At 36.7% G+C, this 144,179-nt stretch overlaps 5 protein-coding genes, 1 long non-coding RNA gene and 1 other non-coding gene across 13 annotated transcripts; 2 read left to right on the top strand and 5 right to left on the bottom strand.

Annotated features, from left to right (window-relative positions):
- Nucleotides 1-13,505: 13,505 nt before the first annotated feature.
- LOC145642890 (uncharacterized) lies at nucleotides 13,506-14,087 on the bottom strand. Its single transcript, XM_081694051.1, has one exon. The coding sequence runs from the start codon at nucleotides 14,085-14,087 to the stop codon at nucleotides 13,506-13,508; it is 582 nt and encodes a 193-aa protein (XP_081550177.1).
- Nucleotides 14,088-34,641: 20,554 nt separating this feature from the next.
- Nucleotides 34,642-34,748, bottom strand: LOC145557172 (small nucleolar RNA R71). Its single transcript, XR_014092223.1, has one exon. It is a non-coding gene; the product is annotated as a small nucleolar RNA R71 (small nucleolar RNA).
- Nucleotides 34,749-55,747: 20,999 nt separating this feature from the next.
- On the bottom strand, nucleotides 55,748-59,031 carry LOC145641804 (homeobox-leucine zipper protein HAT7-like). Its single transcript, XM_081692773.1, has 3 exons — nucleotides 58,834-59,031; nucleotides 57,905-58,389; nucleotides 55,748-56,436 (listed from the first exon to the last, which is right to left on the bottom strand). Exons 1-3 carry the CDS (start codon nucleotides 58,988-58,990, stop codon nucleotides 56,017-56,019), a joined length of 1,062 nt encoding a protein of 353 aa, XP_081548899.1. The 5' UTR covers nucleotides 58,991-59,031; the 3' UTR covers nucleotides 55,748-56,016.
- Nucleotides 59,032-65,422: 6,391 nt separating this feature from the next.
- Nucleotides 65,423-65,899, top strand: LOC145642889 (uncharacterized). The gene has a single exon (XM_081694050.1). The coding sequence runs from the start codon at nucleotides 65,423-65,425 to the stop codon at nucleotides 65,897-65,899; it is 477 nt and encodes a 158-aa protein (XP_081550176.1).
- Nucleotides 65,900-93,313: 27,414 nt separating this feature from the next.
- On the bottom strand, nucleotides 93,314-104,771 carry LOC145641803 (uncharacterized). Of its 5 annotated transcripts, none has more exons than XM_081692768.1 (10): nucleotides 104,552-104,771; nucleotides 98,943-99,003; nucleotides 98,619-98,707; nucleotides 96,554-96,826; nucleotides 95,803-96,454; nucleotides 95,461-95,705; nucleotides 94,946-95,343; nucleotides 94,728-94,844; nucleotides 94,307-94,645; nucleotides 93,314-94,208 (listed from the first exon to the last, which is right to left on the bottom strand). In XM_081692768.1, the coding sequence occupies exons 5-7, from the start codon at nucleotides 96,386-96,388 to the stop codon at nucleotides 95,080-95,082; spliced, it is 1,095 nt and encodes a 364-aa protein (XP_081548894.1). In that variant the 5' UTR covers nucleotides 96,389-96,454; nucleotides 96,554-96,826; nucleotides 98,619-98,707; nucleotides 98,943-99,003; nucleotides 104,552-104,771; the 3' UTR covers nucleotides 93,314-94,208; nucleotides 94,307-94,645; nucleotides 94,728-94,844; nucleotides 94,946-95,079. The 5 variants fall into 5 exon arrangements, with proteins under 5 accessions (XP_081548894.1, XP_081548895.1, XP_081548893.1 ...); XM_081692769.1 differs by having other exon boundaries at nucleotides 94,728-94,867; nucleotides 98,660-98,707; XM_081692767.1 differs by having other exon boundaries at nucleotides 98,660-98,707.
- Nucleotides 98,538-102,679, bottom strand: LOC145642888 (uncharacterized). Its single transcript, XM_081694049.1, has 9 exons — nucleotides 102,161-102,679; nucleotides 101,169-102,040; nucleotides 100,900-101,004; nucleotides 100,448-100,639; nucleotides 100,112-100,345; nucleotides 99,236-100,027; nucleotides 98,943-99,003; nucleotides 98,660-98,707; nucleotides 98,538-98,618 (listed from the first exon to the last, which is right to left on the bottom strand). Exons 1-9 carry the CDS (start codon nucleotides 102,677-102,679, stop codon nucleotides 98,538-98,540), a joined length of 2,904 nt encoding a protein of 967 aa, XP_081550175.1.
- Nucleotides 104,772-111,870: 7,099 nt separating the features above from the next.
- On the top strand, nucleotides 111,871-114,651 carry LOC145556001 (uncharacterized). Of its 3 annotated transcripts, XR_014091668.1 has the most exons (6): nucleotides 111,875-112,115; nucleotides 112,422-113,120; nucleotides 113,717-113,794; nucleotides 113,936-114,004; nucleotides 114,107-114,254; nucleotides 114,369-114,651. It is a non-coding gene; the product is annotated as an uncharacterized LOC145556001 (long non-coding RNA). The 3 variants fall into 3 exon arrangements; XR_014091667.1 differs by having other exon boundaries at nucleotides 111,871-112,115; nucleotides 112,427-113,794; XR_014091666.1 differs by having other exon boundaries at nucleotides 111,871-112,115; nucleotides 112,422-113,794.
- Nucleotides 114,652-144,179: the final 29,528 nt, after the last annotated feature.

Below are 144,179 nucleotides of genomic sequence, written 5' to 3'. Positions count from 1 at the left end.
ACAGATTAAGACCTCCACTAATGCTAGTTAGTTGCAATTGAACCCTTCAATTAACCTTCTACGGAGAAGAACGAGCAACGAACCAACCACGAACCACCACACGCGCCACCAAGGGTGGCCGGCCGTGAGTCCGAAGGGGAGGAGAGGGAGCCGTGAATTAGAGAGGGAATTAGGGTTTTAGGATTGGTTGCCTTCATGTCAAAATACACTGTGTGTGAATTATGAATGCTTGCAAGCAACCCTAGGCATGGATCTTATTTATAGATCTCATCTCTAAATAAGAGCCCATGTCAAAAGCCCAAAACTTAATTCCAATCTAACTATGCTAGCCCAATCCATTTCATGATTAGTTAAATGCTCATGAGGCCCATTAATGGGACTCTAACTTGCTTAACCCAATACCCTTGTGTGTGACCTCATAGGATCCATTCTAGTGGGCTTTGGACTATTTGACTAGTCCAAAGATCATCTCTCATAGTCTAGCAACAGATGATAACTCCCCAAGAGAATGAACTTATTATCTCCATAATAGTTATGCTTGATGTATCTAGTAATTGCACTTATCGAAGACACAACTCCTTCACTTCTACCAAAGCTAAGAGGATCAGATCTGATCCACCAGGAGGGATGACAAGGGAAGAGGTGATTGAGGCGTACCTGCAGATCTACTACCCTCAGTTCTACCCTCCTCCTAACTGATTGCGCAGCGTATACTCTATAAACCCTAGTTTATTTTTCTTGTCCTCTGTTTTATGTTTGCTCTGTTATACTGGTGATTGTGTTCATGTGTTGTTGGATCATGTTTTGTGTGTGGTGGTAAATCTCAAAATTGTTGTTGTATTGTGTTGGGTATTTGCTGTGTCTGATGTGATGGTGGCTTGTATTGGTTGTGCTCTGTCTAATGTTCTGATGGCTTCTGTTGGTTGTGCTTTGTCTGTTATGCTGGTGGCTTGTGTTGGTTGTGCTCTGGTTGATGTGGTGGTGACTTGTGTTGGTTGTGCTATTTATTATGTGCTGCTAGGGTTGTGCTATGTCTTGTGTTGGTTGTACTCTTTTTGATGTAGCAGTATTTGAACTAGGGTTGCTATAGGTTGTAATTATGTTTGTTGGACCATGTCACTTGTTTAATGCTGACCACATCCCTTCTGAGTCCCCTGGTTAATCATGTTAGCATGTACTAGTTGGCCTTCCTAAGCATTTGAGTCCCTTACATGCATTGAGTCCCCTAAACTATAAATGCATACCATGTTTAATTTCCAAATGATGATGGGACTCACCTGATAGCTACTTGGGTGGTGTGGATGCTCCTGAAACCTCTCTATGAGGTTTTGTTAGGTACCAACACTCACTAAAGCTTTGACTGAATACACCCATTCTGATGAAAATATTAGTTACAAAATATTTCAAAGAGTTGGTTAATTACATGTTTGACTAAACAAAAGATTAATACTATAATAAATACATGACTGCCTAATAAATGTGTTGCTTCTATTTACCAAGGACACATAACCTAGACATAAACTCACTCAAAAAGTTGTTAGAATATTAAACGGGGTTATGTGTGGCAGTCATGTGTTGAGTCCCTCTTCCATTTGCATTTTTCTCCTCATGTGCTTCAGTCTGCATCCACTTCCATGTGTCCTTGATCATCACCTATTACTGTGACTAAGTCTAAATATTGAACAACTTGACCAATCAGTTTCCTGTCAACTTCTAGTAACTGTGGTAGTAGACCTTCACTGTCCAAACTTCTCTTCTTCATGTGAGGGGGAGAGAAGTTATTCCCACCTTGATTCTCTAGTATCTTAATCAAGCATGATTACAGTGTGATCCATGTGTACTTGTTCAAAACTGGGTCAAACTCTTCAAAAGCTTTAGCAACTTCCTGTATGAGCTCATCTAGATTCCTTAGGAATGATTGGTATTGTAGTGATTGAATGACACTAAACAAACCTAAATCTAAAACATTTGTTTCTGGTGACTGAGCTAGTTGGAAAATGAATTGAATGATGAATCCATGTGCATGACAAGTTGCCTGAAATTCTTCATCCTTTGGAACTTGATGAGGTCTTGCATTATCCCATTGAATGATGATGTCCTTTGGTAGCTGTTCTGTCCACTTCTCATAGATAGTTGGAATAACATGTGTTAGTAGCATGTCCCTAGTGCATTATTTTGTGACACTTTGAAGTGCCTTTGTCTCCAGAGTCACTGCATCTCTGTTTTTTCTTTTCTTTTTGGCCATTTCATACTTGACAAAAGGAAATAGACCATATTTTCCATCATGTAGAATGTTGTTTTTCTCATCAAATAAGGGCTCCCAAATCATTCCCATGAACATTGCTTTTATCTTGAATCTCCTTGATTGTTGTGCCTTGTGAAAGTGCAGCTGGTACTCAAGAAGGGGGGGGGGGGTTGAATTGAGTACAGGGCAGTGTTAAGAATTATTGGATTTTCTTCTCTATTTATGTAGGGGGACCAGGTGATGAACTGGTCCTGCAGCGGAAACAGAAAATTCAATAAATAATCAACACAAAGATTTAACGAGGTTCAGCTCAACTCTGAGCCTACGTCCTCCACTACCCTAATTACTTTTATTAATCAACTCTGAAAAACAAAAGCAATTACAAATGATCACACTCGTGATCCCCACACCTAACTCTAGGTGTCACTTCGCACTTGAACTCACAAGCACTTGCACTCACAATCGTAAATGCTACCCAATCACTAACCTCTTAGTGATTCAATACAAACCCTTTGTTTCCCTCTAAATGCTTCCACTCAAAGCTTACAAGAGATAATTACAAAACAATTCTTACTGTGTGCATAAATAGTTTGTAAGAGATGAACTAACTATTTCCCTTAGAGTGTATTTCGAGCTTTCAAAGATAGAGAAGTTTTTCAGAAAAGCTCACTCGAAATTCTGATCGAGTTTATGCTTTTATAAGGTTGGGAGATGAATTCTTTCGTGATCTTTTCAGATCATAACTTAGGTAAATAGAATATCTTTTATTTTGTAAATAAGAGATATTCTAAGATATTATTCTACTTTCCATAAATGGGTAGAATAATATATTCTAAGTTATATGCGAAATAATTCATCTCCAACTCTGCATAAACTGAATCAATTAGTTTAGTAAATATTCTCTAAGGATAGGAAATATATATTCCAGAAAATATTTACTGAACTAATGTCCAGGTTCATGAAACAAGCTACGAAGCAGCTGTTTCCTAACCTGTTAGTGTCCTAGAGATCAGGTCAACTTTTCCTGATCTCTACAACACTAAATATTCTAAGTAAGGGATACAGATAGCTCACGTACAAACATCCATGCACACTTAACATTATAAAGACTACAAAGATCAACTATCCTAATCTGAGAGACTTCATAATCTTCAAGTCTTGACGGCCTTCCTTGATAGAACATTCTGATACATATTTCTTGAATGCTTTGATTCAAAAGGACTTCATATTGCCTCAAGTACTTGGGATAGCTGTTCCTGTTCAAAATGTCAGTTGATATGATATAAAACCAACAAGAACCAGCTAGTCAGCTGTTTGTCATCACTCAAAACCTTAAGTGACTCAACAAATTCCCCCTTTTTGATGATGACAAACACTTTGAAGTTTCCTGCACCTGCACGTTAGTGAGAAACAACAAAGTAAAGAAAGTTCTAATCTACACTTAAGAAGACAAGACTTTCTACTAGACTTTCTACACAAGGGATATCTTGTGTAAAAGACTTATGACACTGATGACTGACCAGGATAGCCATCTTTATTTAAAAGAAACAACGTGTTTTTGGATTTTTGGAAAAAGACACTGAAACAGTTAGTTAATCTAACTGTTCCCTCTATTTTAACTTGTTTTTGTGATTAACTGACTCAAGGAAATAAAAGACTCAATCTAATTGTCTAACAAGGCCTTTTCAGAAACTTCAACCTGCTTTTCCCCCTTTTGGCATCATTAAAAAGCATTCAAAAAATAGAATTGCACACCAAAATATCGCAAGGAAGCCAAAAATCAGTAGTTTCAACCACTGATCAATCTCAATGCTGCAGGTTAGCACAAACAGGTTATTCAGTCACATAAAACAGAAAAAGCTTAAAACTGTTCAGGATTACACACCAGAAGGTTAGAAACATAATAGAAACCACACTGCATGAAAAACAGTCTAGCAGTGTGGGGGAACAGCAAATATTATGGCAGTTAATGGAAGGGGAGGGGGAGACTGAAGTGATCATTTATCATCATCTTCATCCTCTTCTTCATCCTCTGGGTTGATCTCCTCCTCGAAGTCAGAACCTTCCTCAGCTGTCTTTTCTTCTTCCTTCTTCTCCTTTTCCTCTGTCTCTTCTTCTTCTTCCTCATCAGATTCATTTTCCTCTTCTTCAGAACCCTCTCCTTTTTCAGCATCAGGACCCCTCTCACTGGAGGATTCCTCATCATCCGTCTCAATGATCCTACAGTGTGTAGAGTCAAACTTCATCCCAGACTCTGGGGGCAACAGGTGATCAATCACCCTGCAAATAGTGAGGAATTTCCTGTTGTTCATAAGCTTATCAAGCTTCCTTTCTTCTTCAGCCTGCACTAGACTGGTAGCCAACTTTATGATCCTCTCATCCTGCCTTTCCAACTTGGCAAGAAGCATTGCCACATCCTCAGGAGTGATTTCCTCCTGGTTCCCTGCATCCCTTGGGCTACTTTCTTGACCTACAAAAGTCAGCCTCTTTCCAGAGTAGTCAATCTTCTTTTGAGTGAGTATTTTCTTGGAGAACAACTGAAGACTCACCACCTCACCAGAAAAAGAAAACTTGGGATTCTGCTCCTTGATGATTTTGCAGATAAAGGAGCCATAAGGCAGGGAGTTGTGGGATGAAGCATGGCAGTACAACATGTGCTCCATCATTAGAGCTGGCAGATTAACCTTAACCTTTTTCAGGATCAGATAGATCAGGACCATGTCCATGATCCTAACAGTACCTCTGCCTTGACCCTTGGGCAGAAAGACCTTCAAACACATGGAGTGCAGAACCAACATAATTGCCTCCCTAAAGTCACTAGGGGAACCAGCTTCTTCCTTCTTTCCAAACAAAAACTGAGTAACCTCCTCAGGTGTTACTCCTCCCATTAGGGGCCACCCATCACTGATATATCTACCAAAACCATCTCTAGGTATACCCAGCAACTCAGATAAAACAGACTCAGAAACATGGACAATACTACCAGAAACAGTTGATGCCACAGACATATCAATGTTTTGCTTCAGATTAACAAAGAACTGACGAACAGGACCAACAAAAGCATCATTTAAATCATTAAACAGAGACATCCATCCTTGGAACTCAAAGAAGTTCCTTAACTTGACTCAAAGCAGGAATATCAAAATATTCATTCTCAACACCACAACCAGATAACACAGTCCTAGAACTTAAAGAAGTTGCACCAGTACTGGGGTTAACAGGTTGTTTACCTTTAGCAGCCTTGGAGATACGGGAAACAGATGATGTTGCTGTCCTTTTCTCTCCTCTCTTAGGCTCAGATGGTGTAGTCTCCTTCTCTTCTGAGCCCTTAATGACCTTTGAAGCAGCCCTAGTCTGCCTTTTCCTTACAGAACCAGTAGTGGTACCAGCAACCACCTTGGTCACCACTACATCTAGATCCTCCTCCATCTTCTTGTCCTCCTTCTCCTCATCCAATCCTTCATCAGCCAGTTCCTCTAACTGTTTTTCAAGTTTCTTGGCTATCTTTTTAACAGGTTCCCCCTCAGAAGGTGATTTGGGGTTTGAAGAAACGGTTTCAGTTATTTGAGTGAGGGTTTCGATGGATTTCTCTTTTGGGGCCTTTTTGGATTTGGATTTTTGTGGAGAAGGGGTTAAAGTTTTAGTCTTTGATGGTGAAGCAGGTTTTTCCTTCAAGACATTCTCGTTTGAAGGAGTTTGTCTCAAGGGAACGGCCTTGATGGGTTCAGTTTCAGAGGGGTTGATTTCTGGTGTCGCTTGTGAAGGAGTCTGCTCAGAGACGTTCATAAGAACATCCTTGATTGTTTCTTGAGATTTTGACGAGGGGGAACTAGCCAAACTTGCTTTGGAACCTCCTTTCCTTCCTCCTTTCCTTCCAGTTCCAGCCTTTCTCACCATTGTTGCTTGTCTAAGCTTCGAAGAATTGATCTTGTAGAGAGAGAAGTTGAGAATTTTTGATGAATGATGAATAATCACGGAGCAAGGAAAGGGAAGCAAATATATAGCAAGAGGAATTATAGAGACAATCAGAAATAAAATCAGAGGATCAGAAGATATTTGGAAGTTATTTTAATTTGGAAATAACTTCCATAAATGAACAACTGCCCATAATTGCAACTGTCAGAACAAATTGCCGTTGGAGGAAAATAACTGCCATATTTAAAAGATTTTAAAATCAAATAAGAATATAAAAAATATTTTCTCACGGTTTAATTTGAAATTAATTTCAAAATTAATCCGTTTGTATTTGCTGCTGTTTCCTCTGCTGGTAGGGTTACTGAAACAATTGCTTATCTGTTCAATATGGCCTTCAATCCTGAAAGTGATTAGCTGCAATATTGCTCACATAGAGATAAGCAATTAACATTGAGATAATAGACAGATTGCAAAGGTATGATGCACGCACACATTTAAAGAATACTTAATTAGCCAATCATTGGGGAAAACAGCTGAGAGAGGTCTCTTAGTTTGACCTAGTCAGACCTAACATGACTCTAAACTTGTAGAAAGACTCTTTACCCAATGGCTTAGTGAAGATATCTGCAATTTGTTCTTCACTGTTGCAAAAACTCAGCTCTACAAGACCTTTCTCAACATTATCTCTTAGGAAATGATGTCTTATCTCAATATGCTTTGTCCTGGAATGCTGCACAGGATTCTTAGAAATGTTAATAGCACTTGTATTATCACATAAAATAGGTACATTTTCATAGAAAATACCAAAATCTTTCAACTGGTTTCTTATCCACAACAGCTGGGAGCAGCAAGCTGCAGCAGCTATGTATTCAGATTCTGCTGTGGATAAAGCAACAGAATTTTGTTTCTTTGATCCCCATGAAATCAAGCAGGGACCTAAGAAATGTGCCATACCAGATGTGCTCTTTCTGTCTACTAGGAATCCAGCATAATCTGCATCTGTGTATCCTAATAGTTCAATTGAACCACCTTTGGGGTACCACAAGTACAGATCATCTGTTCCTACTAAGTATCTAAGTATTCTCTTGACAGCCTTTAGGTGAGATTCTTTGGGATTGCTTTGAAAACGTGCACACAATCCCACAGAAAACACTATATCTGGCCTACTAGCTGTCAAGTAGAGAAGAGAACCAATCATACCTCTAAACAGTGTAGCTTCCACACTCTCTCCTTTATCATCACTGTCTAGCTTTGCATTTGTAGGTATTGGAGTTGCATATGATTTACTGTCTTGCAATCCATACTTCTTGATTAGTTCCTTTAGATACTTCTGTTGATGTATCATGATCCCATCAACTGTTTGCTTAATCTGCAATCCTAGGAAGAATCCTAGTTCTCCCATCATGCTCATCTCAAATTCACTTTGCATCAGATCTGCAAACTCACTACACAAAATTTGATTAGTAGCACCAAATATTATATCATCTACATATATCTGTACTACAATCAAATCAAAATTCCTGGTTTTGATAAAGAGGGTCTTATCAACCGTTCCCCTTCTATAGTCATGTTCCATCAGAAAGTTGGACAACCTTTCATACCAAGCTCTAGGAGCTTGTTTAAGACCATAGAGTGCCTTGTCCAGCTTATATACATGATTTGGGAATTGACTATCAGCAAAGCCAGGGGGCTGCTCAACATATACTTCTTCTTTCAAATAACCATTAAGAAATGCTGTCTTAACATCCATTTGAAAGAGCTTAATGTTCTTATGAGCAGCAAAGGCAATCAAGATCCTTATTGCCTCAAGTCTAGCTACTGGTGCAAAGGTTTCATCATAATCAATGCCTTCTTGCTGATTATAACCTTGCACGACCAGTCTAGCTTTGTTTCTGACTATAGTACCCAGATCATCCGATTTGTTTCTGAAGACCCACCTGGTACCTATGACTGACCTGTTCTCAGGTCTTGGCTCAAGATGCCACACTTTATTTCTTTCAAATTGATTTAATTCATCTTGCATAGCCAAAACCCAATCAGGATCTTTTAAAGCCATCTTGTAGTCAGTTGGTTCTATATTGGATAAAAATGAGAAAAATGCACAAAAGTTTTCATAAACTACTCTCCTAGTCTGAATGCCTTTACTGATATCACTCAGAATTTGTTCAGTAGGATGAGAAGATTTATATTTAAAAATGCTAGATCTAGGTGCATTCTCATTTAATCCATCAGAACCATCATGCATCCCTGGTTCATTTGTGCCATCAAATTGGTTTTGCACAGATGGACCAGTATGCTGAGATGTTCCCCCTACCTCTCTTACCTGGGTGGAAAACTTGTCCTGAAAGTTTTCTGTTCCCCCTGAGGTGTTGCTTTCTCCATTTACTTGGGGACCTTCATCTCTATCCTCATGAGTATCTACTTGTTGAGGATCTCCTTCATTGTGACCAAGTCCTTCACCAGCAGCATCTGGTGAACCAGTATGTGAACCTAGTTTTTCTAAGGAAACATCAGTTGATTCTCCTGTAAAATACAAAAGTCCTATCTCATCTAAGTCATCAACCTGCACATTCTCACAACACATATTAAATTCATCAAAGACTACATGAACACTTTCTTCAACACACAAAGTTTTCTTATTGAATACTTTATATGCCTTACTGTGAGAAGAATAACCAAGGAAAACAGCTTCATCACTTCTTGGATCAAATTTATCCAAGCTGTTCTTACCATTATTATGCACATAACACTTACAACCAAAGGTTCTGAAGTATGCTATGTTTGGTTTCCTTCCTCTAAGAAGTTCGTATGGAGTCTTCTTCATTTGAGGCCTTAACATCAACCTATTTAACATGTGACAAGCTGTATTTACAGCTTCTGCCCAAAAAGACTTGGGGAGACAACTCTCAATGAGCATTGTTCTTGCCATTTCTTCCAAAGTCCTGTTCTTCCTCTCAACTACTCCATTTTGTTGAGGAGTTCTTGGGGCAGAGAAATTGTGAGAAACTCCATGTTCCCTGCAGAACTCTATGAAGCTAGAGTTATCAAACTCTGATCCATGATCAGATCTTATGGCAGCCAGTTGATGATTGATCTTGTTCTGAACCTGCTTTACTAATACAATAAACTCATCAAAAGTTTCATCTTTAGAAGACAGAAATAAAGTCCATGTGTATCTGGAATAATCATCAACAATGACACACACATATCTAGAACCATTTCTACTTTGGACTCTCATGGGTCCACATAAATCAATATGAATAAGTTCTAGAGGTCTGCTGGTACTGATAGTTTTCTTTGGCTTAAAAAAGGATTTGACTTGTTTCCCTTTAGCACATTCTTCACAAACTCTATCTGCTTCAAACTTGATGTTAGGCAGGCCTATCACCAATTCTTGAGACCTGAGTTTGTTAAGAAGTCTAAAGCTGACATGTCCCATCCTTTTATGCCAAAGCCACTGGTCCCTATCAGAAACAGCACTCAAACAGATGGACTTGTTCTCAGGGATTTGGTTTAAATAAGTAATGTAAACGTTTTCGTGTCTGAATCCCTGGCAGACAAGTTCATTTGTTTGCAAATTCACTATGTGACAAAGGTTGTCTTTGAACTCAACTTTATTACCTTTATCACATAATTGTGAAATACTCAAGAGATTATGTTGTAAACCATCAACATAATATACATCACTAATAGCATGGGAAAGTGACTTACCAACCTTACCAATTCCAAGAATGGTACCTTTGCTGTTATCACCAAAAGTCACCTTTCCCCCTTCATGAGCTGTAAGTGAGAGAAACTGTTTCCTATCCCCTGACATGTGTCTTGAGCAGCCACTGTCCAAATACCAGTAGGTATTGTCTCTCACTTCAGCCTGCACAGGAAAAATTCAAACGTTAGCTTTAGGAACCCAAATCTTTTTGGGTCCCTTTCCAACAACAGATTCAAGCAAGTCTTTTCTAACCCAAATCTGTTTAACATTTTTCTCATTTTTATCCAATCTACTTTTCTTGTCTTTACACTCATATTTCTTATGGCCATTCTTGCCACAATGATAGCACACATGCATGTCTTTTGCTAAGACATACTTACCTTTCTTATACTCCTGTAACCATGTAGTATCTCTGGGAGACCAGTTCCTCCTGTTCCCCTTCCCAGTATAACCAAGTCCCCTTCTACCACTGTTTCCAGCAGTTAAGGTTAACTGGTTCAATGAGTTCTGGGATTGGAGGACTTTATCCATTCTCTTCTTAAATTCTATGAACTCTCTGTCCTTTAAGTTCATTTTCTCATGCAGGGATAAATTCTGGTCAACAACTATCTCAAAGTCAAGCTTAGCTCTTTCAAGCTCAGCTTGCAATTTTGAAATACTTGAATCATGCAAAACTACAGAATCACATGAATTAGTCTTTCTAAGCTGGGCTAACTCAACCTGCAAGCTACAAATTTTAGCTTCACATTCATCATGCATATTACTAGAAACAGTTTCAGAACCAGTACTTTTGCTGTCCTTAACTAGGACATATGCTTTATATAGTTTCTCTACATCATCAACTAACAAGTTGAATCCTTCTAACAGTTTAGACCTATTTAGAGCACTTGCCCTAGATTTTATACTATCAAAGTCGTACAAGTCATCATCACTATAATCAAGCACGTTAATGACACAACTTGTAAACTGTTTCTCACATTCATCATCACTGTCATCACACAAACCCATATCAGATTTTATTCTCTGAATTTCAAGTTTGCTTTGATCTAAAGCAATCTCTAGTTCAGCCACTTCCTGCTTCAAGTTAGCACAGACACTTTCCAACAAATCACAACTTGAATTAGCAATATCATATTCTTTAGACTTTTCTTTAAACTTTCTCTTAAAATCATGATAAGCAATTCCAAGTTCTAAACATTGATCTAAAGCACTACTAGCACATTCCATCAAGTTTTCTCTATCATAAAAGAGCATATCCTTTTTGATCTGATCAATGTTTACCTGATGTTGATCCAAGGGGTGCTTCTTTGCCATGAGGCAGTGGACATCTGAGCTGGTTTCTCTGCTGTTCCTGGTACCTTCTTCTGAACTTTGATTCAGTATTGCTGTCATACATACATCTGACTGACTTGAATCATCTCCCTCTTCATCACTGTCTGTATCTCCCCAGACAGCAGCAACCATGGCCTTTTTGTAGGCCATCTTGTCTGCTTCCTTGGACTGGTTGTCCTTCCATTGAGGACAATTCTTCACAAGGTGTCCCTTCTCACCACACTTAAAGCATCCTGTTGCAGAGAAGTTGTTAGATTTTTTATTTGATGCATTATTAAACTTACCCTTGATGAATTTTCCCTTCTGGTTTCTGAAACTTCTTTCAAACCTTCTAGCCATCATTCCTATCTCATCATCCTCATCTTCGACTGTTCCCTTTAGAGCAATTCCTTTTGCTGGTACCTTCTCTGACTTAGATCCAACCAGCATTTCATGGGTCATGAGGAAACCTATCAACTGTTCAACTGAAAGAATTGAAAGATCCTTTGCTTCATAAATGGCTGTAACCTTGGGAGTCCATTCACCTGTCAAACTTCTCAAAATCTTTCTAACAAGATCTTCATCAGTAAAGCTTTTACCAAGAGATTTTAAATCATTTACAATAGTCATGAATCTACCAAAACAAGTATTAATATCTTCATCCTTAAACATATTAAAAGATTCATATTTTGACATAAGTAAATCAATTTTAGACCTCTTTACCTCACTGGTACCCTCAAAGGCAAGTTCAAGGGTATCCCAGATCTCCTTGGCAGTGGTGCATGCTGAGATCCTGTTTGTCTCATTCTCAGCAATGGCCTGTTGCAGTATCGACATAGCCTTAGCATTTTTCTCCAGCTTTTTGTAATCAGTGGAGATGTATTCATCTTCAGTCTTTGGGACTAGCTTCCCTTCTGGATCAGACTTCTCAATGGTCAAGGGACCATTCTTAACAACCAACCAGCATTCATAATCAATGCCAATGATGATGTTCTTGATTCTGTTCTTCCACCATGCATAGTTCTTCCCATTGAACTTTGGTGTCTTGTTGTCATATCCCATAGCATTCATTTCCTGAGTACTCATGATCTACTTCTCTAGGTGTTACCCTTACAAGAAGCCGAGGCTCTGATACCAATTGAAAGTGCAGCTGGTACTCAAGAAGGGGGGGTTGAATTGAGTACAGGGCAGTGTTAAGAATTATTGGATTTTCTTCTCTATTTATGTAGGGGGACCAGGTGATGAACTGGTCCTGCAGCGGAAACAGAAAATTCAATAAATAATCAACACAAAGATTTAACGAGGTTCAGCTCAACTCTGAGCCTACGTCCTCCACTACCCTAATTACTTTTATTAATCAACTCTGAAAAACAAAAGCAATTACAAATGATCACACTCGTGATCCCCACACCTAACTCTAGGTGTCACTTCGCACTTGAACTCACAAGCACTTGCACTCACACTCGTAAATGCTACCCAATCACTAACCTCTTAGTGATTCAATACAAACCCTTTGTTTCCCTCTAAATGCTTCCACTCAAAGCTTACAAGAGATAATTACAAAACAATTCTTACTGTGTGCATAAATAGTTTGTAAGAGATGAACTAACTATTTCCCTTAGAGTGTATTTCGAGCTTTCAAAGATAGAGAAGTTTTTCAGAAAAGCTCACTCGAAATTCTGATCGAGTTTATGCTTTTATAAGGTTGGGAGATGAATTCTTTCGTGATCTTTTCAGATCATAACTTAGGTAAATAGAATATCTTTTATTTTGTAAATAAGAGATATTCTAAGATATTATTCTACTTTCCATAAATGGGTAGAATAATATATTCTAAGTTATATGCGAAATAATTCATCTCCAACTCTGCATAAACTGAATCAATTAGTTTAGTAAATATTCTCTAAGGATAGGAAATATATATTCCAGAAAATATTTACTGAACTAATGTCCAGGTTCATGAAACAAGCTACGAAGCAGCTGTTTCCTAACCTGTTAGTGTCCTAGAGATCAGGTCAACTTTTCCTGATCTCTACAACACTAAATATTCTAAGTAAGGGATACAGATAGCTCACGTACAAACATCCATGCACACTTAACATTATAAAGACTACAAAGATCAACTATCCTAATCTGAGAGACTTCATAATCTTCAAGTCTTGACGGCCTTCCTTGATAGAACATTCTGATACATATTTCTTGAATGCTTTGATTCAAAAGGACTTCATATTGCCTCAAGTACTTGGGATAGCTGTTCCTGTTCAAAATGTCAGTTGATATGATATAAAACCAACAAGAACCAGCTAGTCAGCTGTTTGTCATCACTCAAAACCTTAAGTGACTCAACACCTTGTATGAATCTTCCTCAGTAGGCAGCAAATAAAATGTTATTGTCTTTGGATTTTTGAAGAACCATTTCTCATCCAAATGTATCCATTGCTGCATGTCTCTGAATTTTGGGTCCCCTAGTGCTGAAATGGGATCTATGTGACTTAGAACCCATTTCAGTCTTGACACTTTGTGCTTCTCTGTGAGAGCTGGATGATTTGTGCTGGTGTGTGTTCTGAGCCTGCCTTGTTGCGTGAGTCTGTGTAGTGCTGTTTTGGGTATTTTAACTGCTGCAGCATAACCTCTCTCTGTCCCTCTCTTGTACAATGGTACTGAAGTTAGAAATTCATCTGTGTACACTTTTGTTTTGGGCCCTGTCCTGCCCAATTTTTTGGTATTAACATCAACTATAGTACCTTCGGCTAGAGATTGTTTGATTACCTTGAACCACCTTGTTGTTGTGGATTTGTGCACTGAATGTTTTCTAGCCAAATTGACTAAGAAGCCTCTTGGCAGTGAGTCCCCCTCCATGTGAAACATAATCTCATCAACAAGTGCTCTTTTCTCTTCTACATTCATTTCTCTGCTTGCTCTGACATGCTGTTGTGCTTCTTGATTGTTTGCATCATCATCTGCATCATATCCATCATCATTGGCTTCTTGTTCTTGCTCTTAATCATCATCTGAATCGTACCACCATGGATATTCTTCATGAATGTGTTCATCTTTTATGAATTCATCGTCCAATGCTTGATGATGCTGAATGTACTCATCCATAAGTTCATCTATGAACTCTGCCATGAGTCCGTCAATTTTTGTTTTTTCAGGGTAGCTTTTTGGTGATGAAGTGGCGGCTGGTTTTTTTTGTCGGTCTTCAACGAAGCCTATTCCTGTAGTTAAAGAAGCTGCATCTACTAACACAACTTTAGGAATTAGGAAAATGCTAATCTTGATTTAGATTGATATAATTTGATAGGGATGCCTGTATTTTGAATTAACAAAACTTAATTTATGATGTAACCTAACTAAACTATCCTCCCCCAGCCCCTCCCCAATTCCCCTAAAACTGCTCTTTTGAAATGGGGTTTTGGAAAGGATGTCCTCCTTTTATATAGGGCATTTTGTTTAAATGTGAATGAAAAATTCGAATTTTCGGGGAACTTGGAAAAAATTTGAATTTTGGGTGAAAAAGTGGGAGGGAAACTAAGTGGGAAACAAATTTCTCACCTGTTTGTATGCTTGCTGCCAGAAACTTTGGGTGGGAAATTCCCACTAAAAATCAAAAAGTACAAGTGGTCCTAAAAAGTCAAATAAAGGGACCACATGTATTTCCTCCATATTACTCCCCTAATTACTTACCCTTAATTTTTCTAATAAGCCCCTTAAAATTTTTTCCTCGGCCTCCGCAATCACCCCCAAAGTTACAACTAAAATGGACCGAAGGTAGTATTTGAATTAACAATTTGAGGCGTCGCCAGATATGTACACTAGTTATTAAGTGTTATTATTTTAGAAACCATTTTTATAATAATGTACCCACTCTTTTTTTTTCAATCGTATATTTGCTTAGACACATGTTACTTAAACCTGTACGAGAATATACTATACCTTTAAATATTATATGTTGATCATCATTAACATTATATGTTTCTTGAGCTCCAATTGCTGACATTTTTTTTTGGGAAGTTGACATTTGTTCTTATTTCAAGAAATGATAGTATCTATCTATCTATCTATCTATATTATACTAAAAGACAAGCGCCTCAATGTGAGACTGACAAATGTCTCTTTATGATTCGTTGTCTTTTTTTAATTTTTTTATTATACATTTATGTTTCCATATAAAAAAAAAATTCTAAATATCTTATTCTAAATTTGTAACACCCCGTTCTTAAATTTAGGTGTTACAAAATTACTAGCTAAACTATTACAGTAAAGTCTAGAAATATTAAGTCTCAAATAAAAATAAAATGTTAAGATTATATTTTCGGAAATTGCCTTTGTCAATAGCATACTCACAAAGTTACATATACGGCTGGCCGTACGGTGCGGCCAACCATATATATATATTTTAATTCTTCTTCTCTCTCCTCTTTTCTTCTTCCATCACCATTTATGTTCTACGAAATTTTCCTTTTTCCCCCAATTTTAATTATCTCTCCTCTTTTTTCTTCAAACTTCATTAATGGTGTCGTCATCTTAGCCCAAATTTCTTCAAACTTCATTAATGGTTTACTATTGGAAATTTATGTTCTACGAATTTTATGTTGAATTCAAGCTTATTTCCTGAAGATTTTAATTATATAATTTGTAAGTTGTTAAATTTTAATACTTAATTTTTTGTTTAATTGAAGAATGAAGAACAAATTGTTTTTCTGTATAGTGGTGGTTTCGTGGGTGGGTAGTGGTGGTATCGTGGATGGGTAGTGGTGGTTTTGTGGTTCTGGGTTCTAGATCTGGTTTTGTTGGTGGTTTAGGTTGGTAGTGGTTTGTTGTTGTTGGTAGTTTTTTGTAGGTGGTGGGTAAGGGGTTACTAGATCCGGTTAGGGGTTACTAGGTGGGCCGATCAAGGTTTACTAGGTCGGCGGTCGGGGGTTACTTGGGGTTACTATAGTTCGGGGTTACTAGGTTAGTTAGGGGTTACTAGGTCACTTAGGGGTTACTAGGTCGGCGGTCAGGGATTACTTGGGGTTACTAGGTCGGTTAAGGTTACTTGGGGTTACTAGGTCGGGGGTTACTTGGTCAGTTAGGGGTTACTAGGTCAGTCAGGGGTTACTTGGTCAAGGGTTACTAAGTCAGTCAAGGGTTACTTTTATCTTGGGGTTACTTTGTCTGGGGGTTACTTTGTCATTTGCTGATTTGTCACCCTGCCGCATGGTGCGGCTGGCCTAGAGTAATATTTCTTTGCTCATAATGTAATCAATTATTATAATAGATGATCGTGACAATGCATGGTCATATCATTTATTATAGTAAAGTCTAGTAATATTTTTGCGACATAATGAGCAAAGGAAAGAATTATACAAGTATTTCGGATTACATGATACTTATTGATACGAGCATAATGGTCAGAGCATCTATTATATAGTAAAGTCTAAAAATAATATTTCTCAAAAAACAAAAAATAAGTCTATAAATATAATGGTGTAAGGAGGGTGATCCCATCGTTGGGGGTCCTTCCTTACATGCCCATGGCCTCTTAAAAGCCTAGGACTTTACACTTGTTAAGGTGTATTAGGATTTGAATTCCTGACTGTTTGGGAGACCTTGAATTAGAAATGATACTCTCATCACGTATTTTTGTAAGAAACAAGTAGGAGTCGCCAATGAGTTTTAGGAAAACTCATAAACCTCGTTCATGCCTTTCTCCCAAGTAGGGTTCAAGGGATAATTAGCACGAATCATAAGTTTACCCATGCCCAAATTGGTCTACATAAACCAAAAATGAGTTCGGGAGCGAGGGTACTAAAATAACGTTCCTTTTAGGGAGAATCGCTATTCTAGCCCTAGTACGGCCTCTACTAGCTCTTCGTTTTTCACAATTTCATTACCAAACAATATATGCAACGTGATACCTAAAGACTAAGTTAGTTGATTTTATTTACAAGCATTAATCACGTAGGAATTACATTGCGAAAAGTCGTTATTCTTTGTTTAATAATATTCGTGAAAGAGCAATAAATAAACAAGATCCGCCTTGTCTTAAGTGATAAACAACAATTAATTTTTCAAATTCTAGTCTTGATTAACGAAAGAGTACTATGTGAATTAATTAATTAAAAGTTTGTTTAAAGTGATCAAAAAACACTAATTAATTAATTAAAGTTATTTAAATAATAAAACAAAAGTGATTTATCTAAGTGCTCAGGAAACTAACAGTTCTTCTTCTATGCAAAATCTCCGTTTAATGTGTTTATGGACTTTCTTTCTTCTTTGTACCTTCAAGAGCTTCAATGGATGGATTAAGGTTAAAGAGTAGTTGGGAAGAAAGAGGGAAAAGTAGTATGATAGTAAGCGAAGTAGAGAGATTAGGGTTTGAGAACACTAGGGTTTTAATTCTGATTTTTTCGGTCCCCGTAATGCTGAACGAAGACCCCTATTTATAGGCGTAGGGATCTAGGTTTAGGGTTTTAGAGCCGTGCCGTAAGGTGGTGCGCACAACTCTTAGAGTCGCGCTGGGGTGCCGCGCGCATCTCAATGAGTTAGAATTAGGTCAAAATATGTTATTAATCAAGAGTTATGGCCGTCGGAGTGCAAGGGTGTCGGTTTTAGGGCCCGGTTTAGTGTTTTGATCATAACTTCTTCGTTTTGGCTCGGAATTGGGCTTATAATATATCGTTGGAAAGCTATTTGAAAGGGATATCAATATGTAAAGGCATTGCATGGGAATTTGATGGTTGGTTTACCTTTTTGGCTCGGTCTTTCAACAATGTAGGTTCCATTGGATCCAATGACGCATTTGGGTCCGTTATTAATCAAGTTTAAAAAGGTATGAACACGTTTTAGGCCTAATTAGTAATCGGACAAGGCTCTAAGATAACTTGGTCTCAAATATGGGTTTCAACTTACTTCATAATTCTTTTTATAGTCCATAAACACTTTAACTTTGATCTAGCATGAAGAACGGATTTTTTGTAACATCATCGCACTTCCTTTCGGGACAAGAGACCAAAATTAGGTGTCTACAGTTAACGCCACTTTGATCAAGTCTAGAATAGACGTTGATCAAAGTAGTCAAGGAAATAAATCCGAGATTCATTCTATGAAGTTCCCTTAGAATAGAGAATCTTTAAGTAATGTTTAAGGATGTCGAAACAATCCTTGGTTCGCTACGTGTTTGAAACAAGTAGCTATTAAGGCTAGAAAAATTTCTTCCTAGTCTTAATGTGCTAAAGAATCTAGATTGATCCTTTGCAATTTGTAGAACGCTTTCACAAGTAAAGGTGTTCTGGGTGATGTCAAGTCATGAGAAGAGATCGGTTTTAAAAGGATAAAAGGGGAAGATTTCCTCTCAATCATGTCATTGTTGGTCTAAAGCCCCTCGATATGTCATTGAAACTTTAGCCTGACTTTAACAAAGTAAAAAGATGAAAAAGGGTTTTCGGTATTAGAGCCAAAATGGTCCAGTATTCGAGCCGGAAGTCCACAAGATAGAAATACATGTCTCAGGACTGGAGGCATATATCCAAATTCAGTGAGAGGGAAGAAAGGCAGCAACTCTCTCATCAGTTTTGTCCACAAGATGAGTACACGTGTCTCAGGACTGGGGCACGTGACTACATAGGCGCGACATCGTATCGTCGCTTCTTTATACAGGGGATGGATTCGACACCCTAACTGTCCGGTAAACTAGTAAGCACACTAACTACCGTATTTGCTCCCATTCAAGAAGTGCCTGTTCCTGAAGGTTGGGCACGCCTTTCAACTCGTGAGCTAACGCCTACAGTAATTCTCTACCTTTTAGTCCCGAGAGGTAGATCTCGGAAAGCTTGGGCTGAGTGAAATTTTACGCAACACCTACGCCGTACAATTTTGCCCTGTACGATACGCCATTTCCATTTTTACGCTGCATGAAAACGCCTTCCTTTTTGCGTCGGACGTGAAAAAATAAGAAAACCCTGACATTTGTAACGTCAGTACAATAAAATGACAAACCTGTCTACGGGTGCTTTTACGTAAAGTACCACCACGGAACGTCTTAAGGCACTCTTACGAAAAACTTTCAAAACGTATGCTTGGGGAAGGAACAAAGCACGATGGGCATGCAAGAATGATGCAAAAAACTTTTTTTTAAAAAAAACTACAATATGCAAAGCAATTTAAAAATATTTTGATAATTTGTGCGCCATTACGTCTAATAACGAGCAAAAACCGTTGAAAAAATGATCAAACGGATCAAAATCTGGATACCGGTCATTTTAGTGACAAGTATCCGCACGCAACTCAGTAGGTCGCGCTAGCCAGGCGCGCGCATCGTTCTTAGTTGCGATGGTCTGTCACGCGCAACTAATTCAGTTGTGCGCGACATTTAAGTCAGCAAAAAGAGAATCGTTGAGCGCGATTTTTCATTTCGCTTTCTCTCTCCTTCCTTCACGATTTTCGCTTCTTTCTCTCTAAAGAGCTTGGATTTTCTTGTTTTTCAAAGCTAAAGGAAGTAGATCTCGTCCCTTATTCATATTTGCCATAATTCGTTCATTCTTGGCTGAATTTGGGCGATTTTCGAACCGTTAAACCCCAAATTTTGAATTTGGGGGTTTTTTATTCGACTTGTTTTCAATAATCTGTTTGTTTGTCGTTGTGACATGTTTAAGAAATATATTGCAACAATTTTAATGTGAAGTGATAAAGTATTTATCCTGTATAAGCATGTCAAGCATATTAGTTCATTCTAATTTTGACTTTGTGCTTGAACTTTATTTCTCTTTTTTGCTCACATAGACTATACTTGTTAATTTTAATGTAAATTGAAGTGTTTAGAACAACAATTATGCATTAAAATTATAAATGGTATTTCGAACTTTTATGATAGCATGAATTTGTTCTTACGACTCATTATTTTTTTTATTTTTTTTTCATGCGTAAGTTGCAAAATTAGCTTTATCAATGATAAAAATAACCGATGGTTATGATTATTCACTTATAAAACCGTGATTTCAAGATTTTCACAAAACTAGTTAGTTTAAGAAATTCTTGAAGAGATCATCGAACTGGTGTAACTTGGTTATATTTCGGGTTCGTAAGCTCCATTTCGAATGTTGTAGCCCCCAGTGTTGGGTGACTTCGATGATTTTCTTGTTGTCAATAATTAGACCCTTTCATGTTGCTTGAAATGAGTATACAAATCCTGTGTTTCGTCTTATTATGATAACAAATAGGATCTTGGAAACTATTAAACTAGTGTGTTTAAACCGTTTTTTGACCATTCATATTTTTAACAAAGAAATTTGCTATGTCTAGTAATATTGGTCACTCATTAGAACAAGTAAGGGGAAAAAAAATGAAATGTTGTTCAAATTTTTCGTATATTCTTGCTACTTTTGAATTCTTTCTACTTTTGAACTCTTTCTTTTGAGTTCAAATTTTTTCGCTGTTTTGTAGCTCGAGAAAGTAGATGTTATCCTCCTTGCGAAATTTCCAATGTGTGCAACAATGGAGAATAATTTTAAATGAAGACTCATTAATTTAGAATTTAGGAGTCTTTTGTGTACATTCTAACTCATGAAATTGTTTGTCTTATGTTAATATAGTGTCTTGATACAATTTTCATGATGAATGATTGAGTACTAAACTTTCATATGAGCAAGTATGTATCATGATTTTGTTTCTTTAGCTCTATACTAGTCATACTCTCTAATCTCTAGAGTAAATTGAAGTATTGAAACAACAGTTATGCACTAAGATTAGTTTTTGAAGTTGAACTTGAAAATGGCTAGAGTATGTAACCTGTTTAATGGCCAAGTTCAATTGCAAACTTAGTTTTCAAAGGAACAAAATGATCATTAAATCATTGTGATGCATTGAAAAATTGTAAGGCTCGAGATCTACGTAAACCATTTGTAGTTTAGGCGATTCCCAAAAGTAGCTCGAATGGCATGAATATCTCATTTATTTTTTTGTTGATATTGGAGACCCCATGTGTCGGGTTATGCGCATTCTTGCTATTTAACAAGTCTTGGAGCCCCCATATGTTGGGTTATTGCGCATTCTTGCTATTTCGCAAGTCTTGGAGCCCCCAATTAGGGGTAAATTCTAATGACTTGCAATTGTTTAGGCCATTCGTATGATGTTGAGATGGACCTGTGTATATGTCCTATTTTTGTTTTTGAAATATTTAGGACAGTGATATGACTTTCACATTTTAGTTAAAGTTAATTTCAAGAAAGCAAGTTAGTTTTTTTGCTTGTTTATAGACCAAAAACAATTGTGTTTAAGGTTTAGTAATCTTACCTCATGTCTAAACGTTTGTAAAGATCATTGCGGTGATTTTATTCTTCAAAGTTGATTTAGAACATTACATATTTTCTTTGTTCTTGTCAATCTTTGATTTTGGTCTTGTAGGTGGTTCGTTTACCATCCCTTAGTCAATAAGCGAGAAAAAGTTCGAGTCAAGAAGCAGTCGAATCTTAATTCATTCCTTTTGGAAATATTTATGTATATACATGTATTATCCAAACGGTTATTGAGAATCTGAAAATTTATTTATTTTGAGAAAACAAAAAATTCAGAAAGGAAATTTTGAATACTATTTTTATTAGAAACATGTTGTTTCGAATAAGAATTCAAATTTTGAAAAGGGTCCAATAGTTTGTTTTGAAAAGTAACTTTTTCTAGTAGGCAAAAATCATAATCATATTATTTTCAAAACTGGACTTAAAATGGAAAGAAAAGTCTAGCTCGTAATTGAGTGTGACTTTTTTATCCAAGATTGATGAAGATAAGTTGTAATTCGCAACTTATTTCAACGAAGATATGAAAATGTGAGCAAACTTTTGTATATCTAATTTTGTTTATGTTCTACTTTTTAGTGTTTGTCATCATTGTCATATTTTGCTAATTGAAAGTGAAGTTCTTTCAATTAAATAAGCACCATAGTCCGAAAATGAATGTTTATCAAACTTAGGTTTGGTGGAGTGTTAGAATAATTTATAAAATTGTTCTAATCACTTTCCAAAATATAGTCTCATTTTAATATGAAATTTAAGGTGAGACTTATATTTTTAATTTGAAGCCCCCAAGTGTAGACTTAGGTGACTTTTGGAATTCATGTATACATATGCTAGGGGATGTTTCTCATGTTTATTTAAGGCCCCAAGATTTGTATTTTCAATTTGCGGAATATTGCATATGTTTATCATAAATTGTTTGATCAAGTAACATAATTAATTATCTTGGTCAAATAATAAGAAGTGGTATTCTTCCCTTTGTCATTTAAATTTATTAAGATGGTTCGTAATAAGCTTTGCATGACATTGATTTCGCAGCATAAATAGCGTATTCAAAATATGTAAATAGAGAGAAGTGGGGATGTCCCGTCTTTTTTAAGCCCCCAATTTGAGGCAAAGAGCGGAAAAATTATACTATTTCCGAGTATTTTAGTTGCCAAATGGGAGGGATCATCCCGACTTACCCCCTAAAAAAGAAATGAACAAAAAAGACGGATTTGTATATAAAGGAAGGGGAATCCAACTTTCCCATAGAAGAATAAAGAAAGAAAATTAGACATGTTTTCGAAAAACAAGGATTATTGACTTAATATTTGAATCATCATGATGACTTGGTAGTGAGGTATACGTGTAATAGTGATAACGATCATTTTTTTTTCATGTAGCAATCATTTTCAATCAATGTTCCTCGCTTAGAGAAGATGGAGATATCCCATGCAAGCAGACATATTAGTTGCTCATGATAAGTGAGAAGACCAATGCTCAAGAGTTGTAAAAGACATCTAAAGTTGACGTCAAGGCTGTCGATATATCAATCAATTTATTGTGTTAACTCTTTTTCTTTCTAGGCAATGTATATAGAACCAGAATTACCTTGGTAATAAATAGCCCTATTATTAAAAGAAAATAAGATGACTGTGTTTTTTTTTTTAAAGTGATAGTCATCTCATTTTTCTTTTGCAAACGATATGGAAAACATCGAATTTAGTTTGATTCGATTGCTTTATTAACATGATGTAATCAAGCCAATGGCTATCAAATCATCCAAATCATTTTAAATTTTTTTTTATATGATCTTGTAATCATAACTCAACACTTCATGCTTTTTATATATGGGCATGACTACTTAATAGTAGGTCCATATGTGCATAGGCTGAAGATTGGCCATATTTTCATGGAATAATGATTTCGGTATATGGTTATGATCTACCTCAAGGAGGGCCTTTCCAAGGTTTTAACATGGCTAGGCTTGGGGTTATGAACAATGGACAGGCTCAAGTATACTACCAAAATCCCTTACTTTTGGTGCTTCTCAAATTTAAACCTTTCTTCTTTGTGTGGCAACTTCCTACATTAGGTTCCTTTTCCTTGTCATCTCTCCTTTCTTTTTTTTTTTTTTTTTTTTTTTTTTTTTTTTTTTTTTTTTTTGACAAGTTTTGTTTTGGGTTGAGAACTTTTTTTTTTTTTTTTTTTTCTTTTTTCTTTTTCATTTGATCTTTCTTTTTGGGTTTAGACTAACTTTGTGTCCCCCTCTTATGTTTCGTTCCCCCAATTTCCTATTTGTATCTTTGCACCATTTCCATCCCAAGGTATGGAATAATGTCGGTTGAATAACTAAGGCTCAATTGGCGAGGCTTAAAAGGGCTGCCAAAAAGATGGATTTTCTCTAAGGTTAAGAACATGGGATTATATTTAAGGAGTTTCAAGTTACCTTCTGTGTTGGTGAAATCATCATATCCTTTCTTTGTGGGCCTAAAATGGGCCTATTTTCATTTAATACATCTTGTAAGCCAAAGCTCATCAAGATTCTTAAAGTGTTGAGTATGTATTCCTTTTGATATTGTCTGTTTGTATGTATATGTTTTATTTAATTTAAGTCAATAACAATAAAGAGATTGAAAAGAGAACAAGATAGACGTACTTGAAAGTATATTTTTTATTCATTACTTAATGAGAGTACAAAATAAGTAGATTCGACAGCATGAATCTCTTAGTCTATCATAAAAAAACAAAGAAAAGAAACAAAACAAGACCTAGGGTGCTACATCTTGAATTGTTGACAACTTCTTGAGATTGCGTCTTCGAGCTTTGTCTGTTTCGACGTAGGTGAAATCCTTTCTAAAAATCAAGTCCATCTATATGATTAATGGTTTCATTTATCAAGTCCCTTTCAATTAATATTCCCATAGTATAGACTTTTTGAAATGTGTCTAAACCAAGGTATTGTAAATGGCACTTGTATGGTGGAGACATATTGTCTATGAACTTTGGGACAAGTTCATGATCCGGAGGTCTTTGTGGAATAAGAGCAACCTTTGATCGCCACCTAGAAAAGAAGTCAATGAAGCCTTCTTCTTCCCCTTGCTTAAGCAATTCAAGATCGCGCAAGGTAGTTGTGAGCTCAATATTACCTCCATATTGGGTTATAAACTCTTTTACAACGTCACTCCTAGTGGAAGTTTGTTTTGCATCGAGGTTATAAAACCATGATCTAGCAGTTGGGTCCAATGAAAGAGGAAAAGTACATGCATATAGGCTTGGCTCAACCCCTTTCAATGCCATAATTCCAATAAAGCTCATTAAGTGAGTCTTAGGATTGTCTGTAACCTTAAAGGTTGGCAAATCCGTAGTCAAGAAATTTTCTGGGAGAGTCTTGCCACTAGGTTGTGGTGCAAGCTCATAATTGAAGTACTTATTCCCCGAGTTAGCTCGAAGGACAAGTTTCTCCAAGGCCTCTACTCTTTCGGCTCTTGCTTTTTCTTGCAGATTGTCTTCTTTTTCTTTTTCTGCTTTTATTTTAGCCTTTTCTGCTTTTTTATGAGCCTTCATTTGGGCTTCTACTTCTCGTAGGGCGAATGTGGAAGAGGATCTAGTAATGTGTGTCACGAGAAATTGAGCGCGTTCACTTAAACCTTTTCTGCCAAGCATTCAAACAATGAACCAAAGTCAAAATGATTGTTTTATTTATTTTTTTTCCTTGTAATACGAATTCACTTTAAGCAAGTTTGTTGATGAAGAATGTCAAAAAATTCACGAACAATCATTAATTGAATATCATGATTTGTGTCGACTTCAAAAAGGTAATCATCTAAGGATTTTACTTTAAATGAATTGTTTTCGAAAAAGGTAGAAGAGAAAGTCAAGAAAGTTGGATTGAAAATGCTCATCAAATTTCAAGGATATTTATCAACCCAAACATACTCCTTAAAATGATCAAATATACTATGGTATTTGTTGATCACTTAGATTGCAATAGAGATCTATATCATTTTTTTTTTCAATTTTGATTCTCATATTGCTCATCTTTAAAGGATAATATTTTACTATTTTCTTAAAAAGAATGATGGCCTCCGAATGCAAAATCCAAGAAATAATTAAATCATTTTCTTGGTTTTATCATTCATTATCTTCTTTTTTTTTCTGACAATAATATATTTTTTTTGTATCATACTCTCTTTTTTGTATTATTTTTAAGAACGACATTTTTTTTTTCGTTCTATTTCTCTTTTTTTTTTTTGAGGCAGTCATCCCAAGTAAAGTTCTCGGGATTTTCTTTTTAAACCATAGAAGAGGTAAATAAATTATACTCTTAAATCAAGGTTGACCAATTACAACTAAAAAAATGATGAACACAAAAATAGGCACGTTTAAGAATAAACATATTGATGACGTCCTATTAAGAGATGCGAACTTCTAATGACGAACCTCATAAGAAGTAATGTCATTAGCTTGATTATAAAGTACGTAAACGAATCATCATAATAAAAAATAGTATCGCGCGCAATTTTCCATCTTGCGCTAAGGTGGAAAGTGCAACTTCAAGAGTAGCATCTGCCACACGCTTTTTTTTTTTTTTTTTTTTTTTGGCGAAAACGCAAAAGGAACGGTAAAAAAAACAATTTTTTCGAATTTATTTTTTTAAAAAAAAAAACGAAAACGGCGATCAATGTAAAGGTAACTAATTTAGACAACGTTGTTAGCCAAAGAGATATTTTTAGCACCTACTTAGCGATTAACCTTGAAGCGGTAATATCGTTTTCTCTGTGTGATTTTACTCGTAACGAGTCAAAGTCAACGTTTAACAGTGGGAGCGCGCATGACACAAAGTTGCGCGGAGGTGCCGCGCGCAACTTCAGAACTTGCGCTTGGAGGGCGCGCGCAACTTTGACAGTTGCGCGTGCCACCAAGTAGGTTCGACAAATTATTTTTTTTTGGCGAAAACGCAAATAGAACGAAATTTTTATTTTTTATTTTTTTTTTGTCGAACCATAATGTTTACAAATTTTTATTTATTACATCTCTAGGTAGAAAGTTGGAATTAGTTAGATTAGACACAAAGCACATATTCATGTAGTCACATAAGCACATAAAAGGAACCGTCTAAGCATACAATGCCATTCTAAGGTCAAGGCTTGGGTGTCCAAAGGTATATGTTAAGGGACGATGCACGAATCAATCACTCAACGTGTTGACCCACGATATAGCCCTCCCAACATTTTGTTGGCGATATGGGTGAGATGATTGTTATTGATTTTGGGATAGAAGCCTAGTGTTGGCAGCCCCTAGTCAATGAGCCAATCCCCAATGGTTAAACTGTGCTATGATTATGCATGATGCAATGTTGCTTGTTTGATTTTTCCATTTGTGAAAAAGGAAGATATTATGCGTTTGAGTCTCGCTCTCTAACTAGAGATTATCCAAGTTAGTTCTCGTTACAATCCATATGCAACCTAGTGTTGGAAACCTTGAATAATAACTATGAACTAATCTTGTAACCTCTAAGTCCCCAGTGGAGTCGCCATTGTAAGGAGGGTGATCCCATCGTAAAGGGTCCTTTACACTTGTTAAGGTGTATTAGGATTTGAATTCCTGACTGTTTGGGAGACCTTGAGTTAAAAATGATACTCTCATCACGCTTTTTTGTAAGAAACAAGTAGGAGTCGCCAATGAGTTTTAGGAAAACTCATAAACCTCGTTCATGCCTTTCTCCCAAGTAGGGTTCAAGGGATAATTAGCACGAATCATAAGTTTACCCATGACCAAATTGGTCTACATATCCTTTGTCAAAAAAAAAAATTGGTCTACATACACCAGAAATGAGTTCGGGAGCGAGGGTACTAAAATAACGTTCCTTTTAGGGAGGAATCGTTATTCTAGCCCTAGTACGGGCCTCTACTAGCTCTTCCTTTTTCACAATTTCATTACCAATCAATATATGCAACGTGATACCTATAGACTAAGTTAGTTGATTTTATTTACAAGCATTAATCACGTAGGAATTACATTGCAAAAAGTTGTTATTCTTTGTTTAATAATATTCGTGAAAGAACAATAAATAAACAAGATTCGCCTTGTCTTAAGTGATAAACAACAATTAATTATTCAAATTCTAGTATTGATTAACGACAGAGTACTATGTGAATTAATTAAATAAAAGTTTGTTTAAAGTGATAAAAAAACAATAATTAATTAACTAAAGTTATTTAAACAATAATAGAAAAGTGATTTATCTAAATGCTCTGGAAACTAACTGTTCTTCTTTTATGCTAAATCTCCATTTAATGTGTTTATGGACTTTCTTTCTTCTTTGTACCTTCAAGAGCTTCAATGGATGGATTAGGGTTGAATAGTAGTTGGGAAGAAAGAGGGAAAAGTAGTATGATAGTAAGAGAAGTAGAGAGATTAGGGTTTGAGAACACTAGGGTTTTAATTCTGATTTTTTCAGTCCCCGTAATGCTGAACGAAGACCCCTATTTATAGGCGTAGGGATCTAGGTTTAGGGTTTTAGATTCGTGCCGTCAGGTGGCGCGCGCAACTCTCAGATTCGCGCTGGGGTGTCCCGCGCATCTCAATGAGTCGCTCGCGCAACTGATTGAGTTGTGCTGGTTTGCGGTTTGCCTTATACGAAAACACGTTTTTAAAACTTCCATAACTTTTGATTGCGGAGTCGGATTGAGGCGTGTGAGATACCATTGGAAATATATGAATGTCTACTTTCCAATGCCGTTAGGATTAGGTCAAAATATGTTATGGATCAAGAGTTATGGCCGTCGGAGTGAAAGGGTGTCGATTTTAGGGCCCGATTTAGTGTTTTGATCATAACTTCTTCGTTTTGGCTCGGAATTAGGCTTATAATATACCGTTGGAAATCTCTTTGAAAGGGATATACATATGTATAGGCCTTGCATGGGAATTTTACGGTTGTTTTACCTTTTTGGATCGGTTTTTCAACAATGTAGGTTCCATTGGATCCAATCATTGCATTTGATTCATTTCAACAATATTCATGGTCATAGACTCATAGTCATATAAGTCTTTACATTTTTCATTTCAAGGTTGTATTATCTATCTATCTATCTATCTATCTATATATATATTATACTAAAAGACAAGCGCCTCAATGTGAGACTGACAAATGTCTCTTTAAGATTCGATGTCTTTTTTAATTTTTTTTTTAAAATTTTTTTATTATACTTTTGTGTTTCAATATAAAAAAAATATATTCTAAATATCTTATTCTAAATATGTAACTCCCCGCTCTTAAATTTGGGTGTTAGAAAATAACTAACTAAATTGTTATATTAAAGACTAGAAATATTAAATCTAAAATAAAAATAAAGTGTTAAGTGTTATAAAATAAGGGGAAAGGGAGAATATCAGAGGGAGATGTATAGAGGAAATTGTGTTGTCTCTATTCATCTATTTCATGAGTGTAGGGAATAATTTCAAGCGTTAACCCCTAGCTTGAACCCCACTGTGATCATACACTAAAGTACGGTGGCGTCCAAAGGGAAAGAAGATAGAGCAAAAGAGTCGCCAACAAGTTTTAGGAACTTGTAAACCGTTCACGAGGTGAAGGTTACACCCCTTAACGACCCAAGAGATCGTCAACTCCATAAAGTCTTGAACCAAATAAGGGTTCGGGGATGAAGGTACAAATCCAACCTAAAAGAGATTGAACCTGCCCTAATAATAGGTCTCTACTTTATTCTGATCGTATTCATGTGCGCTTTCTAATTAACATACAATCAATAGGTTAACCCTAAACCTATTTATCTATGTTGGTTGAATATTAATGCATAAAAAGGCGTGATCAAGCAATAAATAAATAAGCATCAAGCAACATAATAATCATAAATAATAATTATATATAAATGGTACTAAGCACATTATGCGATGCGTGAAACAATGAATATTGCTCAGGTCAGGAAACTAATCAAGTATATAACGTTTCTTCTAATGAATGTTGTCTTCAAAGATGATGAGGCATGCGCGGTAGGGAAACAAGATTTCATGATAAAGGGTTCCTAAGGGAAAGATATTATGGCTATGTATGTGTGAAAGAAGTGTGTGAAAGTGATACTAAGGTGAGGCTGCAAAGGTTATGGTGAGGGAAATAGATGTGAGAAGAGATAGAACTGTTAAAATTAGCCTTATAGAACGCCTCAAAGGCGTTCTTCTGCTAAGTGATGTGTAAAGTTTACAGAACGGGTACAAGAGGCGTTCTATATGCAAGGGAAAATAGAGCGGGTACAAGAGGCGTTCTATATCCAAGAGATAATTGTTCTCTTTCCTATTTTATATGTTTACATAAAATGAATAAAAGAGAACGGTTATATAAGATAACCGTTCTCTTTGTCGATTTTTTTTAAAAAAAAATATTAATATTGCATCACAGAGGTTGCATATATATGCTAATCAACACCATTAATTAATAAATCAAATCAAATAGAATTGAAATTGTAAAAGTCAAATATCAAAATAAGAATAAATTTTATTACGGAGTATCCTTGATATTCAAATACGTAGTAATTACATCTCAACTCTTCAAGTTTATTTTGTTACAATTCTATACCAACTTAATAATTATCAATGTGCTAAACTGCTAACAACTTTAGAAGTGCAACTTGAATTGCCAATGAAATTCTAACCACCTCCACCTTAATAATCCAATTCAACCGCAGCGGAGCTTCAACAACCTGAAGCACCAGCAGCGCTTCCCCCAAATTGAACCACTAGCAGCGCCTCCACCAACCTTGACCATTGCACCATCTGATCTCCACCAACATTGAGCACCGCAACGTCTCCAGCAACCTCAACACCGCAGCACCTCCACCAATAGTGCACACAAATAGTGAAGCCGCACCAAACACCCACAAATCAAAGATGAAAAATCAAAAATTATAATCCAAATCATAACATAAAAATCAATTGATGAAAGTTATAGACCTAAAATTAATAATTTAGAATTAAAATGCACTTCATAATTCGCACACCTCCAACCACCTTAAACGACCCACCAATCAATTCAATCTTAGCCACCACCTACCTTAAAACAGAGCACCATACTGCATCAAGACCCCTACTGCATAAACAGAGAAAAATCGAGATTTTAATCGGAGTTGGGGTTGGAAACAAAGTGATGTGACAAATAGGATAGTTGTTAATATAGGAAGAAGACGACGGAGAAGAGGTTAATTGGACGTCAGCCGGAGTTACTAGGATCGGACTTTGAGGGATGAAGGTAGAAGATGAGAAAGGAGTAGGGGTTTCAAAGGAGGGAAGAAGTGCTTGAGAGGATGAGGAAATGAATGACGGCTATCTTAAAAGGAAGGAGGAGTTAGGGTTAGAATTATGGGCCTCTTGGTAGGTTAGATTTTTTATTTTTATTTTATTCTTAAAAAATAATGTTAAACATATAGAACGGTTAACTAGGAGGGGCGATCTATATTGTAAGTGTAAAATTTAGATGTGTCAAATAGAACGGTTAACAAATAAATTCGTTCTATATAATAAAATCACAATTTAATAAAATAAAAATATAAATCAAATAGAATTGTTAAATAAGATAGGCGTTCTATATAATCCTAGAGAACACATATCTAAGTTAACCGTTCTATATCTTGCGTTTCTTATTCTAGTTTTTGTAGTAGTGTAGATGTGAGAAGAGTCGAGATGGTGACTCTTTAGGCTAGGTAGGCTAAATGATGTGGGTTCAAGCCCCCAAGTCTAGCTCTAGATGGATAGGGTCATAGGGATAAGCATTGGATATTCTTTGACTCGGTCATGCATATGAATGTGGCCGCACCTCAATGTGAGGTTGCCTACGTATCTGCTAGGAATTAGGCCAAACGTAGCTCTACCGAACTTTGCACAAGTGTGTGTACACCTCAAAGAGGTCTTTCAAGTGTTGTAATGTGGTTAAACTGATGGTTTAAGGAAGAAAGGGGTAAAAGGCTCAAGACCCGAGCGAAGCCCACAAGATATACAATTGTGTATTTGAAAATTTGGACTTTGCAAGTTTTATTTTTCATATATTTTTTTATTTTAATTTATTTTCTATTTTTTTATTCTTTTGAATCAATATATACAATCTCGAATCATGCGGTCCATCACTCACTTAGCATTCATGTTTCTCAGGCACGGTACCAAGCACTCAATGAGAGACGCAATTTGAGACGTGTTCATATCGAAGACATTGGAACACTTGCCTTTAGACATTTTTTTATTTACCTTTTTTTTTCCTTTTTTTTTAACTTTCTTTCTGAATGTTACACAAATTGCACATCTTCCCATCCCAGGGTTAAGTGAAGTGGTTTGAATAAACAAGGCCAATCGTTAGTCGAGGCTCAAAGTAGTTGATGAAGAAATAAATATGTGATTGAGTGGTTAATGGGGAATGAATGGGTTGCAAAGGTAGCTTAAATCATTGGTATACCTTGTGTTCGGTTTGGCAACTGATTTTTTCTTTTTTTTTTTATTTTTTTCTGAATGAGTGAATGAAAAATGCTATTATCGAGATGTAAAGGAAATATGCTCATTTTATTAATTAATAGAAAAGGTGAATGAAAAACATGAAACATATAGAAATTCAAAATGGAAAATCTATGCTAGACATGAATTGGGGAATGGAGATGAATGATAAAAAAAAGAAAAAAAAGAAAAAAAAAGAATTAATGAAATCTTGCATGAAGGATCTGTTGTGTGCCTTGTGTTCATTACTTCTTGCCGCTTGGAGGGACAGGAAGTTTGTTTGCATCCACCAAGTCTTGAATGACGTCCTTCAAATTCCAACAATGTTCTGTAGAGTGACCCCTTCCTTGATGGTACTTGCAATGGGCATTGGGATTCCATTTGACTCTCCTTTCTTCAAGTTTTAGCTCTAGAAATGGCTCGATAGGTGCGATCAAACCTTGACCATAGAGGCGATCAAAGGCCGCATCATAAGTTATTCCTAAAGGAGTGTAAGTTCTCCTTTTCTTGGGCAATGGAGCATCAAGAGCTAATACTTCATTGAGATCAACTTGGCTTATATTGTTGGTAGTATTTTCGTGCTTAGAAGACGAAGAAGAAGGATGGTTGTTGATATGTCTATTTTATATAGTATTTTACCCCCGTCCCTCGGTCATATTAGTAGTGTTTTTGGCCTTTTGGGGCCACTTTTATTACTAATATGTGTTTTCTAGTGTTTTCGTAGTTTTGGTTAAGTTTTGCAGGGAATTACACCTTTGGAGTATTTTCCCGGGATTTTTATGAAGCGACTACGAGCATTGGAGGAACACGACCACTTTTGGAGCCCAAGGCTGGCTAGAGCCATCGAGCCGGTGATAAAGGGCTCGGTTATTTGGATCACGAGGCAATTGGACCATGTATTCGAGACCCGGGAGGAAATATGGATTGGGCCGAGAAATCTAGCCCAATCGAAGTCCAAGCCTCGAAGATGAAGACCGGGCCCGATCGGGCAAGCATACGCCCGATCGGGCGGTTGCGCGCATGAAGGCTATCAAGAAAGGCGCGCCCGATCGGGTGAGCGTGAGCTCGATCGGGCGCGGCACTTTAGACTGGGCATAGGAAAAAAGGCGGGCCCGATCGGGCGCCCCTTCGCCCGATCGGGCGCGTGTTTTTCCTAGTGACTGATTTAGTTTAGTTAATTCTTGTTTTAGGGGAAGTATATATAAGTTTTGTACGGATTATTTACGGACCTGGCTCTTCTTAGACTTTCTCTCTCTACTTAGTATTTTTCTCTCTCTTAAATTCTCTCTAACTCTTGTTCTTAATTCCTTCATTAATTCCATATTTAGTTTGGTACAATTTCTTCCCTTTTTAATTTCAGCTATCTTAATTATTTTCTTGTTTATGTTTTTAATTGTTTATTTGATTGGATTAGTTATGATGATTAGTGAGTAGTTTAATTCTAGGGTTTAAGGGGATCCATAATTAATATGAAGGGATAGCTTGTTATTGTTGATTGTTGATATTGCATGATAATTTCCTATTGAATTGTTTTAACTCTTTGCAATTAGAATATGAATCGAGCAGATGTAATTTGGTTGTGAATGTTTAGCAATATTGAATTGATGAATCGAGCAGATGTTGATTTAATATTAAAGGCTATTTTTAATAGGAACTTAGGTTTAATAAATTGCGAGAGCCTGTTAGATCTATGTTGGTTAATAAATTGCGAGAGCCTGTTAATCATATTATCTATGCATTGTTAATTATTAATTACTTCATTCTATCCCGGAATATTAATTATTGGTGAACCTGTGATCCTAGGTTTCCTTATTATTGATTCTTTTCTCCCTAAACTCATTCTTCGTAATATAGAATTCACATTCAAAATATTAGTTACTTGGATAATTTAGATTATATTAATTAATTAGAATTAAAAAGACCTGTTTCCCTGTGGAGTTCGACCCTACTTCCCTATCTACCTTAGTTAGTGATTTAGGCAATTACTTTTGATTAGGGGATACGACTTTACCCTGTCAAAATTTGGCGCCGTTGCCGGGGAAACGGTTTTATTTTTATTTTCTGATTATATTTTTGTAGTCTAGATTATCCCCCCCTCTTGCCTCAGAGAACATTAGTTCTTTGAGGCAAATCTCATATTTGTCTTTAGTTCTTTGTTTATGCCCAGGTGTTCTAGATCAGGTGACATCCCTTTTGATCCTGAGATCGAGCGTTCTTTTCATAGGCAAAGGAGACTCTACAGACAAATTCTGGCGGGTTCTGAGGAGGACAACGATCGAAGAGATCCTCCCACTGATTCTAGTGATACAGATATTCCTTCAGATTTGGAATCAGAGATGACGGCCCAGAAGAAACTCAGTGATTATTCGCAACCGAAGCTCACAGATTTCCCGCACCTTACTCCTACTCCGGCTCTAGATGGAGTTCAATTTGAGATCAAGCCCCAATTTATCACTATGATAGAGAGGAAGCAGTTCAGCGGAGCTAAGGGTGAAGATCCTAATCTTCACATCGCAGATTTCTGCCAATATTGTAACACCATTAGACAAGCCGGGGTTACGCAGGACCAAATCAGGGAGATTCTTTTTCCCTTTTCTTTATGTGGCAAAGCAAAATTATGGTTTAATGGTTTGAATAGAACTGCACTTGGTATTACTGACTGGGAAATTCTTGCTTTGAACTTTTATAATAAATATTATCCTGCAGAGAGAACAGCGGTGCTAAGAAGTGCTATTTAGAACTTCGCTCAAGAGGCCGACGAAACACTATATGAGGCTTGGGAGAGGTTCAAGGATCTACAGAGAGAGTGCCCCCACCACAATCTAGCACAATGGCAATTGATCCAAGCATTCTATAATGGACTTGGAAATTCTTCCAGATCAGTACTAGATTCGGCAGCTAGTGGGAGATTTATGAATTTAAATGTGGATGATGCAGGACAGGTTATCGAGGACATGGCAATACACAATTCCCAATATGGGAATCCGAGGGGGTTTGCAAATAAGGGGAAACATAATGTCGATTCTGTATCCTTTTTGCAAGCTCAATTAACTTCTATTTGTCAAAAATTAGATAATCTTACTACTACTCCTAACTCTGTAGCTAATGTTTCTGCTGTTGCTAACCATGAAGCTTTTTGTGAAAATTGTGGAATTGTAGGTCATTGGGAGCAAGATTGTAGGAGCTCTATGGAACAGGTTAATGCCTTTCAAACCTATAGGCAAAATAACCCCTATTCCAATTCCTACAATGCCGGTTATAAAAATCATCCTTACCTTTCATACCGGAGTACCAATGTACAAAACCCTCCACCTCCACAACAACCACAACAGCAACCCCCACCACAGCAAAAATATTATCATCCTAATGCCGGCCAGAAAAGCCAAGTATCACCCTCATCATCTTCCGACCCTGCCATGACAGAAATTAGAGCGATGCTAGCTAATATGCAAAAGCACGTGGAGAGTAGGGATGCGCAAATAGATTCCATCTTAGCCCACAATAAAATCATGGACAATCAAATTGCACAACTTTCATCTACCCTACAATCCCGTCAGCAGGGAGCTCTACCGTCACAGCCTATCCATCCTACAGATCATGCTAATGCAATCACTCTAAGGAGCGGTTCCCATTATGATGGACCTCCTATGCCACAGGAAGATGGACCAGTTTCTAATCTAGATTCCTCTACATCAAACGGTAATTCTGCTAGCCCTGCAGGGCTACAAAAAGACACTAACCCTACCAATGTTTCTGTGCAGGGTAAATTGCAGGATAAGGGAGGAGTTGTGCAGAGCCCAGTTATCAAGCTTCCATTCCCTAATAGACAACTGAAGAGTAAGCTTGATAAACAATTCGGTAAGTTTTTAGAGGTCGTGAAAAACCTGCAGGTAACAGTCCCTTTCACTGATTTAATCACTCAAGTACCTGCTTATGCTAAATTCATGAAAGACATTCTGACTAGAAAAAGGGCCTTTAATGAAGTAGAAACTGTAGCTTTCACAGAGGAGTGTAGCGCTTATTTGCAAAATAAATCACCTCCTAAATTAAAGGATCCCGGTAGTTTTTCTATCCCTTGTCACATTGGGAATGTTTTTATTGATAAGGCTTTATGTGATCTGGGTGCTAGTGTCAGTGTCATGCCATCATCTATATGTGCTAAATTAAATATGGGGGAATTAAAAATTACTAATATAACTTTACAAATGGCAGATCGTTCGGTAAAATATCCCTTGGGAATTTTAGAGGACGTACCTGTCAGAGTTGGTAAATTTTTCATTCCAGTTGATTTTGTTGTTTTAGATATGGCAGAGGACACACAAATACCCATTATATTAGGTAGGCCTTTCCTCCACACTGCAGGAGCTATTATTGATGTGAAAAATGGTAAACTGACCCTTTCTGTAGGCGACGATAATGTTACCTTTAATTTAGGGAAGGTTTTGAAAGGGCCTATGTTGGAGGAAAATTGTTGTTATATTGATACAATTGATATAATGGACAATATTTGTGTTGATAGCTTGCCACAGGTTCTTGCTAAGGATCCCTTGGAGGAAGTTCTCTGCGGGAATTTATCCAGCGATAATGCAAGCATTTGGGGTAATGAGGTACAAAATATTGAAAAAGCTCTTTCCTTAGAAGAGTTAAGCCCCAAGGAGACAATGAAGGTAGTAAATTTAGTTCAGGAATCAAAACCTGCAGAGGTCAAGAAACCTGAGCTAAAACCTCTCCCTTCTCATTTAAAATATGTTTTTCTAGATGAGCAGGAACTACACCCCGTGATCATCAGTACTGCACTCACTGACCTACAATCTTCCCAACTTCTAGGGGTTCTCAAAACCCATAAGAAGGATATAGGGTACAGTATTGATGATCTTAAGGGTATTAGCCCTGATTTTTGTATGCACAGGATTCATCTTGAGGAAAATTATAAGCCCTGCATTCAACCCCAACGAAGATTAAATCCAAACATGCAGGAAGTAGTCAAGAAAGAGGTGATGAAATTACTCGATGCAGGTATCATCTATCCTATTTCTAACTCCAAGTGGGTAAGTCCTGTGCAGGTAGTACCGAAGAAGGGTGGGATGACTGTGATAACCAATGATAAAAATGAATTAATACCCACCAGAACTGTAACAGGGTGGCGTATGTGCATAGACTATCGTAGACTTAATATCGCCACTAAAAAGGATCATTTCCCCCTCCCCTTTATTGATCAAATGCTTGAGAGGTTAGCTAATCACAAATTCTTTTGCTATTTAGACGGGTATTCGGGATTTTTCCAAATTCCGATTCACCCTGAAGATCAGGAAAAGACCACCTTTACATGCCCTTATGGCACTTTTGCATATCGTAGAATGCCTTTTGGTTTATGTAATGCACCTGCTACCTTTCAGCGTTGCATGATGAGCATTTTTTCTGATTTCATAGAGTCTATTATGGAGGTCTTTATGGATGATTTTAGCGTATATGGTTCTTCTTTTGATTCATGTTTAATTAATCTCGCTAAAATTCTGAAAAGATGTGAGGAGTGCAACTTAGTGCTTAATTGGGAGAAATGTCACTTTATGGTGACAGAGGGAGTAGTCCTTGGTCATATTATATCTGATAAGGGCATACAGGTAGATAAAGCTAAAATATCTGTGATTGAGCAATTACCTCCCCCAGTTAATGTCAAGGGAGTTAGAAGCTTCTTGGGTCATGCGGGGTTTTATCGCCGCTTTATCAAAGACTTTTCTAAAATTGCTAAACCACTGACACAGCTTTTGCTCAAGGATGCCCCATTTATTTTTACTGACGAGTGTCTTGAGGCTTTCAACAGGATTAAGCAGGCTTTGATATCGGCACCCATCATATGTGCTCCCGATTGGAACCTCCCTTTCGAGATCATGTGTGATGCAAGTGACTTTGCCCTAGGAGCCGTGCTCGGACAGAGGAAGGATAAGGTTTTGCATGCTATTTATTGTGCTAGCAAAACCTTAGATGAAGCCCAAGTCAACTATGCCACCACAGAAAAGGAGTTTCTTGCTGTTATATATGCTTTAGAGAAATTTAGATCATATCTAGTTGGTTCTAAAGTTATTGTTTTTACTGATCATGCAGCATTAAAATATTTGATAGCCAAGGCGGAATCAAAGCCAAGGCTACTCCGTTGGGTTCTCTTGCTCCAAGATTTCAACATTGAAATAAAAGATAAAAAAGGAGCAGAGAACGTTGTGGCAGACCACTTGTCACGTATCAGGTATGATGAGGGTAAGGATTCTTTCCCTATAGATGATTCTTTCCCTGACGATAACCTGTATGCAGTTGTAGAGCATCACCCCTGGTACGTCGATTTTGCTAATTATATAGTGGGTGGTACTCTACCTCCTGACTTGTCCTACCAACAGAAGAAGAAATTCCTCTATGATGTTAAACATTATTTTTGGGATGACCCTTTTTTGTTTCGTGAGTGTGCAGATGGATTATTTCGCAGGTGTGTTCCCGAATGGGAGGTTCACGGCGTCCTTACCAGATGTCATACTTCGCCCTATGGTGGACATCATGGCCCCACTAAAACGGTGGCCAAGATTAATGAGTCAGGCTTCTTTTGGCCTACTATGTTTAAAGACGCTAACACTTTTGTGCAGGCTTGTGACTCTTGCCAGAGGACTGGCAACATTTCGCGGAGGCATGAGATGCCCCAAACTGGCATCCTAGAAGTTGAAATATTCGATGTTTGGGGTATCGATTATATGGGGCCGTTCCCATCTTCCAATGGGAATTGTTACATACTTGTAGCCGTCGATTATGTGTCCAAGTGGGTTGAAGCCATGGCTTCACCAACGAATGATTCCAAAATAGTCATTAAGCTCTTCAAGAAGATTATATTTCCCAGGTTTGGTGTTCCACGAGCTATTATTAGTGATGGGGGTACCCACTTCCATGAAAGACAATTGGATAACCTCCTCAAGAAGTATGGCGTACATCACAGAACAGGGCTTAGTTACCACCCTCAAACTAGTGGTCAAGTTGAGGTCTCTAATAGGGAAATCAAGGCGATTCTAGAAAAGGTAGTAGCCAAGTCAAGAAAAGATTGGAGTATGAAGCTTGATGACACACTTTGGGCATACCGGACTGCATTTAAAACACCAATCGGTACTTCACCTTATAGATTGGTTTATGGTAAGGCATGTCATCTTCCCGTCGAATTGGAGTACAAAGCTTTTTGGGCGATCAAAGAGCTTAATATGGATTCTACGGCCGCGGGTAAGAAGAGACTCCTCCAACTCAACGAGTTGGATGAGTTTAGATTGTCGGCATATGATAGTGCGCGGATCTACAAGGAGAAGACCAAGAAGTGGCATGACAAGAGGATCCTACCAAGAGAGTTTGCACCGGGCGATAAGGTTCTTCTCTTTAATTCTAGATTGAAGATTTTCCCAGGAAAGTTGAAGTCTGGGTGGTCCGGTCCCTTCACTGTCACAAAGGTAAACAAATTTGGTTCGGTAGAGTTGGTGAATGACAAAGGTGAAGAATTCAAGGTGAACGGCCAAAGGTTGAAAGTGTATCGTGAAGGTGCTACCATCAGAGATGTGGAGGAGACTCTCCTAACTCCACTCTCAACATGAGTTTCAAGGTGGTGAGAAGGTCGTGCGGGACCTAGATAAACCAGCGCTTTGCGGGAGGCAACCCGTATTTCATGCTTTATAGTCTAGATTTCTTTTTTTTTTTTTATTATTTTCACCGGTTTTAAGTGTTTTTGTATAGGGATGAATTTCACATAGTATAAAGACTTAGAGAAATTTTGAAGAAGAAACAGAAGCGGAGGAAACAGGCACTCTCGGGCCCGATCGGGCGCGCAAGTGATCCAGAATTCAGGGCCAAATACGCCCGATCGGGCGACATTGCCCGATCGGGCGCGAAAGTGAGCTAAAAATCGAAGCAAATTCCGCCCGATCGGGCGACCTTCGCCCGATTGGGCGCGCAAGCTAAGTGGATTCAGGTGTTATTTTCGCTCGATCGGGCAAAATTTTTGGAAAATCGAGTAAAAGAAAAAGAAATGTCGGGCGAAACTCGCCCGATCGGGCGAGAACAGGGCGAAAAATCGTTCGCGTGCGCGCCCGATCGGGCGGAGTTCGCCCGATCGGGCGCGCAACTTGAATTTTGGAAGATGACATCTTCGCCCGATCGGGCGAGGCACGCCCGATCGGGCGCGCCATCAGGACGACTCTCCATAACTCTCTTTTCTCTTCTTTTTTTCCCTCATTTCCTCCTTATTTCTTCTTCTTCATTCACTTTCTCTCTCTAAAACCTCCATTTTCAAACCTTAAACTTTCACTTCAATCTAAGATCCCCTCCAATTCCTCCATCCAAAATCAAAAATTTTTACATATTTCATCTCCCTTCACCTTCCTCTACATTCTATACTAATTTTCCCCAATTTTCCCTCCATTTTTTCTCAAACCCTAAGAGAGAGAAATCTGAAATTTTCTACTATTTTCAACGACAATGGCCTCCAAGCGTTCAAGAAATCAAAGGGGTGAGAGCTCTAGTGCGGCACAACCAGCAATCAACCCGGACCTTCAAATTCCGGGATGGGAGGAAGTTGTAATCGTTTCAGAGGAGCAACGGGTTCGGATGATCAACCTCATCGATCGTCAGGTAATTTCTACCCGTTTCATACATCATCCTACTTTAGCTAGGCTAGGTCTTGACAAATATGTGGAAAAATTGTTTAAGGGCATAGGCATGAGTGGTTTTTTTCAAATGTGTCACGATACTTATGATTATTTAACATTGGAATTTATATCAAGTTTTAATGTTATCAAAATGAATGCACTTATCACTCACGTCCAATTTCGATTGTTGAACAATAATGTGAGATTAACTCTAAAGGATTTTGGTAAACTGTTTGACTTGAAATCGGACAAGCCTATTGAACCTTCTCAAGACCACACCGCCGTGGTCTATAAGAGGTTAACAGGGGAGGATTTGGTAAACCTCCAACATGCCAAAGGGACGTGGATTCAACACCCCGTCCCCAAACTTTGGCAAAGATTTGCCGGCCTCACTATTTTTGGGAGGCATGAACCGGCAAATGTTCGGAGGGATGAATTGGAATTGTTGGCTTCCTTTATAATCCCTAATGCTGAAAAATTAAATTTACCCCATAGGATAGCCAACCATTTTCAAAGGGCGGCCAATGCGGCCGAAGCTAGTAGGTCTAGAGCGCCTATTTACTTTGGAGGGTTAGTGACCCATATAGCTAGGAAGCATTTAGGTTGGAACCCCGATGGCCATAGAAAAGTTGTGGGATCGAACCTAATGGACCTACCTTATTTTGGGAGTTTGAATTGGGTACAACCGGTGGGGAATGATACTTGGTGGATTGTCCACCGACAATCGGGTAGGAGAGACCAAGCGTTTACCTTACCCAACCCCGCCTTGACCAAATTTGAGAGGGGGAAGCCCTCTTATACTTTCGAGATAGATGGTCAAGGTGCGGTTCAACCACCTCACCCCTCACCACAACCTCACCAATCCCCCATTCACCATTCACCTCACTACACACCACCCCCACCTTTCACCTACGGCATGCCTACAATGCCAACTTCCTCGGTCGATTACAATGTCGACCCAAATGCCCCATATGACTTTTCGGCTTTTAGGAGCCAACTAGACCGTATTGAGACGGGGCAAGGAAGGGTAGAGGGCATGATGCAAAACCTAGACTCTAGGTTAAGCACCCTAGATGGGAGGGTTGGTCTTATTGAGAGGAACCTAGGAAGGGGCCTTTACCCCATGTATGATGATTATGCCCGTCGGGGGGCTATTCCTCCCGATTCCCTTACTCCCGATTGGTTCCAATACCCCCAAGGAGGGTATTCTAACCCCGGTGCTTATGGTACTTATGTGGACTACTCTTCGGTCCACGGATATGGGGGTATGGGTGGGAATGTAGACCCTAACTACTATGTCGGTGGTTCGGGGTATGGTGGTGGTGGCTCTAGCCATGGTGGGGTCGGCTCTAGCCACGGTGGAGGGTACTCTAGGATGGATGAGGATGAGGAGTAGGCTACTCTCCCAAGTCAATGAGGGCATTGCTTGATTTGGCTTGGGGGGGGGGGGTGTTCTTTATCTCCCTTCGAAATTCTCTTCCTTCTCTCCCTTTATCTGCTTTCTAGTATAGTTTTTTATTGCTTTCTTATTTATGAAAAATACAAAAAAATTGGAAAAATAAAAATCAAAAATACGTTCCAATGAATTATAAATCATGCTTCCCTGTGCCCCATACTTGAGAAAATTATTTTGATTCTTGGTATTTGATGATGAACATTGTGGATTTGTTGGTCATGATTTGAAGTCTAATTGTTTGGATTCCTTAACTTGCGTCAATTTTGTCCAACTACTTGTGAATATAGTGCCTGACTAGTTGATTTGGTTAGGAAGTGTGTGATAGTTCCATAATTCCTGGTATGTCAATGAATTTGAGTATTGATTTGCAACTATGAGTAGTGTTTCATGACTTTATAATATGCACATGAGGAGGACGAAGGCATTCATTCCTTAGGTAGCCTTCAGAGATATTTAGATACATTTGTTCCCTTCTTGTCACCCATGTTGTTGCTTGTGCCCTTTTATTGTTTATAGCCACATTACAAGCCTTAATTGCCCCATTGGTTACTAGTCCCAAGCTTGGCTTGGGGGAGCTATTAGTGAGTGAGGTGAGGGAGTTTGTAGTGTGCACTTTATTTGCACAATTTGGGTGGGTTTTGAAAAGTAATTTGTTCTTGATCATATTTTTGTTTATATGAGTTTGAAAGTTGTATATATTTGAGAAAATAAAAGTGTGATGAAAAAAAAAGAAGTTCAAAGAAAAAAAGTGAGAAATATGAAAAAAAAAAAAAAAAAGAAAGTGAACTTCTAAGAAAAAAAAAAGAGAAAAAATGCTTGATGTTCAAATGTTCTAAGTGAAGGGTAATCGAAAGAAAGAAAAAAAAAGTTGAGTTTCAATGTAAATATTTCAAGTTATGAGTTCAAGGTTTGTTATTCACTCTTGTTCTACACTATCATGTTTTTATGAGTGAATTTGTGAGTGTTGGGATTGTTTTATTGTTTGGATTATATTTGGTTGTTGTTGGAGTTGGTTATGTTGGAGATGTGTATGATCATTACTTTTGATCATGGTTTTATTAGGATTTGGCTCCCTTAATGCATAGCTTTTCTCTCACATAATCCCAAATTTATCCTACCTTTACCCTAGCCTTACATTACAAGCTTAAAAGACCTTCCGACCATGTGCATAGAAGTTATGTGAATGTGAAAGTGTTGTTTTTCAATGCAAGTTATGACTTGACATATTTCGAGTCGACTAGTAGGATGAGCGTTCAATGTTTTTATATACACGAGAGTGTGAGTTGGGAGGGCATTGTTCACATTAAAGGGGTTTGGGTGGAGAGCGATCGAGTACATTCTTTACTCGCCACATAAATGAGAGTCGAGTGTGTGAGCACTAGTCTTGTATTCTATATGCTCTTGTGGTTTGTTCTACTTGACAATTGTTGGGGAGGAAGGGTGATTAGATGAATAAGATTGATTGACGTCGAAGCATGTTTGTTTAATTTTACCTTGAATCGTTGGCTTTTGATTTGTTGATTGGGGTGAAGTATGTTTTATATGTTCATTGATGAGCTCTTTGCTTAGGGACAAGCAAAGGTTTGGCTTGGGGGAGTTTGATATGTCTATTTTATATAGTATTTTACCCCCGTCCCTCGGTCATAATTAGTAGTGTTTTTGGCCTTTTGGGGCCACTTTTATTGCTAATATGTGTTTTCTAGTGTTTTCGTAGTTTTGGTTAAGTTTTGCAGGGAATTACACCTTTAGAGTATTTTCCCGGGATTTTTATGAAGCGACTACGAGCATTGGAGGAACACGACCACTTTTGGAGCCCAAGGCTGGCTAGAGCCATCGAGCCGGTGATAAAGGGCTCGGTTATTTGGATCACGAGGCAATTGGACCATGTATTCGAGACCCGGGAGGAAATATGGATTGGGCCGAGAAATCTAGCCCAATCGAAGTCCAAGCCTCGAAGATGAAGACCGGGCCCGATCGGGCAAGCATACGCCCGATCGGGCGGTTGCGCGCATGAAGGCTATCAAGAAAGGCGTGCCCAATCGGGTGAGCGTGAGCTCGATCGGGCGCGGCACTTTAGACTGAGCATAGGAAAAAAGGCGGGCCCGATCGGGCGCCCCTTCGCCCGATCGGGCGCGTGTTTTTCCTAGTGACTGATTTAGTTTAGTTAATTCTTGTTTTAGGGGAAGTATATATAAGTTTTGTACAGATTATTTACGGACCTGGCTCTTCTTAGACTTTCTCTCTCTACTTAGTATTTTTCTCTCTCTTAAATTCTCTCTAACTCTTGTTCTTAATTCCTTCATTAATTCCAGATTTAGTTTGGTACAATTTCTTCCCTTTTTAATTTCAGCTATCTTAATTATTTTCTTGTTTATGTTTTTAATTGTTTATTTGATTGGATTAGTTATGATGATTAGTGAGTAGTTTAATTCTAGGGTTTAAGGGGATCCATAATTAATATGAAGGGATAGCTTGTTATTGTTGATTGTTGATATTGCATGATAATTTCCTATTGAATTGTTTTAACTCTTTGCAATTAGAATATGAATCGAGCAGATGTAATTTGGTTGTGAATGTTTAGCAATATTGAATTGATGAATCGAGCAGATGTTGATTTAATATTAAAGGCTATTTTTAATAGGAACTTAGGTCTAATAAATTGCGAGAGCCTGTTAGATCTATGTTGGTTAATAAATTGCGAGAGCCTGTTAATCATATTATTTATGCATTGTTAATTATTAATTACTTCATTCTATCCCGGAATATTAATTATTGGTGAACCTGTGATCCTAGGTTTCCTTATTATTGATTCTTTTCTCCCTAAACTCATTCTTCGTAATATAGAATTCACATTCAAAATATTAGTTACTTGGATAATTTAGATTATATTAATTAATTAGAATTAAAAAGACCTGTTTCCCTGTGGAGTTCGACCCTACTTCCCTATCTACCTTAGTTAGTGATTTAGGCAATTACTTTTGATTAGGGGATACGACTTTACCCTGTCAGTTGTTATTCTTGTTTTTCCAAGTATTATTATTGTTACTACCAGCAGTCTTTATTAGTTCATCCTTGATATTAATAATGATGTCGTATACAGCTTCAAAAGTGTTCAGTGGAAGAAATTTGAGATGTTCTCTATACTTGTGAATCAGATTTTAAATAAAGAGGCAAGCCATCTCTCTTTCTTTGGGAGGATCTACCAAGAGTGAAGTCGTTTCCCTCCACCTATTCAGATTAGCAGTGAAGCCTTCATTCTCTTTTTGTTTGAGAATGGAGAGTTCACGTTCAGAAGTTTTGGCTTGAATGTTACACTTGTAATGAATCATGAAACTATCGGTGACATCCTGCCAAGTCGCAGTACACTTGGCATCTAGGGAATAAACCATTGTTGGCAAGCATGCTCTAAGGAGAGAGGGAACACCGTAGGGAAGAGTGTTACGTCCAATCCCTTAAGAGCCATGGTTGCAAAGAACGCCTTCAAATGGAATATTAGATTGTCAGTAGGCTTGAACTTTGGAATATCAACAGTAGAGAACTTTTCAGGAAGCCTGTCTTTCACATCCAAAGGAGTGGGAGGCTGTTCCACATAAGTGAAATCCTCAGAAATCTTACTCATATGTTCCTTCAATTTGTCAAGGGTATAAACAATGACCTTGTTTTGTTCCACGGTAGTGACCCTAGTGGTAAGGGTTTTCATCGTGGCAAACAGTGCCTCGATGGATTTGTTGATATTCTCAATATCTTCCTTAGTGGCCATTGAAAGGTGATAAGTAATGTGGAGATGGCAAAGTTTTCTTTGAACGCCTCTTCGGTTTAAGAGGTTGATGCGGAAATACCTCGAACCGTACCAATCTACCCCCACTACTAGAAAACAACCAAATTACGACGGACTAGTTCCGACGGACACATTATTTCGTCGGAAAAATCAAAATTTCCGACAGATTTTAATTCCGTTGGAAATTTCCGACGAATTCTACAAATCCGTCGAAAATCCGTTGGAAATTTCCAATGGAAAAAAATCCGTCGGAATAAATGTGCTTTCCAACGGATATTTTCGTCGGAAATTACTTTTTCCGACGGATTTATAGTCCTACTGAATTTTCCGTCGGAAATTAATTTAAAAAAAAAAACATAAACTTTTTTTTTAGGGAAATAGAAACCTTAACAGGCCTCTAAAATAATTTCCGCCTCTTCTCCCTTTATCCTTCTCTTTGTCTTTCCTCTTCTATCTCCTCTCCTTCTCTCGTGTTCTCCTTCCTCTTCTATCTCATTCTCCTGCTCATTCTATCTCTCTCGTTCTCCTTCTTCTTTCCTCTCCTCTCCTCTTCTTTCTATCTTGTTCTCCTGCTCAAATCGCTCACCATCGCCACCCACAGCAACACCGTCATAAACAACACCCTCACCGGCATCAACAATACCCTCACCGGCATCAACAACAACAACAATTTTCATCTTTTTTGCGTCCTTTCTCTCTCTTCTCATGCTGAAATTATAGGTTTTTAGGTCAAATTCGACCATGAAAACTCTAGATCTAGAGTTTTCATGGTCGAATTTGACCTCTTAAACCCAATTTCGAGGTTATGTGTGGTCTAATTAAGGTATGTATTTCGTTTCTTGCAATTTTGATTTTATTTTGTTGTTTTATTGGATTTTATTTTTTACAATTTATGGTAATGGTGGGTGGTGGATGTTGGATGGAGATCGTGTTTGGGGGGTTGCGTTCGGATTTTAATTTTTTTTTTTTTTTTTTTTTTTTTTTGTTAATTTCTGGGTTGTGATGATTTTTTGTGGTGGCGGTGGTGATTTTAGGTGAGTGGTGGGGTGGTAAATATGGTTAGGTGGATGTGGCGGTGGTGGTTGTAGGTGGGTAGTGGGGTGGTGGATCTGGTGTAGGTGGCTGGTGGGTAGGGTTCTGGTGTGGTGGTGCAACGGGCTAGTGTGGGCTGGTGATACGGTTGGTGGGGTTGGGTGTGGGTTTGGTGACTTGGTGAGGGGTTGGTTGGTTGTGTGAGGGGTTGGTTGGTTGGTTGTGTGAGGTGGGGGTAGATGGTGTGGGGTGACAGCTTGCGGTGGTACGGGGTGGCGGTGTGCTTTTTTTTTGTTTTTTTAAAGCATTTTTCGACGGAAATTCCATCGGGCATTTACGACGGAATTTAAAGACGGTCGGAATTTTCTGACGGAATTCAAAGTCCGTCGGAATTTTTCGACGGACTTCGCCGGGCTTGAGAATACTTCCGACGGACTGAAATCCGTCGGAAATTCCTTCGGAAAACCCATTTCCGACGGAAATTCCGTCGGAAAAGGGTGTTTTTCCGACAATCGGTTACGACGAAAAACAGGGTGTTTCCGACGAAAATTTTCCGTCGCAATTAGCCTGTTTTCTAGTAGTGCCCTGCTCCTTGACCAAATACTGTGAAATGATATAAATTCACTTAATTGTTTGACTCATTGCTCCAGAAAGGCAAGAAAAGGAAAAGAAATAGATATTTGAACACAGGTGAGAAAACTCCACTCATCTTTTATTATGATGGAAAAGGGGGTGTGTGAACCTAGTATACGATCATAAACGACTTGGTGCACGACTCAAGTCGAAAAATAAAGAAAGTGTGTGGACGACTAATACTAGACTCGTGAGTGATTAAGTGATGTTATAAGACTCGTGGTATGATCGTATATTGCTAGACATGTGAACAATAACCAAAATGACTGACACGCGGACCAAATTAGTACGGAAGACCAAAATAGGGGCTGACTGGACTTAAACTTGGGCACCGTGCAGTGTTACGGCGCAACTTTCGTGACACGGCAAACCTGCACCGTGGCGCGGTACATGATGCCGTGACACGGTGCTGATTACCGTGATGCAGTGTTTTTTGCAGTGGCACGGTAATCAATTCCAGGTTTTTACTTCCTCTGTTCATTATTACTTCACCCGCTTTGACTTTTACACTATTCACCACCCCTCCTTTGACCGTCTTTTGTGAATAATATGTGAGGAAAAATATATTCATGTATGATCTTTTTGGATTTGTCTCAATAAGTACTATCATAATATATAACTTTTATAATTTATACTTACGGAGAATTTAAGTTATTGATCGTTAAATTTTTGCATTGGCAAGCGTGATAAAAGAAACAGGTAAAGTAAAAAAGAACAGAGGAAGTATGTGATTTTTTTTTTGTTTTATTTATTTTAGTGTTTGCGCTAATTACTAAGTGAGTACGGTCTATTGGCATTAGTAAGTCATAAAATAAACCACCATAAACAAAGAAAGATCGTTAAGGTTAGGATCAAAACGATCAAATATATACACATAGGACACATAGGCACAATGATGCAAAGAAGAGTTCAAAACCTAAGGTCAAGTTCTACGTTCCACTATGGTTAGGTTTATTTGGTGTTAAAAGGGTACATGGTTAAGAGTTTGGACGCGTTAGCAAGGCAGCCTCTCTTGAGGGTGTATGCAAGCGGCCGGCTCCGCAAATTCGTGACGAAATCGAACTCGACTCCATGGTTTGGGTGGATTTAATAACTCAAATGAACCCTTATTGCCATGAGAGTTTTTAGGTTGATAGAGTTTAAATCCCTCGGGGCTAAGACGTATGTAGAACACATACGTTTTTTCAGAAAAATCAAAGGAAGCTGACTGTGAAAAAGTAAAATAAAACCACTGGAAATATTTCAGGACTGCCGTGACACGGCAGAATTTAGCGTGTCACGGTGCTGAACACCGTGTGACGGTGCCCTGTGTCGTGACATGGCAGGTTCTGTCGTGGTGTGACAGTTAGGAAATCTGACTGGTGCCTTTTTTCCTTTGTTCTCAATCAGGTTGTTCAATTTTTCCTATGGGACAGACCTGAATATGACGTTAAAACGTCTATGCTTATGCAAAAATGCCAAATTAATCGCAGGAATACAATTCAAGAATCTTTCAAGTCTCATCCACTCATCTTAATTAAATACCGATCACTCAAATTGATATATAACCAAGAATCCTCCCTAGTGGAGTCGCCAAATTGTAGGCGTTGTTCGAAATGCGCCTACGTTAAAGCATGTGGTGAATATATTTTGCACTCATAGGAAGTGGGAATTGACATTATACGATTAGGGACAAGGAAAGTAGGGAGCCGCCAACAAGTTTTTAAGGAACTTGTAAACCGTTCACGGATCATAAAAGGCAACCATGAATAAGGGACAATGAAAGACAAGAACGATTGACCCGTGAAAGTTACACCCCATTTATAATCCATGAGATTATTAACTACATATGGTTTGGAACCACGAAAGGAGGATCAGAGATGATGGTACGAAGTGAGTCATGGAGTCACATTCGCCCGTATTGGGCTCTACTCGATTCTTATAATGAAAAGTGATTCATGCGATTTCAAAGGCATGCAAACAGAGATTCAATTTGTTCCAAACTGTTATTAAACTAAATCGGTTTAATATTAATGCAACACATAATTCTAAAATATTGTGATCACTTGATTTAATAACAAGATTAAAAAGGAACCTAAACCAGTCGTCCAAATTATCTTATTAGGCGTGATTTTCAATTACAAATTCCATTTGAATATGCAATATGGTGATCATAAAAAAAACATTAATATTGGACGCAATTTAAGAATAATAGCGTTAGTCAAATCAAATAATAAATTAATCTAATCATGATACTAGCAATATTAAGATAAAAAAAAGTAATTAAATTAATTAATTACTCACATTCCGCACGTTTTTTTAAATTGCTACATCGTGAATAAATTGTTAGTAACTACAATAAAAAAATATAAATCAAATGGAAATTAAATAAAATAAATGTAGAGTTGATTTGGTCCAAACCCTCAGTTATTGGTACCTTTCACGCTTTGGTTTAAGGACGGAACCTCGGGTGTTGTATGGACTCCTTGGAGTGCTTAAGGGAAGAGTGGTGTAATTAAGAATATAGGTTTAAGGCTTAGAATATGTGAGAGAGAGAGAGAGAGAGAGAGAGAGAGAGAAGAGAATGATTTTTGGTGTAAAATAGAGGAAGAGAGAATGATTTGGTGCCCCGAACTGTAGAAAGAAGGGGGGTATTTATAGAGGAAATGAGTAGGGGATCACACAGAACCCTAGAAAAGATAAAAAAAACCCTAAAAATAATGCCGTGACACGACAAAGGTTGCCGCGACACGGCAAGGATTCATGTGACGCGGGGTAATTTGGTGTAACGCGGGACAAATTCAGACCAACGGAGGATAAAACGCGTTAGGGTTCACGTGGAGAAAACACGGGGAATTCCTGTGTCACTTCATGTGCACCGTGACAAGGCAAAATATGGAGTGACGTGGGATATTTTTTGCGTCCAAGCTCATAAGTGTGGGAGAAAAGGAACGCGGAAAAAACACGGAAAATCACCGTGACACGTGAACAATACCGTGTCATGGTACCAGATGCCGTGCCACGTCATCAAGCGTCGTGCCATGCCAATTTTGCTTAATGCGCGGTAATTCCAGTTTTTAACACGTTTTTAAAACTATGATAACTTTTGATCCGTAACTCGAAATAAGACATATAATATATCATTGGAAATATTATCAAGTCTACTTTCTAAAAAGATTAAAATCAGGTCCAAATCATTTGTATATTTTAATATATGATCGTTTTAGTAGAAGGGTGTCGGTTTTGGGCCGAGTTTAGTGTTTGGCTAATATCTTCTTCATTTTAAATCGGAATTGGGCTTATGATATATTGTTGGGAAGCTTATTTCAAGGCCTATTCAAAAAAATAATAATTTTATCAAAATTATAGGGCCAAAAAATCAGTTTCTCTCGATTTTTTGATGTGGACACGAAAAGAGGAAAAGTAAGTTATGGTTTAGGGAAATGAGCTGTGAATTGGATTGGTTTATGAAATGTATTGAATGGAAACATGGATTTAAGCACTCCAAATATTAAATACTCAGCCCGACCAATAATGGCGGTGAAAGGTTGTTCATCATCGGGTTTGGTTTGGGGGAGACATTTTTAGGTGTCTACAGATTAGGGTTCAAGCAGGGTTTGGGTTAGGATTTTGGTGTTTTAGGTGGGTCGTGGATCTTGGTTATGGGTTTTATGGGGTTTTGGTTAGTGTTTGGTCAGGGTTTGGGTAAGGTGGGACTGGTTAAGCTAAGGGTTTAGTGGTGGTGGCAGTTGGTGGCGCTGGTTTTGTGGTGGTCTTATATGGGTGGTAGTGGCCGGTGGTGGAGGCCTGATGTGGTTTGTACCGGTGGTGGTGGTTAGGTAAGGGCTAGGAAGTGGGTTGGGTTCGGTTAGGGTGGTGGTCAGATATGGGTGGTAGTGGCGGTGGTGAAGATCTGATGTGGTTGGAGGTGGTGATACGTTGTGTCAGTGGTGGTGCGGCGTATTTTTTTAATTTCATGAAATAAGTTTCCGACGAAATTCCCGTTGGAAATTTACGACCGAATTGAAATTTTCGTTGGAAAAGCGTTTCCGACAAAATTTATACCAGGAAAGGTCGTTCGTTTTTCTTACAACCGCTTTTACGACGACCAGTTCCGACGGATTTTTTCCGTCGAAAATGGCCGGTTTTCTAGTGCAAGTGTTAATTAAGGCCCATTAAAATTATTTTTACTGAACTTAAATTATTTTTACTTAATTGAAATTTAAAGTTATTGGACTTAAATTAAATTCATTGATTCCCTATTATATTTCTTTCTTTATAGTTACTGATTATTACCTAATTGATTTTTTTTTTACTGAACTGAACTTAATTTTACTTAACCGGGTGGCCTTACACTTACTCAAATGCGACCAGTTTTTTTGGTATCGCACTTCCGGGTTTAGCAAATTCCTCCATTTTATATTACATCTTTCTCCTTCATGGTCTCACTCAAACTCATTACTACTTTTTTTTTTCTTTTCCTCTTATGTCCCTTACTATTCAATAATAACTCCACTATCTTTTCTCGATTTTTTAATACCCCAATCACCCTATTTACATTTCTTTATTTTTAAAAGGATTTTTTGTAAATAACCACCCCAAAATGTATCTGAATTAACCACCCTTTATTTTTCGAAATTAAAAAATACCACCCATAAATGTCAAAACCAGCAGATTTCAGCACCCTTTTCTAATTCCGATCAGCTATCCAACTTAGGGTATACGTGTCACCATATGATAGGTTAAAAAAAATATAAAAATTAAAATACCCCATAACCCTAAGCCCATGGCAGCCACTTCCATCTCCTACCACCATCCAAATCAACCACCTGCCAGACTACCCACCGCCCCAACCAGCCACTATTCCTGCCGGCGAAACCCCAAAAAACCCCAGCCTTCCTCACGAAACCCCGCCCGTCGCTTCCTCACGAAACCCCGCCCATATTGTCGCTTCCTCACGAAACCCCACCCACATCGCCGCTTCTTCACGAAAAACCATTGACGTCGCTGATTCCTCACGGAAACCCACCGATGTCGCCGCTTCCTCTGCTCAATTCAAGGTTGCGTTATTCGTTTTTTTTTAATTTACTTTAATTTATGCTTTTAGGGTTTTAATTTGTTGGTTCAATTTTACTGGGGAAGGGAAAGGATTGCTAGAAACAGGGACGGGGAAGGTAGGGGTGCCGGAAACGGAGAAGGGGACGGGGTGCCGGAGGTTGCAGAGCTACCGCCTATCGAAAGTGACAGTGATGGGTTTGGTTTTTTTTTTTTCAAAAAATTTAATTTTGATTTTATATTTTTTGGGCCCCTAAGTCAGAAAACTGGCCGGAATTGGAGAAGGGTGGTGAAATCTACGGGTTTTGACATTAATGGGTGTTAATTTTTAATTTCGAAAAAACAGGTAGTTAATTCAATACAAGGTATATTTTATGTAAAAAAAAAAAAAAAAAAAAAAAAAAACCCGGATAGAATAGAGTATGAAAATTCAAGTGGCCACAGAATATGTTTGGCACAAATTAATAACATTATCAACAGCCAACTAGGCAGGTCTCTTTAAAACTCTGCCCACCTTCAATTCTTCCTGCAAAAGAACTTTCTCTCAATCAAAGAACTTTTAATCAAATCATCTTAATTTTTACAATAAGGTTGCAAGTACATGGCATCTTACTACGTACTTCGTATTACATTTATTATGTAACACTGTAACAAGAATTAATATTATTTTATATTTTATGAAAAAAGAACGAAACTCAGAGAATCTTTTTCAATTTCATGCCCCCATTCCACATGCCAGAGCTGGATCCCACCTGCTGACAGATCTGCCTTTTTTTTTTCTCCATTTTCAATTTCTTTTTTCTCTCTTTTTAAAATTTTTGTAAAAAAATTGGTTAATTAAAAAGAGACCTTATGATTTAAAGTCGTTGACATTAAGTATTTTTATTTAAACTCTACCAATGAATGAGAAGGTTTATCTATGGATTTTAATTAATAACATTGTCCATAATTATATGTGATTTTAGTACACAAAAAGTGTTGATTTTATTTATATCAAGCTTTAACTTTCAGCTTAAACAGTGCAATTTCTCAATGTTATTGTTTGTTTTGTTGGATTATTCACTTTACTTCCTTTGATCCTTATTTATCTACTCATTTACTGATTTTTAATTTAATTTAAAATATTTTACCACTTTAATAGTTTATATATCCATAATAGGATCTTTTACCAAAACAGCTAGTTTTACAAAAGTATTTACCAAAACGGCTAATTATAAATTTTAATTCCCAAACTAGTTAATTTATTAATTTGAAAGGAATTTATCTACTAGTATTTCTTATTTCCTTTGATCCGATTTGGTTCATTTTTTTTTTTTGTTTGTTTTGTTTTGTTTTATTTTTATTTACTTAAAATTTTTGTAAGTTGGAAAGTTTAAGCAATATACAAAACTACGATGAACGTAAACAATCGCAGACTTGTAGAACCCTAATTTCGATAAAAAAAAATAAAAAAACAATTATAAGCACTAATTTTTCGTCTTGATAATATCAATCACAAAAAATTGGAATTTCAGGTAGTATTGTTCTATCAAGTCTACCGCAAATTTATACGATGATAAGAGATTTTAAGGTATTGTTCATCTTTTTCATTTCTATTAATTGTATACTCTTTGTTTATGTCGGCTAGTAGGACTATTTTTTTTTTTGTTTAATGTGTATGATAAATCAAACTTACATATATTTATTTCTATTTTTAAGTGTTAAAAAAAATAGTTGTATTTTATTTTTTTTGGTTGATTGGAAGTTTGGATCATTTTTTTGAGTGATTGTTTATGTTGTGTAACTTTTTTAAAAATTGAGAATTGCTGCATATATATTATGTTGGTTGTTATTGTTCTGTGTTCAAATTAATGAGATATTTTAAACTATGGCATTAGAATTTAAATAAAACCAAAATTAAAAAAAAAAAACAAATTCCTTTTAAATAAAAACAAAAAAAAAAAACATAAAATGAACTGAACGGTTCAAAGGAATATAAATAATAAATAATATCACTTCAAATAAATAAATTTAGCTAGTTTGGGAATTAAAATTTATAATTAGCCGTTTTGATAAATACTTTTGTCAAATTAGTCATTTTGGTAAAAGTTCCTCTATAATAAGACATTATCGATCATGCATGTAAAACCTTAGCTTGTCAGCTCATATTTAATGTGTAATTTTGTAGTAGTTACCTTTTGATTGACAAAACTAGATTTACTAATGTCAATTAAAAGATATACAGTACTGTGCACAATATACTCCGTATTAGATTAGACATTTATATGAAAAAACATAAAATTAAAGAGTGACTCAATTCTTATTTGATAAAGTATATCCAAAACTTAAAATTGAAAAACTGCGTAAGAAGTAGGTTGGTTGTAATTTGTAAGAATATTATTGAAATAAAAGCCCTCCCCTTTTTTTCGATCATTTTATGTTGCTCAACTTGTTTTCATTGGAGTGTTTCTGTTTTTCAGTGATCAACGCACTTCTAGTTTTTCTATTTGAGGTAATCAACTTTTTATCATCTAATTCATCTTATATCATAATGTTAATGCATTTTCACTCTCTTTTTCTTACTTCATCCACTTTTTTCTTACACTCATCAGCTCTTAAATTTATTCTATTTCATTAACTTTACACTCATTTTCCTACGATCACCAACTCATCTAGAAACAAAAAAATGCTCCGAATAAACTTAAAAACAAGTAATATCAGAGATACTAGTAACGTTTACACTTTTAAGTCATTGGACGTCCAATTTGATAATAAGTCCGTTAACAAAATGAGTAACCCAAGTAGTAATAATTAATTTAACTTTATTTCATTGACAAAGAGTGATACAATAATATTAAATTCACTGCTGATTGAGAGTCAATTCTGTACACCCGGGTGTACCATACACTTAAGATTATTTGCTCATTAATTTTTTCTCATTTCTCCCAGGTGTACGGTACACCCGGGTGTATATAACAAACTCTACCGATGATTGGAGTTCCATGATTATTCTATCAAATAATAATCGTTATTGATGATAATTATGAAAATATAAGACGAGATGACGAGACAACAAAGATGCAATATTATTTAGGTAACTATACTATGCAAATTTTCAAATATCATAGCAAAATGAAACTTTTTATTAGTAAACCTTGTAAGGTTAAAAGAAAGAGTGAGATTTACTACAGAATACGCGACGTACTAAGGTACTATACAACAATTATCAAAAAGCAACAAAGAACATACCATAACATAAAAAATAATATCACATATATAAATTTTTTAAAAAAATTCTAATTACACATATATAATAAAAGCTAGAATTGCAGGGCCAAGAATTTAACGTTTAACTTGGAAGGCTAGAATTTTTTTTTTCTTTTTCTTTTACGTAATATATTAGAAAATCTAGCTTAGCATTAGCAATAATAAGACTTTATTATATATAATAAAGAAATTTTGCTTAAATTGCTTGCATTGTTTTGCATGCCCTCCTTGCATTGTCTTGGCTTTGGCTTAATTAATTAAGATTTTGTTGTTGTTCTGGCCAAGCCCAAAAGGCCGGTGGTTGATTCTCGATACCGCCATTGCCACCACCACCACCACCGTTACCGGCACCGTAGATGGTGCAAAAGGTATCATCATGAAGTTGTGGGTCAATTTTGGGACATTGAAGGTCCAATTCTGGCTTAGGAGAAGAGGTTTGTAAGAATTGGGTTATACTTGTTGGCATGAAGGAATTTGGAGGGAATTGAAGTTTTGTAGATGGGTTTGTCGATAACGGACTTCCGGTTCGAGGCGTAACGGTTCTTGAGGCGTTGTTTAGGTTCATGTCTGAGCTTATCTCACTACCATTGTTGCTCCAGTAGCTCTTTGTGTCTGCATTGTTTAGGTTTATTGCTCCATAATCTGCTGGTTCTCTGTTTCTTAGTGTTATTAACTGCATGAAATATTAACAAAATACAAATTGTCAATAATTATTAGTAATCTAGGGTATTTTCTGTTAAAATATAATTGAACCAAATTAAATCAAGTCCTTTTGAACAATATTTACTCCTATAACCCTAATTACGGAATAAATGAATAACATTTCTATTTTAGGCTGTCTAAAATATTAGCCACTTTCTAAATTTAATATGTTATCAGTTTTGAATTTTCATATTTTACGTGTTAAAGATACAAAATATTACATTGGTAAGCTATAGATGCAAACATATACGTAGTATATGATTTTTAAAGAGGATTCTTGCTTCTAATTAGTGATGATGAATTAAAGTAGTATTCTTGTTTCAAAATAAAACTTATCTTTTATATTAGCTACGACTCATCTCCTACGGTATGGATGATATATACATAATCATCCTCTGAGCACGGAAGTACTTCGCATTTAAACTAAAAAAAAAAATAGGAAAAATCATACTAACACAATCATTTAATTTTAGTACTACTAGATAACATATACAAATACTTTTGTTTTCTATCTAAAGACTAGACATGCAACATTATTCCTCATAACAATGTTACTATAACAGGAAATGATTATCAAAAAAGGAATATAATACATGAAAAATGTTTCCATATATAACTGAATTATAATACTTTAACCATTGATCAGATTAATTGTCTGAATTTTTTGCATTATAAAACACTATATATAATACAAGAATTTCACAATGTTAATTGTACATTTGTAATATGCAAAACCTATTATACTGTATTTTTTTTTTTTTTTTGAACGGGTATCATACTGTAATTATTTACTGTACTTGTCTTCACACCAAAAAAAGAAAAAAAAAAAAAAAAAAGGTTGTTACAGTATATTCTATTCTTTAGTTTCTAAAAATTATGATATTATATTCGATTGGTGGCGGCGCATTTTAACTTTAAATCCTTCCACTCGAGTAAGATACTTTTGATATTTGGATTTTGTGATATTTAATTATAAAAATAGACTAATATTATTAGGTTTGGTTTTCTGGCCATGTTGAATGCACATGGAAGTTTAATCATGCAAGCTTATTATATTAATTAATTAAAACCGTCACACACCATCCACAACAAAGAGAAAATCTTAGGTCTTCATACTATAATCTTTTTCATATACATCTTTTCTAAAATAATTGCAAAATTTTATATTTCATTTTTATTTGCACATATACATATGATTTAAATCATAAATCGAGTTGACCTAATTTAAAATTTTGTATTAACAAATTAGAGTAATTATAAAATTAAATCCAAATACTTATTTTCAAATTATAACAGTGTAATTTAAACTATTAATATAACCGCTAATTAAATTTCAAGTCGAGTTAGTATCATGTTACTAATAAAGCAGAGTATGTAATTTAAACTAATGACATGACAGCGAACTGAATTTTGAACCGAGAGTTAGAATTATGTTTTACCTCAGCATGTAACTTCTTGTTTTGAGAAAGGAGTGAATCATTATCAGCCTTAAGAGAATCAAATTGTCTCTTCAACACGCTATAATCTTTCTCAAGTTGCTTTGTCTTCCATCTTGCCCTTCTATTTTGGAACCAAATTGCTACTTGTCTAGGCTGCAATCCCAAAGCCTTAGCAAGCTGCACTTTTCTCTCAGGCTCAAGTTTATTAGCTTGTTCAAAATTCTTTTCCAATGTTTTCACTTGCTCCATGTTTAGCCTCTTCTTCTTTTCCCCTCCTCCTGGCCCTACCACCACCACTTGCGACCCGTCGTCCGACATCTCGTCTTGATCTCCCCCGCCGCCGTGATGATCGTGTTCGTGCTCTTCGTGACCGCCTCCTCCGACTACATCATCTTGGTGTTGAGTATGGTCTATTTGATGTAGATGGTAGCCGGAAAACGACATCGATCTGTTCATCATGGCTAAGGATGGAACTCCAGGAGCACCTGCAGTATTTATATATAATCAGAATTATGGCTAACTAGCTATATTACTCTTGGGTAGAAATTATTGTTGTTGATTTTATAGTTCCTAAATGATTTAAATGAGTATTAGTAGCATACTCTGTAGTATCCTACTAATACTCAAATAGAACTGCACCATACGATATGAATATAAGTACGACAATCAATCTTGGCTAATAACGGATCATACCGCTATCATTGTCCAAGATTGGTTGTTGTCACTACTACAGTTTTTGATACTGTAGATCATATGTAGGTGCAGTTCTGAACAAAAATTATCCATCTGACAACCCACATAAAAAGTATACCACACTTATTATTATGAATACTGTCATGTACGACAGTACAAAAAAGTAGGGAGTCGACAATGAATTTTAAACAACAACTAACGAATCCAATGTTTAAAAAAAAAGAGAGGAGATGGACCTTGGAATTCCTGATGAGGAGGACAAGAAGAAAGGATGTTAAGCGAAATCGAAGGATCATGATGTCGATCATCATCTTCGTTATTGAATTCATGATGATGATTATGATGCGGTTGGTACATCATGTAATCCTGAGAGAGAAATGCCATTTCTCTCATTTTATTAGAGGAGTCGCAGCTGAGGACAGGTGCGACCCAGACTCGTATTTAATAAAAACGAAAGGGAGTAGAGAAGAAGAGAAAAGTGAAGTCTAATAAGCAAAGGAATTGGAAGGGGGGTGGTGAATAAGAGGGATGATGATGATAGGAGTAGTGTCTGACTTTTGCATGTGATTGAAAATTTTGGTGTGGAAAAGGATGTGTTGTGTGCAGCGAAGCAGAGAGAGAAGAGGAGGTGTATTTTTAGAGGAGAGAGAAAAATGACGTTAAATAAATTTTTCAGAAGATCAGAATTCTAAGTAGTGGATGTGACTTGTTATACGTTGTAAGAGTTGTTTGCTACTAGTATTTTTATTCACAATAATATGTACTCGTAATTATTAATTTTCAGCATAGATCTAGGAAATATCTTGCTATATATGTTCAACTTGGACCTGCCATTACCTTTTTTTTTTTTTTTTTTTTTTTTTTTTTACGTTAACTATTTTTCTTTTTATTTATGATAAGTAGACAAGAGGGGAGAAAAGACACTGAATTATATGATTGGTATGAGATAAAATGGAATGGATCTTATATAAAGGTCTAGCCATGATTGAAGTTCTTTGGGAATTATGTATAAGATTTCCAATTTTTGGGAACATATATTATTAGATCATACAATTGGATCGGAGATGAAGGAATTCAAATCACCAGTAGAAATTATTGCCGACTTAGTGTATGTTATCACACATATTTATACTTACCGAGTATCAATTATTTCATGCATTTGTATGTGTTGGTAAAATGATTGATTTGCATATCAAAAATCTAGATTATAATAAAATATTTTCAAACAAAATGATAAATTTGAAGATTATATATGTTTAGGAGGTAATTTCAAAAAGAAAAAACTAACCCTCCTTTAATGAAAATCATTTGAATATGTAGTATGTTACATAATGTCATATGTACAATAAAATGTTAACTTATTAATCTGTTTGAAAGACACATTAATTCAGGAATGATATATTTTATTCTATCTATCAACAAGTAATCCGTAAATTTGGTATGAAAACTTAACGTACTATATTTACATGCTACAAAGTAATGATACAACTAAGATATGAGAGATAATTGTTCTTAAGAAGTCATAAATTTGTAATTTTAATTAACATCTTATTATATGAAAATAAAGGATCTAATAATAGATAAATTAAACAAATTTTGATTCCCTAATGAAACAAAAGTAAAACCTAGTACATTCCCTCAACCTACAACAAATAATATAACTCTACATGGATAACTTAATGATGATTTAGCTTAGGTTGACAAGCCTAACTTAACTAAATAAAGGCTTCATTCATAATTAACATGCATTAATTCATTCATAATACAAGTCATTAAGTCAGAGTATGTTTTGCATGCTATGCAATTTTACCCCTACTTTAATTTTATCCCACAAAAAATAAAAATATAAAAAGAAAAATAATAATTGGGAGAGAAAAAAAAAAAAAAAAAAGAAAGAAAAGAAAAGAAAAAAGTCAGAGCATGTTTTGCTGTGTTTTAAAGGAACCCCATAAAAATTGGGACATGCAGGCAAAGGCAATATCGTAGCACATGAAATATTAATGTGGGTATCAAATTTATAAATTAAAAATTAAAGTGCATGAGATCAATCGATCCCATGTTTCGTCACAAACCACTTCCATTAATCGTAGAGTTATCAATTTATAGCAGTTTTTGCATCATATCATGTGTTGTTGTGAGTGGAAGTTTTATTTTAATTTTAATTATAGAATTCTATGTAAACCTACCATGTGATGGGGTACACCTTCATTAGCTTCATCTTAGCTTCACCTTTTTTTTGGGTGAGGGGTTTATAAGTAATGGTATAGGGAGGGCATTGATGACTTGATGTATGTATGTATGTAGATGAGATTCGATTAATGTTTGAGTATCATGGTAGTATGCTATCGACCTGAAATAACGTAAAGTGCTGTAATTTTGTTGAGAGTGTGATTTGACTTTGTTTAATTCGTCTCATTTGATTAAACTATAATGGATGTAAAGTTTTTATGAATGGTTGAAAAGTGATTGATTGCATTGTATATAAGATATAAACATATAATATCATTGAATGTTTTATATCCTTGGTTAAGTTTGGTGACTTATTGATAGATGCATGGTTCCTCTTAAACAAGACTTGTGCGTCATGCTGGGCCAAGCCGGTTGTTGGAGTCATGTCACGTCGACCATACCAAGAACACAAGCTATGGAATAAAAACAATTCGTTTTTATTCAAATCAAATTTGTATAGACTAACAAACCACATTAATAAGCATTAGTTTTTATTTAGTTGATATTGTTTGTATTGGTCCATGGGTTGCCTATTGTGTCTCATATTGAGCCATTTTATGTTTTATAATGCACCCTATGCACCGTCCACATAAAAGTCGTTTGTGGCCTATCATAAGCGAATCAAGTTCTGTCGTGTTGGATAAAGTGAAGTCGTCTTGGTCCATTACATGTTCTAATCATAGCCATGGTGCCCCAAACTTGGTGAAATATATAAGGGAACCCTCCCTCCCTCAAAAATATGGACCTAGGGTTAGATTAATAGTTATGTAGGATCCTTGGTGCAGCGCAATTAGTGGCGTTGTGGATTTATTTAAGGACTTTGTTGGTTGATCTCAATATCTGATTATCAAATTATTTTGAAGAAAAATTAGGAGTGTTATATATAAAAGTGTATATTACATTATCAATGTTGATATAAATAATTTTTTTAATAGGAAATTCTTGGAAAATTTTGTGTAGAGACACTAGCCATTTGTTTTTTTAAAGTAGTTTCTTATTTCAATAAAACAAAAGCTAAGATTTATACCAGGAGATTTTGAGTTATGACTTGATCGAAAATGTAACACTTCTAATGTGTTCTTTTTAACTGAATCTCCCTTAACTTAGTATGATCGTAATACAATTGAATATCTTTAAACCAATCTAATTAAGCTAATTATTTCTATGCTCATAATTATTTTGAATTCGTTAAATTTTTTACACATTCCCTCAAACTTATTTAATCACCTTCACCTAACCAATAGTCGTTATTGCATAAGATGGGTTTATTAAGGAAAAAATGTAATGCGGTATAAATGTGATGTTGTTACCTACAAGGAAAACAGCGGTCACCATCATATTTCAGGTGCAAAGCTTGTCGTTGGTAATTTTATTAAATTATTCATCCGTATACATTGCATGGTACGTACATTGTTACACATCATTATGTTACCTGCAAGGCTGCAACAATTCCCTTCAATCATAAGAAAGTAGTTTTATTTATTAGATTTATTGTCATTATTATTACAATCTTTTATGGATAATTATTTTCTATAAACTAGACTTACATATTAAACCCTTTAATTAAACTAGGAGTGCATTCAAGTAATATGTACTCCGTACATCATTAGTACTAATGTAATTAGCACAGTATCAATATTACAATTAATTTTAGATATACACATTTGATTTTACATGATTGATGTTGAGAAGATGGTAAATATGATTTGACATATTATTGTCGTGGAGAAGGTGGTAAATGTTAGTAAAGATGAATTATTTAATCAGAATTGACCTCTCAATTCAAGGACATAATATTTACCTAGATCTATAAATGACAAAGTTAAAGTGTGGTCATAATTAGGGATAAGCGTAAGAGAGTAAGTATGGGACAACTCAAAGTCAGGACACCATGAATAACTCGACAAAGTTTCTATGACATAGGTAGCATGAGAAATCTTATATAACTTCACAATTAGAGGGCTAGTTCTATAGAATAACTCGTGCTAGGCTATATCATAGTAGCTTACCCTCGCCATGATGTCTCATGGGACCTAAGTCGATCGAGTTGCATTAGGTGGGTAAATAATTTCAAAGAACCACCCCAATCTAACTAAAGTACATTATCAAATACCTTCCCATCTGCCACAAAGAATAAGTTAGATACTTAAGACACTCAAATCATTTTAACAAAAAATCAGATATCAATTAAACCATATCCTTAAAATTGAAATCGTAACCAAGCAAATTGATTCTTAGTTGGACCTAAAATTGGAACAACAATTAGCGATTTCAGGAATCCATTTATACATTACAATTAATTTAATTTTTATTTGAATTTCAATTTAATTTTATTTGGGATTCGATTCTAAGTTTTTGGAATTTCACTAACTAAACACATACAATTAGCCACAATTGGAACCACCGATTCCAATTCCGGGTATACGACACAAACATAAACAACAGACTTAGACCCACGTCATTTTTCCTCGAATTCAGAGCATTCAGGACGTAGGATGAAATAATGAGGTTATGGATGGTCCTACGTCTACAATTTCATAGTTTCCCAAAATTTCCCAAAATACCCTTGTACCATCACATGCCACTGTTCAATTTTATAAATCACTAGGGACGTTCAATCCATTTTGGTATTGGTTGGATCCTTGCATATATTGCTTGCTACTTATTGCAACTAATTATTAATTATTCAAATAAATATTATATACATGTTTTTTTCTTGTAATTTTTTCACTATAAAAGATGCTCTGGATCTCCTCCACTATCCATATGCTGTCGTTGTCCCATGTGCTTTCCTCCTCCAATTGTTATTTGTTCCTGTAACCCCGAACTTTCTATTCCTAAAGATTTCATTAAAATTGACATTAATTAGTGATTACTTTTTTGTTTAATTTATTAATTATTTATGTAATCTATTATAATAACAACTCAAGTCTAACAACATATTCTTCCACTATTCCTGATTATGTTTTTTGTCATGTTAGAGCGGTGGCCTACTATTGGTTACACTATTCCTAGATTTCACACTGTAACAACTTGATTACATCGTGTATGTGAGTGTTTTAAGGGTGTTACGGTGTTACCTCATCTATGCATCAATTATTCAATTCCGATTTGAATTAGGTCAGATGACTTTAACTGAATGTAAATCGATCTTTCTCTACAATATAATGTTGAATGCTTCTAAAAGGTTTGAAATCGAGACCTTCTGGTTAAATTGGAACATCTATCATATTGGTTATTCTTGGGCTCAAATCAAGTAAAAGTGGAATCAATGTTGGGTTGAGTAGCATTAAAATCAGATCATGCAGCTCACAATCAGGCTATTTCAAATTTGAACAAAAAAAATTCTTATTTACTACATACCTCTGTTAATTTATTATGTGCAACAAAGGGGTATTATTTGTGAGACATAAAATATTCCTTTGTTCCACATAATAGTTAACGGAGGTAGTTGTAAAGCATTTTTATGATTACTAGTTGTTGCACTACGAGCTTACTCTAAGATTTTGGGGTTGTAAGAGTAAATTTTTTGCATATTTAGTTGTCATGACTTATCTATTGATAAATAAAAGTGCTTTCATCAATCACTAGTTTATTAAATAAGAATAAAAGGCAATAACACATTTAAAAATAAAGGTATGTTCACTTCAGCTTAATTTCAGTTCAGTTCAGTTCAGCTCCAAGCAATTCAGTTCAGCTCCAATCAGTTCAGTTCAATTTAGCTCCTAATTTCCTTCTCTCATAAAATATTCATTTCAGTTCAGCTCCAATCAGTTCAGTTCAGCTCGCTTCAGTAAATGTGAACAAGCCCTAAGTCTTACAGGTTGGAATCATTTAATAAGACCCTTATTTAAACCCAAATTAGTCAATAATTTTAACCAATGTCAGAGGAAACTACATACTATAACCATCCTTTGACAAACCCTTCACCGACCAAGAAATTAAAAAGGCCATGTTTAACATTCACAGTTCCAAGTCCCCGGAGCCGGATGGGTTCACTGCTGATTTTTTCCATGTTTACTGGAAGGAGGTAGGACAACTAGTGTTGGATAGTGTTCATCAGTTCCTGGATCGGGGAACATGCTCAAAGAGTGGAATCAATCTCTCCTAGTCCTTATTCCAAAGGTTAAGACTCCAGAGCTAGCTAATCAATTCAGACCAATTAGCCTATGCAATACAATCTACAAGTGCATCTCAAAGTGCCTGGTAAACAGGCTCAAGGTAATTCTCCCGAATTTGATTACGGAGAACCAGAATGCTTTTGTCCCACGAAGATACATGGAGGATGACATACTCTTGAGCCATGAACTATTGCATCTTATCAACTCTAAAAAGGGGTCGAATTTCACAGCAGTCAAGATTGATATGTCAAAAGCTTATGACAGAGTAGACTGACTCTTCTTGATTAAGGTATTGCAAGCCTATGGGTTCTCAGGGCATGGGATTAGGCTGATCCCACAATGCATTTCAACTGTCAGCTACAAAGCTATCATCAATAGGAAAGTCACTAATCATTTCTTGCCCGGGTGTGGTTTAAGGCAAGGGGACCCTCTATCCCCTTACCTTTTTATTTTTTGTATGGACATTCTCTCTAGAATGTTACTACTGGCAGAAGATATTAACCAGTTCAAAGGCCTAAAAGTTTCAAGGAGATCCCCCTCCATCTCACATCTCTTCTTCAATGACGACGCAATGCTTTTCTTTAAAGCAAATGATGAGGCTTGTATGCGTGTAAGGGACATTCTTCAGAGGTTTGGCACTGCCTCGGGTCAGCAACTGAATTTACAAAAATACTTCATCAAGTTCTCTCCAGGGGTGGATGATAGTAAAAAGCTAGAGGTGAGAAGGACTCTAGCCATGGATGAAACAGATAATATGGGGATTCATTTGGGAGCCCTGATCGATATTCGAGGAAGGAAAAGTCACTCCTTCCAGTATTTGATTGATAAAGTTTCCGAAAGGATTGTTTCGTGGACCTCCCTGCGTCTGTCACAAGCAGCTAAGTTGATACTTATCAACACAGTTCTGGTTAATATCTCAGCTCATGTTATGAAATGCCTCAAAATCGCATAGAGCATCGCCAACAAAATTGATTCTCTGATCACGAGGTTCTGGTGGTCTAATAATGGGAATACAAGCATGCACTGGGTTAGAAGAGTTGTCACTCATCTCCCGAAAAGCATGGGAGGGTTAGGAATCAGGGGGGTCTCAAGCTTAAATGATGCCCTTCTTTTCAAACAAGCAACAAGAATGCACCTAAATCCGTAGCTACTGTTGTGAAGGGTGTATAAAGGTATGCAGTCCTGTGGTATTTGCTCAATGGCCAAGCCTTATGTCAGGAAAGGAAACCCTTCAATGGGGAGATCTGGGATTCAAATGGTCATAGGTACTTTTTAGAAAGGTTTTGCGTGGAAAGTTGGTAATGGGAATAGCATCAAAGCAATAAGCATGCCGTGGGTCAATGGGGAGCCCCCAAATGTTAATTCAAGCCAAACTCTAGGGGCAGCTTTGAACTAGAAGGTTTGTGACTTTATTGATAAGGAAACAGGCACTTGGAAGCGGGGAAGGTAAGAGAATGATTTGAATGGAGGAGTGCAAGGGATATTCTATCTATAGAGTTACCTGACAAGGGTATAAACGCGTCGTCAATTGTCTATCCCTAGATCAAATACAATTTATACAACCTAAACAAACCTAATACGAGTATAAGGCAAGCATAGGGGTCGAACCACAGAGAACGATTAAACACCACCAAATGTTATCGACAATTAAGCTATTCCGGAATAGGAGATAAATAAACTAAAGTCTAGAAATGCTAAAACAAGAAATAAAACATTAAGGCACCAAGGGAAATGGGTAGGTGAAGTTGACGCTTGACCATACAATAACAAAGTAGCATATCAATGGTAAACTAAACATGCATGAATACCGAAGTAAAGGGTCCAATCTAGCCGCCTTCCGGGGTCAATTGGCTTCTCCTAACATAGCCTCTATGTTTCCACATTAGAACCATATACTAGGAGGTACTATTAAATAACAATCGATAGTAATGAATCTCAACTAAGTCAACTTCCGTTACTTGTTAGTAAAGACTCATCTTTGATCAACTAACAATGTGCACTTGCAAGAAAGACTAAAGAATATCAAGCATGCAAAGACTTTAATCACCATTAACATAACCCCAACATTAAGAGCATGAACAATTAGCAACTACACCATCCCCACACCCTTGGCTAGATGACTACTCACAAATCATGTTGAAAACAATATCAATCATCAAATCAATAAGCATCAACATGATTAATAAGCAAGGAAGAAAAATAAAAGCAAATAAACAAAATCAAGAACAAAGGTAAAGAGAAAGAGTAAGAAATTGCTCATTAATTGAAGATGAAGGTCTACAAAGGATTGAACAAGCTCCTTCTTCAAAATCCAAGTTCATTAATGAAGAAAACCTCACTTTCTCTCTCTACCAATGAAGACTAACCCTAACCTAACCTAAAACTAAAAACTAATTAGAGAGAGGAATAGATAGTTATTCCATATTTTTTATTACCCCAAAAAAATGGGTATTTATACTAACTTAATAAAACTAGGAAAAATAGAAAAAGAAAATAAAATAAAATAGATTAAAAGGAAAAGTAAAAATAGAAAACTAAAATAAGAATAAAAAAATAAAAGAAAGAAAATAAGAAAAAGGAAAAGGAAAAGAAATAAAAATAAAATAAAAAGAAAAATAAAACCAAAACCCATCAATTCCCACCCAAAACAATCAGCTCCCCGATTTCCCTTTCTTCCAAATTCATGGCTGCTCTAATTTTTCCATTCTCCTACCACCATCATCAACCATTATCATTAAATCAATGCTCCAAATTAATGGCTATCAACACCAATTGCATCATCATCGTTCGATCCTCATTAAAAATCATGTGCGAGGCTCGTGAAGCGGTTCGGTCGAACCATGGGTTGGTGCGGCCGAACTACGGGGTTGGTTCGGTCGAACCATGGGTATGTTCGACCACTCCTCTTCGATTAACAAAACCCAAAAAGTCTCTGACTCGAAGTTCGGTCGAACCACCAACGGTGTGCTCGAACTTGATTGATTTTCAATTTGTTCTGATTTTTGTTGTAATTGATACTGGTGGTGGCTGCTCTGTTGCGCGGTGGTGTTGCGGGGTGAGGAGGCAGCGTTGCTGCTGTAATTGGAGTTGTTGTGGGGATGCGCTGTGGGTGTATGGCGTGGCAATTGTGGTGGTTTTGGCGGTGGTTGGTGCTGGTGTGTGTGGTCTTGCTGCTGATTGTTGTTGTTGTTGCGAGTGGAAACAGAGGAAGGTGGCGGAGGTTGGTTGCGCAATGTTGCTGCTGTTGGTGCTAATGGAGGTGCGCTGGTGGTTTGCGATGTTGGGGTTTGGCAGGCTGCTGTGTGCGTGAGGGAGCAGGGGAGTTTGGTTGCTTAGGAGTGGTGTAAGATAAGGACAGATGGGGTGAAGGATAAGTGGGCAGCATGCTTGTGAAATGGGCATTTGGCGTTTGACTCAAATTGGAACCCGAACTCACTTGACATGAATCCCGAACCCCTACACACAAAACCGAAGGAAGGAATTGGGATAAATAAAATAAAAATAAATAAAATGAAATAGAAAATAAGAGACACAAAACTAAAACTAAAAATAATTAAATCTACGCAAGCAAATAAAATAAAATACGAAAATAGACTAAAACTAATAAAATTAAATAAAACTATACAAGCAAATAAAGTAAAATAAAATAACAAAATAAACATAAAGGTTATTAAAACTATGGAAGTAACACATAAAAGGAACGAAATAAAATAAATTGAAAGCAAATAAAATACGAAAATAAACTAGAAACCAATTAAATAAAGAAAATAAACTAAAACACTCCAAAATTACCAAAATAAACTAGAAACTTTATTAAAGAGAGAACAAGAGAATAAAAGGAAAATAAGGGAAAATAAACACGGAAAAGACTCTAAAACTACTCCTTAAGAGTGACATAAATGTCACTCATCAAATTCCCCCAAGCTAAACCTTTGCTCGTCCTCGAGCAAAGCTAAGGCAAAAGAGAACAAGAAGGAATTATTTAAAGCAAAAGAAACAAAAATAGAAACAAAGAGAAAGAATGCACACTAACTCACTGTCGTAGGAATCACGGTTGTTTTTAGCTACAACAAGCCCTTAAAACCCCAAAGTCGCCTATGAGGACGAGTGAGGTCTCGTGAGGGTTTCCTAAGAGCTTACCCCACAACTCTTGACAAAAACCAAGGCAAGGCAACGAAAGGAAAAGGAAAAGAAACACGAAGAGAAAAAGCAAAACACAAGCTCATATACGGACAAGAGATAAGGACAAGTACTAATGAATGCAAACCTTTCTAAATGGACAAATGTATGCACGTTCCAAGATGTCGATGGTTGATTGAAACATAAAACATGCTAAGCATAGAGAACTACTTAGGACTCACTCCACCCTAGCCCCAACCAATCGGGCCACGTTCTCTCCACTAGCTTCAAATCAACCCTTAAACTAGCTTCTCAAGATTCCACGAAGGAACCGGAAAAAGATAAAGAAATGAAAAACTTTGAGAAGGTAATCCCGACGTCTCAACTATGCATACTCTTTCCATAGGTTTGAAGTCTATCTCCCTCCACCGTTCTTTTGACCTAAACCACTAGAGTCTAAGGGTCTTTTTATTGGTTGTAACGTAAGGCTAAGGGTTAAGGCGGGGTAAAAATTTAAAATTTGGTGATAATTCCTAAGTGAAGCAAAAAGTGCGGCCGACGCTCAAAATTAACTCAAGAATTCACTAAATATCAAGCAAAAATACCACTAATGCCATTCCCCCAAGCTTATTCAACACAAACACACAAAATATACAAAATGAAGGAACGATCCCCCAAGCTTGAACAAAGCATTGTCCTCAATGCTTAAACTAGGCAAGAAAACGAAACCATCGAAAATATTTTTGTTGTTTTTGTTTCTTTTCCAATTTTTTTTTCTCTTTTTTTTTTACTTTATTCATTGTCCTTGCCTTTTTTAATTTTGGACGGCTTTTTCTTGAAACTTCACTTGATTTTCATAAATTTACATATTTCTTTACAAGCTCAACTCTAACCAAATCTTAAAGTGCTTCTTGTTTATAATCAACAACTCAAAACTTAAACCTCACATGCCAATGCTTCACTAACTAAAAGGTTGGTAAACATAGGCCATTAGGTTTGTAATGTGGTTTAAACAAGAGCGGGAAACATAAGGCTCAAATTGGTTAGCAAGTAGGTTTATGCAAAATAGAAAATCAAATTTGTAACAAAACAAAAAGAAGATAAAGAAAAAAAAATGAGAAAGAAGTGCCCTTTTCCTCCCCTAGAGTGCTTCGGTCACGATCTTGGGAGCTATAAGTCAAAACAAGGATCAAGACATGCATAGCTAAGGATCCAAATGCGCCACACAACAAAGTGATGAAGGCTAAAACAATGTTACCTCACACGGGATTATAACTAAGCAAATACCAACTAAGGGTGCCAAATCCACTATAGAGAGCAACACCATCTTACCACATACCCGTGAACTAGGGCTTCATGGATTCCTAAAAGTTCTTAACCCGGCTACCTTAGCATGTAATATCCTAGAGTCAACCAATGACACTCTCAAATCGTGCACACATTAACCACTTAGGAAGAAAGGCATTCAAGAGTAAACAAATACAAAAGATATAATGTCCAATTAAGAACAAACAAAACACAATTTTGTTAAACTTGCCTTGAAGTAAACAAAAATCTTTTTGGATTTTCCAAAAGCATGAAAAACATGGAAATGCATATACTCAAGTGCATGACATATATGAATCAACATCCCACCAAACATGATAGAATACCCTCCCCCAAGCTTGAATGAAACCAAGCTCTCAAATCATAAACGATGAAACCAAGGAGGGGAAAACAAGGAAAAATTAATCCAACATTACCCATACATGATCTTCAAGTCACAATAAGTAAGAGAGAGAGGGAAAAGAAGGATATTACCGGATATGGGATAAATGCAAAATCACACAAAAAAAACCGAAATAACCTCATATGAGCCACAATCTCTACAAATAAGGCTTGAATTCCACATGATAGGTAAGTTGAGGCACATTTCCTTGATTCTTGATCATCACCAATGCGCAAGAGTATATCAAGTTGTGTACCTAGCAAGGAACACAAAAACGTCCATGAGAGAAAATCTAATCTAAAAACAAAAGAAAATGAAAGAAATAAAACACGGGTTACTTCCCGCAAAGGCTTGTTTAACGTCCAAGCAAGACCGCTCTAGGAAGTAATAATTCAACGCACGCAAGAGCTTGTCAAATGCACTACTACACATTTCATAGGGGTGTAAATAGGCAAATGACGGAATAAGAACGTGCAATAAAATCATTGCACGTAAGTGAAGAGGGAGATGCCAAAAGAAAGAAGAAGAAGGATCGAAAGGAAACTCAAGAAAGTAAGAAGTAGAAGAAGGAAAATAAGAATGGAAAGAAAAGGAAAAAGGCAAATCCTCATCACAAAATTTTTTGTTGGCAAAATTCCTCTTATCCTCAACAATGATGGAAAGAGGGACATGAAAATCATCCATAGAGGGCGGCTCCCCAATAGGCTCTTTGAGATAGGAAGGGAGAGAAATAGGGTAAGGAAGGATGTGGTCAAACCTTAGAGAAAAAGGGGTATGAGAAACGGGAAAAGGGGTAGCTACTCCCTCACCACAAGGCCTCACATCGCCAATGAGGGCATGAAAATCAATCATAGAGTCCTCAAACGAAGGGCACTCATGATCTACACCTCCCTCAAGCTCAAAAACTCCAAGGGAATCAACCTTATCCTCCTTTTCACCACAATAGACAACCTTTCCTTCAACTATCTCAAAACCCAAGGTCCCAAAATCGTGCATGAATGGAGGTAGATTCATCTCAAACTCATCTAAGTCCCAAGAAGCGTTCTCGATGAAATCATCCAATAATCTATAAGTCCTCATATGACTCTTGAAAAATATGTGGGACATTACCTCAAAAGAGTCTATATACTCGTAGATTGAAGGGTCACAAACATACACTTGAGACTCATCAAGATGAGAAAGAGGATTAGGATTTTCAAAATCAACACTCTCTTCATTCTCTACTCCTTCACCATCACTCGAATGCTCTCTAATGGGATCCTCACTCATATGGGGAAGAGAAGAAAAAGGAAGGGCATTTTCTTGAGAGTTGGCTAATTGGAGAATTTGGCTCTCAAGCATCTTCATTCTAGCTTCCACCTCCCTATTCTCAACTTCCCTCATCTCGCTATACCTCTCCATCATCTCCATTATCTTCATTATCTTCTCTTCCTTCAAATTTTCCATAGAATTACCCTCATAAAAGGATTCATTAGAAGCATAAGGGAAATCATTTGGAGCCATGTAAGAATAAGAAGATGAGGAGGGAGTATCATTCACATTATATACATGAGCATCATCATATTGGGGAAAGGGGGCATAATCAAGCAAATGAGATTCATCATCAACAATAGGAGATAGAGAGTTGAAATCACTTGTACTAGGTTCACAAATAGGATCACAAGACAAATCATGGGGATGCATGCCACTAATAAAACTATTATCACATTGAGAATCAAAATTAGCAACATTACATGCCCTATTGCGTACTTTCTTAGCAAACCATACAAAAAAGCTCCAAGCACTATGAACCGATAATGCTTGAAATTCGCCATTAAACCTACTTTCAACTTCATATCTCGTTTGTTCATTCATGCCATAGTAACAAATCTCACAAGCTTCACAAGGATTACAACCATTATAGTTCAAAAACCCCACAAGTCTATGGAAGTAGACATAAAAGGGCTCATCATCATATTGAGGAAAAGAAAAATGTGTCATTTTTCAAAAATAAAACAAAGAGAACAAAAATAAATCAAAAGAAATATATACAATGGACTAGTCTCAATAAGATAACATAACGGTAATGGAAGTCGTTCCCCGTCAACGGCGCCAATTTGACAAGGCAATAATCGTGTCGTTGAGCGACTACACCTAAGTCAAATTAATTTATAACGCTCTACCGACCTAATACGTGTATAGGGTAAATAGAGGGGTCGAACCACAAGGAGACATGCATAAACACCGCATTCACTACTTAAGACTTAAGCTATCTCGGGACAAGAAGTGTGAATAACTAAGAGATTAAACTAAGGATTAAGAATGATTAAAGATCAATATAACTAAACACCAAGGGAAGTGGGTAGATGTAGATGTCACTTGATCATGCAATAACACGGAAGCAAAGCAATGGTAAACTAAGCATGCAAGAATATCGAAATAAAGCTCGATCTAACCGCCTTCCTGGGTTAATCGATTTCTCCTAACATAGCCTCTATGTTTCCACATTAGAACCATATATTAGAAGGTGAAAACAAAGAATTATTGATAGTAATGAATCTCAACTAAGTCAACCTCCGTTACTTGTTAGTAAAGACTCATCTTTGATCAACTAACAATGTGCACTTGCAAGAAAGACCAAAGAATATCAAGCATACAAAGACTTTAATCACCATTAACATAACCCCAACATCATAAGCATGAATCAATTAACAACTAAACCATCCCCACACCCTTGGCTAGGTGACTACTCACAAATCATATTGAAGACAATATCAATCATCAAATCAATAAGCATAAACATGATCAATAAGCAAAGAAGGAAAATCAAAATAAGCAAACAAAACTAAATACAAAAGTAAAGAAAGAGAGTAAGAGATTTCTTATTAATTGAAGATGAAGATTTACAAAGATTCAATCAAGCTCCTTCTTCAATATCCAAGTTCATCAATGAAAATCCACACTTTCTCTCTCTACTAATGAAGTTTCTCTCTCTAGATTAAGCTAAAAAAATGTAGAAAATTAAAACTAAGTTAATCTAATCCCCCAAAACGTTCTAAAAATGGGACTTATATAGTCCGTACAGAGCCAGCTGATAAAAGGAGAAGTTCGACCGAACAAATGGGAAGGTTCGGCTGGACTACAGGGTAGGTTCGGCCGAACCATGGGTAGGTTCAGTCGAACCTCCCTGATCCTGGTCTGGTCGAACTCCTGTGGTTCGGCCACTCCTGCAAAACTGCCAATTTTCATCTTGCCCCTGCCTCAACGTTCGGCCGAACCACTGAGCAGGTTCGGCCACACCATCAGGAGGTTCGGCCGAACCTCTTCTGAATCATGCTTCCTCTACTTCCTTTGAGCTTAGCTTCCTCCTCTTGAAAACCCCGATGGTTCCTACAAAGCATAAGCATGAAAATCACAATAAGAACAAAGCGGGAAGACTAAGAAAAGGGAGGATAAAGGAGAAAGAAAAGAGGAAGCAAAACTAAGTAAAAATTCTTAGAAAAAGGGCCAAACAAGTGCAAATGTGGGGAGAATCCTTAGAGAAAAAGGATAAAAGAGTGGCATAAATGCCACTCATTATTATCGTCTACAAATGAGGATGATTTTATATACTGGAAATTCCACCCATCGGGGAGGTATACGGTAAAAACGGGCTACTACTTCCTTATGAAAGGAGAGGACCCAGTTTGGGAAATCATCTCCAACAAAAAGGATCAAGAGTTTGTAAAACTCATCTGGAGAATGAATATTCAACCGAAATGGAGATATTTTTGTGGAAGCTTTACCATAATGGGATTGCAGTCAAAGCAAACCTAGCCACAAGGGGTATACAGATAGATGATATCTGTGGCTACTGTGGGATGGGCTCTTAGGATAGTCAACACCTTTTCAGATTCTGTACTCTAGCGAAGGAAGTCTGGGAAAATAGTGCCCTGACAATTCGCTCTGACTCCGTGGGGTACAATTCCTTGAGGAATTGGATCCAATTATTTATCCTGCTGTTTAATAGCGAGGATGGGAAACATAGTAACCGTATAGTCTTATTTATTGCAACTCTATGGGGACTATGGAGAACGAGGAATGCAAGGAGTTTCAATGGTAATGAAGGAGGGACAAGCTTGGTAACTGAATTCATCAACCAAGCAATGCATGACCATGAGATCTTCACACTTAATGAAGAAAGATACCATAATAGTGAAGGCGATGGAAGGGGAGGCCCTACCCACCCACCTGGTTTTAATTATGTTCATTTGGGGCAAGAAAGAGAAGGCTTTGGAAACTTCCTGATAGAGGTTGATGGGCCGTGGGATAAAAGGACTAAGAGGGCAAGGATTGGATGGTCAGTAAGGGGAAATGGGGTAGATACCGGAGAAGGAGGAAAGCACGGAAAGACAAACTCTGCACTACAATGTGAAGCTTGGGCATGTTTGGAAGCTATGAAATGGGCTCGTTCAGAGGACAAAGATGGTCTCCTAATCCTCTCAGATTCAATTAACCTTCTCACCAATCTCCAGGGCAGCACAGGTAATGAAATTGAGATTTCGTGGACGGTAAATGAGATAAGGAAGGTGGGTGCTGTTTGGGGGTAAAAAATACCCCATATATGTGGACCAATGCCACCTCGACACGTATTCGCAAGCTCAGCGCTCAATGAGCCAATTAGAGCATGACACGTGTTACTTAATGATAGAAGGGTGAAAATTGGCTTTAAGCCCACAACCCTAGAAACCGTAGAACGGTGGGAAGCCAATCTACTTAGGTTAAATAACCTAAGAGGCACATATCCCAATACTCTATAAATACTGATCATTACATCAGTTTCAAGGGATCCAATTCTCTCTCCAAGGGAAATGCCCTCCAAAATTACTCTCCCCTCTCTCTACTTTCTCTCTCTAAAATACATTATTTCGGTCACTGACTTGATCGTCGGAGGCGGAACTCCGGCCCCCCCGGGGTCCGTTGTTTTGCAAGTGATCGGGCCGTTCGAGTGTTGCATTGCAGATCTGTCTCTTGAGGGACGTACACACCCTTCATTCGGGTACTTACAAAAAACCCCAAAGCATTTGGCGCCGTCTGTGGGGATTATCAATGGGGTAGCATTGCTCCAACAGTATCAACCAGTGGTCATTATCAATGGTGGCAGCCGGTAAGAGCCATGAACAGTGTCTCAATTAAACGGTTTCCATGGCTGCAATGATACTATATTCATCATTATTATGATGTAAAAAAAATTATTATGAGCTTAGTCAAACGGCAAACGGCTGTATTTTTCTTCATTAAAACCGGCTATGTCATTGTGTTAAAGCATAATGGTTTTGATGATGAGGAACTTGAACTAAAAACAAACTCAACTAATAAAGATTTACTAGTGTGTGATTAGTCAAGGTGCAGAATAATCTTGGTGATTGAAGAACCATCTGAATCTAAGAAGACATGAAGAAGATCTTTATTGAAGAAGTTAAACAAATCAGAGGAAGAGTTCTCTAACAAGAACTAAGTTCCCTAACAGGAACGTTCCCTAACAGGAACTTGAAGACTAGCAGTTAAGTTCTTTGGTGGAACTTGATATTCTTGGAGCCCAAGTAATTCATCTGATCAGAGTGCGGCGCAACAACAATAGTTAAGGTTTTATTCTTAGAAATTATTGTTAATATGGTAAGTAGGTTAGTGCACGAAATTTATTAGAAACGTGATAAGTTTGCTTGGTAAATAAAATAAATATGGAAAATAAGAAAAGATAGATTTTAGGAAAAGATTTTCTAAAAAGATTATTTTTCTCTAAAGTCGGTTTATTAAGAAAGATAAGTCTTCTTAATTAATATCTTTTTATACTTATTTTCGAAAAAGATTTTATTTCACTTGATTTGCAAAACCCGTGTTTAAAAGATAAGTCAAGTTAACATATTTATCTTTTTAAAAAACCTACTTTCTATACAAGTGTTACTTGTATAAATAAAAGAGAAAAAAAATGATTTAGGTTTTTGTGAGTTTATGCATGGAGAAATCACAGTGCTTTAATTGAGTAAGTTTACCAAGCTTTTAACTTTTCATATTAGTTTCGGATTTCGTGCATTGCTTACCTATCATAATAGGCGTCTTATATTTGTATTGGTTGGGTTATTTGGGTGATATTTATAGTTTGTGTTACATACAGTTTTGTGTAAGCTTCTAGGTGAGGCTGTGAGTTTTGTACTGGGGTGGTACGAGTGTTTTGTACTTTGGCAGTACGTGTAGTACTTTGGTGGTACGAGTGAATCTAAGTGTGGTGCTTAGATTGGGTAGGATAGGGCCCTATCAAGTATCAAGTCCAGTGAGGAACTTGTGAAATAAAGGTCTGTGTCTAATAGGTTGTAACTCGGTGTTTGCCCTATTATAGTGAAGTGTTTTGTGTTTGAAATCCCTAAGGTAGGGTCGAGGTTTTACTTCCAGTTGGGCCCTGGAAGGTTTCCTCGTAAAATCTGTGTGTTTGCTTAAGTTCCTATACGCATTGTTTATTTATCCGCAAAAAGTAGTCATTAGGAACTCAATACAATTCACCCCCCCTCTTGTATTAATCGTCTCAACTAACAATTGGTATCAGAGCAAGGTACTCTCGTATAAGCGAATAACTTTGCTGAGTAAGTTTCTGGAGAGATGAATTACAAAGAGAAACTTGAAGAAGGGTATTCTACCCAACGTCCACCCATGTTCAATGGTAAGTTCTACACCTACTGGAAGAACAGGATGGAGATATTTATTAAGGCAGAAAATTACAAGGTTTGGCGTGTTATTGAAGCTGGTGATTTTGAAATAACCATAACCAATGAAAAGAAAGAGGTAGTTCCTAAACCTATTTCTGATTATGATAAAGAAGATCATCAGAAACTTGAATTGAATGCTTTAGCCATAAAGTATTTGCATTGTGGACTTGGACCTCATGAACATAATCGTATCATGGGATGCAAGTCTGCTAAACAGATTTGGGATCTACTAGAAGTAACTCATGAAGGTACAAATGAGGTAAAACGTTCTAAAATTGATTTGTTGATGTCTAGATATGAAAGGTTTGAAATGCAATCAAAGGAAACTATAGAGGAAATGTTTACTAGGTTCAATGATATTATTAATGAACTGAATTCCCTTGGCAGACACATTCCAATTGATGAACAGGCTAGGAAGATCTTAAGGAGTCTACCACAAGATGAACGATGGAGATCAAAGGTTACTGCTATGCAGGAAGCTAAGGACTTCACAAAGTTCAACATGGAACAACTAGCTGGATCATTGATGACTCATGAACTACATCTGAGTTCCAACTCTGAAAGTTCCTAAAACAAGAGTCTGGCTCTTAAGGCTCAAGACTCAGAGGAATTAGAAGCTGATGAGCAAGAAATGGAAATGCTAGTTAGAAAGTTCAAAAGGATGATGAACTACAAGAAGTTTGATAGGAACAAGAAATATGCAAGTTCCAGGAACACAACATGTTTCAAGTGCGGCTCAAAAGATCACTTCATTAAAGATTGTCCATTACCAGACGATGAGAAAGGAAAGACTAAGGGCAAGGAGCAATCCAAAGAGTCAAGATTCTACAAACCTTACTTCACCAAGGACAACGTGAAGAAAGCCATGTTAGCTGCTTGGGGAGATTCAGATTCTGAGGAAGAGGAAGAACAACCACCAGAGGAAACTGCCCATCTATGTTTGATGGCCAAAATTGATGAAAAGGCAAAGCTGAAGGAACTAGAGTCTGAGGTATGGTTTTCTCAAAAAGAACTTAGACATTTCTCTAAAGAAAACTTAATATTAGCTATCTTGGGAATTCAAGAAGAACTTAAAGATTTGCATAAAGCTAAACATAAAAGTGATGAAGCTTTGGTTACTTTTAAAGAAAACAATCAGTGGGTCGATAATCTGAAATTTGATATTCAATATAGATTCTTTAGTCTGTTCGATGATAATAATTATTTAAAAGAAACTATAGACAGGTTAAAACATGATAACATAATGTTGAATATGGAACTATCCTTGATGAAACTCTGTCTTAATGCCCCTGATTCTGAAGTTCCTCCACTTGCTCAATATCCGAATTTTGAAAAACTGAAAATTTGATTTAAAAATATAAAAGCGGATAAAGCAAGACTTGAGGGGGAACTTGAGAAAGCCAGGAAAGGCAAAAAAACCTGTAGATTACAGAGTTCTTGACTAGATCACCAAAGCTCAAACCAAAAGAACAGAAGGTTTGGGTTTCAAAAAGAAGTTCCAAAAGGAAAAGAAGTATGTGGACCTGCCTAGTAGTATAGTTTGTTATTTCTGTGGAAATACTGGACACAAACAAGTTAAGTGTCCTAAGAAAGAAAATAGTACTCAGAATAACAAAAAGCATATATAACAGATTTGGATCGAAAAGAATAAACCTACTGTTGTTACACAGGAACCCAAGGAAACCTGGGTTCCTGAACCTAATGTTTAATTTCTCATGCAGGTTCCAGTGAGGGGGAACAACGATTGGTACCTAGACAGTGGTTGTTCTAAGCACATGACTGGAGATAAATCTAGATTTCTCTCATTGGATGCCTACTATGGGGGAACTGTGACCTTTGGTGATAACATGACTGGAGATATAGTTGCTATTGGCAAAGTAGGAAGGTCAAGTTCCCATGCAATTGATAATGTATTTTTGGTCGAGGGCCTCAAACTCAACTTGTTGAGTATTTCACAATTTTGTGACAAAGGTAACTCCGTAAGCTTTACTTCTATTAAGTGCAGAATCATTCACAATGACACTGGGAATATCATCTTAAAGGGAATTCGTAAAGGAAACACATATGTTGTTGATTTTAACGAAGTTCCTAATAGCAGTTTAACATGTCTTAGTGTCATTGAGGATGATCCTTTATTATGGCACAAAAGATTTGGACATGCAAGCTTTACTCTACTTGATAAATTGAGATCTAAGGAACTAGTGGAAGGACTTCCAAGTATTAAGTTCCTGTATGACAAAGTGTGTGATGCTTGTGTTAGAGGAAAACAGACTCGAGTTTCTTTTAAGTCCAAGAAAATGGTAAGTACCTGTAGGGAATAATTTCAAGCCTTTAAAATCCCACTAGCTTGAACCCCACTGTGACCATACACTAAAGTACGGTGGCGTCCAAAAGGGAAGAAGATAGAGCAAAAGAGTCGCCAACAAGTTTTTAAGGAACTTGTAAACCGTTCACGAGGTGAAGGTTACACCCCTTAACGATCCAAGAGACCGTCAACTCCATAAGGTCATGAACCAAAATAAGGGTTCGGGGATGATGGTACAAATCCAACCTAAAAGAGATTGAACCTGCCCTAATAATAGGCCTCTACTTTATTCTGCTCGTATTCATGTGCGCTTTCTGACTAACATGCAATCAATAGGATTAACCCTAAACTTGTTTAATCTATGTTGGTTGAATATTAATGCACACATAAACTATTATTGGCGATCACTTGAATTTATAATCACAATTAACCTAACAAGATTATTAATTATCTTATTAAGCGCGATTGCAAGTACCAAATTCCCTTTAACATGCAATAAAAGGTGATCAAGCAATAAAAATAAATATAATATGTATCAAGCAACATAATAATAAATAATCACCATAAAAATAATAATCATAAAAAAAATCATGACAATAATGAATATCATAATCATAGCAATCATAAATATTAATAATCATAATAATAACAATATTCATGTTAAAGCATAATAAAAGTAAGATCCTAGGCATGATACTAACCAGATTAATAACAAACCCTAGCATGTCACTAAGCATTAAAAATCAAGTCTTTAACCCTAACATGATACTAACATGAATAAATATTAGGAAGAGAATAAAAGGCATCATAGCAATCATATTTAATATTAAAAATACCCTAGACATGATGCTAGGAATATCATAATAACAATATAAACATGATATCTACATCATAATATCAATTAATCAATTAAAGTACTTACTTGGATGCTTCGTACCTCTTTCTAATAACAAAATACACACGTTAGTAACTTCAAGGAAAATAATAAACAAAACAATTAAATTAAATAATTGAAATAGAGATTTGGGACCAAACCCTCAGAAATTAAAACCTTTCACGTCTAGGGCGAAGGCAACTTCGAATATGGCTAGGTGTATCTAGATCTTGCGAATGCGGAATTTTGTATGAAGAACAAGAAAGAATTGAATGCTAAAGAATTAATGTTTATTGATGAAAGCTAATTAAAACTAATTGTTGATGAGAATTCGTGAAAATTGGTGAAAGAAAGAGAACGAATGAAGAGAGTTGATGAATGAAAACTTGTGAATGAAGAGAGTTGATGAATGAAAACTTGTGAATGAAGAGAGTTGATGAATGAGAGATGTAGATGAGTGAATGATTGTAGATGAATGAATTGCGAATGAAGACTTGCGAATGAAGAGAGTTGGTTAATTGATGAATTGGTAATTGATGTCAATTGGTGAATGAAAACGGAGTTTTTGATACGATATTTATAGAGAAAATCAGCCAAAAAAGATAATTTAACAAAACAGAGTCTGAAGATCGCAAAACAGCATTGGCGCCAACCCTGGCTAGCTGGCGCCAGCACCAATGGCTAGCGCCAGGCGCCAATGGCTAGCGCCTGGCGCCAAGCCTGGTTCCAGGCGCCAAGGCCTGGGGTTGGATGCCAAACTGGATTTCAACGCGTTTTCGAAAATCTAATAAATTTCCCGTACTGGAAGATAAAATAATATAATTTCTTCGAAAATGCTATTTGATCTTGATTAAAACTCTGAAAAGAACCTTCTAGAATATTCTAGAAAACCAAAACCATTCCTAATTGCATTAGGAATGATAAATCATATTAGGCCCTCCCCTAGATCATTGGGCCGTACATAAAGCTCAAACCGGGCCCAGTTTAGTAAATTGGCCATAACTTCCTCAATATTCATCGGAATTGGGCTTATAATATATCGTTGGAAAGATCTTTGCAAGCCCCATCCAACTACACCACTATTGGACCCATATCATGGACCAACCAAACTGGATTGACTGTTTTCTTAAAATAAAGTTTTCAAAAACAGGGAGAAGGGAAAAGAAATAAAACTTTCCGCAACACTAGACCTTTCCACACTTCGTTTCATTCGATTATGATTCGACGTGAAAGGTACTCATCACCGGGTTTGGTTTTGGGGACACACAAATGGTTGTCTACAGAAGCCCCCACTTTGACTGAGTTTGGAGAAACGCAAGTTTCGAAAATAAAAGTCAAAGTAACGATAGGGACGGAGAATGATTCAGAACGTTCTGCGATCCTAAATCAATCTTATAACACCGATACCTGCAAAACTAGCGTTAGTTAAACAGATAAAAGAGTTAAGAAATGCGTATCTTGCACCGTCGAGCACACGTCTCCGAAAGTAACCGATTTGCTGCTGTACTGTTGTTTTGATGACCTCCTACAAGCTAGAGAATGCCATCCCGCTTGAAAACCGCTACGCCTGTAACTGCTTCCAAATTAGAAGATCGCTTTGCCTGAAACTATCCTCCCCGCTATGATAACATTCCACGTCCAAGGGAACATCATCGAAGATTATTTCTCTCGAAACAAATCCCCATCCGCATTGATAATATCCCACGTCCAAGGGAACACTATCGAAAATTATTGCTCTTGAAATAATTTTCACCCGCATTGATAATATTCCACGTCCAAGGGAATACTATCAAAGATTGCTTCTCTTGAAACAATCCTCAGTTGTTTGTGACAACTCTCCATAATCCAGGGAACGCCACCTTGCTGTTTCGATGTTCACTCGTCTCTGAACAAAGAGCTTCTTTTTTATATGTTCACGCGTCTCTAAACGAAGAGCTTGATAATAGGATGCCCACGCGTCTCTGAGCAAAAGAGCTTGAATGAAATGTCCACGCGTCTCTGAACAAAAGAGCTTGAAAATAGGGAATGTCCACGCTTCTCTGAACAAAAGAGCTTAAAAAGGATTGTCCACGCGTCTCTGAACAAAAGAGCTTGATTGATATGCCCACGCGTCTCTGGAGCAAAAGAGCTTTTGATGGAAATGTTCACGCGTCTCTGAACAATAGAGCTTCAGTGCTTGAATGTTTCTTGCGATAATGTTCTGAACAAAAATTTTCGAAGACCAACGTTTGTCGATCTCTAAAGCTCACCTGAACTTTATTCCGCTAAAACCAGTATGTCGGTGTCTCCGTGATTAGGCGCTTTAAGCTAAGTGAGACGATCTTTCATCAGGTCGATCACTTTATTGCAATTGTAATTAAACTGACTACTTAATCATGTCAAATTACTTATAGGGGCTAACTGGCGTACCAAGGAACCCAAAATTGTTGTATGAAGTCAAAATCACCTTTCTGGGAGGCTTCGAGCTCTATCGTTGCTGAAATATCTCTGGCGCCAGGCGCTGGAGTAGGGTCTTCCCTGTTCTGATGCACCTGTATTTATTTTTAACTATAGAACTTTGCCAATTTCTTTAATTATCTTAGGGTTGACCTAAGGCTTAAAATTATCTTAGGGTTGACCTAAGGTTTAAAATTATCTTAGGGTTGACCTAAGGTTTAATGTTGCTTGACTCATCGATTTGACACGACTCAAGGTATAAACGTGACTCGATATGTTTGACTGACTCGAGGTTGACTCGACTCGAAGTGTAATGACACAATTTGTAGCTTTTGTAAAGAAAGAACAGAGAAGAATAGGCAATCCATTGATTCACCTCAGATCAGATCATGGCACAGAATTCAAAAATTCAAAATTTGATGAATTCTGCACCGAACATGGAATGGATCACAATTTCTTTGCTCCTAGGACCCCTCAACAAAATGGAGTGGTGGAACGCAAGAACAGAAGCCTTGAAGACATGGATAGAACAATGCTGATCTCAAGTGGCTTGCCTAGGAACTTCTGGGCAGAAGTAGTGAATACAGCATGTTATATTCTTAACAGAGTATCAGTTAAAGCCATTACCAACAAAACTCCTTATGAGCTGATCAAAGGGAGAAAACCTAATATTTCTTACTTTAGATCTTTTGGTTGTAAATGTTTTGTTCATAACAATGGTAAAAGGAACTTGGGAAAGTTTGATGAACGTAGTGATGAGGCTGTATTCTTAGGATATGCCTCTAATAGTAAAACATATAGAGTTTATAATAAAAGGACAATGTGTGTTGAGGAATCTGTACATATTATATTTTATGAAACTGAACAGTCTTTAAATGATGTACAGGAGTGTGATACTGATTTCGAAATTGGACTTGTCCGCAAGACAGATCCAGATGAAAAATCAACATCATTGTAGAAGCAGCAAGTGGAAATTGGTGAGCAAACGAATCTGGAAGCAAATGAAGTACCAGAAACGGATCCAAGAGCTCCTGCTCAAGAACAAGATCAGAATCAGAATGAGGAGAATCCTGTTGAGGTTCCAACTAAGGCTCAAGAACAAGTTCCTACAGAAGAACCGGTCAACAACGATCAGGAAAGATTGTATCCAGTGAAGGACTTTACACCTAAACGATGGAAACATCATAAATCACATCCTGTTGATGCAATCATGAGTGATATTACAAAAGGAACTCAGACTAGATCTTAGCTTAGGAACTTCTGTGCATTTTATGCATTCCTATCTTCTATGGAACCTAAAAATTATGTTGAAGCTTTAACTGACGCAGACTGGATTAATGCTATGCAAGCTGAACTAAATGAGTTTGAAAGAAATAAAGTATGGCATCTGGAACCTAGACCAAAAGATAAGAAGACAATAGGTCTAAAGTGGGTGTTTAGGAACAAGCTAGATAAGCATGGCATTATTGTCAAAAATAAAGCAAGACTGGTTGTACAAGGTTTCAATCAACAAGAAGGAATAGACTATGAAGAAACATTTGCTCCAGTAGCCAGGTTAGAGGCTATTTGTTTACTTATTGCTTTTGCTGCTTATATGGGATTCACGTTGTTCCAGATGGATGTAAAATGTGCTTTTCTAAATGGATTTCTAAATGAAGAAGTCTATGTGGAACAACCTCTTGGATTTGAAAATCCAGAGTTCCCAAACCATGTCTACAAGCTTGACAAAGCTCTCTATGGGCTGAAGCAAGCTCCTAGAGCATGGTACGAAAGATTGTCAAAGTTCCTATTACAAAATGGTTTTAAACATGGCAAAATAGATAAAACTTTGTTTTTAAAATCAAATGGAACTAACGTATTAGTTGTACAAATTTATGTTGATGATATTTGGTTTGGTGCAACTAATGAATCTTTGTAAAAGTATTTTGCTTACTTGATGAGTGGAGAATTTGAAATGAGCATGATGGGAGAATTAAATTTCTTCCTCGGACTGCAAATAAAGCAATCTGAGAAAGGAATCATGATCCATCAACAAAAGTATATCAAGGAACTGATCAAGAAATACAAACTTGAAAATGCTAAGAGAAATGATACTCCAATGGGTATTGCAACCAGATTGGATGATGATCCATCTGGAACTTGTGTTGATCAACCTATGTACAGAGGTATGATAGGATCTTTACTTTACTTAACAGCTAGTAGACCTGACATATCTTTCAGTGTAGGTTTGTGTGCCAGGTTCCAAGCAAACCCAAAGGAGTCACACCTCAAAGCAGTAAAAAGAATCCTTAGATACTTGAAAGGAACTGATGACTTGTGTCTCTTCTATCCTAGAAGTGACTCATTTGATTTACATGGCTTTACTGATGCTGACTATGCAGGTGATTTGGTGAATACAAAAAGCACTTCAGGTATGGTACAGTTCTTAGGACCTTGTTTAGTTTCTTGGGGTTCCAAGAAGCAAAATACAGTTGCTTTATCTACAGCTGAAGCTGAATACGTGGCAGCAGCAGCATGTTGTTCACAAGTACTTTGGATAAAACAACAGGTTAGATATTTTGGTCTTATTTTTGAATGTGTACCTATCTACTGTGACAACACAAGTGCCATTTGTATTTCTAAAATCTAGTTCAGCACTCTAAGGTAAAACACATCCACATTAGGCATCACTTTCTAAAAGATAATATGGAGCAAGGGAATATTAAATTGGAATTTTGTAGTACGGAATATCAACTTGCATATATTTTGACCAAACCCTTGAACAGAGAAAGATTTGAGAAATTGAGACTGGAACTTGGAATGATCAAGCTGAATTGATTGCTTCTGAAGTTCCTAGATATGGCAAAGTCAAAATAATGGAAATAGAGCGAAAAGAGCATCTAACACAATTTTGGTGTGAAAAGCATAGCTGAAGTGTCACCGTTGTTAACTACCAAAGGTAAGTTCATTAAATTGCTTAACTGTATAAGTTATTACATATGTACATTGCACATATGTAAAAAGCGTGTTCCAATTGTGTTTTTATAAAAATTTCTTTTAAGTTAATTGAATTTTAAAAGAAAAGTTTTTGAAAGATTCATCCAGTAATTTCAAAATTGAAAAATTAATTGAATTTGTTCAATTAATGACTGAACAGTGAAACCTCTTAAATTCCTTCACACCGCTTCATTAATTATAAAAGCTGATTTCACCCACTTCTTTCACCTCATTGTCAAATCAATTAAACCCTTCTCAGTAAAAACTCTTTCAAACTTTAAAAACCTTCCCTAAAACAACAATGGTGATCATTGCTGAAATCGTCTCCTAAAAAAACTCTCAATACTCTGAAAATACAATTCAAGAAGAAGCATCTCCCTTAGCCATGGTAAACTACAAGTCATCCTCTACTTCAAACAAAACTCCCAAAAACCCTAGAAAATCACCTCTGAAACCAAAAGAAGTCGAAAGTAAGAGTGATCAAGGGGAATCCTCTGTCTCAAGTATTCTTCAATGGCTAAAAGAGTGGAAAGAGAAGAAACAAAGTGGGAAGTCTCTTGAAGAGCAAATCGAGGAAGTTGACGATTTTGCTCAAGGTAAAAATTTAGAAGAGACAAAAGAGGAGAACGAAGAGGAAGAAGAGATGAGTGAGGGAGAAGAAGATAAAGAAGAGGAGAAAAATTCAGAAAAAGAAGAATCTGAAAAAGAAGATGAAGAAGAGGAGGTAACTGATCAAGCGGAACTTGAGTCTGACAAATTATTTATGAGATAATGAGTTGCATTGTATTGATGATCTTGGGTAATATTTATAGCCTACAAAAGATAACCTACACAATATAAACTCTATCATATAAACTCCCATAAATCTATCTTAGAATATCACTAAGATATATTATTATCCTAAATATAATATCATAAGATCTATATGGAAAATATATCACAATAATATATTTTCCTATATTCCTAACAAAGTCACAGGCAGGAAGGTATGTAGTAGGACATCGCATTGATGTAGTTTGGTGTAGGAAAGCAAGATTTTTAGAATTTCTTGACTTAATTAAGTTTCAAGGTTGGGAATTTCTGTTGTCGAGAGTTTCAGCAAACTATCTGTACCCTGTTGCTATGACTGAATTTTGTCAAAATTTTCAAGCAAAATTAGGGGTAATTTCGAGTGTTGTTAATGGGGTAAAAATTGAATTGAACATTGAAACCCTAGGTAAAATTCTGAAAACACCTACTGAGGGGTATGAGTCTTATATCAAAGGAAAGGGAAGTGTCAAAGTAGGTAACTATTTGACAGGGGACATTGTTGAGGCTTAGGTGGTCAAAGGGGGAAGAAGGTCATGAGTCACAATGATCTAAGTCCCTTAAACAAATTGTTGTTTAATCTTGTGAAGAAGACTATTTGGCCTAGAACTGCTAAGAAAGGGGAAGCATGCTTGATGGATATGGCAGTAATCTTCTGCATTTCTAAGAATATTAAGGTTAATTTTCCCTCCTTAATGTACCAGCATTTAGCACACTGTGTTCCTAGTAGGACAAAAGTGGGGTATGGAGCCATTTTGTCTACAGTGTTTGAGAATGCTGGAGTAGTTATGAAGGGTAAATATGGGGCTTTGGATGAAAAGCCAGAAAATGTGATCAATGAGGAAACATTAGCTGGGTTAAGTTTGGAGGTTGTGCAAGGAAAAATTCAAAAAATAGAGAAAAAGAAAGAGAAAGTGACAGGGAAGAGGAAAGAAAAGGTTGTGTCTGAGCAGCCTGTGAGAAAGAGCAGGAGGATTTCTGCCAGTGTTGTTCCTTAAACTAGTATGGAACAACCACTGGAGTTGGATGTTGAGGAAAATATCCTCAATGGGCAAGTTGCTGAATTGGTGGACAGGATGGAAAGGGTTGAGAATCAAGTGAAGGATTCTGCTGGAAAACTTCAAATGCTGACCCTGGAAAAGTTGGTGCAGGAGCAGGGGAAGGAGTTAAAGGAACTCAAGAAGCTGGTGCTAAAACAAAACAAGGAACTTCAAGAGCAAAAGAAGTTTCAAGAGCAAGAACTGAACAAGGCTCTACAGGAACAGAAGGAGGAGTTCCTGGTGAAACTCAAGGGTCTTGAAGACAATCTGGAAGCCTCTGCACAACAGACAAAGGAGGACTACAAGAAAATTCTGGAGTTTCTTGAAACCTAGCCTACCCTATTCCTCCTCAATCTATATTTAGCCTAGCCTATTTTCTCTGTCTCAGTCATGTACAACTTTAATTTCTGTTTTTAGTATTTGAACAATTAATTTTGATTGTAAATTTTCTAAATTGTTCAACTGGATGATAAATCTTTTGGTTTTTAATGATTAGTTGGAACTTTGCTTATAATTGTGTGTTTATGTATGAATTGAACACTTACGCACAAAGGTAGAATTTGCTTGAGGTAGCTTAGCAGCGCTGCCTTCAGTTTCCCACACTCGATGAATTGCTTGTGGGGCTGTGGCTAGATGCTTAATACCTTGAAAAATAGGACTTTTTGATAATGCCAAAAGGGGGAAAAGAAGAAGCAAACTTGGAGGCTATAGTTGTTTTGGATTTTAGTTGATAAAGTATCAGAATTCTCTCTGATATGATGCTTGAGTAGTTTAGTTTGTTTAGTTAGTTTTTAGTTTTTGCTTATTTTTTTTATTGCTTTTAGTTTAATTTTTGTTTTGTGAATGTTTACTTTTTGTCAATAAAAAAAAAAATTCAAAAATACGACCTTCTATTTTGTTTAACTTGTTCTAGAGTTTGCTTAAGTTTGTCATCATCAAAAGGGGGGAAATTGTTGAAGCATAATGGTTTTGATGATGAGGAACTTGAACTAAAAGCAAACTCAACTAATAAAGATTTCCTAGTGTGTGATTAGTCAAGGTGCAGAATAATCTTGGTGATTGAAGAACCATCTGAATCTAAGAAGACATGAAGAAGATCTTTATTGAAGAAGTTAAACAAATCAGAGGAAGAGTTCTCTAACAAGAACTAAGTTCCCTAACAAAAACGTTCCCTAACAGGAACTTGAAGACTAGCAGTTAGGTTCTTTGGTGGAACTTGATATGCTTGGAGCCCAAGTAATTCATCTGATCAGAGTGCGGCGCAGCAATAATAGTTAAGGTTTTATTCTTAGAAATTATTGTTAATATGGTAAGTAGGTTAGTGCACGAAATTTATTAGAAACGTGATAAGTTTGCTTGGTAAATAAAATAAATATGGAAAATAAGAAAAGATAAATTTTAGGAAAAGATTTTCTATAAAGATTATTTTTCTCTAAAGTCGGTTTATTAAGAAAGATAAGTCTTCTCACTACGTGAAAAAATGAATTTAGCACCGGTTCAAACCCGGCCTAAGGCACCGGTTTGAACCGGTGCCAATGTGGGGGGTGCCAAAAAGGGGTTTAAAAAGGCACCGGTTCAAATCGGTGCCAAAACTCAGAATAGGCACCGGTTAACCGGTGCTAAAAATGGCAAAAAAATAATAATTGCTTGTTTTTGGCACCGGTTAACCGGTGCCAAAAGTGCCCCAAAATTTTTTTTTTTTATTTTTTTTTTGTTTTATCGTTTTATCCACTTAAAAATTAAATAGACTAAATTAATAACCACATCAAAACATAAATCCAATATCATGAATATTTACAGTATATGATAATAAAAAAAAAAAAAAATTATAATATACATCAATAAAATAGTTTGATTACAACATATAAGTACGAAAAAAAATTACAATATAAGTTAAAAAAAAAATTACAATATAAATTAAAAAAAATTACAATATCAATAAAAAAAAAACATTCATATCTAAATTAGTATTCTTGTATCTTGTTTCTTCGATTTCAGATCTAAATAACATACCTGCACCAATTAGAACAAAAAAAAATCGATTAATATAATCAAGCTTCAAAAAAAAAAACCCAGAAATTTAATCCCAAAAATTCAAACCCAGAAATTTAATCCCAAAAATTCAAACCCAGAAAAAAATTGAAATCGAAAAAAAACTTGAAAACCCAGTATTCGAATAAACCCAGAAAACGAAAAAAATTGAAAACGAATAAACCCAGATCAAAAAAAACCAAATCGAATAAACCCAGAAAAAAAAAAAACCAATAACCGATTAAAATAAAAATCAAAAACTGATTATAAACCCAGAAAATAAAAAATAAAAATCGATAAAAAAAAACTCAGAAAATAAAAATCAAAAACGAAATAAATCGCTTAAATTAAAAAAAAATCGATTAAAATAAAAAAAAAAAAAAACCCAGAAATAAATATATAAAAAACGAATTAAAAAAAAATCGATCAAAAAATTGATTAAGACAAAAAACCAGAAATAAAAAACAAAAACGAATCCAGAAAATAAAATCTTGGATTAAAAAAAAAAAACAAACCCAGAAAATAAATATATATATAAAAAAAAAACCGAATTCAAATGTTTAACAAAAAACAAACCCAGAAAATAAATTAAAAAAAAACAAAAAAAAAACCTCGAATTGGTTATGCATGTGGTGGTCTTGGTGGTGTTGCATGTGGTGGTCTTGGTGGTGGTCTTCAATAGAAAGAAAGAAGGAGATCGAGAAAGAAAGAGAAGGAGATCGAGAAAGAAAGAGAAAGGAGATCGATATTTCTGTGGGCTGGGCTGGGCCGGAGGTGGTGGGTTGTGACGGTGGTTGTTGTGGCGGTGAAATGGCGGCTCAAAAACTAATTACTTGAGAAGGAGAAGGAAGGAGGAGGAGAGGAGAGAGAAAGAGAAAGAGGAGGAGAGGAGAGGAGAGAGAAAGAAGAATGAACTAGATTAGGGTTGAGAACAAATAAGTAGCAGCCGCCTTTTTTTTTTTTTTTTTTTTAATACTTAAAATACCGGTTCACAAAGGCACCTGTTCAAACCGGTGGCCTTTATGTTTTTGGCACCGGTTTGGACTGAACCGGTGCCTTTTATTCTGCTTTAACTTCCCACTAATTTTGTAGCCCATTTTTGGCACCGGTTTGGACTGAACCGGTGCCAATTAGGGGGTGCCTTTTTGATATTTTCTACTAGTGTCTTAATAAATATCTTTTTATACTTATTTTTGGAAAAGATTTTATTTCACTTGATTTGCAAAAACCGTGTTTAAAAGATAAGTCAAGTTAACATATTTTTCTTTTTAGAAAACCTACTTTCTATACAAGTGTTACTTGTATAAATAGTAGAGAAAAAAATGATTTAGGTTTTTGTGAGTTTATGCGTGGAGAAATCACAGTGCTTTAATTAAGTAAGTTTACCAAGCTTTTAACTTGTCATATTAGTTTCGGATTTCGTGCATTGCTTACCTATCATAATAGGCGTCTTATATTTGTATTGGTTGGGTTATTTGGGTGATATTTATAGTTTGTGTTACATACAGTTTTGTGTAAGCTTCTTGGTGAGGCTGTGAGTTTTGTACTAGGGTGGTACGAGTGTTTTGTACTTTGGCAGTACGTGTAGTACTTTGGTGGTACGAGTGAATCTAAGTGTGGTGCTTAGATTGGGTAGGATAGGGTCCTATCAAGTAGCAAGTACAGTGAGGAACTTGTGAAATAAAGGTATGTGTCTAATAGGTTGTAACTCGGTGTTTGCCCTATTATAGTGAAGTGTTTTGTGTTTGAAATCCCTAAGGTAGGGTCGAGGTTTTACTTCCAGTTGGGCCCTGGAAGGTTTCCTCGTAAAATCTGTGTGTTTTCTTAAGTTCCTATACGCATTGTTTATTTATCCGCAAAAAGTAGTCATTAGGAACTCAATACAATTCACCCCCCTCTTGTATTAATCGTCTCAACTAACACATTGGCTTATTAAGCCCGGATGATGACCTGCTTCTTGCCTCAATCAAGCTCGACTGTGTGGTTTCTCAACCAAGCCCAACTAATGGGCAGCTTTGTTCCTCAATCAAGCCCGGCTGCGAGGCTGCTTTGTTCATCCTAAAAAGCCGGCAGAAGGGGCTATTTCCCGCCTTGGTTAAGCGGCTGCCATGGCTCAAATGCTCATCAATTAATTCCGGTTGTATGAGCAGCTTCCCTCGCAAGTTGCCCCGGCTGTAGTGGCATCTTTGCTCGTCACAAAAGCCGGCTGAAGAAGCAGCATTCCTTGCCAATTTATCCCGGTTGACAAGGCTCAATTGCTCGTCAATTAAGTCTGAATTTAAGGGCATCCTTGCTCATCAATTTACCCCGACTGTATGGGCAGCTTTCCTTGTCAATAAAGCCGGATGTAGGGGCTATCTATGTTCATACTTTGACCCAAAAATTTGAGGGTGAGCAAAGGTAGTAAGTCGGCCCTCAATATTGGTTGTATCATCATTGAAGAACCTCAATTGCTTGAAGTTTTCTTGAGACGGCAAAGCTGCATTTGAGGGCACAAAACGACAATAATGATATCTATATTTTGTACAATATAGTGAGTGAGGCGGCAACCATATGTAAAAATGTGAAGTGGAAAGCACCAGCTCTATATTCAAGCGGCTTTAACATGGTTAAATTACCATGGAACCTCAGCCTTCTTACCCTGCGTAAGATGAGCTAGCGGTTGCTTGGCACACTAGTACATAATTAACCTTAAGTAACACCCTAAAAGTGTTACACAAAGTGGTAAAAGTGTTATTATAGACAATAGGTAACACTTTATTGGGTGATACATCCGCCCATGTTACCAAAGGTCTTATGTAACACTTTGGGTAACATTAGGTAACACTTTTAAAAGTGTTATTATAAACCCTTTTATGTATAACTTTTAACATTATTAGTATCATTTCTAAAGTGTTACTATTTATTTTTTATGTAACACTTACTTATCTTTAGTAACATTTTTCAATCATATAGTATCACTTTATCCGACATTATGTATCACTTTTTCGAACTAATGTAACACTTTGTTGATTATTAGGTAACATTTTTCAATCATGTTTTGACATATAGTAGCACTTTATTCGACATTATGTATCACTTTTTACAAAGTATTGTAACATTTTATAGATTAATAGGTAACATTATTATTATTATTATTATTATTATTATTATTATTATTATTATTATTATTATTATTTATTATTATTATTATTATTTATTATTATTATTATTATTATTATTATTATTATTATTATTATTATTATTATTATTATTATTATTATTTATTATTTATTATTATTATTATTTATTATTTTTTAAAAAATATAAGAAAACATAAATTATATGTACAACAACTATATGAATACGTAATCAACACATAATAGAAAATAATTTGGATTGAAGTAACTTCATATTTCTCACAAAAAAAATCCATAAACACCAATTTAAATGTTTGGCCAAACAATATAATATTCCAAACACAAAGAATATTAAGTTCGATCTCTAGCTTGGAAAAAGTAAGGAAAAACAAAAAACTTCCAATTTCAAAAAAGACAACGATAACAATAAAAAAAACATTAATAATAACAGCGTATAGCAGTAGCTACACAGCTAGCTAGCAGAACGGCAAATGTCATCAGCAGTCTTTAGCAGAAACTAGCAGTAGACAGTAGTGGAAGCTTCCAGCAATAGCAGACATGAATGGGCAGCAACCAGCAGTAGTAGACATGAGTTGGCAACCGAATGGGCAAGATTCAGCAGCAAAACAACAGCAACACAGCTGAAAACAGCAATAGAGACAGCAGTAGCAGCAAAACAGCAGCATAATAGCTCGAAACAGCAGCAAAATAGCTCGAAATAGCAGCCAAACAGCGCGAAACAGCAGCAAAACAGCTCAAAACTGCTGAAAACAGCAATAGAGACAGCAATAGAAGCAAAACAGCTCAAAACAGCAGCAAAACAGCTCGAAACAGCAGCGAAACAGCTCAAAACAACAGCAAAACAGCTCGAAACAGCTCAAAACAGCTGAAAACAGCAGCAAAACAGCTCGAAACAGCAGCGAAACAGCTCAAAACAGCAGCAAAACAGCTCGAAACAGCAGCAAAACAGCAACAGAGACAACAGTAGCAGCAAAATAGCTCGAAACAACAGCAAAACAGATCAAAAGAGCAGCAAAATAGCGGTAGCAGTAGCAAAAAAGTAGTAAAAGAAAGTTCTTGTTGATCATCAATTGCTATCCCAATTCTTCATCTTCATCCGTTTGATCCTATGTGTGAAAGCAACATGTATCAAAAAACTAGAACAAAAATTAAATAATTCAATAATAAGAGTTTGTGCTATTTAAAAGATTATACATTAACTTACCTCATTTCGTTGTTGCTCATTAGAGTGTACAATGGGAATATGATCTGTAAGTTCTGGATTGGATGACACATTTTCAAGTGATCGAGTCAAAGTATCCAACACTTCAGGATCACTTTGCTTGAGCATCTTCATTAATTCTGCTACAGTTTCTTTCACAATTTGGTCTTTATAGGGCTTTAAGAACTCATCGGGAATTATTGGATTGTTGCTCTTTCCCCTTAGTGAACATATCCCTGGTTGCTTTTTTCTATGGCCAAAGTTATTTGGTTTATTCATTACTTCATAGTATGCAACATCTCCATCAATTTCACTTTGAATTTGTACCTCCTCCATCTTGTCCTATAATGGGAATCTAACAATCAAACAACTTATTTGAGACAAATAATCATATTCAAAAAAATATGCAAACAACAGGACTTACAATGTTACTTTGGGTGGGCTCATAAGATGTTTTGTATTTCTTATCTGCTTTCCTTTTACGACTTTCTTTGTACATGAGTGCCAAGGATGGTGGCTTTTTTTCAACATCTAGTTGTTGCTGGAATAAAAAAAAAACACATCCTAATAATAATTGAATGAATATTGTTTACATGATCCTAGTGAGAAAGATATAGAAGGAAAAATGGTATAAAAATATACCAATTTATGATGTTTCCTCGCTAAAGTCATAGGACCCATGGTATGCCTATCTTTTTGATCTATACTTATTTCCCTTTTCTTCTGGCTGTCTTCCTGCATGCATGCATAACACACGGTTCATAGTTTAACACATTTCAATTTGAGAAAGAAATAAACAATTGTAATATAAATGGAAACAAACAACATAACTCTACATGGACTGGTTCCAAATTCCAAAATTCTAGCAACTCTTTGAAATGTGCTTCTGGAATTGTATTAGGTGGATTTGCCAACCTATCACCATCATTGTCGTACGGAGTAAAGTGTGTTGCCTTTACACTACATTTATATCTACGCCACAGCCTTCCCACGGATGTCAAAACACAATCTTTACCTTTTTCCGAGATTATGTATTTCTTCTGTATTAAGTAAAATATTAAACAACAAATTAGGAAGCAATAAATTACGTCAGCCACTTAACATATAATAGCACATAAACTAATCAAATCACACCATTTAAAAAAAAAGGTGCATACCTTCACGTAACTCCAAATTTGTTCCTTGTCCGGAACATAATGCCAACTAATCTTGTTCAACGGTGCTAGAGAAGAATTACGAGCTAAAGTCCCTAAGAATCTTGTAAATGTATTCACAGTCTTATCATCGGGACCAATAGGCTTTCCCATTTCATTAATAACAATAGGCTTACGCTCCTCTAATGTCCATTCATGGACATCTTTACACATAGTTGGTCCTCTAGTTTGCTTACTTTTTGGAGGTGCTACATGAATATTAACTCGACAAAGTCATTAAAATCATATATTGCTCTTAACATATCTATCTTAAAATATTTAGAACGGAATGATAGTGATCATTACCTATTTGTTCACTTTCTTGCTCTTGATTCATTAGTGGTACATCTTGCATTATTCCTAGCTCCTCAGGGGTAAGAGTACTCAAATCCTCACTAAAAGCATCTTCTTCATCATCATATTGTTCCAAAATGCGTTCATTTGAACCCATATGATTCTCATAATCTTCCTGTAAGTCATGTCCAAATCTTTGTGGTTGTGAAAAACTTTGTACTTGTGAACTCCCTAAATGCCAATCTGAACTAGCCATGTTAACAGGCTGTGAACTAGTCATGTTAACAGGTCGTAGTTGTCGTCGTAGTAATAAATCACTTTGTTTTGCTCTCCTCTCTTTTTCACGTAACTGTGTTTGCATTTGCCTATAAGCACTGAGTGAACCAGGGGCAACCACTGTCTTACTCTGCCCTGCCTTAGTTTGGATACCATTCCCAATCCCAACCTCTTTCTCTTGCTGATTATGGATTCCTGATTTTTTTTGTGCAGTAGACTTGCCCAATTGGATTTTTCTTTGTGTTGAATCTCTCCCTTGTAATCCTTGATCAGAGTGTTGTCTCTCGGTGTCTTGAAGATGCATCTTAATTTGATTAGCCATTGGTACTGAAGAGACACATGCCGTGTCCTTAGTGTTTGTGGTTATCTTCCCTCTCAATGCCACAACCTGAAATTAAGTATTCACGAGAATCATTAAACAAGTATTACATGATTTTTGAATAGTTATGATTCACAAAATTAAGTTGTCAAAAAAAAAATTTACCACCTTCTTTGAACGAGATCTCAAGTTTACAGCGTTTTTCCTTATCTCATTTTCATCCTCTTCACTTGAGTGGTTCAGTTCACCCTCGTCATCAGGTGTATACTCGGCAGTATCTTTAGTCACCTTCTTCCTTTTTTTTCGTTTGTTTCGATCCCTTCATTGACTGTTTCATTTCATAAGCCATGGATGTAACCCCTAAATCCTTCATCCTGATTCTATTTTGTTCTATAGTTTTTTGTCTAAGTTTCTCATATTCTGCCATCTAAATCTGTCTTCCTACAAAGAACACACAAGGCAGTCAGTTAGAAATTCCACCAGAACAAAAACTCAGCAGTGAGCACAAGTGACACAAAATTCAGAATTCTCTATTATATTTATATAGTAACCTTATAGTCTGATAAGTAATCCAAAAACCAACTAAAAAAAAGGTCCAAGTAAGCAAAACTTAGTTTATTATATTATGCAAGGTATATACACCAGTTGAGAGATATTACCAGAGAGTTGATTATTTGACATGTTGGGGTAATGGGAATTGAACCTCCAACCTCTTAGTTGAGAGGGTGGGATCTCTAATTTTCTACCATCAAGTTCCCACTTGATTCTCATACCTTACTGCTTCTTTGAATGCAGGAAATGCAATCACATATATACTTCGTATTAAGCATGCAACAATGTTATGCAGTTATTGTGTACAAGTAAGAAGTTTAAAACCATTAATAGACACAATCCATGGCTTTGTGTAATTTCACAACATAATAAGAACAATTTCTTTTTGGAATTGGTCAAAGCAGTAGAAAAAAGTCAAAACAGTAGAAAAGGAGCTAGAAGTCACAGAAGCGCACACTGAAGCCATCAATAACTCTAATAACAGCTTCAAGAACATAAATAAGATTTTAGGCCAAATAGGCACTAAAACAAAGCTAACAAACCTGAACCCAGTAAACCATCCTTGCTGGAAAGAATATTTCAAAAATAAAACAGCAGCCATTCTCAAGTAGCACAAACAACCAAAGATAGTTAAGATCTTCATGTAAAAGGGTAACAGAAAGGTGGAAAAATAAAAAGTCTAATAAGGGGCTGCAAGCTGATGATAGTGGAGAACAACAAACAATATAGCAGTTTATAATAAAAGGTCTGAGTCCATTGTTTTAATTGCACACTCTTTTTACATGGTTTTTTCCTTTGATGATATTATCAAAAGTAACTGAATTTCAATAACCTTCAATTGAACGACATTATGATCTGAATGTATTATGGAGTAAGTTCTTTTAAGGAACATGATTTATGTATGGAGTAAGTTCTTTTAAGGAACAATGTTTCTCATGCTCATAATCAATTCACATGTTCTGAAATTCAGCACTGAATTCAATTCTGAATTTCAGTTCTGAATTCAGCTCTGAATTTCAGTTTTGAATTTCAGTTCTGAATTCAGCTCTAAATTTCAGTTCTGAATTCAGCTCTGAATTTCAGTTCTGAATTCAGCTCTGAATTTCAGTTCTGAATTCAGCTCTGAATTTCAGTTCTGAATTCAGCTCTGAATTTCAGTTCTGAAATTCAACACTAAATTCAGCTCTGAATTTCAGCTCTGAATTCAGCTCTAAATTTCAGCTCTGAATTCAGCTCTGAATTTCAGCTCTGAATTCAGCTCTGAATTTCAGTTCTGAATTCAGCTCTGAATTTCAGTTCTGAATTCAGCTCTGAATTTCAGTTCTGAAATTCAACACTAAATTCAGTTCTGGATTTCAGTTCGGAATTCAGCTCTGGATTTCAGTTCTGAATTCAGCTCTGGATTCCAGTTCTAAATTCAGCTCTGGATTCCAGTTCTGAATTCAGCTCTGGATTTCAGTTCTGAATTCAGCTCTGGATTTTAGTTCTGAATTCAGCGTTGGATTTCAGTATACTCAAAGGTACCAAAATTCCCAAGTATGATGGTGCAAGTTGGCTGCAGCAAAGTTTAATTAAGATACCAAGGTCCGTCATTGCAAAATTAAGAATCATAATCAGAGCATACATACAATTCATGAAGCTCTTTGCTCAAAATGAATACACAATAGCACAGAAACATAACCTGAAAAAAGCAGTTGAGCACAGAAAGAGCATGCATATCACCTGAGCAGAGGAAAAGCACCTAAGCACAGAAAAAGCACCTAAAAGCACCTGAGCACCAGATTGCAGTAAAACTCTGATTAGCTAATAGTCTAAGTCATATATTGATCTTGCTAATACTCAGACTCAGACTGTTAGCAAGATTAATTTACCTCACACGCTAGCTTTATAAATCTTGCAAAAAGTGTGACGCAAATTAATCTTCCTAGAACTAAAGTCTGATCATTTATAATCATGCAGTGCAAAGATTAAAGTTCATTGAAATTATGTAAATAATAGAAAGTACCTTAGTGAAGCCCACACAACTAACCTGCTGCCGGAGCACCAAGATACCACACAGCTCAAAACTGCCAAATGTAAATACTGTCACTATAGTATCAAACCTCAAATAAATTTAATAATTTATATAAAGGTTAGAGTAAATTCTGTAGCACAACACTAAATTTAACAACTTATAAATTTCATAAGAAAACAAGCTCAAACAGAAAAATAGAACACTTCAATAATAGTTTGTCAAATCTAAATAATAAGTTCAAACGAAGGATAATTATTATAAAAAAAATAATCTAAACATGTCACTTTGATGGTTCCATCCAATCCCAATCAGTTTCATCTTTATCGGAACTTTCTTCGTGATTATGATCCCTCCTTTCATGGTCAACGGGCACCTCAACTCTGTCATAAGGAGCTTCTCTGCACCAACTTTGGTGTTCATCTCCATCAGTAGCCAGAATTACATCCTCTGCGGGTTCACGAACTTCATTCATATATGTGTGTTCAGATCGCCCCTCGGCATAAAAAAAGTCTCTTGGCAAATTTCTGTGCACATAATGCCAATCTTCTTCAAGGCCGTCTTGAGTGTAGAACACTTGATGCACTTGTGATGCCAAGACAAAAGGATCATCTTTAGAACACAATTTCTTAAAGTTAACGCGAGTGAGTCCATAATCATCTACTTCCACATGGAACCAATCACACTCGAACAACACAACATTAAATGAACTCCAATAATCGACCTCAATTATCGATTTTATAGCCCCATAATATGTGACATTACCAAGAACAGGATTGTGATCCTTGCTACTTGCAAAGCTTGGAGTCAAAGCGGTTAAAGAGACTCCGCTATTTTGAGTTTTACACCTTTCATCATGATCTCTAGTGTAGAACTTATATCCATTGCAAAAATATCCGGTGTACCTCCTTGCAATAGTAGAAGGACCTTTTGATAGCCACTTAATATGATCCGGGACATTATCCACCACAACCTTTTCTCTAAACCAAACCATGAATTCATTGCTATGCTCTTGCGCCTCTTTCCACCTTCTTTTTCGTTTGTCTCTAGACTTCTTCTTCACAAACTCTTCATGTTCCCTTCATAGTATTAACCATATAAGTAAGGTAATAAAACAATATAAATGTAAACACAGTTGATAAGATATTAAAAAAATTACTCACTTGATGTAATTCTCAACTTGGTCATCTTCACAATTAAACAACACATAACGATGTGCTAGAGCCATTGTGTCTGAATCAAGAGTATATGCCTTCCCTTTCTTCTTCCCTTCCTTTTTCCTCCCAAGAGGATAACCTGCCTTAGGGAATAAAGGTGATTCTTCATCAATTTCATCAGTTTTCTCTTGACTTTTGTTAAACCACTTAGATCGTTTCTTTACACTAGCATTCAAATACCTAGAGCAAAATATCAAGCACTCTTCAACCAAATAACCTTCCGCTATAGAAGCCTCAGGGCGACATCGGTTTTTAACATATGATTTTAACTTTCCGAGGTACCTTTCTATAGGGTACATCCACCAATCACACACCGGTCCACCACGCTTGATTTCATCAACCAAATGAATTGGTAAGTGGATCATTATGTCAAAAAAAGGTGGAAATATTCTTTCTAGTTCACAAAGAGTCTCGACAATTCCTGCTTGAAGGCGATCCAAATCTTTCGGATTGATGACTCTCTTGCATATTTCCCTAAAAAAGCCACTCAATCTCATAGAGGTAAAGCAACGTGCTTTGGTAAAGTTTTTCTAATTGCTGACGGAAGCAAGTGTTGCATTATTATATGAGCATCATGACTCTTGTACCCTGATATTTTCCCCTCCTTGACTTGTACACACCTTGCAATATTTGATGCACAACCTTGAGGCAGCTTTGCCTTCTACAAAACACTACAAAATATGCTTTTCTCTTCCTTTGTCATTGAGAATGATGCTTTGGGAAGTAAAACATACCGCTCGTCATCTGTATCTATAGGATGTAGTTCTTCCCTTATACCCATTTCTTGCAGATCTAATCGAGCCTTATGATGATCTTTTGACTTTCCAGGTACATCTAATCTAACAAAGTTGCCAGCACATTATCACATACATTTTTTTCGATGTGCATGACATCCAAATGATGACGACAACCACAATCTTTCCAATAAGGCAAAGTGTGGAAGACAGAGGACTTTCTCCAAGGACAATCTACATATTTCTTCTTTGGTTGTAACTTTCCAAACTTGTTTTCCCAGTTTTCCAACAAGCTTAAAATTTGATCCCCTGTTAAAGGATCTGGAGATGTCCTCTCTTCCTTTTCCCCATTAAAAGACACCATATCATGCCGCCAAGGATGATTTTCATCTAACCATCGACGATGAGCCAAATAACAGGATTTGTTACTATGACTCAAGTGATGATGAACAGTCTCGTAGTGACAATAAGGGCATGCAAACTTCCCTTTGGTGCTCCAACCCGATAACATAGCATAACCTGGAAAGTTGCTAGTGGTTGATTGTAAAGCTGCATGCATCTTAAATGTTTGACGCTTCTCCGCGTCATAGGTGTCTAACCCATACTCCCACAAATCTTTGAGTTCTTGAACCAATGGTTGAAGATAGACATCAATGTCATTTCCAGGAGAGGTGGGCCCGGGAATAAGGAGAGATAGCATTAAAAATTCTGGCTTCAAGCACAACCATGGTGGTAAGTTATAATTAATTAGAACAACAGGCCATGTACTATGTTGTGTGCTCATAGTTCGAAATGGATTGAATCCGTCACTTGCGAGGCCCAAACGAACATTACGTGTCTCACTAGCAAAATCTGGGTACTTTTGGTCAAACTCTTTCCATGCCTCACCATCAGCGGGATGCCGCAATAAATCATCTTTATTTCTTTCTTCATCGTGCCACCTCATTAGCTCTGCTGTTTCTGAACACATGTACAACCTTTGAAGCCTTGGTTTAAGAGGGAAATGCCAAAGAACTTTTTCAGGGACTTGATGCACTTTCTTAGGTGGTTGATTGCTAATATCTTCTGGGGATTCAGTCTGTGTTTCTTTCCACCTTGGAGCATGACAAACATAGCAAGACGTGGCAGCTTCATGCTCCTTCTAATATAGCATACAATCATTACGACATGCATCAATCTTGTCATAATGAAGATCCAGATCTTTTATCAATTTCTTTGCCTCATTAAAAGAGTTAGGAAAATTGGATGCATGCGGTAACACTTCTCGAAAAAGCTCCAAAAACTCTGAAATTGCTATATTAGTTAACCCATGAGTACACTTCAAAAGGTAAAAACGAATAATAAATGATAGCTTTGAAAATTTTTTGCACCCAGGATATAACTCTTGTTTACCATCTTCAACTAACTTATACAACTTCTTAGCCTCATCATTCGGCTCATCACCAACACCTTCATACCTTTCTGCCACATCTCTATGAACATCATATATCAGACGTTCAATATCATCATGCATGTCTTCAACATCCCTCTTAGTATTTGATGTTGATGACATGCCCTTTTCATAACAATGCCATCCTTCAGTGCTGCCAGGCTCAATCCCGTTTGCAATCAAATGATTGAACATTGTCTCTCTACGATGCCAAAAGCGATGATAGCACGCCTTACAAGGGCAAGTAATTTGATCTCCAATTGCTCGTAAAGAGAACGCTTTATCTAAATAATCCTCTACACCTTTCTCATACTCATGACTAGATTGTAAGAAGTTGGTCCAACTACTCATTTCGTCTCCTTTATCAAAATTTAAACACAACGAATTTAAAGATTTAAAATATTGGCATATAATTTTAACATTTATAAAAGGGATGACAATATATTTAATCAAGGACCAAGGCAAGCCCTTTCAAGCTTTAAGTATTGAATAAGGAAAGAAAATCTAAAACTGACTTAATCAAATGAAACTATAGCTAAACTAATTTTATTAATCCTTATTCTAAACAAGCTGTTATAATGACTGAAAAACTAGCTACTAACATAATTACTATCAGATTTCCGGGGTAATAACCCCAAGCTAATAATCATTCGATTGCAAGTCACATCACAACAAGCCAAGCATATATACATGCATACATATAAAATGAAAATCATGTTGCAAGCCACATGACTATTGAGAACATTGACTTAAAAAAAAAAAAAAAAAAAAAAAAAAAAAAAAAACAAACTACACAGGTATGTCTCAATATTTCTGTTCAAATTCCAATCTGTCAAAGTTCTGACAACTTCAGTTTATTATATGGTGGGAAGGACTAATCAGAGGTGTCATTACCGTGGCCTTATCCTACAAAGCATAAATATTCATTTTGTGATTTGTAGAAAAAATCTGCAACACTGAACCTTTTTTTTTTTATAATGAAATTATATTACTCCAGTTTTCAGGTTTTGTAGAGGTATAAATTGAGAGATCGTTGATGATCAGTTGTAATCTCATTGTTGTTCTGTTTAGTACTCTGGTTAGTTTTCTGCATACCCTCTTCATTTCTATATATTTTTTGTGCGTGTGTTACACCAGAATTTTACCCAACATTGAATTGCATAGCCTAAATAATATTCGCCCTTACAATTTTTCTATATAACGCAGATAAATACACACACCAGTTTGGAAGCGGAAAAGGATGCAGAACACTGTACTTATAATCAAAACTTGTGAATTTCAAGCATCATAAATGTTTAGTGCTTATATTGGTATAAAAGATAGTGTACAACGTTTTTTCAATGGAAAAAACAAACTATGAACAGATAGTTCAATATTATAATTCTAAGAATTAAAGATATTTAACCTTCCCTAATACATTATTTTGATATTGATAGGTGAATGATTGAACCAAGTTAGGAATTAATAAAGTCATGAAGGCTAATAGCATCAAATTTTAAGGCTCGCACCGGGCTGCCCCGGGTTAACACACCCAACACAGATTCTATCAACATTTTAAACAAAACAACATCTAATGATTCTAATGAATTTGAAAATATGTTCAGCTTCATGACATTGCATAACATCAACATAATTACCATAATTAATCGAATGCTACAAAAGCACACACAATTGATCAACAGCCTCGACAATCAAAGATATTACAATTTCGCTGCAAATGTAGACACTCCAAGCAATATCGACAATATCAATGTTAATTAAATTTCTATGGGACCTCTAAACTAAATTCAATACCTTAGAACTTAACAAAATAATTAAATTGAACAATAAAACCATTTATTTCAAGACAAAATTAAAGAATCCTTGAAACAAACCCAGAAAAACTACACAAACCCAAAAAATGTATATCAACTTAAGCTAAATTAAAACCTAATAGCGACCTTGGCCTAACAGTATCTAATTTTGGGGGAAACAATCAATATCCATAACATGCAAACTCGAAAAACCAAAAACTTTATCACCGCAATCAGCCACTAATGCACAAGAAAATTCTGAATCAACGAACCAAACTCAAAGTACCGAATCAGGAATTTAAAAAAGAAAAAAAAAAAACGCCAAAAACCGTTCAGAATCAAATTAAAAAAATAAATGCTATAAACTAATTGTAATAATTCATTGATTCTTGAAAATTATGATTAAATATCCTAAAAATTCAAAAAATACCTGAAATTGGAAGCACAAATTCGATGAAATCTAGGATCACGATCGAGGCAACGACTAATGAATTGATGAAATCGAGCGAGACAACGTATGGGTCTAAACCTAAGGGATTATCGTTCCTAGCTACGAGCAAACTTTTGAGAGATTGAATTCTTCTTTCATATTTTTTCTTTAGTCTGAGGACTAACGACTTCATAATGTTTTTTGGCCCAAAATATTTTTCTTTTCCCCTTTGGCGGCAATAATTAGCTCAATGAATTGGTGAATTTAATTTGGGGATTAGCACTACTTTTTCAATTGCAAAATTTAATTTTTTTTTTCTAAAAAAAATAAAGTGTTACCGTGAAATGTTACCTATTTTACAAGTGTTACTATGTAATGTTACTTACTTTAAAAGTGTTACATTTTATATTAATGTTATCAAAGTGTTACTTATAAATTGAATTACTTTGAATTACAAAGAGTGTTACCAAAACGTGTTACATAAAATCAATTATGTACTAGTGGCACTATCATGCCGTCTATGTACTTTGGAAGCAACTTGATTAATAGAGCTTAGTTACTTGGCCTTCCATGGCCGTCTGTCAATATGAAGTTTAGAAAATGTTGGCTTACATTCATCCAAACGGTTGAATGCCAAGCTCCTCCCAGTCGGGAAATGATGATGTTGAAAGCAACAACGGAGACGGATGTTGTGCCGGCTTTCATCACTTTTCTCTAATAGTGTACACAGCAAGTCAGCTCAGCACAGTTGCATTGCAGGCGCCATTGGGCATCATTGCTTGACAATTAAGCCTACTGTAGGGGCTGCTTGGTTCATACTCAAGCTTAGCCGCAGAGCAATGGCTCATTGAGCTCGAACTTACTCCAAGCCGGCTGGTTCGTAATCAATAAATTAATGATTTTTGCACTCCATACCGCCTGGGTTGTAGCCAATTAAACCCGGCTGTAGGGGTTGCTTTGAACAACCTCAAAGCTGGCTGCCATGGTTGCTCTATTCAACCTCAAAGCCGGCTGTGATGTGATCTTACAAGAGAGCTCAATTGTCTGCTAATCACCCATAACCGTATGTAGGGGCTGTCTCTGGTTGCATTTTCATTCAAGATCGGTCTTCTTTACCGGCTGTACTACTCATGAAGCAACTTAATTGCGAGAAGTTAGTTGGGTTTCATGCAAAATTACAATCATTATTATGATTACAAATTAAAATATATATATATATATATATATATATATATATATATATATATATATATACATTTTGATATTGCCAACTTGGTTAGTTGGAAAGACACTCAGAAAGAAGTTATTAGTAAACTTGAGTTCTTGGCCTCAAGCTGCTATGACACAAGTCAGGCGGCATCAAAACCCATGCAAGCGCTATCTTATGATTAAGCTAAAGCTCCTCCATGTTGATCTTATACCAAGAAGCAATTATATTTTAATGAATATATTATCAAAGGGGTCAATCGACACGTGATGAGTATGCTAACTCACCTTGTGAGGATATCCCGCGTGCCATACCAGACATACTCATCCAAATGCAGGGGATGAGCTCTTGTACAAACAACAAAAATTGCTGTCTGTGTAATCAATGAGCAAATTCACTTCCCAAGCCCGGTTATTTGTTATAGAATCACTCAAACGGCTTGAAATGTCAGTCGGCTTTAGGGGCTTCTTTGTTATTAAGTCCAGCTGCAGGGCTACTTTGTTCACAAAATAAGTCCGGTTGCAAAGGCAGCTTTGCTCATCAATTCAGTCAGGGGGCAAGGGCATCTTTGCTCATGAACTAACCCAGCCGTAGGGGCTGCTACCTACCTTGATTAAGCCCGGTCGTGGAGCTTTTTCCTGCTTCAATTAAATCCGGCTGCCATGGCTGCTTTGTTCTTTAACCAAGGGCGGCTGTATGTGCGGAAGGGGCTACTTTTCTCATCTATCCCTCCTGGCTGTGGGCTGCTTTGTGCCTCAATTAGGACCGGCTATAGTGGCTGCTTTGTTCTCCAATTAAATATTGTTGTGTGGCTGCTTTGTCCTCTAACAATGACAAATGTCGCATGGCAATACAACAAGGAGCTTGTGATATCTCCGGCTCCCATTCTTAAGCTTTTAAAGCAAATCAAAGCCGCGCCAATCATTGAATGTTTGAGGTAACAGTATAATAATTACTGATTTATTCTCTTATAATAATAATAATTATAATGAGTTTTCATTATTATTATTATTATTATTATTATTATTATTATTATTACTATTATTATTGAATATATTGATTTATTAATTTAATAAACTAAGTTTGAAACTTAGTAGCTAAACTAACGTCCAAGTGACGTGAGGCCAATGGCCGGATAATAAACTAAGTTTGAAACTTAGTAGCTAAAATAACGTCCAAGTGACGTGAGGCCAATGGCCGGATAATAAACTAAGTTTGAAACTTAGTAGCGAATTCAACGTCCGAGTGACATGCGGCTTATGGCCAGATAACTAAACTAGGCACAAAACCGCTTAGTGGCTATACAACCGGTCTCAACCTAGACCAGAGGCCAATAGCCGGATGGTTGCTTTTTTCATAAAATCGCCTGTCCCAACATGGACAATGGCGTCCGGCGACACCCCTCTGGGTGCGATCGTCGTAGAGAGCGGCCTACTTGCTTGCTCTACGTACCTATGCAGACGACAAAGATTGAACGACCAAATTGGTCAACTCATAGCCGTCTGACCAGAATAGTCTAAAGAACGACTAAGTTTTCGGAACACCGGATGTCCTAAGACATCTGTCGGTGACCGACCGAAGTTCTTACTTAGGCTTTTCATTCCAAAATTGCACAGACTCTCCCATTGGGGAAAAAAGAGTTGCGCAATGGCTATACAACCGTCTTGAAAAAGACATGAGGCTAATGGCCGGATGGTTATACATTTTGGTAAATTCGTCTGCTCCAATGTGAAATATGGCGTCCGGCGACACCCCTTCGGGTGCAATCGTCGCAGAAAGCACTCTATCGTTTGCTTTACGTACGCATGCAGGCGGCAAAAATTGAACGACCTCATTGGTCAACTCATAGCTGCTTGACCTGGGTAATCTAAAGAACGACCAAGTCTTCGGGAACCGGATGTCCAAAAGACATCAGCCGGTGATCGACCAAAGTTCTAACCTAGATTACCTTCCGAAATTATACAAGTCCTCCCAATGGGGTAGAAGGACATTAAGAGTATAATTGGATTATAAACACCCCAGGCGGCCATTTGCCTCCTGCCCCCAGGCGGCATTTGCCTCCTTCCCTATGAAGAGTCAGGCGGCCATTTGCCTCCTGCCCTGTGAAGAGTCAGGCGACCATTTGCCTCCTTCCCTATGAAGAGTCAGGTGGCCATTTGCCTCCTGCCCCCAGGCGGCCAGTTGCCTCCTGCCCCCAGGCGGCATTTGCCTCCTTTCCTATGAAGAGTCAGGCGGCCACTTGCCTCCTGCCCCCAAGCGGCCATTTGCCTCTTGCCCCCCTATCAGGCGACCATTTGCCTCCTGCCTTATGGGATGTCAAACGTCTCAAAAATATTCTAAGTCACCCAAAGGTCATATGACCACCATAGTGGGGCTAAAAGAAATAAAAGTCGTCATCTGTTTAGTTCAGGCGGCAATCATTATTATGATTGATTAACTTTGAAAATATCATACCATTTAAGGTATCAAACTTTCCAAGTTAATCAAATCTCTCTTTTATTGAACTAGACATATGCCGCCCATAGAGCTTTTGAACAAGAGGAAAATAAAGCTTTGATTTCAAAAGGAGTAATTCCTCTTGAAAAAGAAATTACCCCTTCCGAGGGGCTAATGTTTGGGGGTAAAAAATACCCCCTATATGTGGACCAATGCCACCTCGACACGTATCCGCAAGCTCAGCGCTCAATGAGCCAATTAGAGCCTGACACGTGTCACTCAATGATAGAAGGGTGAAAATTGGCTTTAAGCCCACAACCCTAGAAACCGTAGAACGGTGGGAAGCCAATCTACTTAGGTTAAATAACCTAAGAGGCACATATCCCAATACTCTATAAATACTGATCATTACATCAGTTTCAAGGGACCCAATTCTCTCTCCAAGGGCAATGCCCTCCAAAATTACTCTCCCCTCTCTCTACTTTCTCTCTCTAAAATACATTATTTCGGTCACTGACTTGATCGTCGGAGGCGGACCTCCGGCCCCCCCCGGGGTCCGTTGTTTTGCAGGTGATCGGGCCGTTTGAGTGTTGCATTGCAGATCTGTCTCTCGAGGGACGTACACACCCTCCATTCAGGTACGTACAAAAAACCCCAAAATAGGTGCTTTATTCACAAAATGCACCGTCATGAAGGTCTCAACAGAACAAGTACAGAGGGCACACGGCATTGCTAAGGAGTGCCGGGCTACTACTATTAATTTACCTAAGTTTATTTGTTCCTTTGCTCTTGTCATCAAAAAAGAAAAGAAAAAAAAAAAAACATCCTTTGGTATGAATAACGATTTTCATTCATTTCTTGTCTCCATGGTGCAAATCCACATACACCAAGTCATCTTTCAAATTAAATACCTGCGAGTAAACTACTCTCCAATAACACAATTGTAAAAATTGGATCTTACATGGTCATTTAAAAGGGGAAGGGGATAACTAAGAAAACACGTCCCCAAACAAAGTACGTAATTAATAAAGATGATAAATACTTACAAACTACAAAGATACATTAAAATAATTTGTGCTTCTAATATATAAATATAAAAGAAAAATTAAGGCGGTGACTCCGTTACCATTGTTAGTATGAGATCTCCAACTAACAACCCAAAATAAGATAAACTTATCCCTCTTTGATTTCACAAGATTAGCAAGTTTAATTTATTATTGACTCATCAATCAAATCACCACATAACATTTCACAACAATTCACTTTTAATTCAACGTAGACACTAGTGATTATCTAATTAATAACACAAACTAATTCATTATTACATACATATAGAGAATAATTCCTATTGAACCAAGTTAACTAACATCGATCGTCATTAAAGACTTTAATATTTCCCTTTTAATCCAGCCATCATATCACACATGTCGTGAATGAGTATTAAATTAAAATCCAAGCATTGTGAAACAATTCAATCAATATATTTCACATACCTTGTTGCCTCCAAATCATCCTTGCTTGCATACTAGTACATAGACATAATCACAAGGTAATTCCAACATATACTTGCAACAATTCAATGACAACCTTTTCATCAATCTCAATCATGAATCACAACAAGTTGTAATAATGGCATCTTATTACCATACAATAAAGTCCAAACCACAAATTCCCTAAACATGCTACTACTCTCTCCATCCCATATTTTATCCCCAATTCTAGTATTTGGGTCAAACTTTAAATAGTTTGACCTTAGATATTCATTTGTTGATAAGAGATAGTATATTCACATAAAATCTTGTTAAATTGTCTAATTGTATATTTTATTAATATTAAATCTATATAATTTTTACATTTATGAAAATGGAGATATATGTTTTAAGATAATGCGTGTTGAAAATCGTGAAAAGATAAATCAAATGAGGCATAAAAATAGGGAGGGATTGAGTAATTAGCTTTCTCAAGTCCTTGGATATGCTTCTAAAAGTCAATGTTCTCTTGTAGACTTGTTCATATCTTAATTAAATAATTCGGTTTAAGCTTTGGATTTTTGTAACTAAACTTTGAAACTTTAACACCAAATAATCATAATATAGTTATTGGTAACTCTTGTGCGGTGTGATAATATTGATTTATAAGATTAATCTTTATTCATTTGTATGAATAACGTATATTAAAAAATGTAATCATGGCCTCCTTTTCTCTCTTCTCTCTTCTCTCTCCTAAACCTAGTCTCCATTGTTAATTTTAAAGGAGCTTCTATCGGATTTCACCGGTGGAAAGCCCCAATCTTTATTTTCTTTTTAGGCTTTTGTTTTAGGTTTCAATAATGTCTCCCTCGAAAGAAAGGGTTTATCTCCTTCGAAAGACAAGGTTTTTTCGATCTCCTTCGAAAGACAAGGTTTTTCGTACTCCTTCGAAAGACAAGGTTTTATTTGTGCTTAATTTGGTCTCCGGTTGTGCGGGGCTACTATTGATTATGGCTCGAATTCGGGTTACGGAATCAGCACAAGAATTTACTGTCTTACAAAATTATGAAGCGACAACGGATCCACTCAAAAAGTAATATGATACAACGAATCGAGAATATGCCGAATTGTTATATTTATGTATTTGGATTCTTAGCCCTTCCCCGATTAATTCTTGTTTGATTTTGTTAAATTCGTTTTCATCATCGTTCATTGTCAATTGTAGATGTCGTATGGCTTACATTAATGAAATTTAGTGTCCTTTAGGTCTTCTTTAAAAAAAAAAAACAAGTAATCATGACCTATTTTGTCCATAAATTAACCCAAATTGATTACGCAAGTACTGTAATTTGTTTAATTAAGTAACCCAATTAATTGTTAAGTAAATAAGTAATCCCTATTTACTTCACTTATCTATGTGAGTAACCCTAATTTTCATTGGGATTACCCCATCTCCGTCAAGGTAACCTTAATTATTGTATTCATCGATGTGACCCCATTATCAAAATAAGTACCTTATATGGGTATATATGAATTGGACACGCTATGTACGTGGTTAGTCGTCATATATAAGATCATATCAGTATTTGTGTATAGCCCAAAATCAATACTTTAAATAATCATATAACTAATATATAAAGCTAAAATTATAGACAGGTCACGAGGCAGTGATATTTGGCGTTCTAACTTTTCGTCACATCAAGTGTCGCGCCACGTTAGATAGATTTCAATATACTTTATAATATAAAAAAGTTAGTTTAAAATTTTATTTGGATAGAATCACTACCACAAAAATTAGATTACAAATCACAAAATATAAAACGGTTATCAAAGATAGACGTTCTCCAGAAGAATATAGAACGCATTTGTGCAAGAGGCGTTTTATGAGTTATTAAATATAGAACGGTTATGTTTCAAAAAAAAAAAATATAGAACGGTTAGAATAGCTAACCGTTCTCTATTTTTTCTACTCAAATAATAAAAAAACAAATAATTATTCATTTTAGATGATACAGAACGGTCATCTTGACAACCGTTTTGTATTTCTTTTTTATTCTATATTTTTAAAAAAAAAAATTGGAGGGATATTTATGTGGACCATTGGAATATTTAGAATTACCCTAATTATTCAAAGGCTGCTTAACAGAATTACCCTAATTATTCAAAGGCTGCTTAACATAATTGAAACTTTTTATATTGCACTATCACTATTCACTAGAGTATCAAACTATCAACTGCAACTACTTCAAAAAAAACGATGAACAGTGAAACCTACTGTTGCTCAATTCACCAATAACTGCTTCATCGCCTTACCTCCCCACCGTCGTTCCACCGCCCCACTGTCGCCCCATCTCCCCACCGTCGTTCCACTGCCCCACCGTCGTCCCACCGCCAAACTATTGAACGTCTACTTCACCGCACCGCTCCACTACACCACCACTACACTTTCTAGGTAATTCGTTCAAATTTTTCTTAATTCGGATGAGTTTATCAATCTAATTGTATTAATCAATCGAATTTTTCAATTCAGCTGTAGTGAATTCATATTTTTCATCCATTACAGTAATTTCGATCGAATTTTTGGTGGATTAAAAAAATTCACAATTTTAGTTTTTGGGAAATAATTCAATCAATTCTTATAAACGCAAATAATTCAATAAAATTGCAGTTTTTTCAATCAAATTACACTTAATTTATTCGAATTACAAGAAATTCTAGTATTAATCAAAATTATTTTCGCCAAATTATTCTTACCTAGGTCAGATATCGAACCTATTTGTGAGGATGATGGTTGCCCGTGCTGTGGTGAGACTGCTGAAACAATCATACACTCCCTTTTCACTTGCTCTGAAGCTAAGGTGATTTGGTACCTTTCTCCTCTTCGTCTTTATACTAGCATGTGTGAAGACTCCTCTTTTCTGGTGTGGTGCAGCAAGTTGGAGCACTATTATAAGGATAAAATTTGGTGGGATATTTTTTGGTGCTTAGTGTGGGGAATCTGGTTGAAAAGAAACACTCACTATTTTGAGAAAAAAAATCATGACTTTAGAGAAGGTGATTTGCAAGGCAATGAATATGGTGGGTGAGTACAAGAAAGCTAATGAAAAAATTCCTTATGAGATGCGTGAGAGGCAAAGTGTAAACAAGAAGTTGTCTCCTCCTGCTGTTGGGTACTACAAGATTAACTCAGACGCTGCTGTGTTTGGTGACAACATGACAGGCTTGGGTGGGATCATGAGAGATCACCTTGGTGATGTTATGGCAGCAACTTGTTGTTTACAGCATGGGTGTTTCGAGGTGGATATTGCTGAAGCTCTTGCATTGCAGCAAGACATTGCCTGACCATTGCTTTGGATGTAGGACTGCGTGATTTAATTAGTGCTAGAAACTGACTGCAGTAAGTTGTACCAGTATTTACAGCATGGGAAATGTGAAACTTCAGCCTTTGGTGTTATTGGTAGTGATATTCTTCTCTTGGCTAGCTCTTTCTCTAGTATTTCTATTTCACAGGTTGGTAGAGATGGCAATTGTGCCGCTCATTTTTTAGCTAGAGGTAGCATTGAGTTTGGTGAGATGAGAGTATGGTTAGAAGAAGTGCCACATTGTGCTTGTAATGCCGTGCTGCTAGATTTAACTAGATATTATGCTCAGATTTTCTGTTAAAAAAAAAACTTTAATTCTCAAATTATTTTAGAAAATTTAATTTGCTTTGCTTTTCGATCTTTCATAAAAGGGTTGGTTATGAGATGTTGTGATTGAAATTCAGTGATGATTTAATCTAATTCTAGTGATGTATAAGAGTAGTCATGGTGTTTGTGGATTTTGGGTAGCTGATTGTGAAGATAGGAGAGCAGGAAATCAGAATCTTTTGGAAGTGAATTATAATAATATAAGGTGGCAGAGTTGATTAAAGGAAAATTTCTTATTGGTTGATTGTGAAGAGTTGAACTTGATACGTTAGTGCCCCTCCTACCCTGACACTAGTAATATTTGTTGATTATATCTGCATCCTACTTTTGAAACTATAATGTCAACTTATCCATCTCTTAACAGTTAACAGGCACTTTTGCTAAGTCATCCAAAGAAAGACATGGTGACATTGCAAAATAACAACTGTTTATAAAGTACTCCGTATGTATCTTTTTCATACTCTTTTCTTTATCTAGCTTTTCCTTTCATATAAGTTAAATTCAACCAACATTTAGAAGAATGGATGTAGTACCTAGAAGTGCTACTAATTTTAACCTCTTATCTAAAAATGTGTTGATGCAGGTTTTCCGGTCTATAGATTCAAGTTTTGTACAAGGATTTCCAAAGGATGTTCAGGAGGCTGAGTCTTAGGTTCATTGACACGATGTTTTGCTTTTGCACTAACTGTACTGTTAGCTATGTATTTTCGATAATGAAGCTAATTTGGACTCAATGTACCTGTATTCATTGCAGAACCTGGTTTGTGCGAAGAATTTGGTGATAGACAAGAGCATCCAAACAGCATACATTGAAGCAATCAGATCTGGTCAACATTTCATTTATATAGAAAACCAGTATTTCCTTGGATCATCATATGCTTGGCCAAATTACAAAAATGTCGGTACGAAAATTTTTGTTTCCCTTTCTTATAATCTTGCTGTTGAGGTTGTTTAGAAAATGTGAATGTTCCTGTCGGATTCGATAGCTAGTTTGCTTAATGATTTTGTACTGGCAGGTGCTGATCATTTGATACCAATGGAGTTGGCCTTGAAGATTGTTAGCAAAATCCGAGCCAAAGAGAGATTTGCTGTCTAAGTTGTCATCCCTATGTGAATTGTAGATCAATATGGTATTGGTATATCTAAGCATTATTTTTTTAAAATCAACATTAACTAGAAAGGTGTTTTGATATTAAACTCAGGTATTTATTTGTATAGAACAAATTTTGTATGGATGATTCAATTTAATTGTGGTTGGATGTTTTAAATTATATATATGAAGTATATTTTGATGGCTTTCGTCGTATTTGAAAATATTTTTGTTAATTTTATTATACAGAAATTTATATTGCACGTATACAGGATCATGGATTTATTTTTACATAGGAAATGTGAAAATTTTCTTAGATGATAAATGTACAAGATAAAAAACAGGAATACAACAAATACAGGTCTAAAATGAATTTCAAAAATAATACAAATTATTAAAATACAGGAATAATACAATATAAAATACGTAGAGAGGTAATTCGAGATACATATGGCTGGATATTTTTATTTTTTAAAAAAACATTAGAGAACTGTTATCTAACTTAACCGTTCTCTATTGTAATGCAATATAGAACGGTTAAGTGGCCTAAACCGTTCTTTATTCCTTTCTTAGGGTATGAATTTAAGAAAGGAAAAGAGAACGGTTGTGACTAACAATCGTTCTCTATATGTGATTATATAAAACGCCTAAACAACCCGTTCTCTATACTTTATACATCGCTTAGCAGAAGAACGCCCCTAAGGCGATCTATAAAGCCTATTATAACAATTCTCTAAGGCCTTTTATGTAGTAGTGAATTTTATAATAAAATTGTTAGTTTAGTGTTTTATTTTTGATAAAATACCAATATTTCAGATGTACAAATTGAATTATAATTTTATTGAAAAAAATTATTAGATTATAATTATAAAAATTAATAATATTTTTTTTAGCGAAGGAAGTAGTTTGTTTAAAGCGTAAAACATCCATTTATATACTAATCGGTTGAAATAATATACTTCACCGTCCAATAGAATTTTATTATTACGTAAACCTATCAATTAGGGTACGGTCGGGTCATGAGTCATTTCGAAATAGGTCACTTTAGGTTAAAAGTCAAGAAATGATCAACCCTTACCCAAATTTTAGGGTTTGGGTCCACCCAACGGGCTTTGAACTATTTTATTTAATTAATTATTTGCTAAATTTTTATTTTTGTAAATACATTAAATTAAAACGAACATTTTCACCAACATTATTATTAGTCATTACATGCCTGCTATATTAGTCACATTAAAAATTTGATATATTACAAATTTATCTTAAACTTGATGTATTAAAAATTTGATACATTGAACCGTCACAAAAGCACATCAATTCCTAACTAATTTTGTATCAATGATGTATTTTAAATTTGATATATTAAAAATTTATTTTAAAATTCAATAAACAACACGGGTATCGCATGGAGCACAAAATTAGTTTGAAATAACCACAAATAATAAAGGTTAAACATCCCAAATCATAAAATATGTAATATTATTAGTCAATGCGTTTAAAACCCTAAAGAATTAATTAAACCTACTTTTAATTTATAATTTGAGTAATCTGAATAATTAAAATAGTTATCAATTCTAAATTAATACTAAATCATATGTATATTGATACATAAACATTCGCATTCCTTTGTTTTTTTTAGCAATGAAAATAGATTAATTGCATAAAGATTATAACTTGCACAAAAAAAAAAAAAAAAAAAAAAAAAAAAGAAAGAAAGAAGAAGAAGAGAGAAAGAAGCAAGACGGACTGCCTAGCCCTGAACTGGACTGTGCGTTCGAGAGAGAGAGATTGCTCTTTTTTTTTGGAGTAGTAAGTAGAATTGTAAGGGTTTTTGGGAGCAAATAGTATTTGGGCTTACGAATTTCCTAAGTTACTATTTGGCCTCAAAGTGGGTCGGGTGAAATTTAGAAGAAAGGAGAAAATTGATTTAACTGCAAATTTTTACCTACACCCCACAGCAGGGAACACTGCCTGCACCCCCTCCACCATCGGCGCGTGTTTAGCCCATGCCTTTTCATTTACGAATTTTCTACAAATTTTATAAAATGTTCATTTATGCATTGGTAAATGTTCATTTGTATATCATAAGATGTTCCTTTTTATGACAAGGAGTTTTTTGTTCAAATTAATATATATTTTGAATTGAATTTTAAGAATTTTCTAACAATAAAGATGAGAGCAAATTTATTTATAAGGATTATTGCATTCAAATTATTTTTATTATAAGAAGTATTGCATCATGCAATGTTCATTTTTGTTTATCCGTGTTTCAACCGATGTTCATTTTTGTATTATCAAATGTTCATTTCAAGAGTTATGTATAAGTTTCATAGTAAGATGTATGCAAATACATACGTCTTAAATTATGAAGAATTTATAAAAGGATAGAGAAAATGTAGGAAACTAAGGGTGAGGGGTTGTAGATATTATGGTAATTTAGTGGGGGGGGGGGGGGGGGTAGACAATTATGCCTAAAGGGGTGTGTAGCTAACAACAACTATTGATTTAACAAGATTTTTTAAGGGCATTATTTGATTGAGAGAAAATATATTAGTAGGGTAATAAAAGTCAAACTAAGCAAAAATGAAAGTAGACAGGAAAGGAGGAGATAATAATGGTTGCTTGTAAGAAAAATATGCAGTGATGGTGAGCTATGAGCTGAAGAAAGAGGCTCATTTTGTGGGTAATAGTTATACTAGGGGGGTGTGTAACTATTATGAGGGTAATGATTCTTCCATCTCTCTCTTTTCCTCATGAAACAACTACCTTATATCATTTGTAAACATCATACCTCCTACAACAACACCTCTAATTATTTATATTTTTTCATGTTTGACTTTTATTCCCCCTTAATATCTATTAACTAATAACTAATACTAAAATAGAACATGCTTACGTCATTTTTGACACATGTCAAGCTGTCATTAAAAAATTTCCCTCCAAAACAATATATGATGTCATCTTTAATTTAATTTAATTTATGCCTTTTTTTTTTTATTCTCCTTAACTTATTTTTTTGGAAGTATGTTGTAAAGTTTTATTGGGAAAAACATGCATCATTAATGTAATATATTGTATACTTCTTTTAAAAATTTTAAATAGCACTAACAAACAATAATTTTTTTTCTCAATTTTAATACGGAGTATTAATAATTTTAGCCTTAGTACTTCATTTTTCTTATACACATTGGCGAAATGCACATTGTATTGTTTATTCCACATGAGTTGCCTCTTTTTTGTTTATTTATTTATTTACTAGATTAGACTCGTGCGTTGCACGATTTAAATAATTTTGGTATTATGCATATGAAATAATTTTGTAATCATGCATACAAAATTAATTTTATCATTTGTGTAAAAATGAGTGGCAATTTTTTATTATTAAAAAATGTATAGTGTAGATAAAAATAATAATTGTTTTAAAAAAATTAAAATAATAATAATAATTGATGACATCGTCAATAGAATTGGAAGGAAACTTTTTAATGTGAGAATGACACGTAGGATAATTTAAGGGATGATGATGTCAGCAATATTTTATTTTAGTAATAGTTAATAGATTTATTTATTTATTATAATGAATTGCCTCATATTTATATTATATCACAACATTATTAAAAAAATATTATTACTACCATGCATTGCATGGTCACTAATCTAGTATTACCCCCAATCCAAACATGTCCAGGTAAGATGATGTTATAAACCCTGCTTAATCAGTACCTCTCATAGGTAATGTCAACTCCGTAGGTCAATGCTTAAGACTAGATGGAAAATGTAGCGAAATCCTCTACTCCAAAGTAATTGTATTTATTTGGTGGGTTTGAACTTGTAATTTCAAAGTTACAAAGTGAGTTCCTCCACCAACTCCACGAGCATTTTGGTTAATTGGATTAGCAACATTAGAATGAGCTTGCAAACACTTTAACCTAGCTACTCTAACTCAATATTTATGTACTATGTAGTAAATAAAGTAATTTATTGGTAAAAATTGCATTAAAGTAGTTAAATTCATATTTCATCCGAATTAGATGACATATTTCTTTTATCACGTTTGTCAATGCAAAAATTCAATCGAAAAAAAATCTTTAAATATACTATAGTAAAAAAAATTCATAAATGACTAAGGTTTTTTTATTTCTCTAAATCATAAAAGTTAGTCAAAACAAAGTTTATGAATACTTGATTATATTTATTGTTATTGCTTTATCACATCTTTTATGCATGTTTAAAGAGAATTTGTACTTGTAATCACGCTTCATAAGATAATTAATAATCTTGTTAGGGTTAATATGATTATAATTCAAGTGATCGCCAATAATAGTTTTATTTGTGCATTAATATTCAACCAACATAGATTAAAAAGGTTTAGGGTAAACCTATTGATTGCATGTTAGTCAGAAAGCGCACATGAATACGATCAGAATAAAGTAGAGGCCTATTATTAGGGCAGGTTCAATCTCTTTTAGGTTGGATTTGTACCTTCATCTCCGAACTACCAGTCATGGTTTCAGACCTATTGGAGTTGACGATCTCCTAGATCGTTAAGGGGTGTAATCTTCACCCTGTCAACGGTTTACAAGTTCCTAAAACTTGTTGGCGACTTTTTTGCTCTATCTTCTTTTCCTTTGGACGCCACCGTACTTTAGTGTATGATTACAGTGGGGTTCAAGTTTGGGGTAACGCTTGAAATATTCCCTACAGAAATATTCCCTACAGTTTTTTGGCAACTCCGCTGGGGAGGATTTCTATTTTAATTCCTAAAATTTATTTTGGCAATGATTTAGAATGAGTGGATGAGACTCGAAAAGTTCTAAGTATTTCATGTGCGTAATTTTGATTAACATTATTGTCATATGCATAAAAAAGATCTCATTGGAAAGACCATCCGTAATGAGTTAAAACATAGGATTTTTACACGTAGGAAATTTGAGGAATATCTTTCACAACTAGGATCGAAATAATGCTGCGCGAAACTGGAAAATTTTATCGAGCACAGAAAGCTGCTGAGGCATGTAGGAACTAGCGTCAGCGAACAAAGATTAGCGCCAACATTTTGATGTTAACGCCAGACGACAGCTTCTGTCGCCAGGCGCTAAAGCCAAAAGATGGCGCTGGCCTCCGTTTGCTGGCGCCAAGTTCTTCCAATACCGAGCCAGAAATATGCGTTCTAATTTTGACTAGTTTTTAGCACTATTTGCTCAATCCTACTTCCTAATTGTGTTTTTCTCACTTTTCTGAAACCCATATGTGTTTTACATATGGACATAACCCTCTGGGAATTCATGCTCCATATACCTGATTGAACGCTCTGAGCAACAAAGGGTACATCCGATAATGTAAAATTCACCAAACCATGGAAGCGAGTTTTTCTAAACTCGCGGTGTCCCATCCACTCGCGCCAACCCTTCACGGTTAGGCTTCCGCGCGGTGCATCCGGACAATTAACCATGGACCCTCTATTGACTAACCCATATCCCGAACTTTAGAGAACTAGAGCCATGGTTAGGTTGCAAACTCATTGCATCATGTTGTGCCTACTTGACTAATTGTGCATTATTGGTTGTGTATACTCTATGTGTTTTTCCTAACCGTTTGTTTGGCTTGTGCTAAGATTAAATAAATTGATTTATGACTAAAAGAACTTTGCCTAACTACTTAATTAATTAATTAGTTTGAGTAAATAAAGTTTAATATTTAATCAGAGTTGACTTAGTACGACTTTAGGCATACCCTGTAAAGTAATAATACCGAAAACAGTTTCAGATCGACACTCTAGCAATGGCGCCAAAAATTGAACTGTAGCGCCACTCTGTGGAGTGTATCTCCTGGCGACAGTCCTGTCGTCTGGCGCTACACTACAAAGAGAGGCGCCAGTCCTATCGTTTTGGCGACAGTTCGGTTTATCGCTCGAGTCATCACCTTATGTCTAATTGAGCAGTTTTCTAGTCGATTCGGTTAATTTTTACTGGTAATTATACCTTGTCAAGTCATTAATCAAGTCTAAGCACTAAGTCCCATGGTCTTACATAAGAGTCAAAGCATACCACTTACACTCACCATATAAAGCACACACTAATGTACACTTTGACCATGTCTAAGGGAGTCTTGTATGCACGTTTTTCCGTCAATTTTTTTAGGGGGTAAGTTGGATATTAATCCTCCAAATAAATCAACTTGTTTAAACCATATACGTAACTCCCAAAAATATATACCTTATTTTTGCCAAAAATATGTACCTATTTTTTACTTTTTCACTTTCAAACCGTAAAGTCAAGGTCAATTCGAGTCAAATAATTAAAATAAAAATGGTTTAATTTACAGCGCGTGGTCAAGAAAGGAAGGGCGTTTAATCAAAGACAACCTTTTTATCCAAGTCCAACTTTTTGATAAACCCATCGCTCGTAAGAGGAAAGCTAAGATAATAATGGCAACTCAAGAGGAAGTCAATGAGTTCAGGAACCAACTGATTACTCTGACTGAGGCGTTAAAGGTTCTAACCCTCAAGATTGATGATCCTGTGAAACAACAACAGATGGACCTCATGCAAGAGAGTCTGGCAAACATTCTAGCGACTACAAGTTTCAAGGGATTAGCTCACAAGGGGTCTCGGTGGACAAGGAACTTCTTCCGCAGAAGTTCTCTGCCAACGACATCCCAAAATTCAAAGCAACTGACAACCCTTACTTTCATTTAAGAGCCTTCAAAACAATAATGAGTATTAAGGGTATCGACAAGAAGGTGTTTCCCTCTTTGTTCTCACTATCTCTCGAAACCGTTTGCCAACAATGGTTCTTTTCTCTTGAGAAAGAAAGAACCTCTACTTGGGAGTCCATAGTAAACGCTTTCATTGATAGATACAAATGCAATATTCAAGTTAAGACAGACTATAGGGAACTTGAAATCCTCAAGCAGAAAGAGAATGAAGGTTTCACCTCTTTCTTTAACAAATGGAGAGAGACCTCTGCTAAGATGATTGAGGTGCCAAGTGAAAAAGAGTCCGTAAAGTTATTCATAAAAAACATTCAAGAAAAGTACTCCAAGCATCTCAAATACCAGAATATTCTCCATACCTTCAAGGCCGTCTACGATATCGGAATTAATATTGAAGACAACCTGGCTAAGTTGAAAGCTGCTAACAATAACTCTAACAGTGGCTGGAAAGGCAAGAAGAACGACAATCCTTAATCTTCCAAAACTACCCACTCAAATAATGTTGGTACCTTTAACTTAAGTGAAGTCCTTGCTATGAATAATCAAGGACAAAAGAAACCATTTAGGAAGAACTTTACTCCTATTGGTATGACTTATGACACCGCATTTGACCGATTAAATGCAAAAGGTGTTATAACTTATATTGGACCATTTGGGGACCCACCAGTCAAGAAGAGGATGGCTAATTGGAACCCCAATGCACATTGCAAGTATCACCAAGGTAGGGGCCATCTCTCAGAGAACTGTTGGAAGCTTAAGGAAGCTATCCAAGACTTAATCGACAATAACAAGTTACCATTGCCCCCTGCCAGTAAGAAGCCAAGTATTGATAATGCGCCCCTCGCTCACTCCTTGGCCATCTCTGATGAGGAAAACGAGGTTGATCCTTCATCTCTCATCAAACCTGTCGAAGAAATCCATGCTATCGAAGAAGAGGAAGAGATCTTTTTCGATGCCATGGATAGCCTTCCAGAATTAGCAAGTAAAGAGGACATACAGTTGCTTACACTGTCCATGTTGGAAGGATCAAACTTGCTACGTGAAGCCCTCGAAGTTGTGAAGAAACTTCAAGAAAAGTATGACGAGGTTCCACCCTCGAAAAATAAACCTAGGAAAGAGTACACACCCATGGGAATGACCTACGATGCGAAACACTTTCCTTTGCAAGTAATCGATAAACCCAAGACGAGTAATAAACTCTACACTCCAATTGGGATTCCATATGCACAAATGTTCAAAATGCTCTCCGAGAGTGGCGAGGTCCCTCTCGAACTGAGACCATTTGAATCATTAAAAAGGATAGATAGATTTTATTGTCAATATCATCAATCGGGGGGTCACACTATTGAAAACTGTTTTAAATTTAAGGATTTAATTCAGAAGATGATTGATAATAAAAGACTAGTTCAAGTTCCACAAGAAGAAGACGTAAATATTAATGGAGTTTGGGACAACGATGAAGAAGACGTTTACTTGAAAGACATGGTAGGACCTCCTCCTTCGGTGTCATATGCCATGGATGACTTCTGGGTAGAGGAAGATTCATCAATAGACGTCCTCACAAGATCCGGGAGAATGCAACCTCCTGTTTCGACACAACCTATGCCAACCACACAGCAAGTTCCCATATCCATCATAGAAGCAATGACATTGTCAAACAGTTCAAGAAAACCAAGGTTGAAATGAATGTATGGAAGCTTCTGGCAACATCTCGAGAGCATAGGTTGGCTGTAATGAATGCCTTGGATAAGATAGGGATAGATTCTGACACCACTCCTGAGGGGTTGGCTAACTTCCTTACGAGTGATCTCCCTAGTCCTATCAACTTGATCACCTTTTCCGAAAAGGATTTACCTCCAGAAGGTGACAAGCATTACAAGGCGTTAAACCTCACAGTGATTTGCAAGAGAATGAACGTCCCTATGACTCTTGTAGACAATGGATCAGCCATTAATGTCTGTCCACTTAGAACTGCGAGAATGCTAGGCATAAGGGATGAATACCTAACCTCGTCAACGCAAGGAATAAGAGCTTACGACAACACTCGTCGTCAAGCTCTTGGTAAAATTACTATGAACATAACGACGGGAGCAATAGAACACGCTACTATGTTCCAAGTAGTAGATATTAAGGCTTCGTTCAATCTATTGTTGGGACGCCCTTGGCTTCATGACCTAAAGGTCGTCCCTTCATCAATCCACCAACAGGTAAAAGCCATAGTTGGAGGAATTCCCATTACAATCGATGCTTCACCCATGAGGATTAAAGCTATAGAGAATCCAATAATTAATGTGGAGCACGATGAAGACGATGAAGATCTGTGGGGCTTTAATGAAGAGGTCTCCTTAATCGAAGAGGATGAAAGGACCCCTCTCTGCCACGACCCCAACTCCTATATGATCGTGAACGCTATTCTAAAGAAGCAATGACATTTTCCTGTGATGACCCTAGGAAAGAAGAAAGGAATAGCAAAACCGCTGGAATTATACGGCTTCCCTAAATTAGACACTTTCGGACTGGGTTTCGAACCGACTCGGGAAGATCTCAAGCGAGCCCAGGAAAAGTCAAAGGTACGTAGGGACGCTCGCATCCACAAGAAAGAAATCCCAATGGAACATTATCCTCTTACCCTCAATGGAAAATTTATAATAGAAGGAGAGGACTATCCATGCTATGAATTTCCCGAACCATTTGTCGTAAATGGCATAAGGCAACTGAGATTCGAGATTTTCTTAGATTGCTACTTCATAGACGAAATCCCAACTCCTGTCCACAAGGAGAAAGCACCCCAATGCTTTGACTTTAATGTCATGGGATTACTATTCGGGCGAGAAAAAGATGAGCCAACATACAAAGAAGATAACTCCTCGCTCATCCAAACAATCCTACAAAAGCGAAAGCTTTGATCCCTCAAAGCTCAACACTCCAGCGGAAGGGTCACTACAAGGGTGGCGCAAGACCGTCAAGGTGACTACTCCAAGAGGAAGGGAAATCGCTATCACAACAGGGCAAGGACCAATGTTCGAAGAGTCGTCTGAGTCAGAGTCAGAGTCTCTCCCTATAGAGTCATCTAAGTCTTCAGTTGTAGCACCCCCTCCTTCTATCTCTTCCCCTAGGATAGTTAGTGATCAAATCCTTGAGGACATATCCCTCTTTGATGTAATGATCTCAGAATTTAATAATATGTCTCCTTCTCCTTACTCCTTGCGTTCTTCTTTAACCCAAGATGATGAGCATTGCTTAACTAACAATGAAAATGAAAAAGAAATTATTAAAGCAATGGAAACACTTGAAAAGAAAACACCGATAATTGAGGAAACGGAGACGGTTGATATCTCAAATGATTCAACCAATAAAAGAGAAGTTAAAATCGGATTAACACTTAATGAACAAGAAAGAACCGGTTTAATTAACTTACTTAAAGAATTCATCGATGTATTTGCTTGGTCATATGAAGATATGCCAGGCATTAACAGAAAAATAGCTCAACACACCATACCATTAATTCCAGGAATGAAACCTATAAAACAAAAGTTACGTCAAATGAAACCAGACGTAGCTCTTAAAATAAAAGAAGAAGTTCAAAAACAAATAACTGCAGGTTTTATCAAGGTATCCAAATACCCCGAATGGGTCGCCAATGTCGTCCCAGTTCCGAAAAAGGATGGAAGGGTAAGAATGTGTGTCGACTATCGAGATCTAAATAAGGAAAGTCCAAAGGACGACTTCCCTTTACCACATATCGATATTCTGGTAGATAACACAGCAAATCATGAACTTCTCTCATTCATGGATGGATACGCGGGCTATAATCAGATTCTCATGGCGGAAGAAGACATGGAGAAAACAAATCTAATTTATCTAAGTAACCAATATTTTAGGGAATAAAATCTATACTACAAAGAATAAGTTTAGAGAGAAAAGAAACAATAATAAAGAAGCCTAGGGTCACAGGTTCACCAATAATTAATATTCTGTGATAAAACATAATAATTAATAATTAACATTGCACAAATAACATTATTAACAGGCTCTCGCAATTTATTAATCAACATAGATCTAACAGGCTCTCGCAATTTACTAGATCTAAGTTCCTATTAAAAATAGCCTTAATATTAAATTAACATCTACCATGGGGTACTTACTGCTACACGGTAATGCCATTCGGGTTGAAAAACGCGGGTGCTACTTACCAACGAGCATCGACTGCCTTGCTCCATGACATGATGCATAAATAAGTTGAAGTATACGTGGAAGATATGATTGTAAAATCAAAAGATCGCCCAGGCCATCAAATAGCCTTGAGAAAATTCTTTGAAAGGCTAAGAAAATACAACATGAGGCTAAATCCATCTAAGTGTGCTTTTGGAGTCACCTCAAGCAAACTTTTGGGTTATGTCATAAGCTCTAGAGGAATAGAGATAGACCCAACCAAGATCAAGGAAATCATGTCAATGCCACCGCCCAAAACCGAGAAGCAAATTCGGGGATTTATTGGCCGGTTGCAATACATAAGCAGGTTCATATCAAAATTGACAACAATATGTGAACCAATCTTCAAAAAGCTTAAAAAGAATGTACCAGTGACATGGGATGACGAGTGTCAAAAAGACTTTGAAAAGATCAAAGCCTATCTCGCAAATCCTCCCGTATTAGCACCAGCGCTTCCGGGAATACCTCTTAGACTGTACTTAACAGTCACCAAAGAGACAATGGGAGCCATGCTAGCGCAAGAAGTAGAAGGCAAAGAAAATGCGATCTATTATCTAAGAAAATGGATGCTCGAGTATGAAGCACGCTATACACCACTTGAGAAATTGTGTCTCGCATTGGTGTGGGCCACAACCAAGTTAAGACATTACATGCTCGTTCATACAGTCTTTGTAGTTTCCCGATTAGATCCACTCAAGTATTTATTCGAGAAATCTACACTCAATGGGCGCATATCAAGATGGATAGTCAACTTAGCCCAGTTCGATGTAAGGTTCATGCCACAAAAAGCTATCAAAGGATCTGTGGTTTTGGATTTTCTAGCAGACTTTCCAATAGAAGACTCGATGCCAATACACGACAATGAATTTCCAGACGAAGATTTGATGGTCACGGAAGATGATACTTGGACCTTGTACTTCGATGGAGACTCAAACTAAAAGGGATGTGCCGTTGGAGTATTACTAGTATCACCTAAAGAAGAGCATGTTCCAATCTTCATAAAGCTTGATTTCGACATTACCAACAACGATGCTGAATACGAAGCATGCGTGGTAGGCCTTAAAACAGCTTTGGCATTGGGAGTGAAAAAGTTACGGATATTCGGAGACTCTTCATTGATCATCAATCAAATCTCCAAAAGATGGAAAGTAAGGAGCGAAAGCCTAGCCCCTTACCAAACCTATCTGGAAACTCTCACTAATCAGTTAGAGAAGGTGGAATACACATATCTCAATACTACCCATAATCACTTGATTAAATACTACCCATAATCACTTGAGTAGGACACTAAAGAGAGCTACATTTGGCCTGATTCCTTAGAAAATGATACGCAGGCAACCCTTTACGGGTGCGGCCACTTTATTTTTTTCAAACCTCACATCTCAGACTTAATAAAATATTCAACAGAAGATCGACGAAACATCGGCGTCACAGAAAAAATTCTGGCACCAGCCGATGAACCTTAGCGCCAGACGACAGCCACTGTCGCCTGACGCCAGACTGTTGCCTGACGCCAGACTGCCGCAACTTCGCGGAGCCAATGTTCTGCAAAATATCTGGGAATATTTCGGAAAATTTTTGACTTCCGTACTCGAAAAAATTTTGGAAAATTAAATTTTCGGTTTTCATTGCTTTAATAAATAAAATTTAAAGGAGATAATTTAATTAAAAAGCTGGAATCTCATTAATAAAATAAATTACATTATTGATGGAATTTAAATAAAGCTTAAATAAATTAACTTTGAATTTAAAACTAAGTCTAATAATTGAAAGTTAAGCAATGCTTTTAATCTTTTTTCTCTTTTTTGCCCTCTTCCAATTCTTATCTGCGTCTTCTTCCTCATCCATAACTTTAGCTAGTAGGCATCCTTTAGAGGACCTACATTTAATTTTGGAGTAAATAGTTTCTCCTTTAGCTAGGACCCCATGTTTCTTTTCTACCCAAGCATTCTTCTCTGTAGTGTCAGCTTTCCTTTTTCCTTTATCCATCGCAGAGCTTTTCTTTTTAGGCATTGTAGGTGTTTTGAACTTTAACAGGAATCACTTTGTCACCTAGACGGCTCTTCACATCAGTTTTACTCTGATTTTTCTTCATGTCCTTTGAAGGTTTCTTTAGAAGCCACCTCTTCACATCATTGGGTAAGGAAGGAGGAACCTTTTGGGTAATCACCTCCCATAAAGGTCTAGCGCTCCAATAAGTATCAAATTTGTCTACTTCTTGAGAGACAAGGAACTCATAGGGACGACGAAGATCCCCGGAAGGAATTGTTTGAAGTAGGCCGTACTGTCTTTTTACCCTGCAGGGATAATAAAAAGTCATTTGGGACAAGCTTGGAAGACGGCAGAAAGGTTGCTTGTTAACACCAACCATCTTTTCTATTTTCCACCAAGGGATGACCCACTTGATGGAAAAATTGCAAGACCCGAAGACCTTCTTCCATTCATGGCGCCCCATCTTAGAAAAGCGTTTCTTCCTTCTCACAAAGCAATTTGGAGTGTACTTCTCAATATTGTTTGGGGGACTAATTAATTCTAGTATTTCCATTAGCCACATCTGTAAAAAAATTCAACGCAAATAAATTATTATTACTATACAAAAATATGTTTTTGATTTTTGTGATTAAAAATATTATTTTTCTACCTATAATAAAATTGGAGAGCCCCGAAAAGGCGCTTTTGGATTCTTCTTTATTTCGTCAAGACTAAGCATAGTCTCTCCAACTATTAATGGCATTGGATTTCTCCCAGATTCTATCTGCTCCAAAGCAGTTGATATGATTGCTTGACCCTCATTAGTTCTACCACTAGTGAGAAGATATTGGTTAAGCATGCAAAAAAGAAAAGCTCTTCTTTTATAAACATGAAAAGACTCAGAATAAGGTCTATCAAAATAATGGCGAGCAAATTCTTTCAATTTAACTATGCTACCATCTACTATTTTTGTTAGATCTTTGTCTTTTAAATTGAAGAAGCGTTCAAAATCCTTATAATAATATTCGTTTATTCTAGGGATTACTACAAGATCTAATGCAGGGAAGCCTAAAATAGCACCGAATTCTTCCGGCAAAGGGCTAATTTCATCATACCCTAATCTAAAGCAATGAGTATCCACATCCCAATATTCTAGAGCGGTATGAATAAAGTCTAAATCAAGATCTACCCCTTTGACACCATAAATACCCCCCATATGAAACACATCTAACTCTTTTCTCTCCTTGGCATTAAGAGACCGACACCATTCATGAGTGAAGTTGGTAAAACTTTTAGAGACTAGAGACATGATTTTTATTTTTTCAAGAGCTAAGAATATATTTAATCTGCTGAAATTATGAAGAAAATCGGCTGGACAGGGGGCTATTTATACACAAAATCGGCGCAGTTTTAATCCGGGAAGGATTCGGGGTTAGCATTCATTAGCGCCAGATGTCAAACATTGGTGCCTGACGCCAGAGCCTGGCGCCAAATGCTACACGTAGCGCCTGGAGCCAAACGCTACGCGTAGCGCCAGGTGGCACTAACGTGTTTTAAAATACGAGCTTTCCAAAAACCGCGTTTTTTGGCCTGATTCAAGTCTGACCAATGACTTTACGGTCTTTTTATTCTTTTTTTATCCTTCTTTTTTCCAAATTTTATTTATTTCTTCTTAATTAATACAACTATTATATTAATTTTATTATTTTTCGGATTTTATTTAGACTAACTTCCAAGTTTTTTATAAATCCAATATTTTTTTACTTTTATTTTTTCATTTTTTTTTCTTTTTGGGGGAGACAGTCGGATACCCTCCATCAATAATAAAAATGACGGAATTTTTGCGCAAAATTAATTTTCACAATTCTTTGCACACACAAACATGCACATTAAAAAATGAAAAAAATAATAAATAATAAATAAATACTGAATAAACTCATAAGTAATATGTATATATAAGCATGTCTAAATAATGAGTCTAAATAAAGGCAAAGTTCTATATAAAGTCAAAATAAAATTAAAAAGCACAGGAACAAACTACGGTGCCGGGAGACGTACACCCATCATCTCATACAACTGCGCCATACGAGGAGTAACCTCTCCACTAGCTCCAGCTCCAGCTTCAACTTCGGTCTCCTCGGGAGGTGGAAAACTCAGCACAGGACCCGTCCACCCAAGATCAACCCGAGGCTGAGGCTGCGGAGGCTGTTGCGGTGACGAGCCAATCTCGTACATCCCACCACCTCTAAGAGCTGAGGTAGCTTCTCCCTGGCCTATCGACGCAGCATGTGCACCCTCAAATGAAGAGCCTGAGCCCTCTGCTGCTTCGGTGCGGGCAGCCTCAGAACGACCACCTCGACCGCCAGAACCGGTGTGGCGACGTCTCGAGCTAGACCTCGCCGGCTCCCTTTGTACCTCGGGTCTCGTACGGGTACGAGAAGGAATGGGCTGACCCTGCAAAAGAAACTAAAATTAGACATGCAAAATAGAAGCAGTAATGCAAAAACGTAAGAAGGGAAACTACCTCCTGGATGGCGTCGTCACTAGGGTTGGTGTAGGGAATAATTTCAAGCGTTAACCCCCTAGATTGAACCCCACTGTGATCATACACTAAAGTACGTTGGCGTCCAAAAGCGAAGAAGATAGAGCAAAAGAGTCGCCAATAAGTTTTAGGAACTTGTAAACCGTTCACGAGGTGAAGGTTACACCCCTTAACGATCCAAGAGATCGTCAACTCCATAAGGTCTTGAACCAAATAAGGGTTCGGGGATGAAGGTACAAATCTAACCTAAAAGAGATTGAACCTGCCCTAATAATAGACCTCTACTTTATTCAGATCGTATTCATGTGCGTTTTTTGACTAACATGCAATCAATATGATTAACCCTAAACCTATTTATCTATGTTGGTTGAATTTAATGCACAAATAAATCTATTATTGGCGATCACTTGAATTATAATCATATTAACCCTAAACAAGATTATTAAATATCTTATTAAGCGTGATTACAAGTACAAATTCCCTTTAAACATGCATAAAAGGTGTGATCAAGCAATAAACAATATATAATCAAGCAACATAATGATAATCAAAATAATAAAATTATAATCATAACAATCATAATTAAAAATAATCATCATAACAATAATTATAACAATTATAATCATAAATCATAAAGAATAATCATGAATCATGTTAAAGCATAATAATAGCAAGATCCTAGGCATGATACTAACAAGATTAATAACAAACCCTAGCATGTCACTAAGCATATAAAAATCCAATCTTTAACCCTAACATGATACTAACATGAATAAATATTAGGAAGAACATAAAAGGCATCATACTTTTAATCACACTTGATACTAAAATTACCCTAGACATGATACTAGGAATCATAATAACAACCTAAGCATGAACTCTTTATCATAACATCAATAAAACCATTAAAGTACTTACTTTGATGCCTCGTACCTCTTTCTAATAACAAAATGCACACGTTAGTAACTTCAAGGAAAATAAAAAAATCAAAACAATAATTAAATTAAATAATGGAAAGAGAGATTTGGGACCAAACCCTCAGAAATTAAACCTTTCACGTCTAGGGCGAAGGCAACTTCGAATATAGCTAGGTGTATCTAGATCTAATGAATGCGGACTTTTTATATATTTGAGAGAAGCTAGTTTAGAAAAAGAGAGAGAGAGAGAGAGAGAGTAATCAAGAGAATCTTGATGAGAGTTGGTGAATTGTAGATGAAAACTGGTTATCGAAAACAGAGTTTTTAGCACGTTATTTGTAAAGAAAATCAGCCAAAAAGATAAAATATCAAAACAAAGCTGGCGCAAATAAAATTGAATTGGCGCCAACGCTGGCCATTGGCGCCAACGTTAGCACCAGGCGCCAATGCTGGCGTCAGGCGCCAAGCGTAGCGCCAGGCGCTACAGCTGGCGTTTGGCGTTGATTCAGAAAATCACGCGTTTTCTTAAAATCAGATAAAAATTGTCGTACAAGAGGATAAAATCGTATTTTCCTCAAAAATGCTCTTTGATTTTAATTAAAATACTGAAAAGTAAACAAAAGTCAATTTATCAATGCTAATTGAATTAGGAATGAAAAGAACCTTCTAGAAGAATCTAGAAGACTAAAACCATTCCTAATTGCATTAGGAATGATAAATCTATATTAGGCCCTCCCCTAGATCATTGGGCTGCATATAAGGCTCAAAACGGGTCCATTTTAGTAAATTGGCCATAACTTCCTCAATATTCATCGGAATTGGGCTTATAATATATCGTTGGAAAGCTCTTGTCAAGCCCCATCCAACTACACTACTATTGGACTCATATCATAGACCAACCAAACTGGATTGACTATTTTCTTAAAATAAGTTTTCAAAAACAGAGAGAAAAGAAAAGACATTAAAACTATCCGCAACACTAGACTTTCCACACTTTCACTTCATTCGATTATGATTCGACGTGAAAGGTACTCATCACTGGGTTTGGTTTTAGGGAGACAAAAATGGGTGTGACAAGTCACGACGACATGTAGCCACGTTCCTCATCCGAACGAGCTGGCTCCGGAAAGAATCTATGCACCGTGCCATCGCTGTAACCACCTCGCGCGAGAACTGTCAAGAAAATAAAGTCAGTAAACATGCATAACATATATGGACAAAAGTTGCAAATAACTAAGCTTACCCGAGTCTGATGGCGAGGAATCGACCGCTCCACGAAGCGCTTACCCTCAGGAGCTGGAGGAATCATCTCCTCAATCGGCCCGTATGTCCCCTGATAATGAATAGACATACGGGGTGGCACGAACTCAGTAGGTTCAGCCTGACAAAAGCAAATCGAAGTCAGTAAAACATTAATTGGGGGCTACTTAACGAAAAGTAAAAGTTGAACATCATACCGCCACCTCCTCAGCTAGTACAGGGACTGGAGCTAACAACGGCAGTAGCTCCTCCTCATAGCACCGCCCTGGGATCGTATAAGATCGCCAAGGGGTACCAGCTCTCTCTGACATGCTCACCAACCTCGCGGCGTTGAACATGTGACGCGGTGGAGGAGCAGGAACGACAAAGGTGTCCGAGGAATGCTGAATAGCAACCCTCTCTCCAAGATACGCAATCGCTCCATATGTCCCCAAGAAATAGCGACGCTCAGTAGTATACCCCAGGGACAACCAAGCCGACCCACAGCCGGTACATCACGTCAGGCTCCTGCAAAGAACGCCTATCAGATAAGAATCTATCGAAGGTAATGCAAAGTACACAAATATACAAAGAACCATACCGAGATGATTAAATCTCGGACGTAAGCAGTGGACATCCCAGCACGGCGGCTTCCCCAGGAAGCACTCACTGGAAACCCGCGTGGCGATGGTCTCGCTGGCGCAACCGAGGGAAAATACTCGTAGAACCAGATCTACAAAAGGCAAAAATTATCAGCAAGTGCTAATCAAAGCTTAGAGCTAAACTTTATGGGAGATAAAGTATACCTCTACGACCCTCCAAAAGCCAGATAGAGCGACGTTCCCCGTGAAGGACCGGTGTTGACACGAGTCTCGTAATGCTCGGATAAAGTCAGCATAGGCCAAGCTGACCCAGTCATAAGTCCCGTTCAAGTGTAGATCACGGACTGTAGGCAGGTAGTAAAGCATCACTCTACTACCCCTTTCAGGGAAGAACGTCCCTGACAGTAAGATAAGTAGAAAGATGCGCACCCGCTGCTCTCGGGTGGTCACATCGTCATTAAAAGCCACTGCAAGAGTCGAACGGCGAATCCCCTTTGCATTGAACTGAGTCGACTCTACCTCAACACGGGCCCGAACAGCAATCGGAGCCAAGAGCTCCTCGACCTCGGGAGAGAAGACGCTGATCTCGTTGTCAAACGGCAGCGCAACAAAGCTAAACTCCAGTCCTGTAATGAGACTGAAGTCGGTCGGGGTCACCATCATCTTACCCCAAGGAAAATGGAAAGTGTTGGTGGTGTCCCAAAAGAACTCCACCAGAGCACAAACCACGTGGTGACCCCCACTCGCAATCATAGCCTCTGAGGTCTCGTAAAGCGCAGCCAGTCCGCAAGATTCCCATAGAAGTCTCGCCTCGTCGTCATTGCCAATGTACATCTTGTACAGGTCGCTCAAAATATCGCAACCTAAACCATGGCAGTGTGTCCTACCAACAGTGATGCCCTGTCTCACCCTCTTAGAAATATGGTGAATAGGAGCGAAGTACAGAGTCCGCTCGTCCCTCTTAAGGAGTCGGCTGAGAGAAGTGGACGGATCAGCATCGTCCTCTACGGGCTCGTGCTCCCGTCGAAAGTCTCGGGACCGTGAACCCAAACCTCGCTGTCTAACCATGATACATTGCGCAAAATTATCATAAATTAAGGTTCTATAGTGTCTAAGGTTCGCCTAGCCGCATGATACTATGTTCGCAAAAAAAAAAAAAAAAAACAGAGTACGTAGTACTAAAATAGAGCACAAATTTAAATTGAGCATATACGAAATTTTTCAAGCATTCAAACAATTTCTTGAAATACTATAGTAATTATTGTGACAAATTGGACAAGAATTGCTAGCAAAAACGTAAAGAACAAGCCACATTGTTTTCCCGACCTCAAGAGGTCCAACAATGGCGGTTTGTTCGTTTCTTCACCAAATTGAGTCAAACAAGTCTCAAATTACTCCCAAGGAAAAATATAAACATAATTAAGCAATTTCATGGCATAAAATTTGACAAACAAAGAGAATTAAGCAATTTAAGTTTCGAATTTTCAAGAAATTTGTGAACAAATATGTGCGAAATTCATTAAAACCAGGGTGAGTTTGAAGAAAACTTACATAGATCGGGAAAATGGATGGAATAAGCTTTGATATGCAACAAATTTGAGCGAATTCCGTTGAGAAACAAGCAAGAATGAGTTAAATGAAGTTCTGAGCGAATTCTCGAGCAAGACACGAGCAGCAGTAGCGGAAATGAAGAAGAGAAGGGTATTTATGGAAAACCCGACTCTAGCGCCAAGCGACAGACCTTAGCGCCAGTCGATAAGGCTTAGCGCCTGGCGCTAGTGCCAGCGTCTGGCACTACAGCCAAATATGCGGCGTTAGTAATATTTCAGTGGCGCCAGACTGTCTAGCCACTAAGTGCGGTTATTCCAACCTCTTGCAATATATTTTGGGTTCCTTGGTGCGCCAGTTAGCCCCTCTAAGCAATTTTACATGATTTTAGTAATCGGCTTCATTACAATTACATAAAGTGATCGACCTGATGAATGATCGTCTCACTTAGCTTAAAGCGCCTAAGCATTGGCTCATTGCAAAGCACCAACATAATGGTTCTTTCAGTAAAGCACCGACATACTGGTTCATGTAGCAAGGCACCAACATACTGGTTCATTCAGCAAAAGGCAACAATATACAGGTTCAAAAGCAGCATAAGCGCCGACGTACTGGCGTAATGGAAGCAAAGTTCAAGTGAGCTTTTAAAGATCGACAAGCGTGGGTCTTCGGTAATTTTCCTTGGAATATTATCGCAACAAATGAGGATAGCTTCAAGAAAGGATATCTTTGGCAGCATTCCCTAGCTTGCGGAGAGTTGTCACAAACAACTGAAGGTGATTTCAAGCGAAGTTGTCTTCGATCGTGTTCCCTGGCTTGCGGAAGATGGTCACAAAATGCTAGAAGGTGGTTTCAAGCGAAGCAATCTTTGATGGGGTTCTCTAGCTTGCAGAATTCTATCATATTGGAGGCAGTTACAAGCGTAGCAGTCTTCAGGCGGCATTCTCTAGCTTGCAGGAGGTCGTCGAAAATATAGAGATGCAGTAATGCAGCAGCAAATCGGTTACTTTTAGTGACGCGTGATCGACGGTGCAAGATACGTGTTTCTTAACTCTTTTATCTGTTTAACTAACGGTAGTTTGCAGGTATCGGCGTTACAAGAATGGTTTAGGATCGCAGAACTTTCTGAATCATTCTTCGTCCCTATCAATACTTTGACTTTTCTTTTCGAAACTTGCGTTTCTCCAAACTCAGACAAAGTGGGGGCTTCTGTAGACACCCATTTGTGTCTCCCCAAAACCAAACCCGGTGATGAGTACCTTTCACGTCGAATCGTAATCGAATGAAGTGAAAGTGTGGAAAGTCTAGTGTTGCGGATACTTTTTATTTCTTTTCATTTCTCTCTATTTTTGAAAACCTATTTTAAGAAAACAGCCAATCCAGTTTGGTTGGTTCATAGCAAGGGTCCAATAATAGTGTATATGGATGGGGCTTCAAAAGAGCTTTCCAACGATATATTATAAGCCCAATTCCGATGAATGATGAGGAAGTTATGGCCAAATTACTAAGCTGGGCCCGGTTTGAGCCTTATATGCAGCCCAATGATCTAGAGGAGGGCCTAATATGGATATATCATTCCTAATGCAATTAGGAATGGTTTTAGTCTTCTAGATTCATCTAGAAGGTTCTTTTCATTCCTAATTCAATTAGCATTGATAAATTGACTTTTGTTGACTTTTTGGAATTTTAATCAGAATAAAAGAGTGTTTTTGAGGAAAATACGATTTTATCCTCCTGTAAGGTTAAATTTTATCTGAATTTAGAAAACGCGTAAAAAACGGATTTGCGCCTAGCGTCAGCATTAGCGCCTGGCGCTAAACCTAGCGTCTGACGCTAGCGTTAGCGTCTGGCGCTAATGTCAGTGTATGGCGCTAACTTCATTTTTTCACGTCAAAACTCTGGTTTGTTTTTCTATCTTTTTGGCTGATTTTCTGTATTAATAGCCTCCTAAAATCTCCGTTTTCAAGGATCTACAATCTACAATCATCAATTCTTATATTCTCTAGTTTTCTAATTCTCTAAGCTAAAGCTTTATTTTTCTCACTTTTCTAAACCAACCTTCATACAAAATTCCGCATTCACAAGATTTAGACACACCTAGCATAATTCGAAGTTGCCTTTGCCCTAGACGTGAAAGGTTTTAATTTCTGAGGGTTTGGTCCCTAATCTCTATTTCTATTATTTAATTTAATTGTTTTGATTATTATTTTACTTGAAGTTACTAACGTGTGTATTTTGTTATTAGAAAGAGGTACGAGGCATCCATGTAAGTGCTTTAATTGCTTTAATTGATATAGAAATCATGTCTAGGTTGTTATTATGATTCCTAGTATCATGTTAGGATGTTTTTCTTAATTTGATGTTTAGGGTGACAACAATAAATTCCTAGTATCATGTTTAAGGTACAGAATATAATTTCAATTGTGATTTCTATGATGCCTTTTATTGTCTTTCCTAATAGTATCATGTTAGGGCTAAAGCTATGGTTTTTAATGTTTAGTGACATGCTAAGGTTTGTTATTAATCTTGTTAGTATCATGCCTAGGATCTTGCTATTATGCTTTAACATGATTATTATTATTATTTTCATCATGATTAATTATGATTATTAATTATTGTTTTATAATTATTATTATGTTGCTTGATTATTATTGTTATTGTTTGATCACACCTTTTATGCATGTTTAAAGGGAATTGGTACTTGTAATCACGCTTAATAAGATAATTAATAATCTTGTTTAGGATTAATTTGATTATAATTCAAGTGATCGCCAATAATAGTTTTTATTTGTGCATTAAATTCAACCAACATAGATTAAACAGGTTTAGGGTAAACCTATTGATTGCATGTTAGTCAGAAAGCGCACATGAATACGATCAGAATAAAGTAGAGGCCTATTATTAGGGCAGGTTCAATCTCTTTTAGGTTGGATTTGTACCTTCATCCCCGATCTACCAGTCATGGTTCCAGACCTATTGGAGTTGACGATCTCCTGGATCGTTAAGGGGTGTAACCTTCACCTCGTGAACGGTTTACAAGTTCCTAAAACTTGTTGGCGACTCTTTTGCTCTATCTTCTTTCTCTTCGGACGCCACCGTACTTTAGTGTATGATCACAGTAGGGTTCAATCTAGGGGTAATACTTGAAATATTCCCTACAATCGTATATCCCCGTTCTTCATCATTCACAACCATCATCTCTCTCTATTCTCTCTCTAAATGCTAGAAGCTTTCTCTCTCTCTATTCTTTTTCTAAACCTTCCCTCTCTCAAAATTCCTCATACATTTGTTCAAGACACACCTAGCCAAGTTAGAAGTTGCCTTGCTTCGCCCTAGACGTGAAAGGTTGAATATTTATGAGGGTTTGGTCCCAAATCCCTATTTCATCAATTATTTAATTTATTTATTTTTGATTAATTATTGTCCTTGAATTTACTAACACGTGTATTTTGTTATTAGAAAGAGGTACGAGGCATCGAAGTAGGTACTTTAAGTCTTTAATTGCTTTATTGATCCTAGATTATTTTGTTGATTCCTAGTATCATGTTAGGATGTTTTTATTGCTTCCTAGTGGCATATTTAGGGTTAACTAATATTTTTTATTTTATTATCATGCTTCCTATTTCTTTCCTAATATCATGTTAGTGTCATGTTAGGGGTAATTGATCTTTAATGTTTAGTGACATGCTAAGGTTTGTTAGTATCATGCCTAGGATCTTACTAATGTTATTATGCTTTATTGTTAACATATTTTATTTTGATTGATTATTATTATGTTGCTTATTATTATTATTGCTTGATCACGCCTTTTATGCATGTTTAAAGTGAATTTGTACTTGTAATCACGCTTAATAAGATAATTAATAATCTTGTTTAGGATAATATGATTATGATTCAAGTGATCACCAATAATAGTTTTGTTTGTGCATTAGTATTCAACTAACATAGATTAAACAGGTTTAGGGTAAACCTACTGATTGCATGTTAGTTAGAAAGCGCACATGAATACGAGAAGAATAAATTAGAGGCCTATTTTTAGGGCAAGTTCAATCACTTTTAGGTTGGATTTGTGCCTTCATCCCCGAACTTCCAGTCATGGTTCAAGATCTATTGGAGTTAACGATCTCCTGGATCGTTAAGGGGTGTAACCTTCACCCTGTGAACAGTTTACCAGTTTATAAAACTTGTAAGCGAATCTTTTACTCTAGCTTCCTTCCCTTCGGACGCCACCATGCTTAAGTGTATGATCATAGTGGGGATCAAGTGTGGGTACTTGAAATATTCCCTACACAACCCAATCAGGGAAGTTACATGTCCGAATGAACCCGGCGTCTATCAGCTTTTTGACTCGGCAGCTGCCGCCTGACTTCTCTCCTCGCCATGATTTCATTTCTTTTGCCAAATGGGCTTCTTTTTTAGATCCATGGCGAGTTTGTGGACAGCAAGATCCGGGCTGATGCCTGGCATCTCTTCCACTTCAAAGGCAAAGATGTCTTTGAATTCTTTCAGCAGAAGGTGCAAGTTTGCACCTAATCTTTCAAAAACTGTCGTCCCCACCTTAACAGTTGGCTCTGGACGCGCGGATGTTATCCAGAGGAATATCAATTTGCTCATCAGCCGGTTAGGACGTAGATCATCTAACCAATCCCCAGTCAGTGATTGTTATTTCTTCTCCATCTTTACCTCCACCAGTTGATCAAATTTTCTTTTCTTTACGGCTGCTGGTGGGGTTGAATTAGGGTCCTTGACATCGTTAAGGTCTATTGGCTCCTTTAGCTGACCGGCTCCAGCAGCCGTTGGTTTGACGTATGAGAGATAGCACTCCCTTACCGTCTTTTGCTCCCCGTTGATGGGGCCAACATAGCCATTATTTTTTCATACTTGAGAAGCATGAGAGATGGGATGATGACGGCCTTGCACTTGTTCAGAGTGGGCCGACCAAGAATGATGTTGTAGGCGGTCAGCTCTTTAAACACCAGGAACCAGACGATCATATGTCACCCTTTTCCCTTCTGTCCCAGCCGGATAGGTAGATTAATTTGTTCGACTGGGTGCACGACCCCTCCGCCAAAGCCAACTACTGGATGGGAGATGTCGCGCAAATTGTCCATATTGTATTTAAGCTTGGACATACACTTGTAGCTGATGAGATCAGAGGAGCTACCCATGTCTATAAGGATTAGGCCAACCAGTTGGTTGGCGACCTTACATTCAATGACGATTGGGTCGTCATGCGATCGGCGGACTTTGCCCCTATTCTTCTCGGTGATGAGGAAGTCTGGGAATGTCCCACTTGTAGGCTCTTCCCATCATCAACCGAGTGGATCATCTTCTTCATATGATCGTTGGTTCCCCGAATGGTTAGGCCACCGCATGCAAATCCGCCCGCTATAGTGTAGACCGGATCCTTTTCGGTGTTCGAGCTACTAGTAGGCTGGACAGTCTTAGACGACTATCCTGGATTCGTTTTAGAAACCACTTCAGACTTCAAGACATAAGACTTCAGCAAGCTATAGACACCCATTTGTGTCCCCCCAAAACCAAACCTAGTGATGAGTACTTTTCACGTCGAATCATAATCGAATGAAGTGAAAGTGTGGAAAGTCTAGTGTTGCGGTTAGTTTTTGTTTCTCTTCTTTCTCTCTGTTTTTGAAAACCTATTTTATGAAAATAACCAATCCAGTTTAGTTTGGTCCATGGAAAGGGTCCAATAATGGTGTAGTTGGATTGGGTTCGAAAAGAGTTTTCCAACGATATATTATAAGCCCAATTTCGATGAATAATGAGGAAGTTATGGCCAAATTACTAAACTGGGCCCGGTTTTATTTTTATATGCGGCCAAATGATCTATAGGAGGGCCTATTATGATTTATCATTCCTAATGCAATTAGGATTTATTATGGTCTTCTAGAATCTTCTAGAGGTTCTTTTGAATCCTAAAGTGATTAGCATTGATAATTGAGTTATCAGAGTTTTATTTAGAATGAAAGAAGTGTTTTAAAGGAAATTACAATTTTACCCTTCGGACACTTAAATTTTATCAAAATATGAAAACGTGTGCAAAAACTATCTGCAGCGCTGCACTACAGTCTGTCGCCTGGCGATAGGCCTAGCGTCGCAGCGACACGTTTGTCGCTTGGCAACAGGGGCATGTGTGGCGATAGCGTCGTGTTTTATTCTTTTCGAAACTCTAATTCTTTTTTATCATAATCCGACTGATTTTCGTTATAAATAGCCTCCTAAAACCTCCGTTTTCAATCACCAACTCTCATCAAGAAATTCTTGATACTCTCTCTCGCTTTTCTAAACTAGCCTTTTATAAACACAGTTCCTCACACATTAGATCTAGACACACCTAGCCAAGTTCGAAGTTGCCTTTGCCCTAGACATGAAAGGTTTGATATTTTTGAGGGTTTGGTCCCAAATCTCTATTTCAATTATTTAATTTTATTATTTTCTTTAAAGTTACTAACGTGTGTGTTTTGTTATTAGAAAGAGATACGAGGCATCCAAGTAAGTGCTTTAATTGTTTCATTGATATTATGATATAGAAATCATGCTTAGGTTGTTATTTTGATTCCTAGTATTATGTTAGGATGTTTTTCTTTCCTAATATCATGTTAGTATCATGTTAGGGTTAAAGCTTTGATTTTATTGTTTAGTGACATGCTAGGGTTTGTTATTAATGTTGTTAGTATCATGCCTAGGATCTTGCTATTATTATGCTTTATTTTTAACATAAACATAATTATGATAATTATGATTATTATTATTTTGATGATGATTAAAGTTATCATAATTATTATGATGATTATTATGTTGCTTGATGCTTATTTTATTTTTATTGCTTGATCACACCTTTTATGCATGTTTAAAGGGAATTTGTATTTGTAATCACGCTTAATAAGATAATTAATAATATTATTTAGGGTTAATATGATTATAATTCAAGTGATCGCCAATAATAGATTTATTTGTGCATTAATATTCAACCAACATAGTTTAAACAGGTTTAGGGTTAATCCTATTGATTGCATGTTAGTCAAAAAGCATACATGAATACGAACAGAATAAAGTAGAGGCCTATTGTTAGGGCAGGTTCTTTCTCTTTTAGATTGGATTTGTACCTTCATCCCCGAACTTCAAGTCATGGTTCCAGACCTATTGGAGTTAACGATCTCCTGGATCGTTAAGGGGTGTAACCTTCACCCTGTGAACGGTTGACAAGTTCCTAAAACTTGTTGGCGACTCTTTTGCTCTAGCTTCCTTCCCTATGGACGCCACAATGCTTAAGTGTATGATCACAGTGGGGCTCAAGTTGGGGTAATGCTTGAAATATTCCCTACAGTTTTTGGCGACTCCGATGGGGAGAATTTCTATTTTAATTCCTGAAATTTATTTCGACAATGATTTAGAATGAGTGGATGAGACTCGAAAAGTTCTAAGTATTTCATGTACGTATTTTTTATTAACATTATTGTCATATGCATAAAAAATATCTCATTGGAAAGACCATCCGTAATGAGTTAAAAACATAGGATTTATTACACGTAGGAAATTTGAGGAATATCTTTCACAACTAGGTATGAAATAATGCTGCGAAAAACTGGAAAATTTTACGAACACAGAAAGCTGCTAAGGCATGTAGGAACTGGCGTCTAGCAAACAGAGCCTGTCGCCGATGATATGGCTCTGTCGCTGAGCGACAATTCTGTCGCCAGGCGACAGGGCTATATCGTGCGCGACAATCCATGTTGGCTGGCGTTGCATTCCTCTAATACCGAGCCAGAAATATGAGTTCTAATTTTGTCCAGTTTTAGCACTGTTGGCTCGATTCTACTTCCTAATTGAGTTTTTCTCTTTTTTCTGAAACCCATATGTGTTCTACATATTGACATAACCCTCTGGGAATTCATGCTCCATCTACCTGATTGAACGCTCTGAGCAAAAAAGGGTACATCCGAGAATGTTGAATTCACCAAACCATGGAAGCGAGTTTAACTCGCGGGGTCCCATCCACTCGCACCAACCCTTCCAAAGGTAAGGTTTCCGCACGGTGCATCCAGACTCATAACAATGGACCCTATTTGACTAGCCCATATCCCGAACTTTAGAGAACTAGAGCCATGGTTAGGTTGCAAACTCATTGCATCATATTGTGCCTACTTGACTAATTGTGCATTATTTATTGTGCATACTCTATGTGTTTTTTCTAACCGTTTGTTTGACTTGTGTTTAAGCCTTAAATAAACTAATTAATGGCTAAAAGGACTTAGCCTAATTAATTAATTAATTTGAGTAATGAAAGTCTAATAATTTAATCAGAATTGACTTAGTACGACTTTAGGCTAATCCCGTAGAGAAAAAAATACTGAAAGCAGTCCCAGATTAATGCTCCAGTAATGGTGCAAACATTTGGACTGCAGCGCCACACGCTACTGTGCAACACCGAGCGACAACTTTGTCGTCTAGCGTTGCACTGAAATTTGCGGCGACAGTCCTGTTGCTTTGGCGACAGTCCAGCATTTTTCTCGAGTCATCACGACGAGTCTAATTAAACAGTTTGCTAATCAGTTCGATTATTTTGTTAATAACAGTACCTTCGTTTAGTCCTTAATTGAGTCTAGGCACTAAGTCCCATGGTCTTACACAAGATTCAAAGCATGCCACTTGCACTCACAAATAAAGCACACACTAATATGTATGTACACTTTGACCATGTCTAGAGAGTCTTGTATGTGCGTGTTTTCCATCTTCTTTTTAGGGGGGGTAAGTCGAATATTAATCCTCCAATTAAATCACTTGTTTGAACCCATATACTTGATTCCCAAAAATATACACCCTATTTTTGTTTTTTTTCCTTTTCTTTATAAACCCGTAAAGTCAAAGTCAATTTGAATCAAGTCATTGAAATAAAAATGGTTTAATTTACAACGCGTGGTTATGAAAGGAAGGGCGTTTGATCAGAGACAACCTTTTTGTTCAAGTAAAGCTTTTTGACAAACCAATCGGTGGGAAAAGGAAAGCCGAGAAGATAAAGGCGAGTCAAGAAAAAGTTAATGAGCTCAAGAAGCAAATGGCTAGTGTTACTGAACTGCTAAAGACCTTAACCCTCCAAATAATGACCCTGTGAAGCAACAACAAATGGAGCTCATGCAAGAAAGCTTGAGCAAGATTTCTAATAATTACAGGTTTCAGGGTATTAGTTCACAAGGGGTCTTGGTGGACAAGGAGCTTCTTCCGCAAAAGTTTAATGCCAACGACATCCCAAACTTCAAGGCAACTGATAACCCTTACTTTCATTTAAGAGCTTTTGAAATAATAATGAATATAAAAGGTATTGACATAAAAGTATTTCATTCTTTATTTTCCTTATCTCTTGAAACCGTTTGCCAACAATGATTCTCCTTACTTGACAAAGAGAAAGCCTCTACTTGGGAATCAATTGTAAATGCTTTCATTGATAGGTATAAATGCAATATTCAAGTTAAAACTGATCACAAGGAACTTGAAATACTTAAACAGAAAGAAAATGAAGGCTTCACTTCTTTCTTCAATAATTGGAGAGAAACCTCTGCTAGGATGATTGAAGTACCGAGTGAAAAAGAATCCGTGAGGTTGTTTATCAAGAACCTCCAAGAAAAGTACTCCAAGCATCTAAAATATCAAAACAATCTACATACCTTCAAGGCCGTCTATGATATTGGGATTAACATTGAATACGACCTTGCCAAACAAAAAGCTGCTAACAATAATTCCAATAGTGGCTGGAATGGAAAGAAGAACGACAATCCTTCTTCTTCCAAAACCACCCACTCAAATAATGTTAACACCTTTAATTTGAGTGAAGTCCTTGCTATGAACAACCAAGGACAAAAGAAACCATTTAGGAGGAATTTTACTCCTATGAGTTATGACACCGCATTCGATCGACTGAATGCAAACGGTCTTATAATTCCTATTGGACCATTTAGGGACCCACCAGTCAAAAA

This window comes from Chenopodium album, chromosome 8, assembly GCF_948465745.1.
Source record: "Chenopodium album chromosome 8, dcCheAlbu1.1, whole genome shotgun sequence".
Lineage (NCBI taxonomy): Eukaryota > Viridiplantae > Streptophyta > Magnoliopsida > Caryophyllales > Amaranthaceae > Chenopodium > Chenopodium album.
The sequence above is the reverse complement of the archived record's forward strand: the minus strand, read 5'-3'. Positions and strand labels throughout refer to the sequence as shown.

Excerpts from the sequence above, each read along its gene's own strand:
- LOC145642890 (XM_081694051.1), bottom strand. The coding sequence starts at position 14,087 with ATGAATGTAGAAGAGAAAAGAGCACTTGTTGATGAGATTATGTTTCAC.
- LOC145641804 (XM_081692773.1), bottom strand. The coding sequence starts at position 58,990 with ATGAGAGAAATGGCATTTCTCTCTCAGGATTACATGATGTACCAACCG. Across the intron at positions 58,390-58,833 it reads TCCTCATCAGGAATTCCAAG|GTGCTCCTGGAGTTCCATCC; the intron begins GTCCATCTCCTC and ends TAAATACTGCAG. Across the intron at positions 56,437-57,904 it reads ACAAGAAGTTACATGCTGAG|TTAATAACACTAAGAAACAG; the intron begins GTAAAACATAAT and ends TATTTCATGCAG.
- LOC145642889 (XM_081694050.1), top strand. The coding sequence starts at position 65,423 with ATGTTACTACTGGCAGAAGATATTAACCAGTTCAAAGGCCTAAAAGTT.
- LOC145641803 (XM_081692768.1), bottom strand. The coding sequence starts at position 96,388 with ATGGCTAATCAAATTAAGATGCATCTTCAAGACACCGAGAGACAACAC. Across the intron at positions 95,706-95,802 it reads GCAAGAAAGTGAACAAATAG|CACCTCCAAAAAGTAAGCAA; the intron begins GTAATGATCACT and ends ATATTCATGTAG. Across the intron at positions 95,344-95,460 it reads AAATTTGGAGTTACGTGAAG|AAGAAATACATAATCTCGGA; the intron begins GTATGCACCTTT and ends TACTTAATACAG.
- LOC145642888 (XM_081694049.1), bottom strand. The coding sequence starts at position 102,679 with ATGAGTAGTTGGACCAACTTCTTACAATCTAGTCATGAGTATGAGAAA. Across the intron at positions 100,346-100,447 it reads TGGATGTACCCTATAGAAAG|GTATTTGAATGCTAGTGTAA; the intron begins GTACCTCGGAAA and ends ATTTTGCTCTAG. Across the intron at positions 98,708-98,942 it reads GTTGTGTGGGCTTCACTAAG|GTGCTTTTAGGTGCTTTTTC; the intron begins GTACTTTCTATT and ends TCTGGTGCTCAG.